Source organism: Tauraco erythrolophus, chromosome 14 (genome assembly GCF_009769465.1).
Source record: "Tauraco erythrolophus isolate bTauEry1 chromosome 14, bTauEry1.pri, whole genome shotgun sequence".
In the NCBI taxonomy this organism is placed as follows: domain Eukaryota; kingdom Metazoa; phylum Chordata; class Aves; order Musophagiformes; family Musophagidae; genus Tauraco; species Tauraco erythrolophus.
The window spans coordinates 10,999,191-11,133,470 of NC_141478.1; the positions used below are offsets into that span (position 1 = coordinate 10,999,191).

General features: G+C 41.7%; 5 protein-coding genes across 9 annotated transcripts; 3 read left to right on the forward strand and 2 right to left on the reverse strand.

Moving 5' to 3' along the window:
* Positions 1-5,518: 5,518 nt before the first annotated feature.
* HDGFL3 (HDGF like 3) lies at positions 5,519-44,135 on the forward strand. The gene is made up of 6 exons (XM_086620330.1): positions 5,519-5,602; positions 28,600-28,676; positions 31,956-32,094; positions 33,391-33,549; positions 35,123-35,269; positions 42,839-44,135. Exons 1-6 carry the CDS (start codon positions 5,519-5,521, stop codon positions 42,842-42,844), a joined length of 612 nt encoding a protein of 203 aa, XP_086476456.1. The 3' UTR covers positions 42,845-44,135.
* Positions 44,136-45,599: 1,464 nt separating this feature from the next.
* On the reverse strand, positions 45,600-66,843 carry TM6SF1 (transmembrane 6 superfamily member 1). 2 transcript variants are annotated; one of them, XM_086620386.1, is made up of 10 exons: positions 66,752-66,843; positions 64,462-64,565; positions 63,022-63,119; positions 61,964-62,067; positions 60,995-61,077; positions 59,478-59,599; positions 54,724-54,828; positions 52,524-52,616; positions 51,401-51,520; positions 45,600-45,791 (listed from the first exon to the last, which is right to left on the reverse strand). In XM_086620386.1, exons 1-10 carry the CDS (start codon positions 66,841-66,843, stop codon positions 45,600-45,602), a joined length of 1,113 nt encoding a protein of 370 aa, XP_086476512.1. The 2 variants fall into 2 exon arrangements, with proteins under 2 accessions (XP_086476512.1, XP_086476513.1); XM_086620387.1 differs by lacking the exon at positions 52,524-52,616.
* Positions 66,844-75,126: 8,283 nt separating this feature from the next.
* On the forward strand, positions 75,127-91,894 carry BTBD1 (BTB domain containing 1). Of its 2 annotated transcripts, XM_086620107.1 has the most exons (8): positions 75,127-75,515; positions 81,909-82,065; positions 82,610-82,715; positions 84,345-84,542; positions 84,802-84,994; positions 85,535-85,622; positions 89,772-89,918; positions 90,796-91,894. In XM_086620107.1, exons 1-8 carry the CDS (start codon positions 75,127-75,129, stop codon positions 90,952-90,954), a joined length of 1,437 nt encoding a protein of 478 aa, XP_086476233.1. In that variant the 3' UTR covers positions 90,955-91,894. The 2 variants fall into 2 exon arrangements, with proteins under 2 accessions (XP_086476233.1, XP_086476234.1); XM_086620108.1 differs by lacking the exon at positions 89,772-89,918.
* A 517-nt stretch (positions 91,895-92,411) lies between these two features.
* On the forward strand, positions 92,412-96,685 carry C14H15orf40 (chromosome 14 C15orf40 homolog). The gene is made up of 4 exons (XM_086620258.1): positions 92,412-92,486; positions 92,570-92,693; positions 93,705-93,832; positions 95,871-96,685. Exons 1-4 carry the CDS (start codon positions 92,412-92,414, stop codon positions 95,961-95,963), a joined length of 420 nt encoding a protein of 139 aa, XP_086476384.1. The 3' UTR covers positions 95,964-96,685.
* An 18,338-nt stretch (positions 96,686-115,023) lies between these two features.
* RAMAC (RNA guanine-7 methyltransferase activating subunit) lies at positions 115,024-120,057 on the reverse strand. 3 transcript variants are annotated; one of them, XM_086620442.1, is made up of 3 exons: positions 120,028-120,057; positions 117,790-117,964; positions 115,024-116,232 (listed from the first exon to the last, which is right to left on the reverse strand). In XM_086620442.1, the coding sequence occupies exons 2-3, from the start codon at positions 117,954-117,956 to the stop codon at positions 116,043-116,045; spliced, it is 357 nt and encodes a 118-aa protein (XP_086476568.1). In that variant the 5' UTR covers positions 117,957-117,964; positions 120,028-120,057; the 3' UTR covers positions 115,024-116,042. The 3 variants fall into 3 exon arrangements, with proteins under 3 accessions (XP_086476568.1, XP_086476569.1, XP_009983506.2); XM_086620443.1 differs by lacking the exon at positions 120,028-120,057 and adding an exon at positions 119,221-119,257; XM_009985204.2 differs by lacking the exon at positions 120,028-120,057 and having other exon boundaries at positions 117,790-117,974.
* Between the last annotated feature and the right edge of the window lie 14,223 nt (positions 120,058-134,280).

A 134,280-nucleotide genomic window follows, 5' to 3' on the forward strand; every position in this document is an offset into this window, starting at 1 on the left:
AGATAACGTGGGTTTTCTTGATGTATTCCAAGATATTCTGAAATCTTTGTGTTCTTGCACTCGTGGCTGCTTTCACCAGTCTATCCTTATCCCTTTCTGCTTTTCCTATGTCTTTCCCAGGCTTTAGCTCCTGCTCCCCTTCCAGCTTTTCCCAGTTCTCTCTGCATGCAGGTCTGATCACTCCTCTCTGATACACCATCTAGGTACTCATAGGCAGACAGCCATGTTTTCTTCTCGTGATCTTTGCTTCCATAGTCATCTCCAGTCATGAGCTGAATCACATTTGCTTTAGCCTAGAGCATGTTTAGTCCAGGCAGAACATCTGAGACTTGTTTATCAACCCCTATTGAGTGCGTACAAATGCTTTTCAGAGTCTTTTAACTTGGCTACATTTTTATGGATATTCTTACGATAACAAAAGGTACGTGACAACTTGGTAATTTTACAGTTATTTCTTCTACTGTCATTGTCAGAAAAGTTTTGCTTTTTAGCCACACAATCATCATGGAAAATTTAAATTCTAATGGTTAAATTATGAAAAATATACAAGCAACTGAAAACAAATGTTTGAATTGGAAATTGTTAAGCAGCATTAACTGTAGGCAACTTTTGTCTGTTGTAGCTTTAGCTGAAATGCCTGTAGAGAACAAGGAGCGGCAGCAACGCATACTTGCTGATAACATTTGCATCCCATAAAAACCTTCCCAGCTAACAGTGGAAGGCTTGCAACCAGAGAGGAAGTCAATTTTAACTGAAGCGCTCCGATCTTTTCTGCTGCTAGGATATGCGCTCACACCTCTGCAACAGGTGAAGCAATCACCTTAAAGATTGTCTAATTTAATATGATTAGGACATTGCTCCAGTGTGTAACATAAGAAGATTCATGAAACTGAGTATAGATAACTTGCTCCAGCTATCGTGCACACCCTCCTCCCTTCTAAGCTTATTACAGAGAAGGCTTGAGATCCCCTGGTGAGCTGCTTATCTCCAGTAATTAAGAATATCCTAATGGGCATGGTAAGTGCCTTTCTGTGCATGTTGGGATGGACATATAACATCATGGCCTCTTTATGCCCGACATGAAGTGGCTCTGTGATTGCAGACAGTGCACTCAGACATGTCTTGCACAGGGGAATGGGTCAGTGTGACTCAGAACAATTTCCTATTAAAATATTTAACAGACAAGCACCAGCTTACTGTGGACATAAGCAAAATTCTAATCATATAATCATCGCTGACACATTTTTACATGCAGGAAAAGGAAATGCAGAAGGAAAGATAATTGTATCAGCTATAGATAGATAAGTAAAAAGAAATAATTTTACTTCAGTATCTTACAGTAAAGTTGATTATACAAGTGGCCGTGCTGCAGAGCATTTATAGTCCAATCTCAGAAGGGATTTGAGTGAGGAAAGCAAAAATTGTAAGGTGGCCAAGGACAGAATTTCAGAGGCAAACATCATAATCTGTGTGGCTTCTACAGACACGATATAGGCAGCATCTCACAAAATGGCAAGTGCAAGATAGCAGCATGAATAGGATCCATATACAAGACAGTTTGCATACAAATGTCCAATATATGTGTGCAAAACTATGATCATGGACTATCTCATGCAAAACTTACACGTTTAAAAATTTATTCATGACTTCTGAGGGTGCTTTTGAAATTAGGCCTTTTATGTCCACAAGCTCTTTTCTTAAAGATTGATCCACACTTTTGAATCAATGGAATTCTTTCTCTATGAAAATTTTCAACCAGGAATGTAGCTATTTTCTCCTCATATGAATAGGGTGGAAATGATCAGCTCTGGCTGAAAGCTTCTCAATAGGTTAAGAACAGTATTTCATGGGGGTTATTGGAAAAGCAAAATTCAGAAGTGTGGTAGTGGCTTCAAAACAGTTACCTCAGACACCATCTGTCCTGGGTGACTCATGGTTTCACTACTGACCACACTCCTGGCCCTGCCACCTCTCTGCATGGTCCTGCTGGGTCTCTGCCTTTACTCCCTTCCCCTGCTCCCACTTGTGTATACTGCCCTGCTCTGGAAATACAACACCTGCCTGGCAGGATGAGAAGTGAGAGGGAACTCACTCTTATAATTTTGGGGACCTTAAGGGGAAGGAGAGAGCCATCCCTGCTGCCATCTTCCTTGCTCAGTAAGCAGAGGGTTGTGACGTATTGGAACAGGCTACCCAGGGAGGTGGTGGAGTCCCCATGCCTGGAGGTGTTTAAAAACCATGTGGATTTGGTGTTGAGCAACATGGTTTAGGGACCCTGACAGTGCAGGGTGAATGGTTGGACTCGATGATCTTGAAGATGTCTTCCAACCAGATGGTTCTATGATTCTATGATTCTATGATTCTATGATTCTATGACATGGTGTTGCTGCCTCTGTGACCTGCTGCGCTTTGTCCATGCCCAAAGCAGACTCAGCTGTTGACTCCTGCAGACTTAGGACCTGGCCTATATACCTGTAGCACATACATATATTAGCAAGCCTCCACAGCCCTCCGTTCACACTTATGATCTGAAACTGCTCTTGAAGTGCTTGGAAGAAACTCTCTTCACTCCCCTTTCCCACTTCTGTGTAGAAGGGGTAGATGAACTCCTCTTTGTAATAGAAGAGAAAGGAACAGAATACAGGTGACAAAGCAGAAGATCTCAGGCTTTGTATGCTGTGATGAGTGGCTGGCGGGGTTATGCACACTGAGAAACTCCTTCGCTGTTTGTGCTGAGGTGGGTTTTTTTGCTGTTAATGTGTGGAACATTTGATTTGGTTTTTCATTTATCAGCAGGGAAATGCATCCTTGCATGTCCATGGGATGAGTCTTCTTTGGAGCTCTAGTACGTGATTATCTTCACTGCAGACTAGAAACATTATTCATTCTCTGCATCCTCTGCAGACACCAACGCTGGGACAAACAGAAGTTAAAAAGTGAACATTCCAATGAGATGTTTCAGTTTAGTATCTAGTCACTTTGAACTCCGCTATTCTGACCTTAGCAATACATTGTTGCATGGATGTGTATATAATGTGTACAGTTTCATTTTGGAAGAAATTGGCATACATCCTGCTCCTTTCTGATTTAAGATCACCAAATAAATTACTAGAAATAGCTATTAATATCTGTAGATGTAAAGCAAATAATGTTGTTGGGTTTGTTTTGGTTTGGGTTTTTTTTTTGGGGAGGGGGGGAGCGAGGAAAGGCAAGCAGCTCTATCTCTCTACTATTTCCAGAGATAAGGCTGGTTTGAGGAGATCATAGAGGTATGGGATGTAAGACACAACACATAGGATTATTCTGGACAGGCTTGGATCAGAGTCCACAGCTCCTGTACTCAGAGATTTTAAATTACATTTTTCTGAAGGGAATTTAAACTGAAATGTGGTATAAATTTAAAAGGATGCAAAATCCTATCCGATGTGAAAGTGAAAGTGAGCTGTTTGGCCACATGTCTATACTGAAGGTGGCTGTGTTGTCAACCCTGTCAGTGATCTTAGTACTTCAGGAACAGATAACAGCATTGTGCACAGTGCAGGGTAATCATATAAATGTTTATCCAGCTTCTTGGATTGTTGTTTTTTTTTTTTTTCCTATTGTTAGTCTGCTACTGATACCTGAGCTAATGATTTTACAGCAGTGCTTCCCCCCAGCAGAGAAGTCCTTATACTATTTTATGACCCGGAGTGACAAACTTTATTAGCTCATGTACTACCAACAGCAGTATTTGGGTACCAGAGCCACTTCTAGGGACAGCATAAACAGTAAGAGTTTTCTTGGTCCTATTCCAGCTCAGGAACAGGTGCTAGAAGAGGCATTTCTTTCTCTTCTTTCTCTGCCATTACCAGGCCTTACAGACTGGTAGTGCGGTGATCCATCTACTCCCTCCACGAAATGTGACCCTACAGCATTCAGCCACCTATTTCCCTCTTCATCAGCAAGAACTGCCTGCAGGCAGGTGCTTTCCTTGGGAGTCAGTAGAGGCACCCAGACAGAGCCGTCTCCCTAAACCCAAAGGGGGTAATTGCTGTGGGAATGGTTGGGGAACCCACTCCTACAGTCTCAGCCAAACCTGCAGGAAGATCTTTCCTAAACGTTTCCACTTGTCCAGCTTGCAGGTGCCTTCCTGGTTTTGCTCCTCTAGACAATACTTTGGTATAATAAATGTCAATAATAATAAATTTCTGAACATTAAAACTTAACTGGTAACAATATGGTAAAACCAGCAATATCCGGGTTTGGATTCGTGAGTTCCCAGTGCTTCCCTTCTGCACAGGAGCATGTTTGTAAAAAACAGCATCCTCTGGCAAGAGCCAGGTCCCACATACCCTCTGAGGGGAAGCCCTTGTTGTGCATTTAAGCAGATCCCAGGTCCAAGTCTTTGTGGCCATAGGGTTTTTCGGAGTTTTAGGCTGAGAAGGAAGGTGGAAGGGTTGGTGGTGGGGAGGAGGCTGGGTACAGAAATTGGGAAAACCATGTGTCCTGGGGCCGGGCCTGCTTGTGGCTGGGTGTTTGGCCACATGGAGAGGGCCGGGGTAAAGCCGGGGGTCTGCAGGCAGCCCTGGCGCAGGGGGATGCTGTTGACAGGGTGTGTGCCGGCAGCACAGGGAGGCCGAAGCACCTTGAGGAGCAGATCCACGCAGGGGCCCGGACCTCCATGACAAGGGTGGGCAAGGCACCCCCCAGGCCCAAGGGCTGGGAGCCTCTGGCCTGAGGAATTCGGGGACCCTGCTGCGAAAATCAGCCGGGCTCAGCCGGCTTCTGCTCGCCGCCCAGCCTCCATGTCAGGCGCGCATAAAGAACCATGTCATGCTTCAGCTGGGAAGGAAGGGCCGGGAGGGACTGGAGCCGCTCTGTGCTCTCCTATTTTCATAGAAACCGATCTGTGTACCTAGAAAATAACAGGAAGGGAAAGCGCGGGGGGGGGGCGCGGGCGGGGGGGGGGGGGGGGGGGGGGGGGGGGGGGGGGATAAGAAGATCCTGTTTTCGGTCGCTGCCCGAGGAGTAATTCGGAGGAGACGGCTCCATATTCCCGGGGCCGCGGCGGCTGCGGCGGGGATGGAGCGGGCGGCGCGGGCGGCGTAGCCAGCTCGCACGGGGGGGCCGCGGGCAGCGCCGCGCCCGCCCGCCGCCGCGGGGTGAGGGCTCCCCGGCCGCCCCCGCCCGGCCAGGCGCCCCGCCGCCCGCCGGCTCCCTGGTACCGGGGGCTGCTGGGGTTGTGTCCAAGGCCTCCCCCTCCCCCGCGTACACACTCACACACACATACACACACTCACACACACACACACACACACACTCACACACACACCCCATCTTCTCCTGCCGCCGCCGCCGCCGCCGCCGCCGCCGGAGAGATCGGGTTTTGCCCGCGGCCCGGCCCCGCTCCCGGCTGCGCCCCGTGCCCGGGCGCATCGCACCCCGCGGGGGCTCGCCCGGCTGCCCCCGGGGCGGTGTGCGCGGGGCGGGGGGTGTGGGAGGGCGGGGGGACACACGGCAGCTCCTGCGGCGGCTCCCGATGGCTCGTCCGCGGCCCCGAGAATACAAGGCTGGAGACCTGGTGTTCGCCAAAATGAAGGGGTACCCGCACTGGCCGGCCCGGGTGAGTACCGCGGCGGGGGCGCCCGGCCCCGCGCCGCCGCCGCCCCCCTTGCCCTCCTGCCGGGCGGGCAGCGGCCGGGCCGCGGCGAGCCGCCACCGGAGGCCCCGGCCCCGGCCCTGCCGGACGGGGGGCCGCGGTGCGCGCCCACCCCGTTATTATTGTGCATCTTTTCTTTGATCTGCAGATTTCTCCCCGGCCCCCCGGGAGGAGGAGGAGGAGGAGGAGGGGGAGGAGGAAGGGAGGGGGGCGAGCGCGGGCTGTACCTGGGCTGTTATCGCGGGGAGGAGGCTCGGGGAGCCGGCAGCCCTGCCTGCGTGACAACGATGCTGTTTGTTATACGCCCTCCCTCACCCCGGCCCGCCGGCTCCCCCGCGGGGCAGAGGGGCCCCCACGTCCCCCCGCGGCCGGTGCCCGGTGCCCGGTGCCCGGTGCCCGGGGCAGGGCAGGGCAGGGCAGGGCGGCCGCCTCCCGCGGGCCCGGCGCGGCCCAGGACCCGGGCGGGGGACGAGGCCTCGGGCCGGGCCCGGGGATCTGCGTGGGGAGGGGGCAGGACCCGGGGCAGAGCCGGGGCTGGAGGGGACATGTGGGGGGGGGGCGAGGCCTGGTGGCGCGCAGGGGGAAGGGGCCGAGGCCCCGAGCCAGGCGTCGGTCGTCCCCGGGGTGGCGGGTGCGGAGAGCCCGCGGGTGGGAGCGGGGGGCACGGCGCGGCGTGGGGAGGTTGGGAGAGGTGCGGCGGGGCCCGCACGGGTGCTGGCATCCCTGCAGCGCGGCGGCGCACCCCTCTGTGCAGGGGCGTTCGGCACTTGGGACCCCGCTCAGCCACTGGCCTTGTTTTGTCTTTCACTGTGTTGACTTTCTTCCACGGTCCTTTGTCGTTTTTTTGGTTTACGCCGCCGTGATATAACTGGGGTGGAAGGGCATGGTGGGCATTTGGCAGTCAGATAAAGCACCCTGTTGTATCTAAACACCCATTTTTGGTGCCACTACAATAACGCAGGGCAGAGCTTTCTCCTGGGGGGTCTGGTACCGTGGCACGCTTACACAGCCTGTCCCTTTCCTCCGTTTTGGTCACTCTTGGGTAAACTCACTGTGTAACACGTGTTGCGTGAACTCGCTGGCAGGCATCAACCGGTGAGAGTCTGCGTTTACGGGTCTTCTCCAGCCTTACCGGGGCGATTGGGTAGTGCTTCACGCCATCATTTTCTAGTCAAGGAAAGTTGCTGGTCTTTATAAAGAGCATAAAGATGATGAAGTGTTGTACACAACATGCAGGAAAACATAGATGGGCAGGATAAAGGTGTAATGACGTTTAGCATTACCCTTGACAAGAGAACCCAGGAAAAGGATGGGTGTACATGGTGGAAAGTGAATTGAAAGTGTCCCGAGTATAACTGAGCAAACAGAAGTGGCGTTGAGCAGCAGACACTGCACAGGGAGGGAAGGCCAACACCACAGGCTTAAGGAAAGGTTGATGAAAAAAGAATAGTGAGAGGGTGCTAAATATCTAGAAGCATGTAAATAAGGTGGTGCATTCAATTATTTTGGCAGAGCAAGCTAAAATTAGCATGCTAAAGACTGAACTTAATCAACACTGGGTTGCAGTTTTGTTATTCTATCATTATGCAGGTTGCTGGATATACTACCTAAAAAATATCAATTTGTGTCAGCAGAACAGCATGATCTACTGAAAATTGACTTCTTTCCTACCTCTGTCATGGTTTAATTTACTGTGAAAATGTTAATGTGAACTGTTGAGACCATTACCACGTTGAAGCATGTTAATCCCTTTCCTTTTTTAGCCTTTGTGAAACTCCCATTTGTTTACCCAGAAGCAGAACAGGGCCTTTTGTTTTAATAGCATTTTCTTTCCTTTAATAAAATCATTATATACTATGCAGCTGGTCATAGCCTTCGACTGGGTGTCTAAGTAGGTATCTGAATGGCAGTAATATCCAACAGAGTACGTCTTCACTAGGAAAAAATAGGTGTGCTATTAACATAACTTACTTCCTTTGTGCAGACTAACAGGATGTAAAGTTCAAGTGAAGACAAAGCAGTCTCTAGTTTTAACATGACTTAGCAAGTGGAGGTAGGATCCGTAGAAAGCCTGGAGTCTGCCATCGGGTAAGAAGAGAGCAGTCAGGCTAAGAGAGCGTTAGTACTGGGTTTTAGTTCACCTGAGTGGCAAGAGGCACAGAGTGTGCTCCTGTGACACGTGATGCGGTTCCATACAACTTCGTGTTAGATCAGGCTGATGTCTGAACCTAATATATTGCTCTTGAAAAACAAAGTTCATACCATCTTTACTAGGACTTTTCTTCATCTTGATTGCCAAGTTTTGCCAAGTGCTCACTTCCTTAAGCAAAGGAAAAACCTAGTGAGGACTCTAGTCTTTATTTTGTTTCCCAGAAAACATTATTATGTGCAAGTAAGAAGAAGTGTTTGAGTTGAGGATGCAAGTCAGATACTCTGATTAACTGAATGCCTATTATCCAGGGGATTCACTTGTTTCCAGATCCTGGAGTGTTTACTACCTACATCTTTATTCATTATGCAATTAGTGTGTTTGATCTTTGTATTCTCATGTAAAAACGTACATATTTCATGCTAATATACTAGCTTAATAATAGGAGTTACAGTACATTTAAATGGCAGTGTTATTGCCCTTAGCAAAATTACATTTTGCATCTGTGAAACCTTTGACATGAATTTCCTGTCTAGGGACAAACTTCTTAAACTATGTTTAATAAACCTGAGAAGCGTTAAAGAAGGACAGAAGGACTCTGCCTACCCTTTAGTGAAACACACAGACATAACTGGCCTGGCTCAGATTCAACCGTGTATTTTTGTGTGCATGGGTAGTGTCATACTGAAATTCGGCCTCAGATCCCAGAAGCAGTCCAGCCGCGGTAGCGCGCATCTGCACCCGGCTCAGTTACGCTCATCTCTCGTTAAGCAGAGCGCTTGTGGGCTCAGCCAGCTCCATGTGGAGCAACACTGCAGACATCCAGCGTAGGCAGCAATCTCCAATCCTAGACCATTAGCTTTCCACCCCCTCTCCTTGGAGGTGCGTTGATCTAGCGATCAGCAAGAACAAGACCGGCAAGCCTGACTTTCATCGCTGACAGTAAAGAGAGAGAAACTGTGAAGAAACTGGTCAGATAGTGATGATGAGCCCAGGGACCATTGAAAAATTTGGTCTAATAATTGATGGTGCGTTGCAGCAGTCAAACTGCATTTCAGGTTTCTTCGTGGATGGATCTAGAATTAATTTGAAAAGGATCAGACTTGCCATACTTAGCCAAAATAGTAATGGCCAGTAAATCTTATCTTTACGTACCCTGTTAAAATAGAATTGGTGAATAAAACTACTCTCTTCAAAAGATGCTTTTAGACACTTGGTGTCTGAAGGATGTCACTTAGGTCTTGTTACCTGGAAGGGCTGCTTTGCATTTTGGTATCACGTGTTCTTGGGCAAAGCCAAAATTTCCTTTAGCTTGACTGGGGGACAGTGAATAGGTTTAGGGTTTAGGCCTCAGGAATTGTTTTGAAACTTAATAATAACAGTAAATAAAATACTAGTAGCAGTTTGGTTTAACACAGTTTTTATGTTAGCCTGTGGTGTCAGTTGTCTTCAGATGCTCATCAAAAATGCAGAATAAATACCAACTAGCCAGGTCATCAGTTGCTGTAATCCAACAAAAAAGCAGTTGTGTATCCAGGGTGCAGAAGAAAGTAGAGAAAAGATACTGTCGTGGTTAAAATATAGGAAAATAGGTTTCAATGCATTCTACATTTCATGAGTGGTCTTTGCCTTTGAAGCACTAAACTCCTCTGTGTCTTAGTTCCTTGTTTGTAAAAGACAGTTAACAACACTTTTCTCTTTAAAAAGGTGTTGTGGAGACAAAATCATTAACATTTATGAGTTGCTTGGCTACTGCCGTGATAGGAGCTGTGTTAGCCCACATAGTCAGAAAAATCTCTGTCTTCGGATACCTAGTTTATCTAGGATAGATGTCCTGGTTTATTGAGAAATTGCCCCTTGAATAGTCACTCAGATGAGATAAAAGGAAAAAAACTAATGGTAGATTCAGAAAGATCAATAATGGTATTTGTTTTATGAGTGACCCTGAAGAAACAATAAGCACTTAGTTGCTGAAATTAGCTGCTGATTTAAAAATAGGAAGGAAGCTGTTAATGCAACTTCAGAGAGCAGAGGAAAAAGTCTGGAATGACCTCAATAAGATAAGAGCGTGCCCAAGTAAATGGCTGATGCCATTATTGAACAGAAATCTAGGATTTTGCAGCTGAGGAGACAAGAACCATATTTGGGTAAACACGAGTGGTTTGTGCAGGGATGGTAAAGTTGATTTGGGACAATACAAAAGAGATCCAAGCAGGTAAGACAATGTATTTTAGTGTAAAACACATGGATGCTTAGAGCTGTTCAGAACATTTTGTGTTGGGAGGAGAACACAGCCTTTAAAGTGACGGTGTCGCACTAACTATTAGGAAGGTGCATTTACTGTCTTGTGAAGGCGAATTTCTTATTCTCTGGACTCCTGTTTGTCTGTCCATTTCCTTTATTGCTACCCTGAATTAACGCCTACTTGAACTCCAAATTTGCTAGTTAGCTGACAATCGTCGTATATGAATATCACTATTAAAAGCCATCTGCCAATAGCAATGGCAAAATGGTAGGTGGGGCACTTTAGTGTATTACAGTTGCAAATGGGTAGGAAATTTTCAGTGTATTGCTTAGAGTAATACATAGTAAATGCTGTCATTTTAATGGGAACTAGTTTTGGGGGGGGGGCTGAGCATCATAAATGTAATGATTATATGATAGTTTTTAGCTGAGTGCATTTTTTCAGTATTGTTGACTATGTTTTCCATCCAGCGAGGCATTAAAGTACGGCACCTTAAAGTGTGAACTAAAGTAATCCAAGGGAAGGGCTTGATGGTAAGCTTATGCTTAAAGACTTTGTTAGATTAGATCTAAAAAGGCTAATAACACTATAGTATTAGAGTGTAGTATAAATTTAGAGGCTATTAAAAGAAATTACTGCTACAAAGTGACAGATTTACAGAAGACTTTCAGTATCAGTAAAAAAAAAAAAAAGATAAAAATACATTTTGGACACCCTTGTGCAGACGTTTTAGTAAATAAACCTCTCTTCCAGTTCAGTGAAGTATGGATGGAGCCAGTGGGTTGATTGTGGTGAAGCCCTCAGTGTAGGATCAAGGTCTGTGTTCTGACATAGTTTGGTAAAACACAAGATACTTAACCAGGAACAACTTTGATCAGTTACAATTGCAGGTATGGCAGCTTGGAAATATCAAAGTCTCAAACACATTATAGAAGAAGTATTCTATGTTTTAACTGTTCAATATTTGAAACAGGCCATTTGTTTTCTTATTCGTATAAGGATGAGGGAAGGTAGGTTTTCCCTGGCAGAGTTTATCTTTTTTGGCAAAGAATGACAGACAAAAATCAGATTAGGTCCAGAAAACTTCAAAGGGTCCATCAGAAATAGACAACAGATCTTTCTCTGTGTTTTTCTGCCAAAACCCAGTCTGCAGTCTTTTGAGCTTTTCTCCTTGGCCATTTGGGACCTGTCCAGTCCTTCACCATGTGCTTTTCTCCTTTTTCACCTTTTGGTTGCTCTGGTTTATGACCTCACTTTTGCCGTGTTACTAAATATGAGTCTCCTGTGACTTCTCCTTTACTAACTCAGAGCTTCTTCTGTCTCTCTCCCTCTTTAATTACGTACCTCACTCATACATCACTCCTCAGAGATCTGAAAGCAATTTTTCATGGCAGGTCTCTGTTTGTTCCTTTCTGAGATGAGACATGATTTGCTGATCTCTGCAAAGGAACTAATGGGGAAGTTGTGGCTTCTTCAGACAGCGCTCCCCTGACTTCTGCTGTGGTGCATCTGAAAAGAGCACATTTAAAGCAGTGAGCCCTTTATGGAATCGTTTTTTACTTTCTAAACCTTCTGCACCAGGTTGACACATGTTACTTAGATAGCATTTAAACTTTTATTTACAGATACCTGGTCATATTTCGAGTAGGTGCGAGTGCCTTTTCAGTGACTTCAGCTCATTGAGTACTGTTTCCTTCATTTCCTAAAATGAAAATAACAAGGAGTGAAGTGTGGATTCTCCTAGTGTTCAGAAGGTGGGGAACCTCAGCAGCTGATGGTCTTTCTCCATGCTTCTGCATTCTGCTTTAAGTGTGACTTAAAAACAGTTTTCGTCTGAGGATTGTAGTGTAAAATGGAGTAGTTTTTTAAGTGAAGTTGAACCATAGCTTACAGTAAAACCTTTCCAGTTGCTCTTGTTTGGCAAACAAATAATTTTGGGGCCAAGATGTTCTATGTTTGTTGTTAGCACGGCAGGGATATTTGGGAAAACTTCTTTAAAATTCAGTTCTTTAAATCTCTCTGGTTTGCTTTTTGGGTTTTAATTAGTTTAAATAACTAGCCCCAAATGTGCAAGTCGGATCTTTTTGTGTAAACGACAATAGATGAATACATTTTCTCCTGCAGTGTCATGATTTTAAGTCCAAATTAAGCTAACCCAGAATGAAGACAGTTGTCTCAGAAGTTTTGAGGCAATACGCAATTAAAGTTTTTCATACCCATACTGTACAGGCTTTTTGTTAGATGTTTTTCCTTGTCATTTTGAAGCCACTGAATAATTTTCCTCAACTAATCTCATGGAAATCATTTGGATATATGTTTTATCTGTAGGAAGAGTGCCCCTTTCAGTGAAATCTGTAGCCTGTCAAGTCAATCTGTATGTTCTTACTGCGAAAAGATATAAGAAATGTTAGTTTCCATTACATTAATTGGCAGATCTCTTCTTTTTATTATTGTCTAAAGAACCTTTTAGGACCTCCAACTGAAATGAATTTTTGTAAGTGGTAGACAGCAAAACGAAGGCTGACTTTTTAGTCTTAACTCTTCATTTCCTCATTTCCCTATCATAGTAATGCATTAACGAGTCTTCCTGCATTTAGGGTAATAAAAATCTTGTAAGCAAGTGATTGCTGACAGTAAGTATATACAATTGTCATTTGAGGACAGATGAAAGGATTTCCTGATAATGCTGGAAAAGTGGTGACAATGTAGAGAGCTTGGACGTTTTAACTGTTTGAAATGGTGTTGTCTGAGCAGTAAAGACCTTTCCACTGTATGCTTGAGAGGCATAAGGGAGAACGAGTCTGCCTGAGGCCTCTCAGTAATACAGTAATTCGAGTGACAAATATAGCAACAAACACTGGAAAGTAGCCTGTGTGGAGCAGGCAGGAAGTGGTTGTGGAGCCAGCTTTTTAAAGGTGTCAGGAATTAGCTGAACATCGGTACTTCGCTGTATCTTTAGGTACCTTGGTACTTTTCAAGTCTGCCCCTGTGTCATCTGTATCTCTGACCTCTACACACCATGGATATGTGTGTGTACACGTACCTGTTCTGTGCACAGGTATGCACACACACTCATAGAAAAGATAGAGACCTAAAACATGAGGGTAGCACATTGCCGTGGTAGCACATCACGACTCTGGATTCCAATAGAGGCAGCATCAACAGAGAAGGACCCAGTAGTTTGGCTGAAGCACAATAGGAGCAACTAGAATGAACAGTTATGTGAAAGAATCCAAGAAATATTTGGCAACAAGTGAGTATCATGAGGTAAAGCTTCTAAAATTTAAAGAAGGAAACAGATCCTTGCTTCCTCCTCTTGGGAAGGTCTCTGTGTTACTGGCTTTGCACATCTGAGATTGTTTCATTCATTTGTGTAACAGCCAGTTCTAAACCTGATACAGAAATTGGAAAGAAACTGCAGATTCATTTCCAGTTTTCCTTTCTTCTACTCAAGCTATTTGACTTGACAGTCTTGATAATACTTAGTTTTACCTGAAGGGTATATGAGACCTGGCTTTGAGATTGGAGGTTTTTTTGTTTATTTTTTTTTTTTCTTAGAAGACAAAAGAAAGGTAAGAAATTTGGGTAAATACTACAGCATCTTAACAAAACAATGAACTTCCTATGTTATGATGTAGTTCCTATCACCCCATTCTGAAGTTCCCCATCCTTCAAATGGTCTCAGGTCAACCCAAATATTGTCCTTGGCATCATTGCTGCTCCAAAAGACACACAATGCTCTTGAATTTCAGAAGGATTTTATCTCTGTCTCCTGGCCTTTTGTAAAGCCCTGCTGAAATCTGAAAATGCCTTCAGAGTCAACATAAAGGGAGGAAACGACATTGTACTGTGCTCTGGGTAGCACAAAGCCTAACCTTAGAAAGGACAGGTGTCTATAGACTTTGGTCTCTGCCTTAGAAAACTGCATTTAAATGTCTTTCAGTTTTCCATTAGCAGACTGAAAGGATAATTAGCATACATCTGTAGCCCCGAAAATGCAAACTGGAAACAACTGTTTATTTTGCCTTGCAGCAACATGTAAAAAACCTAGAGAGAGGCTGTGTGCCAGCTCTAGTTTGGCTGCTTGAATAGAAGACATCATGAAACAAAAGAGGAAAAACAGGGCAAGGAATATCATACACCAAAGAATTTCTTTAAGACCATCAGTTAACAAAGCATCCTACGTACAGTGGAGTAAGTAGGGCCAGGGAGGAAGGAAAAAATTCCAGGCTGCAGCGACCTTACAGGTATCACTGTGGTGTCATCAATGTCAAGTAGGAAACAGTGTCAGCCTTTGAAGTCAGTAACTTTGTACTCCTTGGGCTTGTAAAGCACCTACCTGTGAAGCCACTTACTACACTGAAAGTAAAACCACAGTGAGGGGATCAGTAGGAGAAACTTTAAGTCTGGGAGAGCTTGAGACACAATTGCACAATAATGCAAACCATTTCTGGGAATCAGTCCCATATCAGACTGGATTACTAAATGTAATAAATATAAGTACATATTGAAACTTAATAATAAGATACAGAGTGACCTTACAGAGATAGGTAGCGTCAGTCTGGAGATGCATTCCAGGTGGGAGAAATGAGGAAGTACAGATAGAGGAGCAAATGCTATAGTTGCAAGAAGCAATTCTGGAGTTGCTGTCCTTCCCTTGATATGTTTATGCGTTTTGCATAGAAAGTCATTGGATATAAACGGCTCCTTTCTGCTAGTTTTTCTTTGGCTCCGCAATCTTACGTTTTAGAGTGTTCAAGCCTCCATTAAAAGGATACCGTGAACCCCTTCTTTTAATTCCTGGAGGACAGGGTATCTCCTCAGCTGGAGTCTCCTCCACATGAAGAAAACAAGAATCCAGGTCTCTGTTCCTGACTCTTACCCTAGTCCCTAACCTGTTGTTTGGTAACTAGGAGGAATTCCTCCATCTCCTCCTCCGTGTGTCCTTTGGGAAGACTTCAGCTGTAGGGCACGTATGGTTCACCTTTTCTACAGCTCGTATCAGTATCTTCCCATTGCAGCAGCTGTGGGTGGGGGGTAAGGGAGGAAGGCACTGATGGAGTAGCCTTTAGACTGGTGTGTGCCGTGGGTTGGCCGTCCTGACAAAGCAGCTTAAGGTGATGCCAGAAAGCAGAGCACTGTGCCTCAAAAGGAGGTTTGTGTCCTTCCTCCTCTCAAGTTTTGTCTTTCTCTTTCCTACTGCTTGTGCAGAGACCGCCCAAGCACAATGGCTGAGGGGACCAGCAGCCATGGAGGGGGGTGATCCGCATCTCACAGCAGAAGTGAGGCCGATCCTGCAAGGCCTGCCTGCCTTCCTTTGGATATAATTTATTATCCATCACTTTATGTACATCAATCCCTCTGGCCCCACTGATTGCTTTTTGGTGTATGTGTTGACATAAATAGCTGTGTATTTTTCTTTACCTTCCTTCAACCTGTTACCAGCCTGTACGGTGATGTCCTGCACAGGACCAAAATAATGTTCCCGGGTGCGGTTGCTCCATGTCGGGGTTGTCTGCCAGGGCTCTGGCAGGATGTGTGTTTGCATACGGGGATTTCTGCATATTGCCTTGACCTTTGCAGCACATTGGTTGTTCAAATGTAACTTGTGGTCCACTATTGGCTTCCTGTAGTATTGCTGCTTCCAGCTTTCTCTCTTTTACGTTGCCAATCCTTTTTCCCAGATGTATTAGCTTTTTCCTTTTGCAAACTAAATTTCGGGTTACTTGCAGCTCATATTTCTCACAGACCCAGGACTCTGTGAGTCAGTTGTTACATTGGTTTTACCATCACTGGGTGTAGTGAAGTGGCTGCATGTTTATACATACATACATACATACATGCATACAAGCATAAGAGAGTGTCTTAATATTTGCACAGGTTCCTAGCTTGCTGTCCCAGATGCCTCTTCCAGAACATGGAAGAAGGTGTTAAGTGAGGCAGATCCAGCAAGGAGTACTTCTAAGCAAGGCATCTCGTGCCAGACACTGTACCCTACTGTAGTGGCATCTTTTGTCATCTTTTTCTTAAACTAATTAGTTGCGAGTTGGTTTTCAGCCCAGATGTCACTGTTTCCATCTAAGCCGGTGTAAATTCGTATTTCTGTAAGGATTTCTTCAGACACTGTTATCTGGAATCCAATTAGGTAGCGTTCGTTCAGGATTAATCACAGATGGAAGTGTGTGCGGATTTGAGGTTCCCGTGTTCTTAGCAGCGTACTGTTACCCTGTGTTTCATTACCCTCCAGCAGGCACGGGCTTGGGCATTTGACATGTTCTAGGAGTAGCCCTGCGCAGATCCGCTGCAGAGCTGGAGGCTTGCTGTCCTGGTTGTTACGGAACAGCAGAAGGAAGATGATACCTATCCTGTTAGTTTGCTCTGTAAAGACCGTATCCCAAAGGCAGCGAATGAGTTTGACTGCATAAAAATTCCTTGATTTCAATAAAACTGCTTACATGTGTGCTGTCATGCTTGTAGAAACATGAAGTAGGACCACAGCCTGAGGGAGAAGGCAGATGTTCATCTTAAAAAAGAAAAAAAATAAAAGATGACATTCCTTACTGCAGTGCCTTTCCAAATACCAGGGCTTTTGAAAGATATTAGTGGTGCAGCAAACTCAACAGATAATTCTTTTCGTATGGTGTCTGGGTCAGGTGACTCACATATGTTCATATTTTCAGGTGACCCTTTTTGCTGCTTTTTATCAGGAGTTATTTTTCAAAATCTTCCTCTTGTGCAAACTTTATGTTTCTTTGTCACAGTCAGTATTTCTATCATGGCTTTTAGAAGAAGGTAGCATAAAGTTATTAAGCCTTGTGATTAGAATTTTAATTAATGCAAAGATATATCACCAGTAATAAGCTTGTTCTATCTGTTAATATTTTGTTTTCTTTGCATTTATTTGAGAAACTCTGCTTTGGAGCTTTTTATTGTTGTTAAGGGAGTGGGTCAGTTTTCTGAGCAGGTTTTTTGAATTGGTACTTCTGGTAAAATGACAAGAATTCCTTGTTAAAAGATGAAAACAGATTAGAGAAGACACATTTGTCTGCTTTGGAGCTTTTTATTGTTGTGAAGGGAGTGGGTCAGTTTTCTGAGCAGGTTTTTTGAATTGGTACTTCTGGTAAAATGACAAGAATTCCTTGTTAAAAGATGAAAACAGATTAGAGAAGACACATTTGTCAGACCCGGCTCTTCAGCATTAAAATGCTGTGAATGTTTTCTCCTTATCTTTTGGAAGATGTTTTATGCCATCTCCTGCCTTACAAATTAATAGATTCACCTGCGTATATAATTGCCATGTTATTGTGCTGGATGGGATCTGATCATACTAAGACAATGGCTTTGTTTATGCTGCCAAACTGTATGCCCAGCTGTGCTTGCAGGATCAAGCCTCTAACTGTTAAGTTTCTAGAAGCCCATAATAATAAAGATTTTAGTGGCAATATGCTAAGAAGAAACACCAGCTTCTTTAGCAGATGTGGGAGCATGGGGAACAATTTTTTAATGAGAAGCTTAGACTTTTTCTGAAACATTTGCTGCTAGATGAAGGTGTTACTTTATTTGTTTGCCAAATGTCAGCAATACAGTTGACCTGGTGTATTAACAGGGGTGTCAGGGTTGTCTCCAAGGCAGATGTATTGAAAAGGACTGCCATCAGGAATGCTACACTTGAGACGGAATCGGGTATCTTGAGGATTAAAAGCAGTGTGAGCTAAAACTCTTTGGTTGTGGTGCATGATTTGGTCACATCGTGTGTCATCACCAGTGCATTAAAAAGTAAAGGCAAGTGACAGAATTAAAATTTTGAAGGCTGACTGAAAGGCTTTTGGTTGGATTTTGTTGATTTATGTGAGGTAAGCACTGTATCCGGATCCCAGGATAAATTTGTATGTGCAGTGTTCCCTACTGCCCTTCCTAGTTCCAGATATGTGTCTTACTAACCACGTTCTCTTCTATGTGTAATTGCCTTTTCCCAGTCATTTGCTCATTATGAGTCAGAATAATATGCTGGTTTTTTACAGCTATTTTTTAAAACAAAATGGTAACCTGATTTAAAACATGTTTTTTCACTGAGCTGCCAAGGGAGACTGCTAAGCTCCCATGCTTAGTACGGATGCCGTTTCTGATTCAGAGGTAAAGAGTGTTTTAAAAATTTAATATTAATGTATGCGGGAAAACAGCTATTACAGTTCCCCACGTGTAATTTGTCCCCTGACAGCCTGTATCCTTTTAAAATCATCACTCCTTTAAAATTAATCTTCTGATTACCCCTCCAAGTATGGTATAGAAATGAGAGAGCGATGGCCAGAAGCCCTTGGTGTTGTTTGGAGAAGGAAAGTTAAGAGAAAATCCGAGACTTTTGGAAGACAGCAGATTCTGGAGTAAACTTTATGACTTCTGTAACGTAACTGCAGCTGAGTCACTAGGTTTTGTAGATACCTCCCATTCATGGAAACACCATATTCTGAGAGGTTATTTGAAAGTAACACAAAATACTTACACATACCTCATACACAAATTCAGGCTAACTTATTGGATAGAAAGAAAGGATGCTATAAAGTAACTCTTAATCCTGCAGGTATATGAATGTTTAGGCAACTTCCATCCCATGGTTAATCCATGTATGTTAAAAGAGAGTACTCACATAGTTAAAACTCATAATTAGTGTTTTTGACGTATAATATATATTTTTAGAATAACAGGCGTGCCACCCTAGCAAGTCTGGTCACTACCATATTGATATATTAGTTTGTCTCTGACATTAATATTACTTATAGCTCTAAAAATACATCTTTTTGTCATTCATGTTTTTATTATTTAATTTGAGTAATTTTTTTCTAACATGGTTTAGTAATTAGAATTTAGGTTCATAGGTTTGTGTGTACATAATGGAGTGCTTTGAGTATTTTTATATGAAGAGTTTCTGTAAGCTGCTGCTTGAGTTTTTGGGGTTTTTTTTGAGGAAAATGTTCATTTTGATAAATAAGGTTATTAATCTTTTAGGAACTATCTAAGTAAATTTAAGCGACATTACCTTTTTGGTCAAAACTAAATGAAAACTCTCATTCTGAGGTTTTGGAAGCAGAAAAACAGGCAGATGGGAGGAGTATGACTTGGCTTGGAAAAACTCGTTCCTGACTCTCTTTAGGCAGACAGATTAAAATTCCTAAGAGTTTAACCTACACAGAGGGACTTTGCAAAGAAGGTATTTGACACCGTAATGACAGCTCCTGGAAACCTGAGCAGAGATTGAAAGCAAACCCAGCAAAAATACCAAAGTTGGGTCTGAGTGCTGTGCAGAGACCACTGTGACTCCATGAAATCTTTTTTCATTCCATGGTTTTAGTGACCCAGTCGACATAGGCAAAAGTTCCATCTTGGCAAAACAGTCAGCCAGTTTAATTGGTTGTTTTGTACCATAGATGATGGCTAAGGCTGCGGGAGTAATGGAAACAATTATTTACAGACAGTTGTTAGTTTTAAAGCAACCCTAGGCTTTCTGCAGACGCTGAGCTCTTCTGCAGGTACGAGTTTCCAGTTTGTCAGCAGAGTAAACAGGAAAACCTGCCTTTGAATGAAAAATTACTGCAAATCACTCCATGTCACTGGCTTTGCGATTAGATTCCATTGCTTCTCATTCCCTCCAGATTGTACATGTTGTTGTACGTGTTATTTGCATCACAACAAAATAACTGACCTGCGTGCCGGTGATGCTTGGTGATTATACTTATCCCATAGCCCCAAAATCCAGACTGAGGCCTCTCCCCTGCTGAGGAGTCCCAGGCCACCATCTGCCTGTGAGCACCCCAAGTGCCGTGACTTGGTGCTCCAAGCGTGCCTGTGCTTCTGCAGCCCTCAGCGCCAGGATGCAGGGCCTGTTCAGTTACTTCCACCATACTCAGTGCCTGCAGAAGATACCTGTTGGTGCGGCTTCTCCGCTGTGTACGCAGCTCAGCTGGTGCGGGCTGCCTGTGCCGGCAAAACGCTGGGTAGGTAATAGGTAAATTAGTTTATGATACTGTGAGACAGAAGTGTATGTTTGGAAGCAGTTGCTTAAATCCTGCAAATAGATATTCTGTTGTGAACACCAACACTCAGGTGTTTAAAACCGTGAGTCTTTATGGTCTGTGGGTCCACAGAGAGCAACATAATAAAGCCAAATACATGCTTAGCCGTGTCTCCATTCCCTCTGGAGGACTGGTCAGGACGCTCATGTAGTCTCATCTCTACTGCTGCACCAAAACCTCAGAGCGCTGCAGGACACTAAAAATGTTCTGTGCTTTTAAGGGACAAAGATTTTGTGTTCTTTTCCAATGTAACAGTAAACATTTTTCCTACGGAGGCAGTTGTTCAGTGACAAGGAGTGTTTCAGTCCCTTGACATTATACTCCTTAGCTGCAGCTGACGGTAACAAAGCAGGTCACAGAGGAGACAAGCAGGAAGGTTTTCTGTACCCAAAGGCCCAGATGATCGTTGCAACCTCCAGAGTGTCAAGCTTGAATCCTCCCTAGCAGGAGCCCGCAGGCTGCAGCAAGTGAAGCAGATTGTTCCCTTCTTTGTCTCTAGTGTGTTTGTGTTCACCCTGATGCAAACTGGAGGCTCCTACTCTGGGACCTGCAGTCTCCATCGATCACATTTCCTTACTCAAATCAATTTTAGCTGCAAGCTTTAGTGTCAACAGGGTTTTGTGTACTTTGTGAGAAGCTGGACCAAATATTGCGTAGGGACGCTTGGTATTCTTCAGCCTGGAAATACTGTGCCAATCCAATTTTTTTAACTGACTTTTTGGGGAAGTAAATTACATTGGAAAAGAAATAGTAAATTAAGCCAGCCAAGTCTAGGAGACTGCAATCTTCCAGAAATTTGCTTACCTTTTGGCTTTAAGTGTGCCAATATGAGTATAAGGACTAACAACACTTCTTTTAATAAAAGCTTGAACGGTGGAATATGGAGCTTTGGATATGTGGAACATACGAGCCTCGAGTATAAAATTTGGTTGTATTTGACCAAATGTCAGTGCTCTGGGCAGGCTCGCTCTGATTGAAAACGTTTTGATCAAGTTGACTGGCCAAAAAAATCCTATCTCATAAACAGAATATTTTTTCTTAAAAATGAACAAAATTAATGAAATAGTAAAATTCTAGTGCAAATATTGGAAGGCAAAAAATATTCCTCAGTCTAACAAGTTCTTATACCATTCATCCACTCTTTCGAGCAGTCGTGATCCAGAAAGTGGCAGGTTTTGTCTGAGCACTTTGGGGAGGAAGATGGTATGACTTTGCATGACCCTTTGGCTTATGAGAAGAGAGTGGCAGGAGAGAGATACGATGTTTGTGAATGTGCACTCCCTAAAATTTCTTGGTTGTTGATGTCTTGACTGCCTAATTAGTTTTTGTTTGCTGTATGTCTTCCAAACACATTTTTGTATGTGTTTTTTGCACACTTTCATATTTCAAGACAAAAATATTTGTAATAAGATGATAAAGTAGGATAACCAGATTTTTGTCATCAGAAAGTGCTTTCATTTGGTGTTAGTGGACTCACTACGGTTTGCTCGGATGTATGTACATTGCAAGCAGTACTTTGATATCCAAGGAATAATTCAGACAAAGGAGAAGCAAGCTTCATTATGCTTAAAGGGAAGAAAAGTAAACACAAAATGTCTCAGAGCTGGCAATATTTATTGAAAATGAACAACCTCTCCCCACCCATCCACAAATAAAAAGTAGTTTTGTGAGCCATGAAACTTAAGAAGTGTATTTTTCTCTGGCTTGCCTTTATGTGGAGCCCCTATTGTCTGATGTTTTGGTTGAGCCTGCGTTACAATCTGTCTCTCAGCATATGGACTACTTGTCTGTCCATCTTCTGATGTTCTTCTTTGTTTTATCACAAAACATGGGGAAATTTAATATCTCTTTGGCCTTTCTCCTTTTGTCTGGTTTGACAAAATTGTCTGATGTGGCCCTGAGTTATTGCAGGTAAGAGTTGGACTGAACATAGTGTGATCACATCCTTTCCTTTCCACATCCATCCTTAGGGAACAGACTAAGAAAAAAAAAATCCTACTGGTAGCACCATTGCTTCTCTCCCAGTGGCAGGGAAATATTTCATTTTGAGGAAATGGAGTATTTTTGCAGCCGTCTAACTTTGAGGTGTGCTCACTGGGAGGATAACAGTTTGGTAACCTGAAATCCTCCTCTGACTGAGCTGGAAGTATTTATTAGTAATACCTAGCATTTTAGCAGTGGACCTTAAGTCCTTTATGAGGAGAACAGTACCATAGTCCCCATCTGTAAAAGTAAGACTGAAGGAGATGCAGTGATGTAGCCAAGGACATCCCAGAGGCCAGTGGCATAGACAGGACTAGGCTTTGTATCCCCAGAGTCTCCTTCTCTGACACTCTTCTCTCCACTAGCCACCAAAGCTCCCGGAGAACTTGAATCGCATGAATAGATCTGTTATCTGCAAAGCCGTGCATATAGGTACCGGTCACGCAGAGCTAAGCTTTGGCCTGGGTTTCATATTGAAGATTAAAGCAACTCTGCAGAAAGTGTATTTCAACTTTCTGTCTTAAAAATGTGCTGCTAATTAGGGATGTAAAGGGGCTGAATTCAGCTGCAAGACTGCTGATCTTTCCTAGTGAGACATTGCCTGCCAGCATTGTTTGGACTCCAACTAACCCTTCATTGTCTTCTATCTGGTTGAGGTCCTGAGCATGCACAGAAAAAAAAAGGAGGATTGATGTCTTTATATTGTCATTTCTGGCTGTCTGCAGGATACCCTTCAGCCATTTTCAGCAGTGCTCAAAAAGTATGCTCTGCTGGTTTTAATCTTGTTTTGCTTTTTGTTTTTGCTGGTGGCACTCTTCCATGCCCAGAGACTTTTTTAATTTTTACTTTTGTAGCTGTGCAATTCCACCTTTTTAAGCTGGATTGTGCTTTTAGTCTCAACCTTCACAGGGTTATCTTTTTTAGTGGGTGAAAAAGTGCATATGCCAGCATTCCACACTAGGAATTCTAGTATGTCATGTACATCGGGGAAGGAGTTGTGCTCTGCTTCAATTATCACATAGTCCTAATAAATGAGAGAAAAATTCTGCAGTCTCCAATCAGCTTTAGTTGAATTGCTGTTCAGTTTAAGTACTACAGAATTCGAGTCACAGTTTTTAGCTTGAAGGAGGTTGGATTTTTTTTTCTTCTTTTAGGTTTTTTTTTTTTTTACATTTTAGGATCCTCTGGGAAAAAAATAATATTTTACAGAACAGTATTTTAAATAATGGTTTAGAGAAGATACTGCCATACTGCTGATTCCCAGTAGCATTAGCTATTAAAAATCATATTAAATCCATCTGAATAAAAACATTGTAGAAAAGCAAAATATCCTATTTTAATAATGGATTTTGAAGAGTATTGCTTTTATCCATCTACAGTTTTGCTAATAAGCTAACTGCAAAAGATCAAGCTGCTTGCATGTATTGGGCAATAATAAGCAACTTGAACCACTTTCCAGCAAAAATACTATAGGCCTTTGCTGGACTGCTGTGCAGTGACTCCAGGGATTTCAGTGGGAGATACTGATCTCTGCAGAGCTTCTGTGTGCTTTTGCCAATCAAAGGCATTTACAGTATGTCAAAACAATCAGTGATTGCTGCTCTGCAGTTTTAATTCCCTCTTTTTGCAAAATAAAAGGACTTGTTCTTGTGGTTTCAATGCCCACATTAGCATCTCTGCATGCTGAAGTAAAGCTTTCCTGTCTGTACAGGTGGACCCGATAGGTATTTTCACATAATACGTGGGGTTTATTTCAGTGTAAAATTCTGTTGGAATACAAGGGAACAGGGTCTGGTCAGAAAGCCACCCTGACAGCCTGGAATTCCTGCTTCTGAACAGCAGCTTATCCACAGCACAGAGATTTCGTGACAGCCATACAACATGACACCTGCTGTCCCTCCAAGTGGAAGAAGACGCATATGGGATGCCCTTCCGCCTTGGTGGGCAGAACTGCCCCTTTCCTGACTGCTGCAGTAACGTAAACCTCCACAGAAAGCTGCTTTACGTAGACAAGCAGAGAGACAAAGCTTGCCGTTTTCTCTGCGTCTCGGAGAGACATGTTTCCCATTTTGCAGGGAATGCAGAGCTCTGCAGAGCAGAACACCCAGGAGGGGGTGCAGCTTCCTCTGGTTCTGCACCAGCCCTCCCAGGGAGCTCCTCCGCCTGTCTGGAATATGCCACGTTATCCCACAGGCAGGCAGGGGGATGATTTGTGCCACTGTTGTTCTCGGAGGGCAGCTCCATGCTCTGCTCCTCGCAGAGCTACAGCTCTGCAGCTCCAGTCCAACCCACCCAGCCAGATCCTCTCTCCCCAGCGTCCCTAACCTCATGGCAACCTCCTGAGTTCTGCCAAACCCACCCTGCGAGAACCAGTTGGAAATACTACCTGAGAAGTCAGCAATTCCTCAGCACCACTGAGAGCAAAAGACTTGGGCTGCGTATACATCCTAGCCCGTAAACGACAATGTAAGGAGACGGATTTCTTGCCTGCACGTTGGTAGTCCCTAGCAACATCATTTGATAAAGCCCTGCTCTGGTTTGAGAGGTCCAGGCTCAATTTTCTGTTCAGTGTTCCTGACCCTAGAAGCCTGGCGTTTGTTTACCAAAAAAAGCACAGTTACGTCTTTAAAGCTCTGCTGCTTGGTTGGCAAACAAATGCTGGGAAGTGCAGCTCTGCTGAGGTTGTGCAAAAAGAAAGCAATTGTTATTCATTAAGCAGATGACAGCAACGGGAGAAAAAGGGATAAAACTCGAAATCCGAAACCACCTGCTTTAATTTTAGCCATAATTGAAGCGGCTGCCCATGATGTTGCTGATGCACGTATCGGATTTGCACGCCACGCTCTGCTCTCACTGATTTCTGTGGCAGCAAGCTCCAGCCCACCGTCCGCTCCGGTTCAGGAGGGGATGAATCTCCTGTTTGATTGCAGGTTGTAACAGGCACTTTGGAATCTGTTTGTTTCCTTCCAGGAGCAAAATGTGATGGCAGTCTGGCTCTCTGATAGACAGATGCTTTAGTCATTAGTGAGGTTTCTGTGACTACAACACTGAGTCCTAGTATGGGTGCACTTATCTCTTTTGTTCCTGGTTCGAAGCAGTGATGCTTTTCTCGCTCTTGTGCTCATGCGCTCGCTCCCTTCCTCTCCCTCCCTCTCTCTCTGTCTTTGATCTTGCTGATATGGGGAAAACTGTCAGATCCAAATCTTCGGCGTGTTTAACCAAAACATCTTGTAGGAAGGGAATAAATTGCGACTGAGTGCAGGCGCAGGGGGCTGCGGTATGGTTGCTTGTACTGCCTGCTTTCTGTTACTGCAAAACAGCAGCGATGGTCAAGGGGTGCTGGGGTTGTTCTGCAGCTAAATAAGCACTTAGAGGCTCAGTGTTCACTGAGGGCTAAGGTGGTTTTGCTGGGAATGGGTGGACTGCGCAAAGCTCTCCTTTCATGGCCTCTAATGCGAGGATTCGCATGAAACAGGTAAAAAGGGAAGAGACCTTTTCTAATGGCAGAGAGGATCTCATCCTTCACTAAATTCCCTGGAGTTTTTGCCATCGAGTTAAATGGCTGTAAGATAGCACTGTCACTTCATATTCAACCTCATTACTGTACTGGCGACATAAGCCTGAGAACTGAGGAGCTCACAGGAAAATCAGTGAAGGCAGGAAAAGTCTTGACCTCAGCTGCACAGTGAAATGTTAGAGTGGGAGCATTGACGGTCTATCCTTGAGCTGTTCAGTGTGGATTTATGCTGCGTGTGTTTGTATGTATATGCCAACTTTCAAAAGCCATGAAATTTTTTTATGGTTTCCTGTGATGATACATAGTCAGAAGGAATACTCAGATAAATAAAGAAACATGCCACGAAGTGGGGAGCAGGTGAGCTGCGTGACAGATGTGGATTTGGTGCTGCTCCTTAGCTAACAGTATAAAGTACTGGGAATACGACATGAGGCTTAACTCCACTTGGGATGTTGCTTAGGAGAAGATCCTCACTGCTTTGGAGTGTAGCACGTTGTGTGATGTAAGATCCCCATTCCCTTCTGATCCCCGTTCCCTACTAAGCATGTCTTCATTCCTCTGCTTTGCTGATCATTTACAGCTGTTTGCGTTATTTCATGAGAAATTCTTAAAGGGCTGAGACAGTAACGGGACTGGGCTGCTCTGTAATGCAGCCCAGAGCTGGCACTGTGTTTCAAGCAGTCAAATGAGATTCGCACTCAAGTCCCAGCAGACGTTGTTCGTCTCAGTTGCTGGAGTCCATATTTTTCTGGGGTCTAGTATGTCTCCGGACGTCTTCCTTGTCGTAATAAAGAGCAAGATGGCTGTGGCATCCAGACAGTTGAGGTGTATCACCCCTGTACTTGGTACCAGCACAGCCTTTTTTGGTCTGACGTGTAGGTACGTCCCTCTTTAAGGAGGCACAATATGTGTTGCAGAGTGGGACATGCTATCTCCCTGACCTGCTATCAGTTTGTAAAGTGAGTTGTGGTGTTTGTCCCTTGCAGTCATTTTATCGCTGTTATAGTCTAATACCTGTATTTAAGTTGTGGATTGTGGGCACTTACTTAAAAACAAATAACAAATAGTTAATGTCAGAAAATAATGAGTTCTAAAACAACATCTTTGGCAGTCTTTCCTCTATGTATTCCTGATGACGAAGAGGACACCAAACAGCCTGTCGTGTCGTTTCAGTTCCTTCTTACACACAGCTGAGCTAAAAGTGAATGCAGGTTTCCATCTTCCACCAGTGTGTGTCTTCCTTCTATGTGCATTTAAGTAATAGATTGTCCTTTTAATTATCAATTCATTAGCTTTGTTAAGTAAAAGAAGTTGGGTAATTGCTGTGCCCACAAGGCGTGTGACACCTCTGACCATCAGGGATTGTCTTCTGCAGACTTCGCTGGGCAGTGAGTGCACGGTGACACATGGCCCAGCACACTGGAGCCCCACCATCCTCAGCCCTGAGTCACGCCGCAGAAAAGAGACAGGGAATGGTTTGAAAGTGCTCTTATATCCCATGATTTTGGCATAGCTTCAGAGAATGCTCCACTTAGACCTAAAAGATAGGCATCCATTTCTTTTGCAGAATGGAGTCCTGTGATGTTACAGCTCCACATGTGGCTCTGGTTTCTCTGTCCCCAACGGGTTTTCTTGCAGAAAGACCAAAAGGACTTGAATTCTTCTAAAAGCTCATACTCCTTGGAGGGCTACGTAGCCAGCAGATGCTTTACAGTGAAAGAGAACATCCTTTGAAAACAATCTGGTGTTTATTAATCAACAAGAATTCAGTGTTTAGGGTTCTTCGGCAGGAAAAGAGAAGGAAAGCACATGTGGGCCTGGCCTCCTGAGTGAAAACATGCAGGTCCCATCCCTGAGCTCTGCTGAGGAGCAGATTTCCTATAGCAGTGGTATGTCAGCACTTTGCTCTCTGTTCCAGTGATATTTGGCAGGATTCAATATGCTTATGTAGGGACTGAGATGCCTATGAGGCAGGCAGCAAGCCATTCACCTGCTTGCTGGTGTTGCCCTATAGATGTGTAGATTCATTAGGCTCCCTCTTAGCCAGAGAGTTCTCTGGACACTTAATTTTAGACACCCACATATGCTCAGAAGTGTCATTTCTGGGAAGGCAGGCTTAGATCTTATTTAAAGCTGTGCTGTGTTTCTGGTTTATGTGGGTAGGCACCTGGGCTCTGTTATTTCTGTTGCAGAGGGCTGAAAAATTAGATATGGACAAGATGAAGTCATGGGCTTAACCTCCTGCCTTGCGACCAACGCTCTCAGACGTCAGAAACGGGGTCTGGGCATTGCTCAGCCTGAGCAGTTTGTGCCAGTCCCAGCTAGATCTCAGGAGAGCACCCTCACCGTCCCTCCCTTAGCGGCTCTGCAGCTCTATCTTGAGCAAAAGGAGATGGGATAAAAAGTGAAGGAAGAGATCGGGTACAGAGGGGAGCAGTGACCAAAAAACATCCTTAGGATGCTGCAGGGGAAGGAGAGTCCCAGGCCCTCCTTACCCTGGCATGCGTTCTGCATTGTGCACTGGGTATCACCATCATCACCAAGAAGCACCAAGGAGAGATTGTCCGGTTTTCTGGCTGCAGAGTCTCAGAGGTGCCATCTGCTCCCTGTTTGTTGCAGAAGTTATTTAGGTGGCTGTGTGAGACAGACAGGATCCTCTGGGCTTCGGGGCCTTGGATGAGACAGCATCTGAAGTTAACACTTAAATTAAGCAGACTTGATTTGTTGCCTTTGTGTATTACAATGCCCATGAAATCATTAAAACTTTTGTCTGCTCCTTGGCCTTCCGTCATCTCCCCGTAGTGTTTCTGATGTGTGCTGACTTTGTATGACCTGCCTGCCTGAAAAATCAGCAGTCATCTTCCCTTCTCCATGCCAGTACACAGTGAGGGCTCCTAGGGATGTGGGATACCTGCACCAGCACTTCCGTGGCTTGGTAGGGATTCTTGGATGAGGTGCACCACATTTGGGAATAATCCTTTTTCCATTTCTATCTCACAGATTGATGAACTCCCTGAGGGAGCCGTGAAGCCTCCAGCAAACAAATACCCCATCTTCTTTTTTGGGACTCATGAAACGTAAGTGAAAGAACATGATCTTTTCCCTTGAAAATGTCTTCTTCCACTGCAGCTAACATCATCTCCACTGATTTTATTGGAACAAATCCTGACGGAAGCTGTTGGGAGCCTAGATATAGGTCCTACGAGCCCGACTCACTCTGTTAACACATGGAAGTGAAACCTGAAAGTAGGTGGGAGTGCTGCTGCGTGGATGGTATACCATGGTCTAAGCATCAATAATAACCAGGGCCTGTGTATTAAATGGTCATCTGAACTCGGATGCAGAGGCAAAAATATTTTACTTGGGTGCGCATGATAGTAGAGATCAGACTCTTATATTCAGACCCATTTGGGTTCTGTCTGTGTCCTGCGTGAGAATTGCTTGGTAGTTTGTAAAGTGAAAGGAAGCAGATCCCAGAGTCTCACACAGTCCTCACGTAGCTTTAAATATATGCATTCCTCTGAGATTTGTGCTGGAGATAATTGTAGGATGGAGATCTCAGAAGTGACAGAAGAACTGAGCTGGCCGAGCTTGTAGGGAAAGAAAGGAATCAGAACAGAAACCATAAGTTAGGTTCTTAGTCATTGCTACAAAATGTAATGTACATTCAAAAATTATAATGTACATGTCTCTATATTAAACTATGTCTGACATAGTTTAAAAAAATAAATTGCAGTTTCCATTTTGAGTGAAATGTTTACATTTTAAAACTTTTCCTTTGCCATTTGCAGGGAACATGCTTTCTAGAATTCCTAAAAAAATTGAAAAATGAAAAAAAAAAATTCTAACGACATGTAAAATTAAATTTTAGAGGTTCAAAGTTTTATTAAAAAGTTGTTTATTTTTGAATTTTAGTATTATTCCAGAACATAACAAGCCCCATAGCTCATACATCACATTTTATTTTCAAAATCTTTAAAGGCAGTTTCTGCTTAAAATAGATCAAAATAGCTTCTCTTTAATTAAAATATTTCTTCCTCTTGCTGTAATGAAACAACCTGATATTTTAATATATTGTCATCTACTACTACTGTCACAAAATAATCTGAAAAGAATAAAGTTCAAATAAACTTAAGTTGTTTTAAAATCAGAAACCAAAATGTAATTTTTTTTTAATGGAAACATTTTTCTTGAGAAACATTTTGAGAGAAAAACTCTGACCACTTTTATTCTTCTGAAATGAATGAATCCCAAACTGCTAATCTTTTTGGTTTGGATTTTGTTAGCCCATGATCTGAATGTAACATCTGAAACAGGAAAACAGTTTGTAGTTATTAACTTAATAATTTAAAAAGCATAACTATTAAAAATGAACTGTAGATTGCAGCTCCTTAGTTTTATAGCAGAGCAGTGGAAACCGTTATAGTCTCCCAGAAAGTATTTCAAACAAAGATGTAGACAATTTTTTAGTGTTTACTATACATAAAAGGCTGTAGAAACATTTCCATACATTACTGTTGAGCTAAATTAAGGTAGATCACGGTAAATTTCATACAGCTTTCCTTTGTTGTTTGTGTTAGAACTGTATGTATTCTGGCAACAAGGAGACAGCTCCTATTATTAGCAAAAGCATAGATAAAATAATTTATTCAGATCCCTTGCTCTCTTGTAACCTTTAATATTAATTTGGAATTAGTTTGGAAATCACTGTTTGGCTTTCAGGTAGAAATGCATTCTTGGCTTTGTAATTATATAATTGAGATATTTCTCAATGAGACAACGGAGTGTGGATACCATTCTGCCTCCTGTGTAGTTAAAAGGAAGCTCCTTCCCCAGAGATTTGTCATCTGATGCCTTTAGCCACCAGTTGCCTCTCTATTGGCCAACTTCTTGGCCAGTGGGATGATTTAAGTGAATGAAACTTTGCACGTTCATGAATGCTGGGAAGAATCAGGGCATGAATCAGGGCATAAATCAGGCATTAATCTGAATAATATTTACAGAAAGGAAAAAATATGATCCTGTGGTTAAGGTATTAGACTGGCGCTGAAGAGACTTGGGTTTTCCCTCTGCACTCCGCTAACAGTTTGAGTTTGACCTTGGGCAAATCTTTGTGCCTCAGAAGCCCGTCTGCAAAAAAGGGCAACTTCCCAACCTTGTGATGACGTTACAAGAATAAATGTGTTGTAAATGGTGGAGCTCCAAGATCCTGTGGTAATGGAGACCGTAGAGTTAATGTTAATTGCAAAGATCATCAGGAAAGTAGGACAGTGATTATGGTGAAGGACGCTGTGACTTGCTCAGCTCCGGTCATTGGTGACATAGAATCTTCCATATGGGAATGAAGTGGGTTTTTTAACCTTCACTGTTTTTAATTCAACTTACTATTAGCCATCCCAGTACCGTGATACAGAGCACAGTAAACACACTGGATATAGATACCAAATGAAAAGGAAATTATGCTTTCTTCAGTTTTATATAAGTTAGAATTTTACTGTAAAGTATGCAGGAAAAGCAGGATAAATTACCACTCTTTTTTTTTTTTTTCCGCCTGCATTCTGCTGCCTGTGCCTGAAATTAGTTGGCCCAGTGCATAGCTGACTTAACGCAGCAGCAGAGCACAAAATCCCTCCTTTGCTGTGCTGTCTAAAAAACAATTTGGCCACAAGCACCCTGTGTGTCTCATTGTTTCCTTGCATTACTCATCTGCCTATATTCACCCATTGTTTCTTGTCTTATATGAAATTATAAGATTTTTGGGAAGAGAACATTGTTATTGTATTTGCACAGAATCTAGCATGTGGGGGCTCATTCCAAGAAAGAAGCTCCCAAATTCACTGGCAGTATAGATAATAATAAATGCCACTGCGTTTTCTGTCCAGTGGTACAAAGAATAAGTTTTGGCTCATGGGTTCTAGGCACTCCTTACATGCTTTAAGTTTTCAATGGTATTTTTAGGTCTTTCTGGGTTTGTAACACATAGGATTGGAAGTTTGGTCCCTTGCTATCGCAGACAATTACGTCACATAATCCCTTTCATAAACTGTTCAAGTGCCAGTTCCCAGCAGTAGTTAATATAATAAATGAGACTCGGTTTAGTTGTTTCTAGAGAGACCCAGCGTGATTTTGCAACATCAAACATCAGGATGTTGAGCCAATCCATTAAATCAGACTCACAGCAGTAACTCAAAGCCAGTGTGCTAAATAAATAAATAAACAAACAAATAAATAAGACTGAAAAAGAAATTATAGAATGAGCAGAAGAATAGGGAAGACGTTTGCACTGTTAATGTGGGGGTTTTTTGAAGAGGAGGAATTTTAGTCCTTTTTTGAATGTTACCTTTGTTAAAATGCAGTGCATTCCTGGGGCCCAAAGACCTTTTCCCATATAAAGAATATAAAGATAAGTTTGGGAAGTCGAACAAGCGAAAAGGATTTAATGAAGGCCTGTGGGAAATAGAAAACAACCCTGGAGTAAAGTTTACTGGATATCAGGTAAATGACTTTCACTTCTATTCCTTCTTATCTTTCTTGTTTTATTCTTTGAAGACTTCTTGTCAATGTAAACGCTGTCTAAGTGATGCAGAAGGTCCTGGTTTTCATGGAGCTAGAAACTTTCACAGCTTTTGTAATTGTGTAATGTAAAGACAACTGTGGTCTTGCACTCTGTGACAAATTGAACTTTAATCATACTGCAGAGCCCTTTGCTTTCTGTGATATTCTGGGGCGGTGAAGTGGAAAATTCTGCAGCAGATTTAGTTGAATTAAAAATGGAAGGTTTTATTTACTCCAGTATAAACATGAATAATTTCCGACTTCTTCTTTCTGTTTATTTTTATATCAGGTTCAGTTTATTTTACACAGACCTGAAGGTCACTGCACTTCTGATTTTTACACTGGTAATGTATAACACGTAGGGCACCACTGCCAAAGTTGTGAGAGGTGAAAAGGTGGAAGTTTAAACTGCTGTTAGAGATAGTAGCTGCTGTACAACAGCTCTCCCTGTTGGATGTCCAGAGCAAAAAGTCATTGAAGCCAGAGGGGGAGAAGATTAGTTGGTGGGCTGTATAAAACCACAGAACTTTTCTCATTAAAAAAATGTGGTCCTTTGAAGGCAGAAATCACCTCCAAAAGAAGGCAAACACCTATTACATTATTAGCACAAAACCTTACAAACCAGAGATACGGACCACCTGCAGACAAGCTGCTGCCCCTCTCAGTTCCTGTTTCATATTTTCAGCCCTACAGATGTTTTGCATACACTTGGGGATTTAAAAAAATCTAGTGAATAGTCTGTGGGAGATGGACTGTCAAAGAGCTCTCAGCCTTCTGGTCACTGTTTGATTTTTCCTAACACAGAGATCTTGCCCTTCGGGGGCTTTTCTAACAGCCATCCTCTCTCCTGAGTAAGTCTCTGCTATTGCAGCCAAAGTCTAAAAGTTTCCATAGTTTTGCCCAAAGTAGAACATGCCAGATTTCTCCACTGAGCAACCCTTAGTTCTCCAGCAAACGCATTTTGTTATCGGATCTTTTGTTTCTGTGTAAACCCTCAGAACATGCTATCCCAGAATCTGCATCTGATAACTGTTTCCAAGTGGTGACGGAGAAAATTGCCTTTGCAGCCCTTTTTCTTGATTATTGCAGGAATAACCTGAGCTCTTCCTGACAATAGAGATTAAAGCATAAGCTGTCTGTTACCAGTATTTGTCTTCAACACAGAACAAAAGTTAAGTAATAGATTTTAGTGATATTTTTGTTGTTCATGCTACTATTGTTATTGTTATTTTAAAGGCAATTCAGCAACAGAGCTCATCAGAAACTGAAGGAGAAGGAGGAAATACAGCAGATGCCAGCAGTGAGGAGGAAGGTGATCGGGTAGAAGAGGATGGAAAAGGAAAAAGAAAGAATGAAAAAGCAGGCTCAAAACGGAAAAAATCCTATACTTCAAAGGTTATCTTCTGAGTTTTTCCATTGTTACCCATGTGCATGTATAATTAGAATACTGTCTACCTCATGGCAAACTGTTCTCCCTTCTTCAGCATTTTGATTCCAGTACCATAACGATGGTGTTCAAAGAGGTAAAGGGAAGCGCTCTTGCTTCCATAGACAGCCTTGCTGAGACAGCAGTTAAAATACTCTGCCCTGTTCCAGTGCCCATACTTTGAGAAGGAGGTGAAAGTATGGGAAGGAGTTCAGAAGGGCTGGAAAGAAAATCCATGCAAAGATGGATCGATAGATTTGGTCATCTTGGATAGGTATTTCCCACGAAGAGAAAAAGAACGCCTTAAGAGTGTGCCTCCTGGGAGATGTGAGTTCAGGTTTGGTTCTTGTCTGAGAGAACTCAAGCTTCCCTCTCCTGTCTCCAGTGTGAATGCCCCAGATGCCACGCTAAAAGATACGGTAGGGTCAGATGTGCTCAGCTGCTTCTGTTGTAGCTGAGTGTAAAATACTTCAGTATAGGATACAGAATGGGAGGGAGGAAGAACAAATTCATTAAGCAGGGAGTAGGGCACTCAATGGTAGATAAAAGACCTGCATTGTAGTACCTACCTGGTCTTTTAATAGCTAAGCAACAGCGTAGATGAGGAAGCTGAGTAACATGTCTCAGATGGCCTCATAATGGCTAGTGAACGTAATCACCTGCGTAGTGACAACTTTGGGTTAAGATATGCTTCTCACTTGTCACCTGGGTGAAAAGGAGGAACATTATAGTCACTTCCTCCAGTGCGTGCCTCCAGGTCTGTACTTTGCTTAAAAAATTGTGGAAAGTGTGGCAGAGTCATGTTCATTTACATTCACATTATTCTCTGAAAGTGAAAACTAAATGAAATTAAAAGAAGCAAGTAAACAATCTGATCCAGACTCAGTGTGGGAGAGAGCAGGAGTTTTTGTGGTTCATCCACTACACAAAATGTATTAAGTAGTTTCACCCCCTTTGTGTGTTTTACATTAGAAATTCAGGTCTGGTCTACCATCTTCTTTCCAGAAGACTCTGGGCAAACAGAGGATTAGGAAAATGGTGGCTTAATGCCACAATTTATCCTTTTGTACTGTAGAATTGCATAACATAAAGGGAGCAGAAAAGATATATTGGTTCCACATGGCCTTAATGTTAATATATTAAAGCTGACGGCACTAAAAAAGTATGGAAAGCAGCTCTGCTAATGTTATTCTCATTTTACATCTCTGTGTTTAATCAAAACTTGTCAAGCTGGCACCATCTGTTTCATTAACTAGCAGAACCTACAGGTGACCCAACAGTAATACCCATCTCCTATTACTGCGTCTGACTTGCAGTCAGTTGTGCTGCCAATGTGCCTTGAACACAGAATTTCCCCTTTTGCTTCATCAATGACAGTAACTCCAACTACTTCACCTGAAAAATGCTTTTCACCCCACATCTCCTCCCAAATACTCGCCTTGAACGGGGAGCCACATGATCAGACAGCATTCCACGTACATTTCAAAAGTGTCTTTCTATGACCGAAGCTCAGTTTTTAACTTTTGGCTTTGATCATTTTAGAAATCCTCCAAGCAGTCACGGAAATCTCCTGGAGATGAAGATGATAAGGACTGCAAAGAGGAAGAAAATAAGAGCAGCTCTGATGCTGGGGACGCAGGCAATGACACAAGAAACACTTCTTCAGATTTGCAGAAAACCAGTGAAGGGGTAATCTTCTGTTAATATGATTCACTTCCCCTGAGTTTGCTACTGCGGGGCCTTGGAGCTCGGGGTGAAAGGCGTCGCATCGCAGTGACCTGTGCGTGCCATGTGGGGTCTTTTTAGGTTGCCTTTCAGTGCTCAGAATGTGTCTAGAACGGAAACATGGGACTGGTCCCTGCACTGCTACAAATTTTACTCTAGAATGAGAAAAGATACTATAAGCACTATTTTTGTTGCAACACTTGTGTGAATGTCAGCTGAGTGGAACTACTGAAAACCATGAGCTGGAATGATGCAAAATTGATGTGAGAGCAGAATCACACTGTTTGCGTAATGCGTTTCGGCTCACTAAACAGTGGGAGCCTGCTTATGCTTTCACAGTTGTTTAAAATTTGTGCTGTCCCGCTAACTTCTCTGGAGTTTGTGAGGGTTCATGTGCACTGTGCAGACTGTGAGTTTTAGGGCAGATCCTGCTTGGGATGTGACCTTCCAAGGAGGGGATATACAGTCTGCTCCAGAGCGGGTTCATATGATCTCCTTGTATGTTTGTGTCGGTTGCGTGTTCATATCAATATTATTTTGTTATGACCACAACATAAAAAAGCAAGCTGCTGAGCAGGGGAATTGGCATGGGAATTGGTTAGTCGTAAGCCACCTTTGACAACTGCTATTATTTCTGAGCCTTTGGAGCACCACAAGCCTCCCTGCTCCAGCACTTACAGCTCCAGCTCAGAACCAGTCCTGGTGCAGTTCCCATGCCAAGGCTGTGCCACGTGGCTGGCAGCCGGGCTGGGCTGTCACAGGAGCTGCTGAGTGACACGAATGCCCAAGTGTGAGAGGAAGCCAGCCAGCACAGGCGCTCATCTGACATTGCTGAGGTGCCTTAGCACCCAGCTGCGTTCTCAGCCTCAACCCTTTCTCACAATACACAGCCTCTGGGGAACTGCTGTCATCTCCCATGTAAAGACTCCTCCCAGAGCTTCCTTTGCCCTTGTCTCTCTGTGGTACAGTGAATGTGTTTGGTGGCTCTTCATCTTATAAAGACTTTGATATGTGGCTCGTGGGGTCAGGAAGGTAATGTGTCCTGACCCTCTCCCATTCATTCTCAACAAGCAGCTGGCTGATACAAGGAGACAATGCCTTCCCAGCACCTCACCCGCATAATTTGAGAGTCTGGGGCCGATGTGGGTAGCAAGTGCGCAGTGCATATGTTGCCCATGTTCTGGCTAGTGAACCCTGTGACACTTTCATATCTTCAAATAGGTGTTTGAGTGAGGAAACTGGCCATAAGGTCCATCTGAAGTGGCAAGAGGTTCAGGAGGGCAGTTACCGGGGGGTACGTCTATGAACTTAAGGCATGTTCTCCATGTAAGGACCAAATGCTTACTGAGTTAGGTCAGTCGCAGATAAGGTGGCTAAAAAGTCACATAGGATGTTGGCTTTGTGGCTGGTGGACATTCATAGGGCTCTTCCTTCTGCATGTGACATGCTTGTAACTGCTGGGAGGTAGAGTCCAGCATGCTAGAACATCACGGTGCTCTGCAGCATTTTCAGGATTGCCGCTGTGCTGAAATATCATCATCTCTGTCCTTCCTGCCAACACCAACTCCACAGAAATACTCACAGTGAACATTGTCATACCCATGGGAGGAGTTGGCTGTGCTCTGACTTCTGCAACACCAGCTCTCGGGCTTGGCCTCACACTTGAACGACCAGTCTTTAACTAGATCTTGGATGCTTTTAACATTATGGGAAAAGTGGAGTTCCAGTAGCATGTGCTGACGAGAGATGGAGAGATGGTTTTAAGGGCAGCTTGAGATAAAAGCACTCATAAATTTGGAGAAACCCACATCCTGATCCAGATATTTCACCTTGGGCATTTCTGGCACAGAATCAGCATTTCACATGTAAATCCTCTAAAAAGAGGATTTTGTCAGTACTGCAATTCTCTTTTAGGACCAGGAGGGGACACTCCATCTCCTGGCATCCCCAAAGCCAGGCCAGGTGTGTTTTTAGAAGGGGTGCCTTCATCAGACACAAGGCACTCGGGGAAAGAGTAATCAGAATTTTTTCAGTAGGTGTTGAACAGCCAGTGACACAGCTTGTGTCTCGATGGAGCTCCTTGGGTACAGGGCCGGCCGTCCTGCAGCCACCTTCTGCTGGACACCCTGAGTGGCAGTCTGCTGGAGGACGTTGAGCTCCTCCAGCCCACACACTTGGGCTTCTCTTCTATAGAAAGCAAAGTTGAAAAAGGCCAACGCGTGCCTGTGGAGCTGGGATACCGTCCTCTTGTTCACACGCATGAATTCAGCAGAATCATAGAATCATAGAATGGTTAGAGTTGGAAGGGACCTCAAAGATCATCTAGTTCCAACCTCCCTGCCATGGGCATGGAAACCCTCCACTACACCAGGTTGCCCAAAGCCTCATCCAGCCTGGCCTTGAACACTTCCAGGGATGGGACATCTACAACTTCTCTGGGCAACCTGTTCCAGTGCTTCACCACCCTCCGAGTGAAAAATTTCTTCCTTATATCCAATCGGAATCTCCCCTCTTTCAGTTTAAAGCCATTGCCCCTTGTCCTGTCACTACACGCCCTTGTAAAAAGTCCCTCTCCAGCTTTCCTGTAGGCCCCCTTTAGGTACTGGGAAGCTGCTGTGAGATCACCCCGGAGCCTTCTCTTCTCCAGGCTTGGAGAATGTCTCGGTCTGCTGAAGACACCGCCGCAGGCGAGATCCGGTCTGTTTCAAACCGTTTCGCTCGCGAGAAGCGCTGCAGCAGCCGCGCGGAGCTGACCCTCCTCCTGCGCGGGCCGGGCGCGCGGCCGGCAGGGGGCGCCAGCAGCACGCGGGCCGCCGCGAGGAGGCGGCTGGGCAGGGCGGGGCGGGGCGGGGCGGGGCGGCGGGTGGGCGGGAGCGCGCGGGCTCGGCCCCGCCCGGCTGTGCCCGCTCGGGCCGCGTCCGCGCGCCTCTGGCTCCCACCGCGCGAGGGCTGCCTAAAGGGCACAGCAGCTTGTCGCTTACAGCAGCTTGTCGCTTACAGCAGCGACGATAAGGAGGCAGTGGGGATGCTTTGCAATGCCTGGAGCGCAGGCTGGAGGCACATCGCCCCTCTTCAGCCCGGAGGGAACCCTGCCTTTTCATCACGCTCTTACCCTCAGCGTTATGGGCATCTTCTTGAAGGGTTAACGGCTGAAGTCAAATGATTGCAGGAGCATCCTCACCTGTATTTTTTTAATGAAATTTCTAACCTCCAGGTGGTAGAGGAAAGCTTGAAAATGTGAAGCGATGGCTTCCTAAAGACTCAAAACCCAGAGCAAATAAAACTACCTCCAAAGCTATGAAATTTTTTCAGCCAATTTCGTACTGTTCAAGGGCTCAACTTGTTATATTTTATTCTTTTTATCCCTGGGGTTGACAAAGCTGCTTTCTTTTCTTATCTCCATCCTTTAGTTTCTCAACTATTCTTGAGGACTACAGGCACTCCCAACAGAAGAGACATTAGCTTCCTCGGACTCAGCCACAGTTTATAATTGTGTCCTGCCGCTACCTGTTTCTCAAGCTCTTTCCCTCACTGCTGTTCTTTGGGTGATTCCTCCCCCGGAAAGATGCAAACCCTGAACCTCAGGGTTTTACTATCTAATATTAATTAACTAATAATATATTAGCTAAGACAGCACATCCGAGAGTTTGCTGAAGTCAGGAGTAACAGACCCCACCCCCTGACAGTCCTCTGCTGTTAAATACTAAATTGTTTTGCCTTCCTCAAAAAAAAAAACCCCACATGAACAGAATATTCCCGTGGAAAGGTATTCATGGCTCTGTGTTGTTTACTTTCTGTGGTACAAAATTAGCTCTTAAATCAGTGAATTCATGGCAGCAGGTTTACATTCCACAGTTAAATCTCTGGTGACTTGTGTATTTAGTTCTTGGCTGGCATAACTCTGAAGCTTTAGAGCAGAACACGTAAAGTTGCTTTTACTTTTGCTCTCTGGATACCCATATAACGATGTTTGGAAGCTGGCTGTAGTCCTTACTCTATTAGAGAGTGTTTGAACGTTAAGGTCAGCACTCAGGGTATGTGGCAAGTTTTTCCTTCGGCATTCATTATTTTAGTTACAGTCTGGACATTGTGTTGGTAAATGAGCGTTCTCTTTGCGTAGGATGCATGTGGTTGCCTTTCAGGAGGTGAATGGTTTTACTGAGTCTTTGAAAAATAGTAGATTTGTTGGAAATGAAATACATTTCTTAGTTCCTGGTACAGCCCAAATATTAAAGTGGGGTAAAGGACTCTGATCTTTTTACTCACACTGACAATCAGTTGCTAACATGGGAGTCACTGGATCTATTTGTGGAGGCGACTGCTTGCCAGCATGAATAAGGGGATCAAAATCTGGTCCAAAATTACTGCTATCTGATACTATTGCCATTGGGAGAACATATTTAAAACAGCCTGTGTCCAGGACATATTTTTTGTTGTGATATTCTTGTGGGGTAGCAACAATTCCAGTTACTGCTGTGGAAGAGAAGTGTTCTGGCCAAACTGGCTAGAGAAACACAGGTTCGTTGCATCCTTCTGATGTGGTTTTCAGATGTTTGGTTCCTTTGCTCTTCCTTCTTTACTTCTGAAGAATAATGTTGGTTAGGCTGCATAACAGCTTTGGGGGTTTATCAACATTAAAAGCATAGCATTTAGGGCTCTATTCAATGTAAAAGCATTTATGTGGGCATTTTTCCAGAAAATGGAAACAGTATTTATTTCTGTCTCAATTTTTTTTGAGCAATTTGAGGTAAGTTAAAATCAACCCCTCCAAAAAAGATAACATCTGTAAAATTGTGATTAACTATTGCACCGTAAAAATGTCTGTGTAAAAATCAAATAGTGGCACACTCTCTGATGTAAAGAGGTGTGTTGTCTGCTGCCTTCATGCAGCTCAGGAGAAGAGCACTGCTAAATAAGGCAATGGGATGTATTCAGGGAAACATAAATGTCTGAATGCAAGTTGAGATTAAAGCAGCCAGTATAGATGAAATACACTCTTCACATCTCCATGTACATTGAGTCCTCGAACCATTTTGACCTCAAACCAACATGGAATAACAATGATTGTACAGAGCAAGTAAATAATTATCCTTCTGCCCGTCCAAGAAGAGCTTTGAAAGTACAGGATGGCTGAGTCAATTGCCAGACACTGTTGAGGAAGGAATTTTCAGTGCCAGAAAAAAGGAAATCTGTGGGTTTAGTTTTATTCCCTGCTCTCTGTGTTCTCTGTCCCTGAGTTTTATTGAAGACTGACATTTTTCACTGGAATCAGTCAGATTCTGTGCTGTTTCTTTTGTGTGCAGTGGTGTTGGTCAGCGCGGCACGCGTTGCACTGTATCTTACAGCAAAGCTGGGAGATTTGTTCAAAGATGATCCGTGTTGATCTGTTTCTGAAGAGATGTGAAACCATGGAGACCATGGAAACCGCTTGGCTCTGCCGCATCCTTGTTCAGCGGCTGCCACGGGAGCCTGGCAGCATGTGCTGCCTGGGCAGGGGAAGGAGCCCAGGTCCCTGGGCAGCCCTGCTGGCCCCAGGGCTGCCTGCGTCAGGGGAGGAGAGAACTGCTGGCTGACTTCTGGGGCACCTGGGAGCGCGCCTGGGAGACAAAGCGTGCGTCACGCTGGAAGGTGGTAGTGGAAACTGTGAAAATCCTAGAGGATGATTAGCATACCTGGCTCTTTGTTGTCCCTTCTGGGCCACATCGTGGCCCAACAGACGTACCTGTGAAATAGTGGGGAGTGGAAGTATTAATATTCCCAGCGCCCCACATGAGAACGATGCCTACCCAATCTTCTGGCCTGAGCCCAGAGGGGAATTGTTGTTAACAAGTGCAAAGGTTTCATGCTCCGAAAGGACAGCTTTCCTTATGATCTGAGAGTGATACTGTAGGGACCGACTGTTTCCCCACCTATCCTGCCTACCAGCTGCCATGAAGAACTTCAGCAGAAGGCCTGGTTTATTGACTAATCATTTGCAGTTGTTTTAACGGGTGTCTGCACTTCCCTCTGAAGGGAAAGAAGTGGCAGTGAATCCCTCCAAGCCACGACTCCAAAGCATCTCATTGGCTCTTAAACAGGAGAGAGGTCAATGGAAGTGCGGTGCTCTGGATGAGCAGTGCATTGTCACACCTTTTGGGGCGAGGCAGGGCTCCGGCAGTTCCTGTAAGCCATCATTATGTTCATGAGCATTTTATAATAACCCCTTATCATCTGTTGTTAGTCAGGACATACCAGGACCTCCCACGGGAAAAGTGCAGGTTTCTATTACTTACTGTTTGCAAACCCCTTGTCTTAGGAGAGAAGAACCACTGAACAAACACAGTGCAGTGACCAGATTGAGATCCCAGACTGCCAGGTGGGCACTCGTATGCTCTTATCCTTTTGGATAGAGAAGCATGGCCCACTATAGCCATTGGCATCACACACAGCAGGTATGATGGGCCAGAGGGGCAGAGAGCTTACGCAGCCAAGAGCTAGTGCAGGGATGTTGAAATGTCTTCTTTTCATAGCCTCCCCCAATCCTATGTAAAATGAAAATTCTGTCATCCTCAGTGGATTTAACCTGTACCCCCCCCTTATTCCTTGATGTTGATTCTTTTTTTCTTGGATGACCACACCAAATACAGTACTAGTTCTTTCGTACTGCTTGTGTGTTGTGTTTCTTTCCGTCCATCAGGGTGTGGGTGGACAAGCATTCACACTCTGAATCCTTTATGAGGGAGAAGGGATATCTTGCCCAGGTTTAGGCAGTCATGTAGCGTTGCATGTCTTCATGTTGTTGGACAACAAAAGTAGTGTGTCCCTGCGCCTGTAGGTGAGTTCTGCTCTCTCTGTTTAGTATGAAGAAACCAAGACTTGGAGGCACTTGCCATACTCACATGAGGACAGTCTGATCCTGTTTCCACTAATGTCAAAGGAAGCAAGAGCTGACCTTGACTCAGTCATGAAGTGGGAGTTTCTTCCTTTTCTGTCATCAGCTTACAGTGAACTCCAAGCCATACTGTTTCCTTTTCAGAAGCAACATTCAGATACGTTACTATGAAAACTGTTTATCTTTCTTCATCCTGGCCAAGTGTTCATTTGTTTGAACAAAAGGGTGTTCTCATCGCGAGGAATACAGCAGTGCCTGAGGTTTGGCATGAAGCGTATTAGTGTTTTAGTGTAGTGGGAAAGTGCAAAATTTGGTTGTGTGTGAAGCATACGACAAGATTCATAATGAAGCGATTGGGGAAAACAAAACACAACCCACATACATGACTCAAGCTGCTTCTTTGAGTAAAGCCCTAAACGTTTACTTTTAGGCCGTATTCTTTAATGTAGTGGTGGTGGTGAATATAGTTGCAGTGGTGTGTTCAGCTGATGTAACATAAGCAGTTTTCTCTACCAAAAAAAATCTCTTCGAACACATCAGGTGGCTACTTGTGCGTGTGACTCCGAAGTGTGGGAATACAGCAGTAATTAGATCAAGTGTGTTGCAGCATGCTTTTTCTTACATTAGATGTGACTCTTTTTCTCTCTCTCTCTCTCTTTCAGACTTAACCAACATAATGACTGCTGAATATTAAGGGAAAACACAAGAAGGTTACATGTTTGGTTGTCTAATATTCTTGGATTTGATATGAGTCGCCACATCTGTTCATTAGTATCATCAACAGCATCCCAGTTTGTATGCACATTATTCACATTCCTATCTGTTGTGTTTGCAGAAATGACATTTTACCCTTTTTTCTAAGGGTTACTTTTTGATTTTCATATTATTTGGTTGCATGAAGTTGCCCTTTACCAGTGGCTGAGGTTTATGAAGATACCGCATACTTGAACATGTTTTAGATTCCTTTTCTAGATAGAAAAGGTGTAACTCCAAATTATATCATTCTAAATCAGCATTTTTTCAAAAACAAGTAAATCTTAGTAATTAGTCCCCTCCATACGATACTACAATATCTTCCACGTACAAACATAGTTTTAAATTTCCCTATATCCATCCTTTCTTGATTTTTGATCAGTTTACAACATAAAAGAAAAATTCTTCTTCAGTTGAGATCACCGCCAAGTTCAATAATGTAATAAAATACCTTTCCTTATTAGAAGTACCTAGCTAGTTATACTCTTAATACTTCTCAAAATCATGATGTAATGTACACTATCTGACTTAGTTCCTATATGTGGAGTTAGTGAAAGTCTTTTTGTGTTTCTTTAGATTAATACAAGGATTTTTTCCAATGCCAACACAATTTGAAATCATTCATTTGGATGCTTTCCATTTTTAAGCTTACTGTGATATAGAACCCTATGGGAAACCAAAAGAAAACATCAATTTTAAATAATGAAAGGCTTAAAAAAGGATGCTGTCATTCTGGCTTTTTTTTTCCTTTTGGAAATAGAACTAGACTAGTAAGTAAGCATTCCAAATCCATTATTCTGTGTACATTATTGTTGCTATTGTGATAATAGAGATTTTTATTTATTTTTATGCCAGCTTTTATTGTGAAAACATATTTAGTCTGGTTTTATCAATCCTTGTTATGCTTGTCCTTGGAACATCTTTTGCGTATTCAAGGTTTGTAGTTGACGAGTTTACTGTAAAAAACTAAAAAAAAACCACAACAAAAAAACTAAAAAGAAAACAAAAAAGAAAACAAAAAAATGTATTGTTTTTACAGAATAAATTTATTGGAATGTGTATTGGGAGTAAGGTTTGAGGTTGTAAGCAACTAAGTTAGCGTCATATTTGGCTTCATACGTGTAATAATGTGAGGTATTAATGTAAGTCAAGTATTAAAGCAAAACATTCTGTTAACATGAGTTGACCATAATAGATACAAGTGCAGGTGAGATCTTTATTTTTTCTGTACTTCGCCTTTTCTGGATAACAGGAGGTTATTAAATTCACCTTGAATGTATTCAAAGTTTCTTTGAAAACATTAGAAGTAACTTCGGAGGCTCAAATATCTGTTTGAGAGCCAGCATGTCCTACTACAGCCGACAGCTCGGGGTTTGTTTTCTTGGGAGGACGTACTGGGATGAAGCTGTCCCGAATTCTAGCGTACGTGGAAGGGGTCCACGCCAGGGAGGCTGAGCGCTGGAGGAAATCATTGCTGAGTTCCTTTTTGCCAAGAAGCATTGACTGATATGTGTTACGGTTGTTTTGGACCTGCCCCTTTGGCTGGAGGTACAAGCCCCTGGGTTCTCTCTTCTGAGCACTGCTGTGAGCTACACCTCAGTGTTCAACAGGAGGTGTTACTGCAGGAATTTCTTGCTGCTCCGAAAGCCCCCTTGTGCAGGGTGCAACATGCATGTGCGTGAGCTGATGCCTTCTTGTTACTGACGAGGTTTAAAAAGACAACTAAAATTCTCTAAATCAAAACACCAGAAGTCAATATCCCAAAATAAGGTGTTTCCAGTTAAAATGCATTGGCTAATTTCATCTGTGAGAAAGGCACTAGATGTACTTCTTTTAGTATAAATACACTCAGAAGTCATAAAAATAGTTGTAATTGCAAACAGAGACATAAACTACACAAACCAAGGTTGCTGTATTTGCTGCTACTTGTTTGTGACCCGACAGCATTAGCAAAAGTAGCTGCAGAGAAGAGCATAGCCAAAACCCTCCTTTCTGAAAAAGCGTGCTACGGCGTAAGGCCTGACTGTTCAAGGTAATGAGCCCTCCGTGCCCAGTGCAGAAGTGCCCGTAGGCACGTGCTTAACGTCAGAGCAGACGAGCAGTCCTTGCAGAAGTGAATCCTTAAAGGAATTAACAAAACTATATCATTTGCTTATCATCTGTGGAGTCTTACCATAAGAGTTGATTGCTTCTTAAAAGATTTCTTGGGATTTTTAATAAGGCTGACCCACAAGACATACTTTTTGACAAATAAAACATGTGCATGTGACAGAGTTATGTATGTTAATTTTTCTTCACATTCTACAGTAGCTCTGTGTAGGGATTGCTAGCTCTGATATTCTTCAGTTCGTGGAGGCTAAACACTGACATCATTATTATTATTTAACTTCATGCAGTATTTCTGAAACTGTCAAAGCAGCTTGCTTAAAAATAGCTATGTGAACCAGCAACTCCACTGCAGCGCAAAGTCAAAGTGTTGAGAAGTGGTACTGAAGGCAGTCGTCTTTATTTTCCCTTTTGAGTAGGATAAACAAAACAGACCGTGCAACTTTACACAATTGTGCAATTTTACACATCTTAAACGCTTCATTTGGGTTCCATTTGAGCAGTTCAGTTACATCCCAACCCAATGATATACATAGCCAAAAAGAGGAGCTGAAAGCAGTCGTACTATTCTGTTTTTTCTTCTTGTTTTGTTTTCATAAAAAACTCTGGCTTGTTGACACACCTGTAAGCCAACAGCTGGGGAAGAATCCCATACATTATGTTCAGTATCAGAAAAAACTGTTTTGCTTCCTCAGGGACTCTGTAGATGTAAGGAGTTCGAGCATGAAGAGAAGCACCAATATGGGAAAATTGAGCCTGTGGTGTGTATATAACGTATATATTAAAAAAAGGGTAAGGTTGATGTGTACTTTGGAAAGACAGCATAATGTGCATGCAAGTGTGCATCTCCAGTGACATTTGCCAAGCCAACCCTTTTATTCCAGAATTATCCATCATACTTTTGCACAGCAGTATAAAAATACAGTCTAAACTAAGGTCATTAGTATCTTGGTATACGAGGCAGAAGAGGAACTGTCAGTACCATGGTAGGAGGTTTCTTTTATGCACATGGTGGCACTGATCTTTACGTCAGGTATAAGATTTCACCCTTAGCTTATGGGTGATTATTCCTGCAACAGAGTCCATGATCCTTCCCCAGGCAAATGGCCACTGAAGCGTGCCTCTCCGCCTCAGCCCGGTAGTGGGGGCAGGACTCGCACCCACCTACCTACGAATGTTGTGTTTGGCACCAAGGGAAGCAGACAGACACTCTCTCAAAGTTAGAAAATAAAATCTTGGAAGGTATGTTAGTTTTTTGTTTGTGGGGTTTTTTTTTCTTTAAATCTCAAACCCAGTATTCCAGATTGTGATCCCAGAACTCCTGATGGTTTCAGAAAACATCCGCAATATTTGGCATTTGGGCTGGGGGCGGTTCTGAAGCATAGATTAAGTTTATAGTGAAGGTTATATGCCAAGACAAGCTTGCTGGGCTGAAGCGTATTTTTAGCATAAACAAACATTTAAAGATAGAAGCGTCAGGATAGTCGCTGTCTTTTGTCTCCATCTGTTACCTGCTATTTCAAGCCACAGCTCATTCACATTAACTATTGTGTGTCCAATTTTTTTTTATTATTTAGTTAAGTTTGCAGTGGAAGAGATCTGAGAAGATAGATATCAATTTGATCTTAAGCAGAGCAGGAGAAAGGGACACCAGGATTTTAGTAACGCAGAGGAGTACACAATGGCCAAATCACATCTTCTGTTCTGGCTTCAGCAGGAGTAATTCTGAACTCACAAAGAACACAGTTCTGTTCACAGTTAGCAAAGGAGAAAGTGAAATACAGTGCACGTGTTTTAATAGAAACTCCTCTAGCAAAAGGTTAGGCTGAGACCATACATCAAGACAGAAAAGGAAATTGGTTTTCAGGTGATTCTAACCACCTCCACTTAACGGGAAGAGCTGATCTAGCAAACCTGAGTCAGGAAACGGAGTCATCAAAGAAATCAAATACACACTCCAGCAGAGTGCCACTTAGCATGTTTCTGTAAATAGCTATTACGCAGTAAACAGATGTTCAGGGGCACGCTATCAGCAGCCTTTTTGTATCAGCCCCATAATTCAGTCTGTCTCTTGCAGCCTGTTAGTCCTCACCTGTCTCAGGCAGGAACTGCTTTTGGCACCTGGGTGGTCCTGCTCAGATCCCTGCTACCTTTTCTTGCCTTGGGAGCTATCTCAGCCCATGCAGCCAGAGCATTAGTGGTCATCTGCAAAGACCTCTCATTATCTGAGGTAGCAGCTTCCCAAGAAGATAGCCAGCCACCATCAGGCTTCAGGTAGGAGGTTTGGGATTGTCTAATGTTTACATAGACACTAACAGTCTCCTGGTAGTATTTTAGTCTCTTCTGGGGTGAACAAGATGCTAAGCTACGTACTTCTCTATGGAGGATTGCAAGGCCTGCCTGTCTCCAAGAGTGGCCAGCTGTGCATCATAGTAAGTTGACAGTAAATTCATAAAAAGTTCATAGTAAGCCTTCTCAGAAAGAGCTGTAAGGGACTGCTTCTGAGAGACCTACAGCTCCCACTGCCTCCTAGATGCCTTTGAAGATCTAAGCCTTATTTGTTATCTTGCGTCTTACAAGAGCTGTAGCATGTAAGTGAAGTTGAGCATTCTAAAAAGAAAAAGCAGAAACATTTTGTTCTGTTTGTAGCCCATGAAGATTTTTACTAGCTAATGATGCACCATATAATGAAGTTACTGTTTATTAGACTTGTTTTTCAATACAACACATTGCTTTTTCCTTTCATTACCAGGGAGTATATTTAGGTCTATTAAAGTAACTTTTTTTTTAAAATTTGATTTGCCTCTGGAAATTGTATTATGTCTTTAATCTCATGTCTTTCCCTGCCATACTGTACTCTGCTGCTGCTTTTTTTTTCTTTTGTTCTTTTTTTTTCCTCCCTTGGGGCAGGGGGCGTGTCTTAAAAGCAGATCTCTCACTCACTGGTAGCCCAGTCCTGTTGTTCTTTCAAGTACCAGGCAGAATTGCACCAAGTCCATAATTTTAAGCAGTAAGACAGAGCTGTTAGTTACTGCAGATCTCTGTGCCTGTTGTGCAATAGGCTGGTGTTGCAGTAAGTGACAGCAACCTGGAGTCTGTTGTGTTACCTCGCTGTGACCAGGTCCTCTCAGTGAACGAGCCATTCCTTGATGCTTTCTGTTACTGAACCCTCTCTAAGTGCAGAATTTTGAGGATCAAACCCCTAAACCTTGGCTGAGAAATCAACCAAAGGAGATGCTGCAGGTAAACTTCTAAGGTAGCCTTATCTAACACACAGCCTTGGTTAACCTCAAAGCCTCGGCCGGTCTCCTGGTCAGGCTGTCCTACAGCAGTTGAAAGCTGCCTGGTGCTGGGTTTGGCACTGCTCAACTTGACAACTGCAATTTGCATATGCCTGCTCTCATAAGCTGTTGTCTGTGTGAAATTATTTGGGTTTGGATTTTTTTTTTTTACAATGTTTTATGTCTGTAGTGTAATCATAGGCAGTACTTGAAGTATTTCTTACCCTGCAATCAGGAAAGCCCTCCAGCTAGGGACAGAGAAGGGCCTGGAAAAAGGTTAGGAGTCTTTCTTCACTCTGTGCCTTCTTTCTCAAACTGAGTGAAATCAGACAAAGACTGTAACTGATTTTGGAGGGGTCTGAATCACGTCTTACGAGCCTAAGGAGAACCATCAAATAAAGTGGGGAGAGAGTAACCTAGAAAAATAAGTTCCTTGGCTTTAGGGTCTCTCGTAGACAAGAGGCACTGCAGAAACTAATCACCAAAAATTGCAGGATTAAGGAAAACATGTAGATGGAGAAGGAATAGACAAAAACTTTCTACATCTGAGACAGTAGGGAAGGGAAGTGGGCTGTGGAGTTGGTGAGATGGAATGGGTAGTGGGTAGCAGGGCTATGGTTCACATCTTCTCGTGTGGCTCACTTGCACAGGGAAACACCAATTTTATCAAGTTCAGAGGCTATTCCAACCCTTTTGTATAATCAAAATGTGTTCCTGGTACTTTAGTTGTGTGACACTTTAAGAGTTCTTCCTGAAACTTCAGAAAGTCCGGTAAAGGTTACAACCTGGTTTGGGAGTCTGAATGTTAGTAACAAAATCTTTCAAGCTGAGAGCTATCTGTAATTCTGAAAATCAGTAAATATTTCTCTATGTGAAAGGCTAGGCACTTTTAGAGGTTCTTAATATAGATGCATCACATGGTATTTTGAGACTTGTTTTTCTAAAAAGTACATACTTCATAATTATAGAAAAAAAACTAATTAAAATCCCCACTTTCCCCATCTATAGGAGCAGTGTTCATTCCCAAGGGGCAGTGCCTATGGTTTTCAGCGTTAGATATTTACATATTTTGGACCTTTGTGCATAACAGAAAGCAAAATATGTTTCACTAACTACATGTGTTTTAATTATCAATTACAAGTGTTTTAGCTTGGCAAAACAGTAGGCAAACTTGGAACTGTGTTTTGTGCCTCAAAATGACCAAAAACAGTATAGAAGTGAGCCCTAAATTCATTGTCACACATGGTTTTTTCAGCCCAGGTTGCTCACAGTTCACCAAGTCAAATAAATTAAATCATTTTCAGTTGTGGGATGACTGAAGTTCATTCTGCAGTGCATTAAAATAAAAATTACAAAAAAATAAACCCTTAAATGTTTTTTGAGTCAGGGTAAAATTCAACATACAATTCTCTTAATCAGTTTTGTCAGCCTAAGGTTTTTGCTTGTGCCTAGGACAAGCTTCAAAGAGTAAAATGGGAAATTTTGAGGGCTAGCTTTGGGTTGCCAGTAGCTTTTCTCCTTGTCTAATGTGTAAATCACCATTATCCTGAAGCCAAACCACAGGAGACAATAGAGGGGTTTTAGGCTTCAGCAACAAAATGTTGCATGTATTAATCATACAGCTAAAAGGTACAAAGTGCAATTTAAAAAAAAAAAAAAAAACCTGAGTGTTTGTAATGAGAAACATTTAAAACAAACAAACAAAAACCAACAACAACAAACCAAAATCAAACAAAAATCTCCTCTGATCTGAGGGGCTGAGCTTTTTGGTAAGTTTGCAAGGTTGTGATGGTCAGCATACTCTGACTTATGGTTCACTTCTTGTGCTAAATAATCTTTGAAGGAGCGTTTTCTTTCCTGACTGATAGGGAATTCGTGAAGCCTGAGTAATCTGTCAGTACACAGAGGTTCCTGATGCTGCCTTGTCTACTTTAGCTACCTTGTGCTTTTTTTAGATTAGATTTGGGCCAAACACAGTTGTATGATATTTATGATACCTTTTGAGCATCTAAACCTCCTCACTAATATGCTGGCCGGATTCTGTTTTGAATAATTTGGTAATTCAAGATTCTCTACAACCTGTTTAGAAATAGAGTCATATTCTCTGTAATAGTTGCTCACAAATAGAAAATAAAATGTCACTCTCCCCGTCCTTAATGGGAAGTTAAGATGGATTGTAGTTTGTATCCATGGTTGTTATCTCAGGCCTGGGGAGCAAAGTGTTCATCTATGTTTGTCTAATAGTGATACTTGAATTACACTTACTGCCACGCCCCTACGTTCTCATTATTGTTACAGGATTATGTTTGTATTTTCGTTATTGTCTGGATGCTCAGAGCACATTTCATTTCCTATGCACAGTACAAATCAATTGTCATTCTATCTTAACTGTTAAATGGTCATCTATATGTCATGAGAAGTCATTTACTAGTTCCTGTTGAATTTTTTTGTTCAGTCGGTCTTCTCATAACTGTCAGCACCAGCTAGTAATTAATTACAGTTGTTGATTTAGGAGAATTGGAGCAGAATGAGCTAAGAAAGTATGATCATTGGTCTGCCTTTAGCAACACGAGCATGTCTTGGCGTTACTGTTGTTTGTGGCCCAGGAGGTTCCCAGTGTTATATCAACATCATCAACTGATGTCCATTTTTCATGACTAGTAGATACTTTTTCCCATTTATTTTTTTCAGAATACCTTGTTGGCCAATACGTATTATGAAACAATGTATTGTGCTGCTGTGGTGGGTTTGAGTTTGGATTTTACTTGGTTGACTGTTACAGCTTTAAGATAGGCTTCCTCTATGGTCTCAGCTACAGAGTGTGTGGTGCTTAATAAGGTTTAAATGAGCTCAAAAAAAAGATTCTGAAGAAGGAGAGAAGTCTACTAAAGCAACAATGCTGTCATTAGAGTCATACAATAGGTTTGATTCTCCACTCCCTTAAATTAGTTTTTCACACGTATAAAAGGTGATATGAGTTACAAGGCATAAAACCTGCAGATCAAGCCCTGGGCTCCTTATTTATTCCATAGGTCTCTACTTATTAACTTATAATTCAAGGGTAAACATTTTACAAAGAAATACCTGAGCTAGTCCTCCAGCATGTATAAGGGTTAAATCGGGCATCCAGGAACAACCAGGCACCAGTAGGCCATAGAGAGCAATCACATAGTATGGCACAGAGTAGAACATGTATGCCAGCATCTGCATTTTAAACAGAAAAATTAGTTGCTTTGCAGTGTAAGGGAGATGCATTTAAAAATTAGCCAGCTGCTGACTGAGGAGTTGAGACTATTCAAAACTACACTCACAGCAGCAGTGACTCCCAGGCCTTTTTGCAGCCATAACTTCTTTGAGAAAAGAATTACACACCTGGATGCTGTTGACTGGACCCAGCTATCTTAAGGCCTCCACTAATACTGACAGCTGTTGTCTCTTTGCCCCAACCAAATCCACTTCATCCCAGGACATACTTTCCCACCTGTGCCAATAAGCATGGCTTGACCTAACTCAGCTTCCAACACAACATGGGTGTCCATTCCTCAAGCTCCACTGCACTTTCAGTTGAGAGGTATGAGATAAGCCACCCCTTTCCCAGAAAGAACAGGACCAGCGGAGATGTTTGGATTCTGCTCATTGCCTCACTCATCAATCCTCTTAATGCTTCAGGCCCTGCCCCTGTGCAGCAGCCAGAGTTACAAAAGAATGACAACCTTGTAAATATTACAAAACTAAAGCAAAACATTCCATTTTCTGCAATGCTTGTGCAAATAGGGTTTGTGGAAAAAAGTGTCGTATTTCAAGGAGTGTGCCTCTGGTGACAGAAGCATAACATGAGCTTAAGAAATCTAGTCATATTACACTCCTTTTTGCTCCATTATTCCAGACGGAAAGTCTACTTTGCCCTTCTAAGGAAGGAGAATGATCATAAAAAGCATGCAGGTGTGTTTCCTGGGCTATATTAAAAGAAGCCACAGTAATTAGGATGTGTAACTCTAGGTAGCTGATTTGAATCCAAGTTAAGTTTATTACAACAAAGAGTTGGTACCCTGTAATGGCTGTAGTAGAAAACACGAAATACTGTTTAACTTGCCATGAGCAAATACTTCCCTTATTGATCTCGTCATCTGTGAAACCCGTGGCTTCATCTTTGTGCCAGTTAACAAATCACTTCTTAACACTCTATGCTCCGCAGTCAGTGCTTTACCTGAAGCTTAGGATAGGCAGCAGGATCTTTTATATAAGGCTCGTGAAGTTGAATATATAGCCGGCAGAGTTCAGCAGGGCAATCCAGAGCAATCTAAGAAGAATTTTTAAAACTTCCCGTGAACAAAGATTTGTTCTAAAATGAGCTAACCTGATACCTGTTACTAGCCCTAAAGATTCACTGGCGGTCTGCAGCACTGCTACCCTGGAGGCTTGCTCAAAATCTATTGCAGAGGTGATCTGTTTGATCACCAATTAAAAAGCTGAAATGCGGACTTCTCTCAGCTCCTGCTCAGAGGGTTTGCAAGGAAATGCTGACAGCCTGCTTTAAAGATTTCGGCTGGACGAGAATTCAGTCAGTTAACTATGCTGTAGTAAAAGTATAATTGCTATTGATTTGCTCTGATAAACAGACTTTGATCCCAGCAAATGAACTTTCCAATGGAAAATTGCTCAAACAGTGGAAACTTCAGGTTAAGCGCCCAATTTTAGGACAGCAAGCTATGGATGTAGTCCAAGGAAAGAGTTGCCTTGTGGCAAGGTAGCAGTGGAGAGCAATGTAGAGAGACAGGTGTTACTTAATAATTTTTTTAAAAGAGAGTAGCAAAGGAGAGATTATTGGATTTTACATTCGTACAGAAAGAACAAAGTTCGCAATAAACATGAAGAGAGACTCAATTGCAAAAGTAGTTTCTTTTCATCATAGCTCTTAAAACTAATATAAAAAATACTACTCTAAAATGAGTTAGCAATCTGCACCAACAGCTGTCACTGTGTTTTATGGCAAGCCATCGTTAATGCCTAAGTTACAGGACCGAACACTTAAGTTTTGCACAACTGAATTTCATGTGTATTTGCTGTGTGACTTTGAGGGGGAAATGCAAAGATTTACAAACAGTGGATATTCCTCCATGTTCTTTTCCAACATGGCTGTCCAAGAAAGAGGTCCGGGTGGGCTATAATGGATTTTATTAGCTTTTTCACAAAATCATAGTTACTGCAGCTTACGCAGAGATGCTCAGTTGATCTCTGTATGTATAAGTAAAGTCAGTAAGCAGTTTCTATTTGGAAAAGGAAACATATAAGGAAATGACCACACTCTCAAAATCAACAAAAAAAATTCTCTGAGAAATGAAGAAGTGGGATTACAGAACCAAGTTTAGATGTTAGAGCATGAGATTAACATTTTCCACAGTGAAATTACAGCTAAAACAGCTGATTAACCTGCATCAGCGGTGCTCTGAAGTAGCATGATCTATAAGAAATGGTCTGTGACAAGTTAGAAGAAAAAAATATATATTTCTGAGGCAAGTTTTCAGAGAAACAGCAGAAGATGACAGAGCAATGTGAGCAGCAGAACTACAAAAGGACAGTCTGCGCTAGGTAAATAAAGTGTTGCTTGGATACTTATCGTCACCTCTTACTTGAATTATTCTAGACAGGATGTGATCTACAAGTCAAGCAAGCTGGCAGTTGTCTGAGACACCCAAACATTTGAGCTCTGTTCACTGAATGATCTAAAACTTCCCTTCTGCTTAAGACAGAAAATGCTTTAGAGCAAAGGACTAGATTTATGTACTACTGGATTTCTCTATTTCAAGCATTTTCAGTACTGATTCATTCCCTCAGAAATTTTAATTCAATCAACTATGCTTAAAAAGCAAACATTTAAAAAAAAAATTAGCTCTTGGTAAGTAGAAACAACATGTGTTGTTCAGGTAACGTGGATAAATCCTCTTTTTTTTTTCAGGTAAAATGTTCTCTTCTATTTCATGCAGTGTAAATTAACTTGGTTTCCTACATAATTTTAACTATGCGTCTCTGTTTAGAAAAACACGAATACAGATTTATTTTATTTGGTTTGTCTCCATGTTCTTGGCCATAAATGTAACACCAAACCAGTGAAAACAGTTTTAGGTCATGTTGATCTGCACTTGGGATGCTATTTACTCTTGTGATTGTGCACCTCCTTTCTCTTGAAAAACATACTTTACACGGGGCAAAATGGAGAAGCAAAGCACCACTAATTATCATAAATAATCAATTTGTCTTTTATATATCTAAGGCCTATTCCAACTCCAAAAGTCATAGGATTTCCCTTGACCAAAATGTACATACTTTTTCACACAGACACAATGATTTCAAATTTAAAAGCTTGACTGAGAATTAAAGGCCGGAATATTAAAATATCTTTGACTTACCATGCCTCTAAATATGCAAAAACCCGTTGCTAGAATGAGATATGCAGCTAACATTAAATCTATTGGTCGTCTGAAGAGTCCTTTCTTCTGGACTTCCTGAACCACCTGCAACACAGAACGTGCTTATTAAGTACGTGCCGGTTCCACATAACGTGTGTTTAGCTCCAGATCAGTCACTCCAAGAAGGGTGAAGCAGTGGACATGACGATAGAAGCAGTTAGCTCTCAGTTATGTTACCCTATTTATCCGCTGATTTCAGAGACAAAGATTCCCACATCTGCAAAGGTGACTTCAGACTTTATAGGATGCAGTGAGGAAAATTAATGTGAGTAAACTCCAGAAATGGATGGATCTAACTAAAGCCATTTCAATACAGACTAGTTTACTTTCAAAGCAACCTAAATCAAAAGAACACTAACTCTGAAATCACATAAGGCTTTACAGCAGCATAACCAACTTCCTCAAAGTTGTCTCTTTTGTTAATTGAAATCAATTCATTTTCCTGAATGTCTCTATGTAGAAAAGCTTTGGAAACGTAACGTAGGCTTGTCTCAAACATTTGAAGTTGCATCTAATACACTTTGTAGAAGGACTGTTTGGAGGGACAGCAAAATGAGGGTCCATCTCATTACTGACAGTGAATGCTGGTTTTCAGCAGCCTGTGACACTATTGAAATTAATGGGATATCACCGGCATAAAATAAAAGCTTTTCTGTGAGCAGTTGAGTTCTCTGTTGAGTTCAGTGAGCAAATAATATATCTTAATAATACGTAATGCAGAAATGATGAAATGTGTGTGTGCATATGGAGCACATGGAAAATCCTCCTTTCATTCTTTTATTACCATAAGCTACGGATTCCTCTGACAGGCACTGACACTTCTCAGCACCTGGATCTGATCTGTCCTGTGCCTCCTCTCCTCAGCATCAGAACAGGAATCCACCCGCCTCAGCGGGTGGGCAGATGTGAAGGGTTCACACTCTGTGGTAGCAAAGGCCATACAGATGTCTAACAAGGGAGATGGCTTGGAGGAACCAAAGTAATCTCTTTACCTGCACAGTAAAGCTTACAAGACCCATGGAAATAATTTGAGGTAGGCTCTGAGCACTATCTAGTCACGGAGAAAATCATAAGCACATCAGAGTATCTTTCTGTAGTTCAGAGGGAAAACTTCCCCATTTATGTGTGTTACTCATTTCCTCTTCCTTTTTATTAGCCGAGTGTTGGCATGCAGACAGTAAAAGAAAAATCTGATTTCCTTCCTGTTATACATTTGTGGAATTGTCTCCAAAGCACAAAACAATAATTAGGATGTAGAGGCACAGTTAAAAGCACTTGGGATCAAGATACTCGCAATAAAGTTTTTGAAACAGGAGAACTGCTCTTCCAAGCACAATTCCTGTGTAAGAACTGCAAGATTCAAATTGTAGTTTAACTAAAATAAGATTATTTTAAATACATAGGACATGCTTTTCATAAAACCATTTCTTTTTTCCTTTTAAAGGATCTTTTTCAGAAAAAAAAAGTGACATGTCTGTTTTCCAGACATAAATAACAGGTCTGTTTTGGCATTATGGTGTCACTTCACATTATTTAAAGTACTGCTGTAAGAATGTTTATAATATTACCTGCAAAGAATAGCTATGTTCTAATATTTATTCCTACAAAAGACAAAGGCCTCCCATGGCTGCTGAGCTGCAAGTCATTATCAAATGTAGGCTACCTAAGGATAACGGAAAGTTTGAAGGTTGGTATATATTCTTTCCACTTTTGTCTAAGTATGAAGCTTATATCTATATATGTATCACTCCTCATTTCAAAAGGCATTTTAAATGAATGTGTGTATTTACTGCGATCCTAAAGCTACAACAGAAGTTTGTACTTGGAGGTTTTGGAGACAAAGCCACTCGTAGTGGAAACAACCTTTGGTGAAGTACAAGTTTGTGGAAATTGCCAAGGTACAGAAAACTTGCATCTTTTTTCTCCGTGCATACATGTATGGAAACAAAATGAAAATGCAAAGCTTAAAAAAAGCAGAAGCAAGAATTTTAAAGACGGAAACAAGAATTTTAAAGACAAGCAAGAATTTTAAAGACGGTATGTACTTTGCTGACAGGCCTCAGCTGCTCAGTCATTTGGCCTTACCCTTCTTTTCCCCAGCAGTCACATCAATACACGCTAAAATGAATTGTGTGTTACGTGCAGTGGCCGAGCAGAGGTGACCTGCCACAGGTTTTGCGTTTATTGCAAACAACATTGAGCTCTGCACGGATCTCGCCAACCCTGCAAAGAAGTGTGTAGGCACACTTCGTAATATCTCTCGCTTCCAGGAAAAAGCTATTTTCCATGACTTCTGAGAGGCTCCTTACATCATCAGTTCTAAGGAATCAGGATAATCTTGTGTGCTGTCCGTGGAAGTCAGTCCCTTCAGAATTCGTGTGCAAATCTGGATTTGTGTGTATGTATTCTGTTAATGAATTTTAAATTACATTAAACTTTTCTGAACTGATATACTTGTAGATAAATCTGCTGGGCTTTGTAAATACTGCAGCACAGCCTGGTTTGATTCTGACTGAGGGCATAACTCCATTCCTCTCCCATGCACCCACCTCCACTAGAAGACACCCAAAACTTGATTCCTCTTCTCTGTCTCCACAGTGATTTTTATTTTTTTTTTAACTAACTGGTTTATATAGGAATGAATATCTTGGCCAACAGAATATACCTTGCTTCAGTTGCTTTCATGTATTTTTCTATATACTTGTAATACCATGTTTAAAAGCATAGTTACATTTTCTTTCTAAATCTTTTAATACCAACTCTGACTGATGATAGCTAAAAGAAGTTCACTTTTACAGCTAATTGCAAATAAGCTATTGAAAAAGAACTAAATATTTTCAGGACTTACAATGATTAGCTAACTGATTAGTAGCATTACACACAATTATTTCCTGGAAGCAATACTTAATTTAGGACTGAGTTGTATAAAAAAAAAATAAGAAAAATTCATGAGTAGTCATGTTAAGATTTAAAGACATTTTAAGGTATACAGTTATTGAACCCAGGTATTTATGCTCAGATATGGAGCATAAATTAGCTGTGAAGACAAAATACGACTTCTAAAAAAGCAAATTATTTAGGAAGGGTAGGAGGCCCCAGTGAAAGGAATCGAGGCTTTTTCTATGACCTGAGCAAGGAAGTTTAGGTTTACAAGAAAGGATTCAGTAAGAAGTGCAATGTTGTATTTTCAAATTACCAGCTTTTTTATGCATTCTCTTTTTTTTTTTTTTTTACTTTACAGAAGTAAAATATCAAACCTAGGTAAGCAGTTTAGCTCCTGATGTGCATAGGAGATGGCTATATTTCAGCAAATAAGCAGTCCATCATCATGTATAATAGCAATTTCTGTGGTGTTCTTGGTACTAGGAAAACAAACTGAAACCTTCTATCCTCCACGCAAAGGATGCTCTCACTAATACATATGGCAAAAAATTGCCATCACCACCTTCAACTACACTTCTCTACCCTGATGACTCTAAAGAATGTGTTTCTGACCGTGATTAATGACACCTTTAAGTAAATCAGCTCAAATTGCTTTGAGATGGGATGTGATTTCTCATAAGCCTATGCAGGAGGGTAGAAGAGAGTTTGGCACCTTAAGTCTCCCCCAGTTTGCCTTTCATAGGGATTTGTCCTAAAAACGGTGATTCGGTAGGAGTTCTTCAAACTTCAGGGGATATGAACATCTGTCTACACCTCTTCTTCCTACTGAAGAATCATGGATGGATGGCTGAATGTTATCTTTCACACGTTTCTGGGAAAATCTGTCTATGCGTCATCTGCTGTTATTCTATGCCATAGGCTACGCCCCTTGCACACTGAGTGCCCGTTAGCTGTGGAACAGGAACTAACTCCATCTGTGCCTATGTTTTCAGCTACAGAATAAACCTGGCTGAGACTCAGGAGATGGCTGAGACTCTTGTGATGCAAAAATATTAATTTATTATATTTCTTACAACTGATACGGTGTGCTGTGGCAATAAACTGGCTTGCTTATAGCAACAAAGAGTTAAAGATTTCTTCTGTGCTTTGTACTGCAGGGACTTTATTTATTTTATAAAACAGTGCATAAACTATTATTGAATTTTTTGATTGCTCAGTTAATCTTATTACAGCCCAACTATTAAATTCAAAGGCAAAAGTCTAAGGAGTTTTAAGTAAACAGTATTTTTACAGATTTTTTTTTTTAGTAAGGTAGAAGTGTGTAAATAATTTTCGTATCAATTAACATACAATGTCTTCCCTGTAAAATCTAATATTGCAGAGCACAAATACAAAAATTATTAAATTACTTGAAATCTGTAAGTCATCTGCAGAAAAATAGTTTCCTGCAGAGCTTCTGTAAGGATTTTGTGATGCTTTATGAAACTGGTATATCTCAGTATTTTCATCAGCTAAGAAACTGAAACAGTCAGAAACTGAATAGATAGAGGGTAGTAACGCAATTACACCTAGAAATGAGTTCTTTACTCTATACATGAGATTCTTTTGCTTTTTCGTTATCCCACCATAATGAAATGGTCCCGCAGTATAGATATTTTTGCAGTGTCTACACAGCCCGGCAGCAATTGTCGTAACAGTGAACACTTACGGAACATTCCACACTCACCAAGGGACCTATAAAATGCAACAGAAACAGCAAGCCTATTTCAGCTTTCTTAACAGTAGCCAACACTTACATACAACAATATTACCTTGACTGGAGTATCGTGAGTCACTGAAGGTTGGTTGTAAATTCGGAACCCAGCCCATATGGGAAGGCAAATATATGGTACACTTAAGAAAAGAGCAGGACACACTTTAGTTCCGTATTTGCCTGTTAAAATATAATTAAGATGCAGAAGACACTGTAAGCTGTGTTGCAGAAGAGTTAAAAAATATCCTACGTAATATCAAGCCTGAAGCAGCTACGGTGATGTACACGTAAAACATTAGAAATCACTGTTGGAGCAACACACAAATCTCCTTGAAAATCATGTGCTCAGTAGTGGTAGAGCCACAGGTGACAGAGAGCCTATCGGACAGGAAAACATTTCAGAAATAAGGAGGTTTTTGAGAGGACAAGAAACCATCTCTGTCACTCTGCAGTAGGTAATTCTATAGGATGGGACACCTTCGAAATATCTTAATGGATCTTGCTTCAAATAGAGACCTCATTCTTTAAAAAATGGAAAAGAGGAATGTATCCATTTTTTAAGATCTGATATAGCACTTGTTTTACAAAGTCTTGATTTGAGGAGGAAACATAAATACAGAGCTATTCTCAGGCCAGGTAAACTAGGAAAAACTGTGTCTTTTACACTGGCTACTCCGCATGTCAGAACGGAAGGCAGAAGGCACGCTCCTGAGAACAAGTTTCTTGGCCTTCCCTAGAGGAAAGTGGAAGAGAGACTGTCGTGTTACATCTGCTGTTTTCTCTGTGCTGCGTGTGTATCTGCAAAGGAGGGAACGGGACTGGCCTCAGGCTGCACCATGAATATTCCTCCTCTGCCATAAAAAGCGGGGCCATAGCGAGCTTTTTCGAAAGCTGACTACAGGATTTGGACACATGAACGTTTTTCTCAGTTGAACACTTGTCAACTTTGCATCAATTTAAGCTTTGTTAAAAAGGAAATCTTTAATTAGAGGGGGGTGGCACTCTTAAAGGAACCACCTGTCAGTAATAATGATGTAAAATTTTTTATTACAATTCTCAACCTCTAGCAGCACAGCTGTGCGCTGATAGATTTATGTTAGAAATCTAGGGATGTTAAATTTATTTTGAAAATAAAATAACGTCCAGATTTCACTTTTAAAGGTGATTTGGATGCCTGTTGTAAGCTGCTTGAAAGTCAGACTATTAAGTAAACTGTAAATTTTATTCAAAATAAGATTTATATTTTTTTAATGACACTAAGAGACAGTTATCATCTCATTGCTTAAATTAAAGCCAGTTTGGATGAAAGCCTTATGGGTATAACAAAATACAATACATTTTTTTTCCCCTTGAGAACAATGTAAATTGAAAGGGCCTTTTTTCTCCTGGTCTCCATCTTCCCCTCCTCACATTTAAATTTTGAAATATCTTGCATCTCTTTACTGTTACTCCTAAAATTCCTCTTTCATACTATTGCAGAAAGGAACCAATACTGCAGTGAAATACGGATAGACTAATGTTGAAGTTAGAAAATGTTTCACAGGAAGAAGTTAGTCATATAAATGATGTCCTTACCCACAATGTTTCCAGGCATAAAGACAATGATGCTCATGATAATGGAACCTAGCCAGTAGAGGCCAATGGTTCTATAGCTTTGTCTGTTTAAAAGAAAAAAAGACATACTTACTGCACCATCCCTAAAAATCCCCTACCTCGAATCACCCTCAAACATTATACTGATTGCTGTGGTTGTATCTCAGTAAGTAAAAGTTTTAAAATATCTGCCACAAGTCAACACTGGATTCTTGCCTCTGTGAGGGGAATATGGAGAAATTCTACATTCTCGTATGAGAACATTATCACATGAACAGTACAGGATTTGTGCATACTTAGTTATTTGCCATTATGTTTTCCTCATCTGAAGGCTGACTGCACGATTTTGCACATCACAGGTTGTACAAGACTGTCAAATAACTGATAATTTAATTTCATTCTGGTAGTGCTTCCCTTATGAGCGGGTACATTAGCCTCTGGAATTTAAATACTTTTTTTCTCAAACTCTTTATTCAACAGCAAGAAACTGAAGAACCTCTAGAAATAACCATTTTCTCTTAAACTGCATGATACTCTCTAAAATGGATGAGAGAACATCTTCGTACTAAGCAATATGTTATTCCTCCCATAATATTATTTTTTTTAAATAATAAAAAAAAAAAAAGGCTTTACACACATGGTTTTAATGTGCATCCTCTTTAAGATTTCCTTTTACCTAACAAAGAATTCAAAGGGGCTATGGTCTCAGCTGCAGAGTGAAGAAGAGAGACTATAACTCAATGGATCTGCCGGTCTTATTCAGCTTAGAGAAAGCGTAACTAGGTGAGGTTTCAATTCCTGAAAGTAGTAAAATTTTAATAGTGTTGCTTTGGCCTAAGACATGAAGCAGTCCCGAAAGAAAAATCTAAATAGTACAGAGAAAAGAAAGCACTTTGTAGGTTACATGAGAATGGAAGCCAAGTAAACAGTACACAAATCCAAATGACTTACTCCCACGCAATAGCTGCCACCATCAACAGATACATCAGATAATGAACGGAGCCGTCCCAGTAGCAGATCACATGGCCGTATGCAGTGTTCAGATATGGTTCACCCTAGGGAACGTTCATTTGAAAAAAGATACGGTGCTCAGAGGAAGAATAACAACTAATCAATTAATAAAGAACAGCAGGAAACAGTTTCAGAAAAGTAACTGATGTTCTTTCAACCCAGGGGTACAGTTTTTGACTGAAAATACACATTTCCAAGCACAGGCCTGATTTAGGTAGGATCAGGTATAATTAAATCAGTTCTATGGTTGCAAAATCGGGTGCAAGATGTAGCGTTGTTCTGCTGCATTATGGAAATATTACTTTTCCATACTTTAGCGATAAAAGCTACAAAATAAAGATACATTTAACATGGAACAAATAAAGATACATTTAGCAACCTAGAGATCTACAACAGCATTGAATATGTTGATATGTATAACCTTGTAAGGTCCAACCCATTTCACGCTAAAGTTCATGGAATCTTTTCAATGACTTCAGTGACTTTCATATGAAGCTCTTACTGAGCTATTTTTGGTGGATGTTTGTATTCAGCAGCCAACAGATTCTGCTGACTAGGTATCTGGCATCAGCATTTTTTAACTCTACTTTAATTCCTTTTAGCAACATGATTAGGCAAAAACAAAGGAGCAATTTTGTTTCCTTCTTGGTAACACATTTGGGTACTGCAGTAATCATCCACTTCTGAGTGCTCAGTATCCGCGGCTTTCTGCAAACGTGAACGGTCTATTCAGTTCCCACACAAGTTAATACGGAACAGCATTACTTTAACTAAATGAAGTGACACTGGAGCGTGGAAGGTATGCTATTTTTTCCAAATGAATCAGTGATTTAAAGTCAATGAAGGTTTTGTTCAGAACAATAATGAAACAGGTCAATGACCAAATTCAAGACAACCCTTTTGAATGTGTTAGTGGCAGTTTTTTCTGTGACAAATACTATAACAAGCTATTTATCATAAAGATTTTGTTTACATTTGTAAGCCAAACAATTGTTTACCTCTCTCAAGTAATGAGTCATGAATCCGTCAATAATTCCATCCTGTTCCAGTCCAATTATTAGATTCACTACACTGGTAAAGGCAAATACAGCATAAACTGTAGTAAGATAAAGGGGGGAAAAATAATAAATTAATAAAGATTTGGAATCACACAGTTACTTCACAGTTCGATAAACTCAGGCAGAGATCTATTGAAATAGGTGAATCTACTTTGAGGTCACAGATGCTTAACACACAATATGACTTTCCCACATAGCTTAGTATGTTTTAATTAGTGGTTAGTCAACAAAGTTCTTAGGAAGCTTTTCTTAGGAATGTGAAATTCTGTAGGGCTGCAGGCACAGCCTCCACGGAAAGTCAATGTCTGCAGAAAGGACTATGCAGCCTTTCAGAAATCTTGGTCGCACTAAGTAGACAACCTTGACTGCAGTCATCTCTTGGAAAGGAGAAAGGACAACAAGAAGGTGGCAGAGAGGGAAATGTGACTTGCCATTTTTGGAGGTGAGCAAGGCAAAATGCATTAGCCGTGGCAGTCCATGAGAGACCTATCTGGCAAGCTAGAGAGTCACTCCTTTAAGAAATTTATTTGTGGCAGGTTTATGTTATTTATTTCCTTTGACTTCAGTGTGAACTGAGAGTTCCCAGCCTCTTGTGGAACACTGAGGACAGACACCTACAAGTTGTAATGAGGAGGAAGACAGAGGGCAAATACAGGTGCTTTGTACCCTACTTTGCCTATGGGCCCATTTTGCAAAATTTTTTAAAAAGCAGTGTTTTTTCTTCTAGATTTTTGCCATGAGGTAATCTAGATCTAAGGTTTCCTTTTAAAAGGTAGTCAATATCTCTATTCTATTGTGGCAAAGTATTGATATAGAAATGTTTGCCTCAGTTTGCAGACAGCCTGAGCCAGGAGTTGGGGTGACTGGAACTTTCTTACGTATCACAAAGATAAGTTAACACAGAAACCTAATAAAAATGGGAGAATTAAGGAATTCAGTCATAGGAAGATCCAAGCCATGGAGGCAGTGGATCCAAAAGATCATAAAATCCCAAATAAGTCCACTCAGGATGAGATACACGTGAGAGGTCTACTGTACTTTCTAAGTCCTGCTACAAATTGGATCTTGACAGAATAGGTATGACCATATTCCAAACACTTTCACAGCTCAACTCAAGTGTTATTCTTGTTCTTTTCAAATAGGAAATCTGGCTTGTCCTGGAGCTGGATCTCCTATTTGAGAAGAATAAAAAGATTTTAAAGAAGTATTATTTCTTTTCCTTTTTTCCAAAGTCTGTCTTTCTTTCTTGGCTCCTTAGCACCTCACCAGACCGGGTTCTGAAGCCAGGCCTTAAATGTTCAATCTGAAATAACGGTCATACATTAATATTTACGTAAATTAACACTTTCTGCATTTAGCTTCATTGTTACCAAGACATACCATAAAACAGAGGGTCTTTTGGTGGTTTTCTTTTGACAAGAACGCGAGCCAACAGACCAATAAGAACCAGAACCAGCAATCCAACTGCAACAATTGCCCAGGAACTGTAATAGTATTTAAAAGAAAAAGAATTTACAAGAAAGACAGAGAAAGAGACAGAACTTTGCATCTTCAGCTTTTCTTACCAGCTATCCTCAAATGCACATACTCTTAAAGTAACTTTTAATACTTTAAAAGGCTGTTTTTAAAGTCCATCGCATAGTCTGTCACAGTATTCATTTTATAGTTCTGCAGAATTTATGTGCCTCTCTTTTCACATGCGATCATCTAAAAAAAGAAAATACGAAAATAGCTAGATAAACAACATATCCAGGAGCCTAGATTTGTCTGATGAAAATCAGTTTTCATACTGGTATCTGCAAAAATAAACAAAAGTGATGGAAAACTTAAAGGCCAATGAGAGGTGAAAGTCACAGAGATTTCAAGGCCGAAAAGGATAGTTAGGGACATTTAGTCTAACCTCAGCAATAAATTATCTACTCAGGAAATTACATATTCACAAGTAAAACACATCAGTCTTATGGAACAGGAGTAGCAGCGTGGAGTGCCTATGACAGATCTAGGTTTAATTTCCAGTTTTGGCAGTGCTACTGAAGGTTTCTCCAGCCCTATAAACCAGGATAGCTTCGGAGGGGTCAGTAATCAATACAGGTGGGCTCGGCAGAAAAGAACTCTTCTCTGAAGATGGGGGCTATAATGTTAGTGCATGAAAAGCGGTGGTGGAAGAAAGCACAAAAACCTTCAGCACAAAGCAAGCTTGTCTCCTTCCCCAGGAAAACAGGAGTTAAGAAAATAAGTTTGCAATTGGTTTCCATCTCTAAGTGTACAAATTGTATTTAGCTCTTTTTAAGACAGGGTGTCCTTCTCAGTCTTCATTTCTGTGCTTGCGTATGGGGTCAAAAAACGGAAGGAAAAGTTAGGTGAAGCCCAGAAGCATAAGCTAAAAATATTTGGCACATGATTTTATACATGGAACCACTGTGTGTGTCAAGAAAACAAACTGCATACAAATAATACTGACTCTGACAATTTCAGCCTTAGTGAAACTTGACTTAAAATTGTTGCAAAAAATTTGCAATATCAAATATTTCAGAATATATACACACATACTTTCTGAATTAAGATGAGCAGTACTAGCTTGTTAATTTATTTTATGGTTTGTATCTTCTGCTAGTCTGTTTTCTCAGTGATTAATTTATTCATACCATTATTACAGCTGTTAATACTGCAGTGACTTTTCTCTGCGGTCTATCAATTTGAAATAAATATTGGCAATGAATCAAGTCAGTCAGCATGTTTTATTCGGTATTTTTCTAGCAGAGGGAAACAAAAAATTAAGTTATTGGCCAGAAGGAGGAAAACGAGGCAGGAACAGATGCAGCAAAGCCTTAAAAACTTGCAGCAAATATTTGTGCAGTAAAGTTGCAAAACACCTCAGGCTGTGAAATCACAAAATACCACATGCACCTTTAAGCACACCGAGTTTTCCATGAGAAAAGACCTTCCTTTTCTAGACCTTCGGTTTATCCCGGGATTCTATTTTTTTGGCAGAGCGGGCGCGTACTGACGTTTTCAGTCAAAACCCGCGCGCCTTGCGGGGAGCCTGAAGCGTGCGGGTCGGGAGCCTTCTCAGCCCGGTGAGTTCCTCCAGCCGTTTTCAAACAGAATCGCGGTTTGTCTGTGAGCGCCCGGGCAGGGCAGCCGGGGGAGGCCGCCGAGCCCCGCGGCAGCCTCCAGCGCCCGCCGCCCCGGGCTCAAGGCGCGGTGTGGGCGCAGCTCCCGCGGGGCCGGGCGACACCTTCGGGGCCGGTTTGTCCTCTCGGCGCCGCCAGCCAGCCCGGCGGTCAGCCGCCGGCGGGACTGGCGCTCACCCGGGCTCCGGGGCCGCCGGGACGCGCTTCACGCGATGCGAAACCGGCAGCTTCGAGGGTCCCGGTGCTCTGGAGCCAGGAGCCCCGCTCGCGTCTCCTCGGCCGCATCCCGGCACGGCTCCCGTTAGAGGACGCGGGCAGGACCCGGGAGCGCGTCCCCGTCTCCCGCCCGAGCCGCTCCCCGCCGGCGCCCGGCCGCCCGCGGCGAGGCCCGACCCGCGCCCTCCGCTGCCCCGCTCCGCCTCCCGCCCCGTCCCGCTCAGCTCCGCTGCCCTCTCCCTGCGCCGCCGCTAAAAATACCCGCCGGGCTGGCCGCCCGCACCTCGCTCACTCCCGCCGCCCGGCCTCGCCCGCCTCACCTGCCGCCGGCCGCCAGGCAGTTGAAGAGGTACGTGACGGGGATGGCGGTGAGGGAGAGGACGAAGACGCCGGTGGCCGCCGAGGCGCTCATCCCCGCGGCGGGAGGCGGCGGCCGCCCTCTGCGCCCCGAGGCGAGCGCCGCGCCTTGCCCGAGGCGCCGCCTCGCCTCAGCCCTTCACGCCCCGCGGAGGAGCGGCGCCCGCCCGCCCGCCGCCCCGCCGGCCTCCGCCCGCCTCATCGCCGGCGCGCGCCCCGCGGCGGGCCGCCCCCTCCCGCCCCGCGCACGAAAGGTTAAATCCGCCTCGGAAACCGGAGGCGCCCGGTGCTCCCCCGGGGACTGCGGGAAGGGCCACGGAGCTTTCCGCCTTCCCGCTCCCCCTCGCCCCCGCCCCGGGGGTAGGGGACTGCGGGAAAGGCGAGGCGGCGCCGAGGGGGGATGCCGGCCGTGATGCCGCCCTCGCGGGACCGTGGGAAGGGGGCGTCGCGGCGGGGAAGGGAAGGGAAGGGAAGGGGGCTCCGCCGGGAACCGCCAGCGAACGGCAGCGGCGGCGGGCCGAGCCGGTGCGGAACGGTTGAGCTAAGCGCGGGAAAGAGGCTGCGGAGGCTGGTTGTTAACTAACGGCGCCGCGGGAAGCGGCGGGGGGTGCAGTCGTGCGCGCGGTGCCTTTTCGGCAGGGATCCGTTCTGGTGAGAGGTGGTAGATGGAAAAGAGGTTCCCTTGGTCTGACTAGTGCCGGAGCCCCTTCACGAAACCCGTAAGAAACAATTATGCGTCTCTTTTGCGTCAGAATTTGGCTGGGTTATGAAGAACAAGGGCACTAGCATTTAAAAAATGCTTTAATGATGACCTCACTTTTTCCATCTAAATGTCAAAAAAATAACAAAAATTAGGCATATGTTTGAATTTATCCATCAGCGTTTTTCTCTGGCTTCAAACTTTGTACACGAGTATCAACACTAAAACTGTCGGTGTGCAAACAAAGGAAATGGAAACCGCTATTCCTAGAAGTTACTGAGCATTTAAATCCAGGACATCAGCAAGATCATCCTGTGTTGCTTGGGGAAAAACAGCAAATGCATTTCTAGCGTGACAGGCAAGCCCTTTCTGGTGGACATGAGGAATTATTAACGCCATTGTAAATGCACTCATCTGCAATAATGGGCACAATTCCGATTCCTTCGTGTTGATACAAAGGAAGACTGTGCTAACGGGGCTGAGGAAACAGGGCACCTGTCCATCAGGAAGAGTCTGAAGAGCTTGGCACACGAGTGCTCTCCGTAAATACTTGAGGATTTAACACCAGGCAGGGGAAAGAACTCTTTAATTTGAAGGAGAAAGCTGTGAAGAAACTTTAATTAGTTTTTGGAAACAGATTTTTAGCTATGAGCAGTAAAGGGTCTTTGAAGTCTTTTACAATAAGAGTAGTGAATTAAAAAAAAAAAAAAGTCCTGGTTTAAGATGTTATTTGATAAGTTTAAGTGAAAGACTAATTGATATGACTGCAAGAAAGGAACTTGATGATCCAGAACGTATCTATGTCCTATATATTATAGACAAACAAATTCTTGCATAGTTATTTCAAGTGAGAAAGGTCTGGAATCTGGCCATAGGTATCTGAATGGGTTAAACCATGCTCAACCAAACTATCTGGTAAAAACATGATGCAACTCCTAAAAGTAATTTAGTCCACCCAAGTGTCAAAATTGCCATTGGATGAGTCAGGGCTAAATTTACCACCTCCAAATGCCTACCTTTCAATGCACAGCCGGTTTACTTCTCAAGCTTTCAAATGTATAGGCTGCTTATTTGTATGCAGCTGCCACAGTGCAGTCTCAAGATTCACGTCTCAAGCTTCGCTTCTTAGTTCCTGTGCCCATAAAGTCAAATGCTATATGGGAAACGTCTTCCTTACCACTCTGCCAGCATATTCTAGCACTGATTTGCACCGGGGTTGTTAATCAAGCCCTGTTTCAGCTTCAGAGTAGAAACTCTCAGGGCACACGGCGTGGTAGGTACATAGCAACTCACCTGCACAGGATGCATAGTTTGAGTCTATTGAGTTGAGATTTATCAACTTTCAATTTAAAAAAAAAAATATAATCTGGTAGCAGAAAAGACCCAATGCTAGTGTTTAACATGTAGATTCTGCATGTGCCCAAAACCACTGACTGACTTCTCCAACAGCAAATAGTTCAAAATTTGGCTTTAAGTCAGAGATTAGGTCAAACAGCAAACTATTTTTTTTTATTAAACAACACCCTTAGATTAAAAGCAGGAGTCCTCAAAAACTAACAAATGCATTTCTTGAAAGCTTTAAGTGTTCTTGTGGGGGAGGGAGAGGAAAGAAGAACGTCAACTGTATGTAACACCACCCTCTATTCACATGTACCAGAACAGCAATATAAAAAGGTAGGAATAGGGTGTCTTTAACAACATAATTACTAATCAAAGTGTTACATGAAAGCGGTGTTGATAAACTGCTGTCACCAGAAAAAGTGTAACCTCTCAGCTTCCTGTCACATACTCAATTATATTCATTTCTTGATGTTGCAAAAGCATTTTTTCTTCCTTTCTCCTGAATTTTAAAAATTGTAACATCATCATGAGGCACATGGATGCCATCACTTGTAGAAAATCGTACAACCATTTAACTATTTAGCAGTATTAGATGTCAGGATGAGATTGAAAGACACATATCCTACATAAACTGCAGTGAAGCTTAGGAAAGCAAAATAGAGTGATGAGAAGATGAACATTAAGACTCCTTTCCATGCAGAAATTGTCAGAGGATGATGTTTATTGACAACATGTGATTCCTAGAGTTCTGATCTTACGTTTCATCTGACAGTCCCTTCAGCAGCACAGTGTCAAAACCGATGATCCTTCACTACACTATAACATTCCTGCATCAGAAACCACATGATTTCGATCTAAATGGTCATTTTTACACAGGTAGCCCAACTTTCTCTCAAATGCCAAGTATCAGCCTTATGCCACAGAACAGATCCTCACTGGGAATCCTGACCGCAGCAACAAACCAGATCCACTTGTGTGGCCCTTGGCTGGCAATACTCAACTCACGAGCAGTATGCTTGGGCTGACATTTGTCAGCTTCTCGGTTAGACCGTAACTGGATCAATAATCGGTATTTATAATACGGAAGATATTTCTCTTCAGTCTCTCTGCTAAATGGCAGCAGATCAGTCTTGATGTCAGGACTAAAACGGCATTTGTAAGTGTGCCAGCAAAAGAATACTGTGGAGGACATAAAAATGCTTATTTATTAATGGTCAGCTTCAAAGTGGGAGACTAACTGGTCGTAAGGTCTTTGTGTCTGCTTTTAGTCTGCGGAACAGCTCTTGCATTTAATAACTGCCTGTTAAATCCCAATAAACCATAGGGCTTAACATTATATTGCGACATAGCTGATTTTATTTCAAATCAAAGAAATTACATTAATCCATGCAAACATAGGTGGGTGAACCTTAAGCAAGCACAGGAAGATCAATGCAAGGATTAAGCGACGCTATTTATAGCTGATGGAAGCATTGCTCGTGTGGTCGCATATGGCTCTGTCAAGCAGCAAGCGCTCGTGGCGTTACGATGCCAGCAACAAAATACCGTCCTGGTACAAAACAACTCCTGTCATTCAATTTTCATTGAACTAAGCCGATACGTTCTTGAGAGTGTACCTCCCGTGTTTGCAAGTGAGGTTTTAAGGCCAGAGAAGTCAGTAACCAATAGTCCAAATAAAGATGGATTAAAAGATGGATTAAAAGGTGAATTAAAAGATGTACTAAAAGCTTCATGTTCGGGACTTGGGACTTCTGTTAATTTGTTAATTTGCTGAGCGAGCAGCTTAGACCACACATAACTGCAACCCTCCAACAGCTTCAAGTCCAAGCTATTCTATTTCTGAATTTCTTGTTATTTGAGGGCGTAAGACCTAATAAATGATGCTGTATTGTACATCACAGACTGCACGGTGCACCAGAGGCAATATAATGTAGTTCATACAGTATGCACTGGGGGTCAGGAGGCCACGTGCTAATGATCTGCTGAGGATTTGGGGAGATTCTCCAGCAGCAGTCACAGCACTAAAGAAGCATGCAAAGAGGAATTAGTGATTAGTGTCCGTTCCGCTTATAAAATTGAATATCGGCACCTCAAATGTGGAGCTGCTTTTTGTGCTACAGGCTGTCTATTCACCAGTGAATAATCTTAAAAGAGAAAGAGACTTGTCAGAGTAAAATTAATAGGCATTACAGGAAAAGAGAGTGCGTCAGTTACACTATTTGACTTAAACTGCAAATGGCAAGAGTGTGGCTTCTCAGTAAGAATCTTGTTAATCGTGTGGAAATTGGACATTTTTAATTATTTAAAAAATGTGTCACAGTATAAGATTTTTCACAGAGCCAGCCACGTCAGTATTTGAAATCATATGTGAAATAGGTATGTGTTGAGTAGAATCTTCTACAGCTTAATTAATTGGTTTCATTTTGTAATTACTTTTAGATAAAAGATGTGAAGAATGTTGCTGTTGCCATTTATTGTACATTTTTGGAATACATAAATGTGCAGAATGAAAACTGAAAGAGCTAAGACCACAACTGGAGTGATTAAAAATTTCCATGTGATGTTTGTATCAGTTGTACACATCTCTAAGTCAGGATTCTGAAAATTTTCACATAAATATTTTGATTAGCAGGAGTGTTTATGGCAACAGTGTACTGCAAGCAGTGATTACAACATATCAACAGAAATTCACGTAGAAATTATGAGTTTTATCACTAAAAATCAGAAAAGTATATCAATATAATTGAGGGCACGAGAGATATACCAACCTTACTCCAGGACAACTAACCAGCACAGCTGAAAATGCACAATAAAGTGCTCACGTACAAGAATTGCTTGTAGAAATTCTAGACATTACGATGAATTTAAAAATCTGGAGAAAGTTGCATACTTATTATGGTCAATTTTAGATTACGGTTGAATGTATAACAGAGAAAAAATACTAATTGCTCGTATATTCTAGCTTTTTTATCAACATTATATAGGCATTTTACAAGACATAAGGAAAAAACATAATCCCTGCCCTTAGTGTTCCTCAGATTTAAGAGTCTGATTTTTTTTCCGTTCATGCTCCGAAAACTGCAAGGTTACATTACGTGCAGACCCCACATCACAACAGTACAGGTTAATGCAAACCAGAGAGAAGAAAACAATAATAATCACAATAAAAAGCCCAAGGAGATAACTTTATTATTATTATTAGAAACCGTACCAGTTTCTACCAGTAATTCAGTCATCAGAATGGTAATACACGTCTGTCATTCACAATGATGGCATGGATCAGATGGAGAGGATTTTAAGAATCCAATTGAGCACAGAAAGGAAAAGATGTCATCAAACGGCCCCAACCAGGAAGTGTAACCAGAAACAAATCTCTGATTTACCCTGAATTACTCTCTTCCCTCCTGAAGCAGGGAAAGGATGCTAACTGCTTATGAGAACAATTGCTAATCACTGTAAAAACATGTGCCAGCTCAAAAACTCTGATCATAACAACAAACAGCTCCCTAGAACATACACAAAGCAGAGTTCACGTGGGAAAAAGAAGGAAAGGGAGGAGAATTTAAATAATTTCAGGAACAAATGATTGAAAACAATACGCTTTGTAACTCGAAGCCTTTTGATGGCTCTCACAGAACTGGCCCCTTTGCACTGGCATGGAAGGCCAGGGCCGCTGGGCAGGCATTCCTCTGTCTCTGGGACATCCCTGGCATCGCAAGTATCTGAGAAATCCCTGCAGTTTGATGAGGACATTCTCTGGTTCTTCTTCATTATATGTAAACCCACTTTGTCCTCTCTTTCCCTGCAGACAGGTAAAGGAACCTCAAAACTTGGAGAGTTCTTTCTTCATGAATTTCCACAGCAAAAAGGCACCAGGTCAGCACGAGCTTGCTCAGCCCACTATGTAGACCTTGAAAGTGAGTTGCTTAAAAGTGTAGACATTCCCTGACCTTCTGTTTGCTGGCTAGTGGTCAGGACAACCTTCACAGCTACATAATACTGCTGAACTTTTGTCTGCAGCCCTTGATTTGTAGCCATTCTGTTACATGAGATCAAACAAAAAGTTCTTCTTGGGCAAATTTGCACTGCTTATGTTACAGAAATATTTTTCTCTATATTAATTTTTGATGTATTTCCTAGACAAAAACCAAACATGCTAAAAAAGCAAACAACGGGACGGCATTTTAGTGACATTCATGTGCAGCCCCTTTTGGGAAAAGCATTGTCTATTATTTCTGATCTGGATTGGTGAACACAATTCCATGACATCACATTTAAAAATGGCTATGATCCACCTACTGATAGTGCCAAAGAAAAACCAGCTGATATTTTAAGAAGGAAGCTGGCGTGAAGATTACAAGGTGAAACAAATGTCTGAAGCTCATTGTCTTCATGCAGAAAAGCTCAATTTCAAAAGGAAATTTGTTACTTAGTATTTTGTTAGCTCTCACTTCCAAAACTTTTTAAATTAGTGCATTTGGCTTTTAGCTGATCAGATCTAATGGGCATCCAGGTCTTGTTTTTCCTTTCCTTTGTCTCCTTTCCTTTTTTTTTTTTTTTTTATTTTTGATTTCTTTCATATTATTTGTTTCCCCCCCCTCCCATTTTCTCTCAGCTTTCTTTCTGAGTCCATCTCATAAGTCTTCCCCATTTTTTCTGTCTTGCATAGCTTTGTCTTCCTGTGATTGCTTTCTCATCCCTGACGCTATCTTACATACTGTCTGCCCCTCAACCCTTTTCCATCCTTGTTAACTTCCTCTAGTGTGTTACTGACAATACGTTCACTATTTACAAACACTGTTCTCTGTAAGCAGAGCAGTCACCTCTGTTGGCTTTCAGCTGACAGACTAACCTGTGAATGAACACAGAAAGGGAAAAGCAGAAAGACAGCAATGAAGGAAACTCTCATGAATACCCAGATCACTCCATGACTGAAAAAAAAAACCACCACCAGAAAACTATTTGTTTGTCTCCATGGTGTCATCATTTCCCTCATGATTTTTTCCATCTCCTTCCTTAAGCTATTGGAGGGAACCTGGGCTTCTCCCACTTTCCCTTCTTTGCCCACCTTGGGACAAGCAGAGGTGATACCTTTGTTCTTCTAAGTCAGCAGTATGATTTTATTTTTAAATACAGCCCGTGTGCAAAGCTACTTGCTGCTTTTTGGTAGCTATACTATGTTTTCTTGTACCCTTTCCCAGTACAGTCTACCCCGCTGAAATTTCTTCCATCTTGTTTAAGGTTCTCTAAAACTTGATCTGTGAAACGGACCACATTTGCTTGGTCTCGGTTTTGTCCTAATTATAAACCTCAATGCAGAGTGGTGACATATTCTGTTCCTCTTTTAGCCACATGCTTCCATAAACGCTGACAAGCCAGGAGCGATGATAAATAGCTTTCAGCTCCATGATTTAAATTGCTGCTGTATTTACAGCAAAACTCCAGTAGATGGCAAAACGATCCACCTTATTTTTCAGCTGACCGCGTCTGGTTTGACAGGAACAAGCATGCCTTTTTTTTTTTTTTCCTTTCCCTTTTCTTTCCCAAAAGCCACTAAGGTAGCACACTAAAATTTATCCTATTTCGCTTGTCTGAATTTGCCAAATTAATTCGCTGCTCCAAGTTCCCTGGTGCAAGGACGTTAAATTTGACGGCTACTGCTTGAGGCACAAACCCGCGCTGCCTCCCTGCCGCGTCCACTGTCGCGAGTCTTGCTCGGCTTTTCCCCTCACAAGTCCAAAACGCGAAATGTCGACACACGCTGTAAACGGATTTGTTTTGGGCCAGAACCGCAAGGCGCGCGGTCACCGACGTTGCAGCCTCGTTGCGGAGCGGCTAACGCGGGTCACCCGCCCTTGCTTCGCCTCTTTCCATCGGGAATCGGGCGTTATGAAAACGCGTTCGCGTTTCTGGTGGCGAAGCAGAGCCGCCGCCACATTCGTTCGCTCCCACACGCAACGACACGCATCTCCGCGACTATCGCAATGCCCGGTACTTTGCACGCCCGGTTTCCCGTCCCCCCGCAGCCCCGGAAGCGCGTTCCCGCCGCACGCGCGGGTGCCGGACGCCTGTATAAAACCGACGACCGACCCGAACCCGAGTCGCGACGCAGCGGGCCCGGCGCGCGCCCAGGACGCACGGCGCCCTTCCGCCCGCGAGCCTGCGCGAGGCAGAGGCGCATGCGCGGCGCAGGGGCGGCGAGCGGCTGACGTCGGGGCGCGCGGGGACGCTTCGCGTGCCGCCGGCGGACGGAGCGGCTCGGCCCGGCCCGGCCCGGCCTCGCCTCTCGGTGCGGCGATGGCGGCCGCCGGCGGCGGCCCCGGTGCGCCTGCGGAGGCGCCCGCTGCCACCGTCACTGCCGCCGGCGCGGAGGCCGGCGCGGCGCTGCAGCGGGAGCCACTGTACAACTGGCAGGCCACCAAGGGCTCGCTGCGGGAGCGCTTCGCCTTCCTCTTCTCCAACGAGCTCCTCAGCGACGTGCACTTCGTGGTGGGCAAGGGCAGCCCCCGCGGCGGGGGCAGCGGAGCGCCGCCCGGGCCCGGCCAGCAGCGCATCCCCGCCCACCGCTTCGTCCTGGCGGCCGGCAGCGCCGTCTTCGACGCGATGTTTAACGGCGGCATGGCCACCACCTCGGCCGAGATCGAGCTGCCCGACGTGGAGCCCGCCGCCTTCCTGGCGCTCCTCAGGTCAGGGCGCGGTGGGGGCTCCTGGGCTGGGGTGGCGGGTCTCGCCTCCCGCTGGCGTCGCCCGCCCGCGGCCGAGGAGCCGGGCCGGGAGCGGGGGGGCCTGCTCGGTCGCTGGTGTCGTTTCCTCGCTCCGCGGCCTCTTCTGGCTCTTGCCCTCAAAGAGGCGTACCTCTCCCCGGCCCCCGCGCTCCTGTGCGCGGAGGGAGATGCCGAGAAAACGCGTAACCACCTGTGGGCTGGCACGCAAGGTCAGGCCGCCCCGCCAACGCGTGTGGGTTCCTTCTTGCTCTTTCCCCGCATCCTTTTCCCAACAGAAGCACCCCAATTTTCGGGCAGTTAATTCTTCATTCAGAAAAGTACTTCGATAGTGGTGGGTGTCTGGTTTGGCTCTTTTATTCTGTTGTTTTTTTGTCTGTTTTTAAAGTAAGGTGATGAGAATTAGTGGTTCCTCTGAGTGTTCCAACCATCCATCCACCTTCTAATAATGGCTGAGACAGAGGCTATTGCACCAAGCTTTTGATTTTGTTTGAGATTTACTTTGAAATTTTATTCATCTTACTGTTCGCTTTTCTTTTTCAGCATTGGTTATAAATTGTTGCATCTTTTTACCAGAGTAATACCCATTGTGATCACACTTATTTCAGATACTTTTGGGTGGAGAGTGAACATGCAGCAGAAGGCAGCAACTAATTGATTTTTACAGACAAACCACCTAAGTAAGACCATGAGTGCAGTGATGGCAAAAAGTATGTGAAATGAGTTAGTGATTTCTAATTTGAGCAGAAAAGGATGTGCTACTTCTCATGCTCAGAGAACTGGTGCGTTTTCATCTGCCATTTGTTTTTACTCAGTGTAGTGGTAAATAAGAGTTATGGTGTTCATGGAAACAATTCCTGATAGTTTCTTTGCGCATCAGGCTGTGGTGTGGTAATATGATTAAACTGCTTAACTTTAAGATTTTTCTCAAAGAAACTCTCCTGCTAGGCGAAACCTCTATATAATATATGGAACATATTTTTGTAATGAACATCTGGGAAACAATATTATTGCCTGGAAACAAACATGTAGTGTCTCAAAGCTTTCTGTAATGGGAAAAGCTCCAAAGTCTTAGCAACTTTCTCTTTGTTTTGAGGCCTAACAGATAGAAACAGTGAGAAGAGTCACTGAGTCCATTTAGGAATTGTAGACACAGGACTTGCAGCAACCAACTGGAAAAACAACCAGAACAAACTACCATGCAGTAGCAGTGTCTCTTTGTTGCCTTTAGCAAACAAAGTGTATTTATTTTATGGATTCTTGGCAAAGAGGGAGTGGCAAGGTGAAAAGTTTGTGTAGCAGAGTGAGAGAGAGTGGGAAGTGTCTTTCAAGCAAAACAGTTTCAAAGTTTTAAAGTGAATGAATATGCACATACATGTGTTTGTTGATATGTGTGTAGAAAAAACACTGGGCAATGAAAAGTGGATATAATGAGAGAAGTTTGTCTGGATGAAAATACAAACAAGGGAAGAGGAGTGTTCTAAGTAAGATAAGAAGGGTGATATTTGAAAACTGTAGAATTGATTGAAGAGATGTTGTTAGAAGCAAACAAAAGCCGGCTTGTGTTGGTGGAGCTGCTAGTGCGTAATGGCCAGGGGACTTACGTAGGTAAACTGATTACACTTGTCTCTTGCCTAAATATCACCAGACTGATGAACTGCTGAAACATCTCAGATTTTGTTGTCTTTGGTATGAAATACATGGCAGCTTTTTAGGACGCACTTCCATATTATATATGCATTTTGAGCTTGTATTGGAAAAAAATAGAAATTGCAACATCCTGTTAAAAACATATCTAAGGAGAATTTCTTTAATACAGACCAGTACTGGACTTCTTCCATGCTCATATACACTGTTTTTAAAGTATCCCAACTGTAAGACAACCTGTTTGTTATCCTGGTGTTGCTTAGAAGAGGCAAGAATTATACCTTGTATCGTTGGCCTCTTTTATCTGTCATTAGTAAATTGGTCAGATAATGATGATTGCCTTGTATAGGACCTTTCTTTAATCTTCGCAAAGACCAATTTGAGGTGTGTTGGCTAGAATAATTTACTAATTAATTAATGTTCCACACCTAGTTTCCATTTTATTTACTCATGTGGTTTGTTAGGTCCTATTTGGAGTTGATGTGTTTCATAAAGATCTACTGACAAATGCTACTTGTAAATTAAAGCCAAAGGAAAATATTTTTTCAATGAACATTTTTCCAATTCTCTTAAAAAAATCATTCCATCTATATGTGTCCAGTGAGACTGAGTTTCATTTCTCTGTCCTGTGATGTAAACTTTCATCAGTGTTAGTGGTTTGTCATAAAATAGATGGTAGTTCAAGAATTATGCTTATGGGGAAGAAAAAAAGTAGGTAGCAATTGAACAGTTTAAACATCTGATAGTCACCAAGTTAATGTGACATTTGTTTTTTTATTTTTGTTTTGGGTATATTCATGTACAACTTAAAATCAACTACAGTTGCTACCTTTTTCCAACAGGGGCCTCTAAAATAATAAATTCATAGAGTTAAAGTATTTAAAAATAATGAACTGAAACTTTAATTGAAAGTACCACTATATTCCAGTATTAGTGGAAAGTGATACGTTTTAGGGTTTCTTTTTCCCCCTAGAGACAGCTGGGTGGCCCTCCTTGTCTGTGGGCTGAAATCTTAGCTGTAAAGATGGGGAAGGAGAGCCTTTTAAAGTTGGCTGGGGAAGGGGAGAGAACTTTCTTAGAAAAATATTGGCCAAGCTCAAAGTCTTAGAAATGAGTGTGGTGTGTGTTTTGGCTTATCATCCAGTATTCCTCTTGCCTGAAGTCTTCAAGCATGAGCCAGAGGAGTTTTTTAAAAGCGGCTGACTTCTTCAGTAGCTTGACAGATAAATCCTTAAGAGCTGAAATAAAATCAAAGTCGCAGTTTGAATCTGCTTCCCAATTAAACAGCTTCTGTTTTTTCTGTTGTTCTAACTGTACAAATTGAATAGCAGTGATAAAATTAAAGTTGTCTCAGTAGGATTCTGCTTTAGCTTTTTTAATACATTTTTTTTTAATTTCATTCACATTTTACAGTAATTTAGCTTGTCCTTTGATTGTAGTGTAAAAGAAAGTGACGACACGGCACAAATTTAGCAGTCCATCTTCCAAATGTCTTTGAAGAGAACTTTGGCAAGCAGTAAATAGAGTGGTAATCATGACTAACTGGAATAAGATTCCTTTGTGCTCTTAGAATGGTGAAAATATTTCAGCTGTTGGGAAGATGCTAAGACTAGGGGAGAAAGAAGTGCTAACCTGACAGTAAAGAAAACTGAATAAAATGTATGAGAGGCTTATGTAAAGTGAATGATGGAGTGGTCACTTGGAAAATTGTTTGTTCTGGTCACTAAAGTGTTTTCAGATATGGACCCCATCCTAGCTGCCAGTAAAATTAGTCAATATCTAAAGAGCAAGTTGTTTCTATTAAGTCTCTCGAAGGGGAGGAGAGGAGGGAAGAATGTCAGGGGGAAGGATAACTGATTTTGAGCCCCACTGAGTTAAGTGGAGGAAAAACAGTGGTATAAACATAAAGGTGTGCTAGTTCAGGCGTGCCACAAATGGGAGAGTTAACACAGAGACAGAGCTCTTGGCACATGAGCAGAGGGATTTTTAGAGAGAAGACACACCTAGAGTTCCTCTTTTATGAGTAGATGAATGCATTGTGATCATCTGTCTGTATAGTTAAGGGAAAGAGGACTATACAGCCTCCTAAAGTGAAGTGCTTTATTACCATTTTTAATAGCTACCTTTTAACTTTGCAAATTCACACTTTTTAGTATTTGCAAGGGACTACTGTTTGACTTTGAAAATCCCAGAAAGGTATTTTCATTGTCAAAAACTTGAAATATTAGATACAAAAAAGTGACAATGTGATTTTCCTAGTGTATTTGGACAGTTCTTGTCATGAGTTTTCCGAAAGCGTGTAACTATATTGGATGTTCTGGGACTATGAGCTGTGAACTCTGTTGTGATCGATGTGTAGAAACAGACAATGAGGTGAACAGTGTGAGCCTGAGATGCTGTGCAAATTTTAATTGTCAGAACCTTAATTACTTAAGTCCTGTTAGTTTGTCATTGACATAGTTTCAGGTGAGGAGTGTCTCTTAACGTATATCCAGCTGTGCAGCAGGGGAGGCTTTGGAGCACAGAGCCTCAAGTGTGTCGTTCATGGGATGGAAAACATCCTGTACTCATAGATCTCATGTGAATCAAAAAACCTGCGTGTATGTGCATTGTTGCCACATTTGAATTGCTATCATCTGGCCACGTGACTGGTTCCTGGTTATATGAGGAAAAAGCCTGCAAAATTCCTAGGAAAGCAAGGGTGAGGAGAGTGTGGTTTAGAACTGCTCCCTGATTCTTAAGAAAGGGTAGTGGAAAGTGAATCACAAGCCAGATAAGTTCCTCTGGTGGGTCATTTCCTTGGCTTTAGGTTGGACGCACTTAAAGAACAAAATCAAAATTGTGTTCCAAAAACAACTAGGTGAAAATATGATTTTATTTTTAGTTTTAGGATCAGGTCAAATCTATAATTTATTTTGCATGGCAATGCTGCTTTTTTTACAGCTTCTTAATGTTGAACCCACGATTTGGACTCCAAGCTCCTGTAAGGTCATGCAAGGAAGGTTACGGCATTTTGAAACAGATTTTCTAAAATCTTAAAACCAAAGTCTAAACGCACTGTTCTGGTGCTTTAAATAACTACTTGTCAATTTGGTAGACAGAACTGTACCTATGAGATGTTAGTTTCTTAAAAGTAAATTTGTCAGTGGTTGTGACTGGCAAGTCAGCCCATCATTTTAATCAACAGGTCATAGTTTACAGCTTTTATAACTCAGGTCTAAATGAACTGTATGAAACTTTAACTAACGAAAACATTAGTATTTAATTAGTGTCATTCTTTCTAAAAGCTGTTTGATGTAAATCCAGTTTAAAGAATTAATCTAGAGCATCATTCACATTTCCTAACTGGTGTGAAAGCTGGCCTTTTGAATGGATTGGAGTAGTGTAATGGTAAATGGTAACTAACTTGTAATGGTAAATGGTAACCAACCAGTAGTAAATGGCAACCACTTAACTGTTGGTAAGTGGCAGCAAATTTAATGTTGGACATCGTATTTAGTTGTGTGTTAGCAATTACTGAGAATTAGTTTTCTTGGAATATAAGAAATATAAACAGTAAAAAACTTTAACTGAAACTTTAATTCTAGGTTTCTATTACTTGTATCTGCAAACAAGTTTGAGTCCGTTACTTTAACAGATTTCTTCTGTTAAATACAAACTGCTTATTGTTACATTAAAAACCCTTCTAAATGCACCTTCTCTCTCTACTTGTTGCTTGTCATTCATATCCAGTAGGCTCTGAACAAAAAATATTAAGAAATACAAAGGAAAGTCTTGGTCTTCATTGTGGAATTTCTGCATTTGCTAATGTGCCCTGGTTTATTGCATATAATCACCTGTGTGTTGCAGGGGGCAAAGTGAGGGGGTTACTTGTGTTTAGAAATCACAGGCTAGTCTTGATTATTATCTGAAAAACTGATGAACTATTGCAAAGATTATTTTCAATGTCACCTGTAAGAAAAGTTATTTTTAAGAAGTCATCTTCTCCATACAGAACCTCAAAATAAATATTATCTTGTCTGGTCTCGAATAACAGCTACTCAGGGAATGTATTTTTCCTGGTTTTGGGGGAGACTTCTATCTTTTGGTTCACGGCTTATGCTAAAATCTCAACTGATCATCTAGCCTCAAACAGTGGAGACAAGCCAGAGTGTTTTGCTGTGGCAGGAATAGAAGAGTCAAGGTCATCTGCTAGAATGTTATTCCCTTTCCTCTCCTCTGAACACTAGAGAACGGTAACTTTGACATAAAACGTTACCACAGTGTAAGTCCTTGACACTATTCTCCTGGTGGTGGGGAAGCTCGTGTGCGCTCGCAGTAAATTAAGTTCAGTAATACAGCCATGGAGAACGGTTACGTGTTGATATTTAGAAGTAACAGCTCTTCCTAGTGAATGCATTCGTACGTTAAGGAATTCTGCAGCTCAGCTGTTGTTTACAGTTCAGTAGCTATGTATAACTAGTACAGCCAGATCAGTCTTGGGGAGTAATACATATTTAAAACAAACATATGCCATAAGGTTAACGTAATATTCTTTCTTCAACCCTTTAACTAGCTTATAAATTTGTAAAAATGCTACATGGTGAACTGTTGCATGTTAACAGTGCAAATCCTTGACATGTTTTTTAAACGCAAAGAGACTGTTACGTTGTCCTTGACTGCCCCCTCAAGATATGTTTTTATGATCTGTATTTGTGTATTGATTTCTAGGTTTCTTTATTCAGATGAAGTTCAAATTGGTCCAGAAACAGTCATGACTACTTTATACACTGCTAAAAAGTATGCAGTCCCAGCCCTGGAAGCACATTGTGTGGATTTTCTAACAAAGCACCTCCGAGCAGATAATGCCTTTATGCTACTTACTCAGGTAAATTTAAGCTTAGTTTTGATTTACTAGGAAAATCAGTATTTGGAGGGAAACAACTAAATATTACTTCACGGTGGGTTTGTTATCACATAGTCTAATGTATCTATGTATGAAAATGTCTTGTTGCTCTATTAGCATTTTTACAGACTCAGCTTCTTATTAATGTGGAGGAAAGGCTTTTTTTTCTTGTTAATATGCAATAGACTGGGACGTTTCGAATGGAGCTAGTTTATTCTACAGTGTATTTGCATGAATCTCTTAATTGTTTTTTAAGACTGTGCTACAGTTGGCTATAGTGGATTTGATGTATACTTTGTTATATTGCCAAAACTACAAACATAAGCACAAAGGAAAACTTTCATGTAATTCTCCTGAAATTATGTACTTCTTTGACAATTAAGTGCTCTTTAAGGTATAAACACAAAGAGTACTTAGACAAATCAGCCTGTTTATGTTTAGATTTATACTAGAGTAAAAATACTTGCTTTTTAAGATTAGTGTTTTGTCAACTTTATGCTTAAGATGTATCCCTTTACGTTTTTAGGCTCGTTTGTTTGATGAACCTCAGCTTGCTAGTCTTTGTCTTGACACAATAGACAAAAGTACTATGGATGCAATAAGTGCAGAAGGCTTTACTGATATTGATATAGGTAAGCTGCTTCGTGTGTCCTGAGCATTACACTTCTGAAGGGAATTGAAGAGCATGAGAAGACTTTGTTACAGTCACCCAGGGTAGTTTGCCTCCCCCATCTGAGTATGTGGAGTCCCAAGCACATCTCCTTGTCACAGAAATCTGGGGTAGTTTGCTTTCCCTCTCATCTGCACCCACCTTTGCACAAGTGCCAAGGTGACAGCCAGTGGATCTCAGAGTTCAAACAACAGCATCTGTATTACATCAGCGAGTTGGCTAATGAGCAAAACAGGGCATTGTATATGTGTGATATGTTCATCAGTGCAAGTTTTATTGGCCAGCCCTGCAGTGATTTCCGTTGAGCTTTCACGAGCAGGGGTGAAAGCATTGGGTCCCCATTCGATTAGTGTCAGCGTCCTGGGGCTCCCACCGTGGTGATGCTATGCTTTCATTAAAGCCAGAGCTTTCACTTGCTGAGCGGTGTGCCTCATCCCTGAGGGATCCACACCTTTTTGCACGTAAGAGGAATCATACGGTTTTGTTGCCATGTGGTGCTTCTCTATTCAGAGTTGCACAGATCAGGTACAATATATGAAATCTGTTTAAAAAAAAAAAACCATGAATCTAAACTGCTGTTTTCTATGTTTGATTCTTTTATGAGAAGCCAGCAGTTGTAAATTTGGTTAGTTAATTTAATTGTTACTATAGGTGTCTAAGATTTTACTCCAATTCAGCTGGAAGTATTCCAGCTACTTAAAGAAATTGTCAAGTCATTTTTAACTCACATTCAGTGGGATTTGTACCCTGACTGACTGTTTATCTCTGCTCTTGGTAAGTCCCAATCTGTTTTGACTTTCCAGTATTATGTTTTCTGTGACCACAAATGTGCCTTGCTTAAATTCAGGGCATATAAAAATTCCCAAAGAAGACAGAACACAATCCTGAAAAAAAATGTGTTTTCATATTCTGAATCTTCTATGATAAACTGAGAATTTTTGCATATCTGTTATTCGTAAAATGCTGGAACGAGTAACAAATACAGGAAAACTTGCTGTTGTAAAACACACAAGAGTACCTTGCCTCACATGCTGTGTTCCATCTTCAAGCTTTGTGGGTGGCAAATACCTCAGTGTTTAAGATCACTTTCATGTATCTTTAAGCTGGTTTTGTGTGCGCCACTGCTGCTTGTGTCTAGAGTTGATCCAGACTGGCAGGTGGCTACTTGAATGAGAATATGACAATATCATCATGATTAACTTGTTTTTTTAGTAGTGTGTATTCACCGCTTGGTCACTTCCAGTTTTGATCTTTCCTTAGGCCTGGAAATTCTTTAGGATATTGTTTGTCACTACGTAGTTATATATAGTCACGCTGTTGGGAATCAAGAAGAAAGTTCATATGCTGTCTCCATAGCGGGAAATGATTCCCCCCTGCCTGCCCCCCCCCCCCCCCTCCCTTTAGAGTCTATACAGCATTGGGAGATTTCTTTATATATAAGATAAGTTGTAAGATAAGTTGTCTTATCTTTGATGTCTTACTAGGAATATTTTTAGTGTTTACTTGCTTGTTATTTTAAGCTTACTTAATGTGTAGCACTGTTAATGGTTTGGATTAAAACTGATCTAAATCTGTTAACTTTTTTATTTAGACACGTTATGTGCAGTTCTAGAAAGAGACACTCTTAGTATTCGAGAAAGTAGACTCTTTGGAGCTGTTGTTCGCTGGGCAGAAGCAGAATGTCAAAGACAGCAACTGCCTGTGACATTTGGAAACAAACAGAAAGTCCTTGGAAGAGCTCTTTCCTTAATCCGTTTTCCATTAATGACTATTGAAGAGTTTGCAGCAGGTGAGTTTTGGATTCTTTGTCTTACTGTTAGACTGTATCTCTGCACTGATCACCTGTGAGTGTTTAGATGCTTAACACTATTCTGTTATTAATATCATACTAATAAAAGTTGTGATGCATAAATGAAAGGAAAACATTCTGCAGAATACACTCTGGCAGTTGGAAAATATTGTCATCTTCTGTTTGTGAATGTGTATGGCTTAAATACAACAGTTGGAGTAATTCATTGAATCATCTTAGAAGTTGTTTCTTTTCACAGGACCTGCTCAGTCTGGAATCTTGTCAGATCGCGAAGTAGTAAATCTCTTTCTGCATTTTACTGTCAATCCTAAACCTAAAGTAGATTATATTGACCGACCAAGATGTTGCCTTAGAGGAAAAGAATGCAGCATTAACAGGTTCCAGCAAGTGGAGAGTCGCTGGGGCTACAGTGGAACAAGTGATCGGATTAGGTATGGCTTTTGAAACTACTTGGAAGAGAGACAGAAGTGTGGGAAGAAAGGGAACATATTACTCAACTTCGACTTTTTGGTGTAAGATATGGTAACAAACATGCTGGTTCCGTTTGGGCATGTTTGATATTTTTCTTTTTAAAAATAACTTAGGTTGCTGCACACATGAAATATAAAGTAGCAAAGAATAAAGTTCATGAAGACTGGGTGTTAGCTGCATAGTCCTTTTTCAAATACCAAGTCTTCATCTGTTTTTGTTTTGGTAATATTCAAAAGAATCTGGTTATTTTTTGTTTAGTGATACCGAATATCTTGGGGGATTAGCAAAGCATTAACCTATAAAGCTGATTACCTTTACAAAGCATTTTTCTTACTATTGAAATCTAAATAGAAAGTATTATTGAAAAAAATATTAATGTAGTGTCATTTTAAGTTTCCTTCCTTACTCTTCAATGGGATTCTCTTCCCTGCTTAACTGGGAATAAGGTAACATACTCATCACAGTTGTTTAAATTCCTTTCTTGGCTTGTGGCTTACTAGGTTCACAGTTAATAGAAGAATTTCCATAGTAGGATTTGGATTATATGGATCTATACATGGACCCACAGACTATCAAGTTAATATACAGGTACAGTATATTCTGTTTAAATAGGCTTATGCAGAAACTACACTTGTAGTACTTGCAAAAGGTTTGGTGTACATTTGAATTGGGTAGGAGCAGTCTGATAGCCTGGGAATCTAAACTGTGTTTTGTCCCTAACAGTGGTCATAAGCAGATGACTAAGGAAAAGTAAGAACAACGTGAAGTTCTTCTCACCTTCTGCTGTGTTCTTCTGTCCTTCAGTCATTCTAAGAATAGGCATTTCCTGAGACAAATTTAGTTTCTCTATATAGTAGCTCCTGGTGAATCTTTCTTCAGGATACCTCCCTGGTCTAACCTTGAATTCCTGTAAGCTTTCTGCAGAGGAATAGCTTTGTAATCTGTTCAGTTGTGCACAAAATCTGTCCTTTATAATAAAGTTTCTAGTAATTCAGGAAAGAGATCTTGGATTTGTCATCAACAGCTCTCTGAAATCAGTGACACTACATGTAGTGACTGTTAAAAAAGCCCACTGTGTCATCAGGAAGATACTGAAAACAAGATAAAAGGTGACATTGTTTTGCCATATGAAAGCCAGGTATGCCCACATTTTGAGTATTGTGTGCAGTTCCCAATCTCACACAGTAGAATTAGAAGGAAGAGAAAATGGTAATTAAAGTGATTAAGACGATAGAGTTGCTGCTTTATGAAGGAGACCAAAAAGGCTAGGACTCTTCAGTTTGTAGGGGAGAAGGATATGGGGAGGTGTGAGCAATGCTTCTAGAATCATGAGGGCAATGGATAAGGTAAACGCAGAACTGTTTGTTATTCACCAAACCCAGAATATTAGATCTAAGAGACTCTTACTAATAGTAGCAGAAGATCAAAACAGGTAAGAGTATTTTTTTCAATGCAGAGGATACTAAACGTACTGCCACAAGAAGCAGATATGCTTGTTTTGAATTTGATGGTATTTGAACACGATCATTCATCAATAACAGATCCAGTAGAAGATTCCAGAAGGAACAGAAGGGGCATGTGCACTGTAGCACCCCTGGTAGAAAAGTGGTGGATGCTGGGGAATGGAAAGCGTGCTTAGCAACATCTCCTCTTGCCTCTGTCGAAGCATATTGGACCATTTGCCTGACTGACCTGACAGGGTGTTTATTACATACTTTGCTTGCCTGGTGCACAGATTGGGGCATAGAGGCTTGTCCTTGCCCAGGGCTTTTTGGAAAGATCGACATAGTATTTGCTACTGATTTAGTCTTAGACAGAAGGTTGTACATTATTGTTACCATAACTTCTTCTGTAAAGTTACTTTGTTTTCAGCAAACGTAAAACTGTTGTCCCAGCATGGGAATCTCCCTGGTTTATTCTGCTGGTAAATTATTTATTTGTATTGCTGTTCTCCAGGCTCCTGTGTGAAGACCTTATCCTGCTGCTACTCATTCTGTATCGTTATGGTGTTTAGCCCACCAGAGTCTGTAGGCCTTTTTGCTACTGCTGTGTTGAAAGAATGATTTAACACTGTTTTTGATGCTTTCAGATAGCTGTTCCTAAACCTTCTTTTGGCCTGCTTAATTGAAATTTTTACATTTTAACCTGTCATTTTGAACCTTTCTATTTTAATCTGGATACAACTTCATACTTCTATAGGATGCTGATCAGCTGTGCCAGCTTTTTTCCCCTTTTCTCAAACCTTTCCTAATAGGTGATATGTACCGACACTGTACTTGAGCATGTAGTGTCCTTTGGTAGTCTGCATGCTGCTTACAAGGATTTGATTTTCTTAATTGCTCCTTTTAGTTTCTTTCTTCCTCATTTTTCTCAGTTGGAAATTTAGCACAGCTGTGGTGGATTTGCTTTGGTTGTTCATGTGGGAGCATTGAGTCCAAGTATATTATGGACACTGTTACATAGTGTTTCCATTATGAAATTTTGAATCTGATCCTGCTCATCACTCAGTACCAAATCAAGGGTTGCGTTTCTTCCTACTGAGCAATTGGTTAGCAAGCTCATGAAATGGTCAGTGATAGCATCTAAAAATGTCCTCCCTGCTTCGTGTCCTGATATGACACTTGCCTGGTCTGAGCAGGTAACTGAAGACGCCTCTAAAACTGTATTTCCTGCTCTTGTAGCCTGTTTGACCTCTCTTAGCATGTTGTGGCCAGGATCGTCTTCTAGTACTATAGATCCAGCACTGTATTTTTTCCTTAAGTGTGGCCTTTCAGTCCATTTGAATTCTTTCTTGTTGAGATTAGTTTAGATTTGATCTAAGCTTTCTGACAAGGTATTGGCATTCTGTGACTGGCACAGTTTTGCTCTACTGTGTATTTCATAACCTGGTACTATTGCATCACGTTGATTAGGTGTGTGGGAAATTTTGTGAAAGAAAGAATCTGTGACTTCATTTTGGGACAGAAATTTCATTGTCTCTATCTTATTTCGTGGACTTCTAGCATGTGCTGGAACTGCTGTTTTGGTTCATTTCTGGACATCCTGTTTAAATGACAGTTTATTTGTCTTCTGTTTCCTATTTGATGATTACTGTTCTCTGACCATCCTGTATTTAAGGATAGGAATTTTGTGTCTGTCTCAAGAAAAAAATGTTGTGCCTTTCCTCTTATGATATTCCAAAGAGAATGTATCTGGAATTAAGTTTTGAAGGAATTTATTGGCTTTTCCACACTCCTTAGTTTAAAAGCTCACTTGCAAATTTCTCGATTTGAAATGCCATCAGTTTGGTTTTCTCAGACTATACATCTACGTAAATGAGTAGCACAGTGCACTAGATTGAATCTCTAGAAGAAAAGAGTTGGTACTCAGGACCTAGCAGCTATGCCATACATGTTTGGGGATTTTTACTTTGCATTAACTCTTGTTTGATCATCTCAGTTAAATTCCTGTTAGCAGATGAGAGCATTTGGTGTGTTCTCTCAGTGTGCTTGCTGGATTTATTTAATCTGAAAAGAATTTAGTTCTTGCAAGGCAAACCGAAGAATATTGAGTGGGAATGAACAAGAGATTCACTTGAAAATAATGCTCCTGATTAAAACCAAAAGGCTAATGTAGCTTTATGGTTCAGATGAAGGCCATCCATCTTGCACATTCTCTTTATTCTGGAAGTATTCCGGATTCTTGATGAATCTGAAACTCTTGTCGCAGTCTTTTCAGACAGGTGTTTGTCCTGTGTGTCCACATCTCTTCTTGAACCTGCATCAGTACTAGCAGAGCTTCAGAGTGTTAAACATTTAATACTTACCTTAACATAGTGATAATGTATATTGCAAATACATCTTTTATGTGAAAGGGGCTTATGACTTCAGCATTATACTTAATATTTCCATTGAATGTGTCAGGGAAAAAAATAGAGCACATTTTGCCTAGAATAGGGCTTAATATCATTTGTGCAATATTAGAAATTACATGGCTGGTTAATAATATTAAAATTTATAGGATTCCTGTTAGTACAGTAATCATGAGAAGTGTTCACATCACTCTAAAGCTCTGATATCCAACTTCTGCAAGAGGTGTTTGGCAGTATGGATCAAGGTTACTATCTAAAATGAGAAGTGAGGTATCTGCTGTCACCACATCTTAGTGATTTCTATTTGCCAGTAAAATTGAAGGCAAAAGAAATAATATGTAGTCCGAGTGTAATTTTTATACTGAATTTAGAATAGAGATAAATTGTATAAAACATAGCAGTGCAAGTTCCTGTTCTCTTTTACGAATGTATCATTGACTGCTTACATTATTGGTAAAAACGTGTTTTCTAAATTAGCCACAGCCAGCGAATGTGCTTCTCTCATGTGGGCTATGTAGGTGTACAAAGATCAGAAAATCCAAGTACGGAATTATATGTAGTATATGAAGGTCAGAAGCTGAAGGTGTAAGAGCTATTCTTCGACTCCCAGGCAAAAATGATCAGCTGGTTGGAGCAGTGTTGACTCCAGACCACAGATAAGACAGCCTGTGTAAAAAAACTTGCGAGCCATCATTGGGCACGCTGCTGGATCAGCCCTAATGGTATCAGGAAACCACACCTACCTGCCAGTTCTGAGATTGCACTATCCTTGCAATTAAACTGGGAGGAGTAGGCAAGTGTTTGCTTGTAATCTTACAATATGCATACAATAAGAATCTTTCTGAAGCATGTAAACCTGAAAATGCTATTGGCCTGTTTTTGTACAGATAATCGATTATGAGAAGAATCAAACGCTAGGACAAAACGATACTGGATTTAGCTGTGATGGGACGGCCAGTACATTCAGAGTTATGTTCAAAGAACCTATAGAGATTTTGCCAACGGTTTGTTACACAGCTTGTGCAACGTTGAAAGTAAGAATGCGTTAACAGTAGAGAAGAAAATGTTTCTTTGATGCAAGAGTTGTTCTTTTGTCTGTCTTCTGATGAGAAAGTGTCTTCTAGGTCCTGAATCTATTTTAAGTTTAATGCTAAAGATGGCTGTAGTTAAACTCCACAGTAACTTGTAAGACTGCTGCTGCTCTTCTGTGCCAGAGCACAGAATTCATAACTGAATCCTTTATGCCTTCCCACTTTCCTGATCCATGTAAGAGTTAGAATTAGTCTTAATGGAAGTCACTGGATTTTTGTGGGCAAAAGCACTATCCAGAATATTTAATCTGGCAGCTCTCTAGCAAAATTTAAGTTTGATTTCTCTTATTAAGGATATTCTAACCACTAGCTAGAGTCAAGGAACTGAAAGCTTTTTTTATCACTTTTTATATACTAGTGCTGAAATACAGGAAAGAAATAAATTTGTCCATAACATTAAGGGGAGACTTCCCTAGAACAAATAATTATTTGATGTTTTCTCAAAAATATTTTAATATTCTTTTAAATATAATTCCCTTTGTAGAAATCAAAGTTGAGTGGGTTGGAAAAAATGTTGCACACTAAAAGGAGTGAGAATATAGGCAACCTGTATGACAAGGAGAAATACTAGAAAATACTTAAAGCACTTCATTTTATCCAACTAGTAATGTTTAAGTGTGCTGTCAGAGAATTTTTTTTATCATTTAGACATAGGGCACTTGCATCTGCTGTCTGTGATTTTGTATAAAACTTGTATGATGTGGGTACAGAAATTTTATACTATTAAAATAACCTAAGTCAGTAGTGTTTGAACCTCAGTATTTTGTGGGTCCTGCTGCCCACTTCCATTCAGTTGCTAATCTCTTCTGGTATTTTTCAGGGTCCTGATTCCCACTATGGAACAAAAGGCTTGAAGAAAGTGATCCACGAATCTCCTACTGCTAGCAAAACATGCTTTGTCTTTTATAGTTCTCCAGGTAACAACAATGGTACATCAATAGAAGATGGACAGATACCAGAAATAATATTTTATACATAATTTCACATGATCATCTTGAATGTGTCAGTATATCAGTGGACTTCAGCTCACTATTGGCGGCAGTTAAAAAATTCTGTGAAATTACATGAATGTGTAAAAACAAAACTAACTTGTTTGAGAGGTACCAGAAAAGCAATTTTCTCTGCATTGTTATTTAGCTTTTCCTCTTATCAAAATGCCAAGTGGAGTAAGTACCCTGTATATTGAAAAGGTTGTTTTAAATAGTATCTTGTGATTTAATTGCTTTGTATTTTCACCTCTTCATTTCTTATGTAGTAAAATTCATTTTTTGGACTGGAAAAATCCCTACTTACACACTTCTCGTGTATGTCTTCCCCAACCTGTCCTAAGAAGACATAGCTGCTGCTGTAGTCCCAGCTTACACTTCTTTCCAAAATGACCTTGGAATGACCCTACGGACATGAATTGCTACTCTCTATTTTTGAAGTACATCAGCAAGGCTGGATTCATATTGCTGTCATCTTGCCTTTTTGGATGAGCTGTGGAGAATTAATGGACTTAGCGCTGCAGGCAACATCTGCAGCTGCACTGAAGAAATTCTAAGTCAAATCGAGCAATAAACAGATCTTTCCAGAGCCTCTCTTAATTCAGAAGGGCTGTTTTGGAACATAGAGCTGGTTATGGAAATAGCTGCTGTATATAAATATGTGCCTATAAGAAAATGTATAATGTGAAAATGAGAATACAAGACTTGTAATGATGTTATTTTATCATCAGATCTTCTAATACTAAAAAAATTTAGTATGAACTAAGGATTACTTGTGTGCAACTACTTTTACAGATTGCATACAATAGTTTGATGCAATTGATGTATGTATGTATATAGCATTCAGTGTCTTGCAGTGTGTACTGTGTAGAATGTCTTCATGTACAAAACCCTGTACCCCCCAGATTATACTGAAATAATAATTTGAGAACGCAGGAGAAAAAACCAAGCCACCCGTCCGCTTTTCTCTTCCCAAAGCCACCCGTCCGCTTTTCTCTTCCCAAAGCCACCCGTCCGCTTTTCTCTTCCCAAAGCCACCCGTCCGCTTTTCTCTTCCCTGATTTTCTTTCAAAGCCTGCTCCGGTAAGGGTCGGGCAGGGCTTGGGTCTCAAACCACCGTCCCTGAAACGAGCTGTGCGTTTCAAACTACCGCCTCGGAGCGAAGCGTGGCCGGCTCTCGCCGCTAAGCCGAGGTTTACGTTCGGTTACGGCACGCTGTGCGGGTGCCAGCGAGCTGCCGGGGCGGGCGGCGGCTCCGCTCCGGCCCGGCGTGCGGGGAGAAGGCAGCGGCAGCGGGGGCAGGAGCGGCCGCCGCCCGCCCGGGGGTGCCGGTGCCGGCAGCGCGGGTGTCCCCGGGGCGGAGCGGCCCGGCCGGCTCCGCCCTCCCCGCGGCGGGCGGGGCCAGGCGCCCCGGGGCGGGGCGAGCTGGTGTTGCCGGAAGTGCCGCGCGATGCCGGCGCGCGCCGGCTTCCGTCGGCTGCTGGCGGCGCCGGCGCGGGGCGGTGGCGGGGCCATGCCCCGAAAGGTGCGGCGGGGAGGCCCCGGGGGGAGAAGGGCACAGTCGGGCAGGGGGTGCCCGCGGTGACCGCTCCTGTTCCTCTGTTTCAGGGAAAAGGAGCCGGGAAAACGCCCGCGGAGCCGGGTGCCGTCGCGGGACCGGTGGCGGCAGGTGACGGCTGCGTGAGGGTGGCGGTTCGCGCCAAGCCCGGCTCCCGGTGCAGCGCCGTCACAGGTGGGGCCGCCAGCGCGGCGGGCGCGCCTGCCCGGGGCGGATCTCGGGAGAGCTCGCCCGCCGCCGTGCCGGGCTGAGGAACGGCGGGAGGCGCGAGAAGGGGCGGGACGGCACGGCACGGCACGGCACGGCGCTCTGCTCGGCAGCGGCGGGCCCCGCGCTGGCGGGCGGCGCGGCGCGGCGCGCTCGGTAACAACGGGGTTCGGGATGCTCTGGTCGCCGCTTCTGAAGAGCGGTGCGGGCGGGCTTGCCGCTCTGGGAATAACCGCCGGTAACTGGGAATGGAGCGGGAAAGCTGTTTTTTCTAACTCGTCTTTCTAACGAGTTCTACGGCTTATCTCCATCCTCTAAGCTGTAAGAAAAAAAAAAAAAAGACCAAAGACTGAAGTAGTAATTCCCTCTTTTTCTTAAAAGGAGCCAGGAGTAGCTCCTTCGCACTCCCCTATGGGTAACGGTAGGTGGTGCAGCGAGAACGATGTAAATTCTTCTGAAGGAATTTTTTTTGAAAGGAGCAACAGCAAACGCGCTTCATCAGCACTTGGGTTTGGCACGTGTGATTTCGTGCGTGCTGTTGGTATCCCAAGAGGTTGCGCGGGTTTATTGGAACTGGAAGGGTTTGCTGTGATCAAACGTGTTCCCCCTCTGCACATCCGGAGTTGCCGATGTGCGGATTAGAACGGCTTCTCGGGCCGGCGGGTGTGTGGGACCGACGGGGGGACCGCAGCGCGGTGCCCAGGCTCCGTGGGCAGCACAAGGAAGCGGCTGATAATGGCACAGCTCTCTGGGAAGGCTTATTCATCGTGCTTTTTTTTGGGGGGGGGAATAACCACCTAATTTGTGTTACGTTCTGTGATGCCAAGCTGACTGCTGCAGTGTGGGCATAGAACAGTGCCCTGGTTGTGTGAAAACTGGTAATTCGTGCTTTTGAAAGCAAACACATTCATTTTTAGGAGACAATAAGTATACGTTTCGCATATTTTGAGCATAAAACCCTTAAAATATTTGTTGTAGATGTGACAGCTGAGGCAGTAGGTGTAGCTATTGCTGCACCTCCATCAGAAGGGGAGGCAAATGCAGAGCTGTGTCGCTACCTCTCTAAGGTGCTAGGAGTGAAGAAGAGTGAAGTTATTTTAGAGAAGGTACTTACTTTTCTTTTTTTTCTTTCAGTCTTGCCCTACTGATTTCAAAATTCAAGATTTTGAAACTTAGTCATTGAGTACAGGGAGCTGCTCTCCAAGTTCAATCCAGAAGATACTTTAGATGCGTTTAGTTGAGTTAATGGAATGATTAATTGAGAGCAAACCTAGTGTAGGAAGAACCACAGCTGATACTGAGGTCTTTAATCAGAATAGTTCTCATTGTGATACACTTTACAAATGCATGTGGTTCATGTTTTCTGTGTTGTTCAAAGATTCTCTTGTTTTCATGTCAAATGTAGTTCACAAAATTTGTGCTTTGCAGAGAATGTGCGTTTTATGAATAACTTTTCATTCATTTTTTGAAGGTAACTTCTGTATTTGAGTGAAAATTTTCTGACAATTAATCTTCACACATAAGCAAGAGCACATATAAGCACTTGGATTATAGCTGGGCCTCAAGAGTTTCTTTGTATTAGAATTTACATGTCTTCAGTCTGGCAAGCGGAAACTCTTTGTTTTATTCATTGCACTGAATAAATGATTTGTTTTATTAATTCATTGTACTTAAAGTCAGTCTTTCCAACCATGTTCCTTTACAGTTTATGAACGCAAGAGCACAACAAAAAATGACGCTTTTTATTTTTGTCTGTTGGTTTAATGTCGTAGTTGTAGAAGCCCGTTAACGCAGATAAATGGCAATGTGATCAATGAATTGAGCAGTGTGTTGGTGAAAGGTAGAGATGCAGAGATTGGAGTCTTGTTTTTCCAGATTCATGGGTGGACTGCTTCATTCGTTTATCAATGTTTCACAGATAACACTATTTTCCTACCTTAAAGGAGTCTTCAGGTTTAACTAGACTATTCTCATAAGTGCTAAGCAGAGTTGAGTATAAAAGGGGCCAGTGTTGTCTGACCTTCTTGACTCAGTTGTTCCGACCTACGGTGTCCAAACCATTACATGCTAGTATTTGTTTTTCACAAGCCACTGTTTGTTCTCATTGAAGCATTGTGGTAAATCTGTGTTTTACCTGTGGCTTAGATCTTTCCATCCTGAGCTGCTCGGTGTAAACAGCAAGTGGTTTTTGGTACTGGTTGCTCTCTTATGTACTACTTGCTTTATGATAAGTGCTAACGTTAACAAAACCAATCCAAGTTGAGAAATTGATGGGAAACGATCCAGTATAAAACTGGGGTTATCAGATTTCTATGCAAGGGCCTTGATTTTCATCATCAACTGGCTGAACTACTTCAAAAATCTATTTTTGATTTCAAATTTCAGGCTATATTTCTGTATAGTGGAGTTAAGGACTTTTTCCTCCTTCAGGATGCCCCTTGCGGGCTTTTCAAACTTTTTGCCAAGCTGCAGATTAACAAGCAACTTGTTTTTCGTGGTGCACTAAATACTAGCAAGGTTGTGTCTTCGAGCAATATGAAATGAGGTTGCAGGTTTGCCAGTTCCTATGTAAAATAGCCTTTTTTTCATTACTACATAAACAGGTCAATAATATTTTAAATAACTGCTGTATAAATCTAAATGTCTTATAGGCTATATACGATGTGATTTCTTTTCATTTAGTTGATATTATCAGCCTGAGAACTCAGCAAGGGTAATTAATACTCTGTGGGAGACAACTCTAAGGAAAGATCTGAAAGTACACAGTTATTATGTATACAAACACCCACTTTTTAAAAACAAAAATGCAAATTAGTTGTAGTCTTGTTTCTAAATGTGAATCGTGGAAACATCACTCCTTGCTTTTTATTCTAGCCTATAAAAAGAGCATCAATTCAGGGCATGCTCTGGGAGCTGTATCCAGTTTTAAAAGGAGAGTAGATAAGACATTGTTTTCCACTTTTCAAATAACTAGAAAGAACATTGGTGAACTATCTCTTACTGCTGTTAATTCTGCATGCCCACACTTTAAGAGTTTTTAAAGTACCTCATATATTGGCATGACAGTGAGATTTTTTTTTTTTAATATATATTTAGTGGTGATTCTCTGAAAGATGTCTTTTTTTGTGTGTGTGTCTAAACCAGGGTGGTAAATCACGTGAAAAAGTGGTGAAGATTTTGGCATCGATGACACCAGATGAGATTTTAGAAAAACTGAAAAAAGAAGCTTCCAGTTGACCTAGAACAAGAGTGGGAAATGGGACAATGCATCTTGGTAAATGGACTGATGTTCTTTCTTACGTAAATCTAGTCCTGTTGAGAATGTGGGTAATGATTAGGGAAAGATACTTCTTCGCCACTCTGTCCCTCCTTGTTAATACAGCTGTTGTATAGTTGAAGTTTTTTTGTAGGTTTGGTTAGAAAATCTTATCTTTACTGAGGCTCTGTATCTGCTGGTATCACTCCAGACTTTTTTTTTCCCCTCTGGAGAGTTTCCTTTGGTGAGATTTGTCCTCTTTCCTGGTCCCTAAACAAAATGTTTTACAAAACTTGTTTCTCAGTGAAACAAACTTTGGTTAACAAAGTGATAGGCTTCAATGTGAAAAGTGTTGCAAAAGGATGAGTCTGGATGGATGGTAAAGACCCTAGAACGTTCTCTTCAACATCTAGCAGCAGGTACAGGGTGCAGTTTTGCACCATGTGCACGTATGTATATCTAAAAGAAACATGTCTGAAGCCAATATACTGTTGTTGATCACACAGGCAAGCTAAAAGCAGAATCACCTGAACAACTGAAACAAACCCAGAAGTTTGCAGTATGAAAAAGTGACCCAGAACCTAGTAATTGCATACTCAGTGTCATTTTGTAATAGTCTGTAATTAATTTCCTGAACAGTAGAGGTACAGTCATGTATCTTTGCCAAATGTATGTCAAGTGTAATGACTGTTTTTAATAAAAGGGACAAAAAGTATTATCAAACTTTGTTTTGTGTTTATATTTTTAACAAAAAAACCCCAAACTTTCCTAGAAGTCACTTATTAGAATGTTATTTTTAAACGGGGCTTTTTTGCAGTCTTTCCTTGGTTTAAAAATGAGTAGTATTTGTGCTTATGTGGTGGGGGTTTGGTAACAGGGGAGGGACTGCAGAGACAGGCCCTGTAAGGAGCTGCCAGAAGGTTCCCCAGCTCCACAACCGGTCAGATCTGAGAGAATCAAATTTGCAGACAGCAGTTCAGTGGAGATGGGGCGAGAGGAGGTGTGCTGGAGCTGAGATTCCCTTGCGGAGAGGCGGCAGCGGCCCTCCTGCCACCCCTCAGAGAAACGGTGGAGCAGAGACCCACCTGCAGCCTGCGGAGAAGCCCACACTGGAGCAGAGGTGCCTGCGCCCAAAGGAGTTCATAGAGGATTGTCTCTGTGGGAGAGGACCCCGCGCTGATGGAGACCAACAGTGGAGAAGAGATGTACCTGCGGTCCGTGGGAAGGGACTCCATGCTGGAGCGGGTGGCTGCACCCTAAGGTGCCGTGACTGTGCAAAAAGCCCACACTGGAGCAACCTGGTGGGTAAGGATTACATCCTACAGGAGGGACTCATGCTGGACAAGTTCATGGAGAACTCTCACCTGTGAGGAGGGGCCCTACGGAGTGGAGGGGGTGTAAGGAGTCCTCCCCCGAGGACGAAGGAGCAGCAGAAACAACGTGTGACGAACTGACCTGCAACCCCCGTCCCCCTGTGCTGCTGGAGGGGAGGAGGCAGAGCCGGGAAGAAGGGAGGAGTGGATGAAGATGTTTTTAAGATCTGGCTTTGTTTCTCGTGATCTTCTCTGAGGTGACTGATAACAAATTAAATTGATTTGTCCCCAGGCCGGGTCTGTTTTGCCCTTGGCCATGGTTAGTGGGTGATCCCTCCCTGTTCTGATCTCGACCCTCAGGCCTCCACCCTACTGGGGACCAGGGGAAGGAGAGAGTGAGCAGCTACATGCTCGCTTGCCTGCTGACTGGGCTAAACCACAACAGCATTCCTACCCATAGAGAACTGGGCAGAGTCATTTGTAGAACACTATAACAAATCTGAAACAAAATGAGCAACTCTACTCCAGTGTCAGGCCTAATGAGAAGAAGGGTTAACTTCTCTCTTTGTCATCCTTCAGAGGTCAGAGTAAGATTTAACTAGTATTTCCCAAGTATGTATGTGATATTGCACATGCCTCTGGTAGGAGTTTGCTTTTTCATCTGCATGGCTGCTGATGTCTGAAATTTACTGCAGTTGTCATATATTTAAAAATATATATATAAAAAAAATCTAATGCCTAAAGTAAAAATGAAAAACTATTCTGAAGGTTTGCCTCAGGTTTGTCATACCTACTCCTGGAAAACCATGTTACAAATGCAAAAGTTACAGCTAAATTTCTTTACCAGGTTCATGCAGTGCAGACTCATAATTTAGTTTTTCATGGACAAAAACATTTTGCTTTAGGAAATTCTTTCTGCTTCCTGTTATCCTAAATATTGCAACGATTGTTTTAAGAGTTAGACAACTGGTGCTTGTCAAGATGACAGCTCTTTCAAGGTCACTCATTTTAAAGATGTTATAAAAAAATGTTACTTGTTTGGACAGTGTTTGGAGAACGAAGTCTAAATTGTGAATGTTGTTTGCTTAATGGTTTTCATCTGGGCTCCTTATTTTCTCAGGGTTTTGGTCAGCCATACATTGCCATTGTTGCCTTTCCTTACTTACTCTTTTCAGCCCGTACAGGCTGGTTTTGTTTTGCTGTTCAATTTTGGTTCATGGCTCCTTGCTGTTTCATCTGTTCTTGCCCAGCAGAGGGGTGCCACGTCTTGCAGAAAAATGAAGACAAAGCAAGCCAAAACTAAGTGCTCACGGTTTTGTTTTGTGGTTTGTTTTTTTTTTTCCCCTTGTTTCCTAAATGTCTTTTTATTGTGAGTAGAAACCTGCAATCCAAAGACTTAAGGAATCCTGCATTTATAAGTTATATTCTGAGTTGGATGCTGCAACAGCCATTACAAACATCTCTTTGGAAGCTAGTACCATGTGTTACGTTACATGTGTTATATTCTGTGTTGAAATAATGTATTACACTTTCCCATTACTTCAGACCCAGACTGAGGAAGGAGCTGGGTAGACAGGTACAGTCTCTGAAGTACATTGGTCTTCAATGATGGTCACATCTACAGCAATAGCCAATTTAATCTTTCAGTTTCCTCTCTGTCTTGTCAATGTGCTCTGCCTTGTCTTTGCTAGCTTCTGCTTCAGAGGTTTCACCTTTTCTAAACACCTTCAGCTGGCGCTCTGCATCTTTTCTTCCCAATCAGTGAAAGTAACTTGAAGACAAATAGGGTGCCTTCAGTGTATTATGCTGTCGTTTTTATGTAATGTGAGCCAGGCATATTGTCATATTCATCACTTGTCAATCAGAAGACAGGTACTGTTCAGCTAGGGAGTTTATTAGTGCATGGGAAAACAACCAGTGTGCCCTCCTCCCTATTGCACTTCTGTTTTCTATTGCATTCACAAGTGTGTGTGGAGAGGAAAGCGTCATTTATATGATGCTGATTTTGTGCTTGGCCAAGCCAAGTACTTTTTCTTTTCTCTGGATTGTAATGTACATTTAAGACTTGCTTTAATGTGTCCACTTCAGTCATGATACAGTATTTTTTTCAAACTTGTTGCAATGGGCTGTTTTTAGCATTGCTTCTTAAGAAGCAGAAATATTATTGGTGGCATGTTTTGAAGCCCTAGCTTTGTTTGCTCAAGGCATTACTTAGTTGAGGCCTCAGTGATTGTGTAAAAAAAGCCATGGCAGATGGAAGCCACAATAGCGATCAAAGCCGAGGGATGGAAATTAAGTTCTCCTGGTAGTAGTGCCCTGTCTCCCTTAAGACTGAAACAGTGGTCTAGCTAGCAGTGTGGCAAATAAAGCTTTTATGTGCTGGGAACGGAGAATTTATTTAATGAGTAACCAAAATTATGTTAGAAGGGTAGTATAAATAATGCTCGGGTGTTGACATATCTGAGAGCCTTGTATATCAATGTTTTCATGCAGTCTTCCAATTATATCCATAATATCTTGGCTGTGGACATGTGTATCCTGGTGAAATGCCTGGGAGGCAGGAATTGCTGGTCCATTGTATATCAAAAGTGAGATACAGAAGAGTTAAGCAGCTTGTGTGACTGAACAAGGCAGTGCCAAAACTGTGATTTAGGCCTAGCTCTTTCAAATTTTGTATTGAAACCCTAAGCTGTCAACTATCTATTCATGAATGCAGTGAAATATCTTTCATTCTATTGAGAAAACTGTGGTAGCAAATATTCCTAACTCTTCAGCAGACTATGTTTTTAATAGAATGCAGCTTTGTGATATTGCAGGAGGCTTCTTCCAAGAATTTCAAAACACTTTTCTCATCCCCTGTCTCAAAACAAAGCTTAACTCTTACTCCTAGATCAGTTTAAAAACATTGCGGTGCCAGTTCTACCCTCTTTTTACTCTTCGGTCCACTGCTTTATCCATGTGCGTTAAACTACACGATTACTCTAACTACTTGAAATCCTGCTATTGACTCAAGCACTGTCGTCTTTTCCTAATGCATTGTCTGACCAATTTCAGTAAAATCTGTCTAATGGTGATTTAATATCATACTGCATACAGACCTGGGCAGTCAGTGCAATTTTTATATAATTAAGTTATTTAAACATTAGCAAAATAGAAGTTATCTGAATAAATTCTATGCCAAGCAGCGTTATGGCATAGAACATTCTTGGTCTTTCATCCACTCGGTTACATTTATTTTCTAACATCCAACTTCGAAAGTAGGTATATGGTTTCATTGCAGTACTCTAATTACTAATTAAGGATATTTAATTATGCCCTCTGAAGCTGGCCTCTTTGCTCTTTTACTTTCAATCCACTCCATTTGTCATTTACAGTACATTCCTATCTCTCCTTTTAGTCCAAGTGTTTCTAAATCCCCATTTGTTCAGATATCATCAGTCTAAATAATCCTGTATAATTGTCAACTTTGTCAATAACTGGCAGTGGCAATTTACCAGAAAACACAGTTCAATATCTTCCTTCTTTCAGCCTCCTGGAAGACAGACACACCTGATCTTTTTGCTCATTACTTCACATACCTCACTCTATGTTTCCCCTCTCATGCTGTTTATTTCCATATGTAAAACTTGAACCGGTTGAGTCCCTTTTTCTGATTTTTTTTTTTTTTGATTTCAACCTACTGTATTTTGCTCTTAATGTTTTTAGTCTTTACCTCAGGAGGATGATTCATTGCCATATTAGCTATAATAAAAATGTGCTCCTCTGTCTCCTTCTGGGAACACAGTGCTTTACCCACATGTAAAGCGTATCTTGGTTATTATTCTCTAGGAAGGCTGCTGCACTTGGGGCAAAGTGTTGTTAATGTACCCAAGGCACAATAAACAGTCAAAAAGCTGCTGAAGAAATGAAATACTTTCCTGAAAGGAGGAGTCTGATACTTTTCAAAGGTACTGGGAATTCATTTCTTCCTGGTCCTTTATATATTACCTTTTCAAGTAATTGTTAGTGAGCCATGAAGAATTTTGCTTTCATCTATAAATGCTGAATTTATTTGGTTTTGCATTATTTCAAGAGCTGGAGAAGTTAGAGTGATGTAAGTAGTCTACCATACCATCTTACTACAGCTTGAAGCTCAGTTTTTGGAATGTTGTTTGAATAACATTTTGAGTTTCCAAGTCTGAAGTGAGGCAGGTGGAAAGGGAAATATATTGAGTATCAATTTAGCGGTTGGTCACTATAGAAACACGCTGTAAAGAGACCAGTTAACCATGGACTTAGGGAGAAGAGAATGTTGGAATGAAACAACAGAGGGCCGTTTTGTGCGTCGCCTTAACTGGGGTTACAAGGTGTAATTCTGTGCTGATTAAGTTGCCTTTTTTCTATTGCCTTGTACATGTGGAGTGCACACGGGAAGGGCTGTGGCGTGTCATTCCCTTGGACAGCTTTCATTGCTGTAGTGTTTTGCAAACCAGGATGCACTGAGGCATAATTTATAAAAAACTTCAAAGCTCTCAGTACGTGTGAGGACATACTTGGTGCCCATCTGTCTGAAAGGGACGTTAGCAAGTTGAATTTTATAAAACAAGCTATTTCTATGGAACCTTTTTTTACTGATGCTACTTTCGATAGCTCGTCTTAAAATCTACAAGGTTTTCTGCTGCTTTTCTGATGTTGAGAAGGTCCGTGGGGTTAAATTCGATAGTGATATCACCGCACACGCTCAGCTCAAGCAGTCACCTTCCTGACACCTCTGGGCTTTGGGTTCACACGGGCTCCTGCTGCCTCTCACGTTTGGTTTTTCCTGCTGCTGTTGCAGGTCGGTGCCCTCCAGCAGGACCAGGCTCTCTGGGGTTATTTCTGCTCGTTATTTGACACATCAGCGTTGTTGCTGACGCTTATCTCTCTAGATACTACTGTGTTTCTTTTTCTGTTTCTCGGGCCTGACAGCTCTTTGAGATGCGTTTGTTGTGGAAGAGGGGGGGAAAAAAAGACCCTGTGATGCAGTCTTCGCAATGAGAGGGCAAACCTGTCCCTTCCAGTGAGGCCCTGTAGCAGCTCTGTGTTGCCTCCTGGCATTTGCCCTTTAATAAAATGTCCCTTTTTGTCTTTGGTAAATCTGACAGCAATCAGCTAGCACGTATGTGAGGTCATGTTCCTGCCATGAGGAAAGATTGCTGTTAGCTACTAAGATGCACTTCTGAACAGGCAATTTTCTGCAGTTTCTTAGCTGCCTTTTTACAGTGGAAGTGCAATCTGTTACTAATAAACCTGATAGGTTTATGGGTTTTGGGGGGATTTTTTTCTTTTTGTTTGAAAAACCTGATTAAGCTCATTACTAGCTGAGTATAAATGCTAATACATAGAGGGGACCAGGCAGGCAAATTGCACTTGGCTAATTTTACTTAATGAGAATTCTGATTCTGCTCAGTCACTTCCTCGCTGAGTTCAGGTTCAGCTACTAATGCAGACCCAGGAGATTTTGTTAAATATTTTTAAAAGATGGTCAGCTTATGATGATGTTCTCAACCTGCATAACTTCTGTTTGCTGTGATTGCTGTCACGTATCAGCTAGAATAAATTCTTCCTTTATTTAATACAGTGCCAGGCAATATTTCTGGTGAAAGATAAATACGAAATTAGAGAATCTGAAAATGCTAATTTGACAATAGCTGTCATTAAACTGTGGATGTGTGTGTGGCAAGACCAGTTTTTCACTAGCCAAATGCCTGTGTGTAAAAGCAGAGAAGGTGTAAGATCTAATTAAACACAACTTTCAGTAGCCTGAAAAGTATATAAATCCTAAATCTGCAAAAATAAGTAAAGTGAGCCTGTCAGTGGAGGTGTTGGTGTACATGTGTTATGCACTTAAAGAAACAAAGATAAAAAGAACATGAAATACCTGAACTTGCCATAAGCCTTTCTGCCAGCTTTATGGGTTGCCACTGCAAATCTGAATTTGAAAGTACTTTTTTCTCTGATCTTGCTGTAAGGTAGACCTCAACAAGAAACAGAAATCTTTCTGTGCCACTGTTCATGTTGCAAGGCTGTAAAAAACGCTAGTTTTATGGAAAATAGTGTTGAACAACCTTTTCTATAGAAAACCTTTGGCTTCTCAGCTGCATGTGATTCCTGCTCGCTTCAGTGGACTTACTCGGTCTTTTTACCTGGGGAAGAATTTAATTAAGTGCTCCAAGTTTTACGTGCTTGGGCTTATAAACTTAAATAAACAATTTCCGTTAGTTCCTTTTCAGATCTTGGCTATTTCCAGGCTGGGTTTTAGGCTTTGTCCTGCGGTTATCCAGTGGGAGGTACCTTGATTAGACTCCCTGGGGAAACAGAACTTGTTTGATTCCCGAGTTTGCATACTAGATGAACTTCTTGGGGGAGGGGGGGAGAAAAAAAAAAGAAAACAGTGGGGAGGAGAGGGGGAAAGGGAATAATTTACATTAATCTAAGGTCATTTATTGGGCTAGGAGCAATTTTGCTTGGCTTGTTGGAAGTGTTTGCTGTGTGTCCTTCTAAGCTCTGCTGTGGAGGAACATGCACAGAATAGAAGGTGTGACAGACTGGATATTTTATAGCACCCGCTTGGCTGTTTAGCACTCAAATCAGAATGGGGGGAAAAAAACCTGTCATGTTTTCAAAGACTGTGAATCTAATAATTTGCAATATAACTTTCACAATTATTTTTTACTTGCAATCTGGGAACCTAGACGGGAAAAGGATATTACCTGTGGCCCTCTTAGTGTGAATCCTGAGCCATGAAATAGCAATTTGAAATTTTTCAGGAAGGAAATATTTTTCTACTAAAATGATAGATTCATGTAAGGCTGTTGATGTGTAATATGGAAAGAGCATCTACTGATGCTGCTGTTAGTTTTGTGGTTCAAAATACCAATTCAAATGGAAAAGTTGGTGAGCTGCTCATAACTAGTTCTTCTATTCTGCTTTCCCATGTCATTTAAGGAAATTGATTCTACAAAGGCAGCTATATTTTGCCAGTACTTTTTTCATTTTGGTGACTGAACTATTATCTTTCACAGAGAATCAGGACTAACACTTTGTAATTGCTGTGAGAGGCTGGCACATGCCCTTCACACCAGAGTTGGCCAACTGCAATTCCCAGGGTCTTGTCTTATCTGCAGAGCTTCATCCAAAGTATTGCCAAGTCTCCCACAGGTTTCCATCAGGCTAAATCAGCAGCCCTGGGAGCCCAGCCTCCAGCCTTTTGCAGCGGCAGGAGCTGCTGCCAGAAATGCTTGCCCAGGTTAGTGGGTACAATGCAGGGGAAGATAACTGTGAACTATATTAAAAATTGTTTCAAAATATGAGATGCTCTTCTATTTCTGTGTCAGAAAAGAAAGTGTTAAGACTCTAATTAGAAATTTGACCTTGGAGGAATTCATACCAGTCGTTGCCACCTTTCTTCTCTGAATTTCAGACCTAGCCCCTCTGCTGTATTAATTTTCACTGCTGAAAAAGTACAAATACCAAAAGGGGATGACACTTCCAGGTTTAAGTGAAATCACTTGGGAATGGTAAAATCAGGTCTTCTGATTATCTGACTCATTCAATAGTGTAGTATGTGAGAGGGTAAATCAAACACTTGTTTTCTTTTGCTTTACTGTCTGCGAACAACATTGAACAGAAGAGACACGCGTCTTTGTTTCTTCCAAATGATATGCTTTCTCCACAAAGACGCTTTTGGTCTACTGCTACATGCCTGTTCAGTTTTAGAGGATAAATACAGCCCACAGTTTTAGAGGATAAATAAATCTGTGACTACTTAGTTGCAACAAAAAAGTGTGACTGGAGGCAGGTTTGGCAGCAGAGAATAAGCTATCAAGACTTGTCAGTGTTGGATCGGCAGCAGCGAAGATAGTTGTATTTAAGGATTTAAGAGAAAAACTTGTCCTAAACAATAAGGTTTGAGCCCATTCTAGAGACTGGGACTGGTGATTATATTTGTGTTCAGTTTTCATGAAGGACAGAATCTTTTCCAAAGAAGGATGTCAGAAATAAGAGCATATAAACCAGGTATAGCAACTTCTGTGTTTTGTCCTTTTCCCCCAGTCTTTTCTGTTTGTAATAACCTAGAAATTCTCATTCTAGATTAGATGCAGGTTCTTGGAGATGTAGACTCCTCTGTTCCTTTGGTAAAGCTCGAAGTCTCTTGTTGCCACTGTAATACAAATAATAATAAGAGCATAATCAAGGTTGTATTTGTTTTGTGATTATTCTGAACGCTAGAGACTTACAGTAATTATAATGCCATTAAATAGTAATGGAAAAAGATTTAAAAGTAGATCATGAGACTCCTGGAAGGAGATGAAAATCTTGTTCAGCTTTCTTCACTACCCTAGGCATTGCATTCCTCTCTTTTATGGCAAAAACACCAACCTAAAATGATTTCCAAGTGCTGGGGCATATATCAACCCCTCTGTGTTAGAGGCCAAGAGTGCTATATAAAAGACAGGTTTATGTGGGAGAAACTGAACAGGAATTCAGTTTCAAAAACTAGTTTTCTGTAGTTTTGGAAGTGCACTGCATCTGACTGCCTTTTGCAGTCGGAGATACTGCATTTAGTGCCTGGAGACAGGAATGTACTGTGAACAAAGCAATTCTTCCATATACCTCAGTATATCTCTCACCATGGGATCTGATTGCTTTATGAATCCATGCAGCCAGGGTTATGACTCTATTTCAAAACTTCTTGGAGTATACTGATGTGAAAACATTACATGATACGGCTCTATGATCCAGCCCTTTGTTTCATGAAACAATACTCAGTCCCAACATCGTGATTTGTACAAAGGTGGTATTTGTCTCCTGTCTTCTTTCATAATGTGTTCACAGTGTAAAGCTGCTGTTAGGTGCTTGAAACATTGTTGTAAATACAAGGGATAAGAACACTATCCATCTAGAAGCCAGGTAATAAAAATGGTTGTGCTAAGATTTAAGGTGGCAGGGTCCCATAGGGCCAGAGGTGTGCATGCAAGCTCTGTACTTTGCAGGTGGTAGACCAGCTCCAAGGAGTCTTTCAGCAGCTGCCAGGCCATTGCCTTCTCCTTTCTTTGGGATGGGCATGTTATATAGCGAAAAGATTTATTTTAGGTAGTTTAATCTGTCTACTTTGTGTTGTGCGAGCCACAAGGTCTGCATTGGGCCCTGATTACACAGCGTCTCTGTGGCTGTTGCAGTGTTTACAGTGTTCATTTGTGAGGGAGAGATGATGTGCATTACTTTGGTTAATGATCCTTTAACACGCAGTGCTTCCAGTCCAAATTGGAAGCGAGCATCCAAAGAGAAGGACAGGCTATGCATGATAAATACCTCTCCCACTGCACAGTTAGAGTAGGCTCATAACAAATGTGAAAAATGCAATTTCATTTTCCTTCAGCTTTTCAATTTCCTGCTAATACCTTTCACAGAGGAAAAAAATGTTTTTTGTCAACATCATTGTCATTTAAAGCCATATAAATTTGAAAGCTCTTAGAAGGTTACAAAGGTGAATTAAAATACCGATTTTAGTTGTTCCTTAAGCATACTATGTTTGATTGTGTTTTATTCCTTTACCTCCTTTTGTGTATAGTGAAGTTTACTGACAAAGGGCCAACGAAGAGGGTTTATAAACTGATTTTAGTATAATCACATTCTGGCCTGTATCAGTATTCAGGACGTATTGTTTCTCTTAACCTGAAGTGATGTGTTAATTTGACTGGGAAACAAGAGTGAGATGTGGACACAAGGTGAACAATTTATTGAATTAATGAAATGGTGACTACAGATCAGCAATTCTGCTGCAGTGTTTTGCTAGTTAAAGCAGAAGGCCTTGCCGTGCCTGCGTGGGAATCTGCGGTTCGTCATCTGCCAGCGGATAATCGGGCCGGTTACCACGCCGTGCGCTCGGCGGCTTTGCCTGCAGGCCAGCAATGTCACGGGGACAAGCAGGGCATCGTCAGCCTCGGAGATGGCGCAGACCCAGCGTGGCGCTTCCCACCCCAGTTGCGATGCAGATGTTACACGCACAAGAGCCTTCATGCGTTGTAAGATTTGTTAAGGTTCCCAGCATGCTGCAGTGGACTAACTGCTCCTGTATATTTATATCTTTTATGCTCACAGGAAAGAATGGGGTTTATTTAGCAGCTTAATCCATAGGAATTCAAATAAATTCTATTCTTTGGACCCTTTGCTTGTTTTCAGGTCTGTAGTGTTCCCTACCCCTATCTGAGGTAACCCAGATAAATCCTAGTGAGATGTCAGTGACTTTTTATTACTTACAGGCATTTTCCTTTGTTAAATAACCTCCTCTCAGCTGTTGAAACTGAGGCACTTTTGCGTAGTTAACTATGAGATTGCCATATTAAACTCTACTCGTCTCTCTTGCAAGCGATAGGGGAGCTTGGTACAGATTTCAGTGGGTGCTGTAAGGCTCCTGGGCTCTCCTGAACTCAGCTGGGATCCCTGAATAGGCTGCTTTTATCCCGAGTGGTGTAGACAAAGATACTATGATGAGGTCACTGCCACACACTACTCCACAGTTAAGTTGCCTCAAAGTAATAAATCCATAGCTGGTGAGAAACAGCGTAGGGGAGGAAGAGATTACAAACTTGAGCCATTGTAAAGAAAGAAGGAATTGACAGTGAGCTCCAGGAGGTTCAGACAATAGCTTACAGAGGGAAGTGTGGAAAAATCTCTCCCCCGTTGCATCTAAAATTAGACTGGACAAAAAAACCCAAGCCCAAGTACAAACGCTCTGTGCATGGAGGGGTGGTATAGTGGCATCACAACAGGTAGAGTGAAAGAGGCTGGTGATGGACAGGGAGTAAAGATTTTTCCCTTTAGAGATTATTTTAAAGCTCTGCTCTGATTTTGCCAAATGAAACCAAGATGCGAATATTTGATATGGTCTTAATTCAGTATTGACTTGGTCATCTTGATGCTCGCTTTGGGAGGCATGAATAAGCAAAAATGAGCTGACACTCACTTGTTGAGATTTCCTGTCTTTTTCTCTGTGCTACAATGCTTAGTGTTTTCTAGCAATCCTTAAACTTTCTATACTACTAGCAGAAAACTTGAAGAGCCTGGGAAGGTTTTCTGAGCCATGTCTTGGGTGGCATGGTTACAGACAGGTTTCTGCCTTTTAAAACATAGCAGAGGAGGTGTGATCTAAAGAGACAGAAATTAACAGTTTAAGTCATTCATCAGCCGATGTCCTGTAGCACTGCTGCGTGCCATATGCATGTGCAGCAAAAGTGGAGTTGAACCAAATAGCAGCTGAGTTTGTGGACAGCTTTGAATCCAAAGTCACGACGGGACCTGCTGGGATGTCTAGGATCCTCCCCCAGAGCATTAATGAGAAATAGATGCCATCTGGAGGAATTTTCTTGCCAAGGGACTGTGATGCCATCTTTGTCTTCCAGTTCTCATCAATCACAAATGGCTTTTAAACAGATTTGTATTTTACCTTCAGTCAGATGATTTTGTCTTCTCAGCTACTAAGGACACTGACCTTTCAATAGGCTCTTCTAGAAGAAGACTTTATTTCTGGTAAGACGCATTTGTTGCAATGGCTGCTCTGTCAGTCTTCTCTTTCCTTCTCTCATCACAGCTGACTTGTCTGCTCTTCCCCTTACCACTGTATTTTCTCTCCTTTTCTCTTGCTGTAGATGCAAAAAACAACTTCACCTTTAATTTTTTTTTGAAACTGAGATGGTTAACTATGTAATTCTTGTAGTTTGCATTAAAATTTTTGCACCTACTTGATTTTAGAAAAGGCAAGCACTGTAATATTTACATAAGGCTAGAATTTTACTCACTCTTGCCATGATTATATGGTGTGCGCATTAATGTTTTTAAAATCAATTAAATGTAAATGAATAGTACTTTCAGAACAGTAACTGCCACAAGTTTTATTGATGTGGTGTCTAGTTTGCATAGATTGCCCCCTTGTTTTTAATTCAGTTCTCTTTAATTCAATGTTAAATATCAAATTGGACTACCTATACCTCTTAGCTATGATGAGGCTGTCTTTATGCTGCTTATATTTTTGAAGGGCTTTTCTACTGCACCCATAGGACTAGAATCACTCACTGTTTAGTGCAAGTCTAGCTTCGAGAGCTTACTAGGCCACAGAGTCCCAGCTGTACGCCTCTAAATACTATGCTATAGAACTGTGGAGTGACAGAAAGGTAGTGTTTAAATCAAGTCACTGCCTTCATAGTATCTGTAATGTGTTTGGATTTAGTTAAACAAAATATTTAAAAATCAGCAAACAAATTAATTTCCTCACCAGAATGTTTCTAATGCGTTGTGCTGGAACACAGACCCCAGCTGAGACTGCTGTACACCATACCTATGCTTTAAATGGAGTAGCCCCTGCCTGGGTGGATTTGTAGCCAAAATACAGAGCACAGAAGAGAGAAACAGGGCAGACTTACCACTGTTTTACAGGTGGAAGCCGAGACACAAAAACATTAAAAGTGGTTTGTAGCTGAGCTGGCAATTAATACACGTGTCTGGTTCTATCTTTGAAAATATCCTTTCCTTTTAACTTGCTTTTTAGTTCAGGCACTGCAGCAAAGTTGTCTTTTTAGGGTTTTAAAGTAGCTTTAAAAGGTCTTGTTTTCAGGAGTCTTCAAGAATATGAGGAACTAGTAAAACAGATATCTGAAATAAATAGTCTGATGCCTGCGTAACGATAGGAAGGAGAGAGGAAAAAAAACAGTATTGGATTTAAAAAATGTTTTCAGGCCAGTAGTAAGAACATGTCTAGCATAGGTATGGAGGGAAGTAAGATTAGGATGATCTTTTATTACCTAGCACTAAGTCCGTTTTGTCTCTAAACCCTAAAATCCTGCTGGTGAGGTCTAAAGAGGTTCTTCAATTGGATTTACCCAGACTGCAGGATATGTGATCAATAGCTCTTTGTTTTTCATCCCTTGGATCTCCCCACCTTACTTAAGGACTTAAACTCTGCCAGTGTAATGAGCCAGCTGCTTAACTGCTTCCAGATTCCTAGGTCCTTATTCTGCTGGGTTGTTTTATGCTGAGGAGGTCCTTGGAGTCTGTGGGGGAGGAAGGAATGTCTCTTTTTCTTCCCCCAGGCTGTGGCATGGCAGTAAAGTCACTTGATAACTAATAATCAAATCTCAAAACTTATATTCCCCTACAGGGTTCAGAATACATGAGGAAAGAGCCATGAAACAATTGTTCCTTTAGCTCTGCTCTGCTCCTTTCCATCATTGTTTGGGCTGTACAATGTACCCTTCCTCTCCTATCTTATCTTAAAACAACAAAAAAATGTAGTTCTGCTGATGGAAGTATTCTCTGAGCTGCAGGGTTGGGGAAACAGTAATTGCCCCCTGAAAATTCAGGGCTAAGCTCTGTTATATTCTTACAACGGTTTAGCTGCAGCTGGGATTTATAGGAGGGTTTGTGTACCCCAAGCTCGATGCTTCATCACTTCAGAGCAGGCATTTCAAGTGTGTGGCTTCTAAATGAGTAACATGGGCTTGATCTGAGGAGAACATGTGTCCACACAGAGCTCTTGCACTAAACTGATCCAAACTCCCAGAGGTTTCTTTTGCTGTATTTAAATGCTCATCACATTAAAACCACTGAAGCAGTATTCTTAAATGTGCTTCAGATTTAGGTCTCGGTGGCATTCATAAATCAAGATGACTACAGAAGGGTAAAACTTAAGAACCAGGCCTTTGCCATGGAAAATATAATTTTCTTTTTATTTTGTAATAAGAATTTGTAATGGTTTGGGCTGGTTGCACTAGGCAATTATTACTATCTGTTTATTTTCATTGAGCATGTTTTCAAAAGAAAATGTGTCATTTCAAGCATTTCTTCAGAAAGAAACTTCAGACGTAACTTTGGACTAAGAGCATCTGCTTTCTGATCATGCTGAAGTTGGAACATGGTGTCCAGAAGCTATGTGAAACTTCGTACAGTATGCTTGGGTTTTTAACCTTTATCTCAACAGTACTAATTAGAATCGTAAGTATTTCATTTATGTGGGTATATAAATACCAAATTGTCTTTATTCACACTGAAGAAGAGCTTTGAAGAAGTGCAGTGTCTTAATCATTCTTTTAACATGTTCCGTGTTTCAGTTGGAAGATTTTAAATTTTTTTAGTAAATAAGATTGAGCCTTGGTTATTTTTGTAGTTTTATAATAAATAGCTAAGTTGTTTTCTTAACTTCAACTCATCTTTTGAATAGATGAGGGCTTTTTCTTCAAAGAATAACGAAGAGCAGCTTTGATACTTGATATTGATTCATCTTTTATTAGAGAAGCAAGGTTTGAATTACATAATATGCAAAAAAAGAAGCCAACCCATACTTGTGGGTGAAAAAAGTCATCCAGCTGCCGAAGTATTACTTGAAAAAGACACATCTGTGTTAGGAGAAAGACAACATTCATTTGTGTTCCTGCTCGTTACAAGTAACAAAAAAGGTAACCATTGGGGATGATTTGTCCTGTTGTGTGTTTAATAGACTTACAGGAAAATGTAGTTATTACCAACTTTTACCATCTCTTGTAATAAATTAACATCTTAATAGGAGAGAGTACTTGGAAAGTCAGGGGGTGAGCTATATAGAAATAATACTTCGGCATCGCTGTTTCGCGTAAGCAAATGAGGACTGACAACCACTAAGTGCAGCCCGTGCTTTGCTGAGGAAAAATACAGCCCATGGTAAACACAAAAATAAGTTCCAGCATGTGGGGCCTAATGAAAAAATAATCCTTGAGAGGCAAGATCATTGTGCACCATCACAGTACAGTTGCCATCTACTCTCGTGGAAGTGCTGGAGCTGCTGGACTTTGTTTTGATCTCCAGGATTTACCTCTGTGTGTCTCAAATCAGGCTGCATATTTCCAAGGTGCTTTCAGGGAAGCCTGATCTGCCCTATAATCTTGTTTAGCTTCTGGCCATTAGAATGTCGGTGCTGTGCATAATTTAAGCAGGGTATATAGCTCTCTTCTAACAAACAGGGACGAGGGGACAGATTATAGTCATTTTTCATGATTGGCACATGAAGGGCAAGGGAGGTGCAGCTTTGTTAAATGGCTCCGAAGGCGGTCGGTAGCTGCTGTAGGGAGCAGTGCTGTTTTCCCTTCCGTGCTCCATGTTCCTATTCCTCCTGCTTGTCAGTTAGAGAAGGTGTGACTGCACAAGTTGGATCAGCTAACAAAATTCACCCAGAGTTGTATATCTTAGAGATTTACTTTTTTTTTCTAAGGAGTAGGAGTGGTGCAGGCAAAACCTTATCTTAAATTTGATACAAAAAGAATTTTTTTTCCAACATCTCAGTATAATAACTATAAGAAGCAAATGTGAACACGTTTCTTGGTTAAGCAGTTTATTATCAAATTAATAGTATGAGTTAAAATATATTCAAAGATATAAGTCCTGCAATATATTCAAATTACAACTTTTGCTATATATCCAAATATATTTAAACAGTGGGAGATTAAATATATTTTCTGTTCTAGAAGTTAAATGTTAATTATATATATATATCAGGAATGACGCTTGTCTTTCCTGTCTGAAGTCTCTACTAGAGAGCCTCTTGAAAGTAGTTTGGCTTCTAAGTAACCTTTCAAAGCACGGCTGCACATTCCTATTCCCAGCTGCAGAGCCAGGATAAAATAGAGGTTTAATAGCAGTGAACGCTTGTAAAATTGTATCCCACAAATCATACTGAGATTTTTTTTTTCTCTGTGCTTTCTTTTGCCTTCAAGTATCTAGTGGCTTAGCTGTGATTTGAAAGCCTTTAGTGTTTTTTTAAAATGCTAGTTAAGATTGTATAAAAGCTACTGAGTTTTCTCAGTTGTTTGCCACAGCACCTGTAATTTAGTGTGATAATTCTTCAGTATCAATTAACAGTCCATACAAAATTGCTTATGTGTTCAGGAATGGATTTAGAACTTCTGCAAGAGCCGTATTCAGAACTGGGTTGTTCAAACTCTTGGTAACGTGGTAGTCATTTTTTGATACGTAACACTCTTTTGTTTTATTCATGATAATAATGATGTCTGAGCAAATGTCAGATGGAAGAGATCTCTTCAAGTCAGATTCCAGACGCTGAATTTTAATGTTTGCCCCGCAATCTCCAGTATAGTTAAAGCAAGCAATTTCTATAGCGTTTGAAGTTGCAAATGTTAAAATTACCCAGCTTCAGTTTTGTCACCTGTGACACACTGTAGTTGCAGGCAATACTTACTGGTTTTATTTAGCTTGATGGAAACAATAAACTGGAATTTATAATAAATACTAATTCATCTAAGTGCAAACTGCAGGAGGTAATATATATTGTATTCTATTTACCTTTCTGTCCCATGCAAGGCAGACATTTATTTAGAAATATATTCCCCCCAAAAAATTAAATTCTTGCCATAATTGTTCCAAGGAAAAGTTTTGCAAATGATAGAGGTCCTTAAAGTTGAATCGAGAGCTCTAATGGTGAGACAGATGGAGTCAAGAATGTAAAGACAGAAACCAGGAAGCTGCACTGGCCTGTGTCTCTCCTGGTCTCACAGTCAAGAAACTCAGAAGAGAGCTGAGATCATGAAATGTGTGATTCTAAGCCAGAACTTCCACTTACACCATCCTCATCTATCTGCTCCTACAGCCTGGTCACAATGTTGTAGATTCTTTATTCACTAGCTGAGAGACACTAAAAATAAAATAGTTATTGGGCTTGAGCAAAAGCAACAGATGAGACAGAATCCGTGCCTTTTGCCAGGTTTTATTCCAACCTGAGATGCTACTCCAGATGGTAAGGAAGAAGAAAATCCTGGCACAGCCTGACTTCCGTGGCATAGCTGGCAGCGTCAGGCTCTTTCCGGAAAGAGATGCACTCCCTTCATGGAGGTGGGAGTCTGGGATATCTGGCACTTGGCATGTGATTCTGCATTGAAAGGGAGTCCCACCACACCAACTCGCAGGCTTTCCATAGTGCACAGATAAGAACTTTCCATGATCTTGTATCCCCCTGTGTAACAGCTCCACCACATTAACGAGGGTTAAAAAGGGTGCGTTTCATCCAGTAGAACTCCTTAAGGAGAAAACAAACCTCTTGCTAAGATTTCTAAGGTTAAACAACTGAATTCAAGGCAAATACTTCAGGGAGTAGGATATTAAAAACTGTATCAGGGTTAATAGTATTATATGAGAAACAGAAACCAGAAATACTTAGCAGGTAGGTGGAGATACTTGTGTCGCGGCTTTTGTATCACAGACTACGCAAAAGCTACATACAGTGTGTGTGTAGATCAACAGCAAACACACTCTTTAGCTCTTAGAAGCATCTTCTGAGCTGGGAGACTGTGCTTTTGACTTCTGCGTTTATTCTTTGTTTTTAAATCAAGAAGTGCTAATTTGCACTCCTTATCACGTAACGTCATGACTTTTACAACAATCGGCACGGATGGTTCCGTGTTGCTGTACCACAGCTGAAGAAAATGTCAAGTACAAAGAAACGCACTGCTCTCCTGATACAAACGAGCTTTTCACGCAAATGGTGAAACAGAGAACTTCGACCCTATTACAGTAGAATGTAAGATAGTGGATTAATGCTCCAGACTTCCAGTTAATCACAATGTGTCTCATCTCTTGATGGCAGCTGAGTAGGCCGTTCTTCTGACTTAAACCAACAGCTGTCCCGTGTTAACGCTTGTCTGTCAGTACTGCTTCTTGTGCAGCTGTCAGCCTAGACGAGAGTGTGGCAATGCTCAATGTTTCACAAGGTTTCAGAAATATTCAGAAACATCCTTTCACATGAATTATACTTTTATTAGATGAACACTTAAAGAACCCACAGAACTTAAATTCTAAGAGCTGAGTAACACTCTGCACTGCTTATGCTATTTTCTCATGCAAAAAAAGTACAGCACAGTTCTCACTGTGGTTCCTTTCTTCTCTAACATTCACAAAGTACTTCATACAAACTAATTATAATTATCATCCAAATTTTACAGGTGTACTGAAATGGGAATTCCAAAATTTGTTATACAGATATGAAATTTATTTTAAGATGATACAAATTAATCTGTCTGATACCACTTCTGAGGTAAAACTTGTATATCACTGAGCTACTAAAATAAGAAGATACATGTTTAAACTACTTAATTTTTATTCCAACTTTTAGACCATGTTTTAAGAGGAATACTGCAAACAAACTGAAGCCATTGAGTCAATAGACACTATGCTGACCTCATAAAATACTTCTGTAATAGCATCTCTCTTCTCAGTTTTACAGCACCTGAAAGTCAAACCAAACTGAGCTATTCTCACGATCAAAAGCCAAACTAAGAAATTCTCTCCAGAGAAAGACAGTCTGTCACTTTCAAAAACAACTATCTTAAGGCAATGTGCTACTGCTACAGGCTGCACAAAACCCACTGCTATTTTCCCCTGACCTGCTGTGTTTTCTAAAAACTGACAGAGAGAAGTCTCAGTGATGGACAAAAAGAAGCGTACTAGTATGTATTGAGACAAAAGAAAGAGATAGAAACCTAATCCAAGATCTACAGGCTCTAAACAAACTCCGTGTAATAGGCTTTTATTATTCATAAAAGGTATTCCCTTTTTCAGTTCATGCTACAGATAAACAGCAATGGACTGTAATACTAATTCTTCAGTTATCTATAAAACTGTGGAAAAATAAGAAAACTGAAATCTAACTGGACTTGTCACATAGGTTACTGGACTTTCAAACCACATGTGTCATCAGTAGGGATGGTAACGAGGCCCTGGGTTGTAGGAGTTGTAGCCATATTGTCCGTAGTGGGAGGAGTACGACTGTCCTTGTCTGTGCTGCTGGTAGTTATTACCCCAACTTCTTTCTGGCCTCTGATTAGATCTATAGTCACCTTGCCAGTTGTATCTGTCCCCTCGGAAATGTCTACCATCTTGAAACCTGCAATGAAAAGAGATGTCAAAGACTCACAAATCGTGAGTTTTTAAAAAGATGAATGATAATGAACTCTTAAATTTTACAGTTTCCATGAAAACTGTCTTGTAACTGTTCATACACTCAATTACTTATCTGTTTTTCTGACAAACTGATGAAAACATATCTACAGTCATCTGAGGTGATTCGTTAATTTCTTACTACTACCTAACACACTATTTGCTAAGCAATGGAAGGACAGTCTGTTTCCTAACTCATGGTATTCACGAGTGTTAGGTGAGCTGCTGGAACTTTGAATAGAGACTCGTAGAGACCATATATCTAAAAAGCAACCAGAAGATAGATCTGTAGTGGCATTGAAGCCAGGTTCAACCCAGTAGCTTAACAAATAAAAGCTGTGGCAAAGCAGCTTAAATACAATTTAACCACCCAACAGGCTAAGAGTCCTGAAATTTGCATATTCCCTAATATGCATACTACCACTGCTTCATGGTCACTTGTAGATTCCCATACTCAAGAAAGAGTGTGTCTTATCAGTTGTATTTAGCCATTGTTCAGTTTAAATTTTGGCTTTTCAGCTGTATCTTGATTCCTATCAACCCCTGAGCTGCCTCACAGTCATTTTCTTTGGATATCTCAGTGGTGTGGTGTAGACAAACAGCATTTACGTGAGGTTCACTTTGTGACCAGAGCGTAGATGTAAGAGTTTATTAGTTCAAAGAACCGCAAAATTTTGTAAGAGCAACTCCTTAAACAATCACCTTTTATTTTTTAATCTGTAGAAACTGATTCTGTGTTTAACAATGACAAGCTTCTAGGGTAAGAAAAAGTTAGAATGTTGTCCTTCTTTTCTTCCGATAAGGCACAAATCCTATTTAGATATTTAGCTAAGAAGTCTTCCCAGCTGTTAGTTGGACCGGCTTTTATGTGCTGTAATCAGTGTTTTTCAGTCACACAAAACTCAGATGTTACTGTCCAGAATTCAGTAAAAAGCTGCAATTACATCCTGAAGAAATAATTTAAAATATTTTGCAATAGGCAGGTAACATCGCAATTGCTAGACAGAGATGATGGATTTTACAGTCATTTCTACTAGATAAAAGACATACAGGCTAATCTAACAAAGTACAGCAAATATTTAGGTTACAGATGAAATGTTTTTCTGGACAGCTAGCAACAGATAATCACATTATTAGCCTGCTCCTTTGCACATTTTCCTGCTGGTTTTTATCCAACAGAAGACAGGTTGCCTAGTTTTGTACAACTCCCATCCTTCCCCTCTGGAAAAATGTTCCTGACTCAGCAGTAACAAACTCCAGGGCAGTGGCTTCAGTGGTTCCAGCTTATTCCTCACTAAAAAGCAAATTACTTAATACTGTTATACCCAATGCAAAAACTTTGACTATGTTTAAGATGATTTCTCTTAAACATACTTACCTATGAAGTACCAAGAAGATACTTCTATTAACAGAAAAAATTCCTACCTTTCTTCTGAAATAAATGTTCATTTAACTATATATTTGTGAAACTACCAAGATTTTAAAAAAAAAAAAAAATCAGTACCGATCTCTGTTTCTCTGGTTGCCACCAGATCTGTTTCTCCATTCTTCAACTACAGGAGGGGGATCTGCAGGGCGCTTCAGATATTCTTGGTATTCTTTATCATCTGATGTGAATCGATGAGCAAACATCTTTTCATAATTCAGGGGCATGTCAACCAAGGAAGTCATTCTGAAAACTGTAAACATAAACACAATAAAAGTGTCTTTAGCAATGTATGGATACTCTTACTGTAATAGCTACCAAAATCCACTTAGGGCAAATGAAGGACAACAAAAAGTTACACCCAGATTAACAGAGCAGTTAAGTTTTGGGCAGACAGCTCAGATGACCGACTCTGAAGTCTTGACGAGCTAAGACTGTAAATAGCCCTCCTGGATTGTTATCACTGATGGAAAGCAATTCCAATTCCATGTGTCGTCTTTGGACATCTATACTGGATATGCAGACACTGATCTGTCTAAACACTGGGAGTGGTTTTAAGATCTGTCCATCCACACAGGAGAAATTCAACTCAGATCAATACCTAATATAGTCAGCCATTACACAGCAGCATCTTTGAATCAGTTTTGATAGACCTAGATGAGATGCGCTGTGGTAGAAAGATATGGGATATTTCTGAGGGTTAGTAATAGAAAAAAGTATTTCTTCAGAACGCACTCCCAATCTACTCCTAATTCATTTTTGACAAGAAAAACATTACTACAATCAACTTGAAAAGTTTGCTAAGGCAGAATGTCATGCAAAGCTTACAGATACACAGAGCCAGCAAAGCAAAATAATCAGATTTATTCACAATAATTGCATAGAATCATAGAATACCAGGTTGGAAGGGACCTCAAGGATCATCTGGTCCAACCTTTCTTGGCAAAAGCATGGTCTAGACAAGATGGCCCAGCATCCTGTCCAGCTGAATCTTATAAGTGTCCAATGTTGGGGAATCCATCACTTCCCTGGGGAGATTATTCCTATGGCTGATTGTTCTCATTTTGAAAAATTTTCCTCGAGTCCAACTAGAATCTCCTCAGGAGTAACTTGTACTCATTAACCCTCATCTTTTCCATGTGTCTTCTTCTTTGTAGCCACCTTTTAAATACTGGAACAGTATTTATGTGCTAATAATTGATTCAGGGAAAGGACAGCATCTATAAGGATGTTAAATTACCTCATAATATGCCTCTCTGATGCGGTTTGTGTTTAGGGTCTTAGTTTCCTTATTTACCTGGCTACACATGCATTTGCCCTTCAGATGTTGGCGTTATCGAGTACTGACCATCAGAAAAAGCCTGGCCCTAATAGCAGATGCTGAGAAAGGCTCTACACCTACTGTTTTTAATTTTTTTTAATTTAGAGTATATAAGGTCTCTGCCTCTGCACTTCCAGATTAAGCTCTTCTGCTGTCTCCTGAAGGTCTGCAGCAGGATCAATATTCACCTTGCGAACTGGAGGGAAGGAAGGAGATGGGTTTCTTCTGGACCCAGACAGCTAAAATATGTACCCTCAATGACCAAGTCCAATTCTTCCGCCCACTGCACCCACGAGCAGCCTGAGACTCGGGTAAGTCGGATGTTTATGGGGAATACAGCACAGTGCTCTTCCTGTAGACTGGAATCCCCTTTCATCAGGGGATGAAGGAAGTTCAGTGATCTCCAGAGCCCACCTCCAGCCTTCCCCCTTCCACCTAACGACACAGTGTCAATCTTTCTGAAGCGGGTGTAGGAGTTATTCCTGCAGGATGTCCAGTGACATCATCCTTCTTTTTTTTTTACAATGAGCTAACCTTGTTAGTTTTTATTACGAGCCATCTCCAAGGCTTTGCTCCTCAGGGGCTACCAGGGTCGGGGCAGGGAGGGGGGTCAGGTCACACCGCCCTGGGGACCCACCGCGTACCACTGCAGCCTTCCCCAGAGCTGCTCTCCTCACGATTAGTAACTTTAATATCGGTATTAACGCTGCGGAGGCTGGTAACAGGGGAGACCCGCCGCCTTTCCCCGCCTAGGACCAAACAGTGCCTGGAACAACGGAGAGGGCTCCCTCTCCTCAGGAGGGTTCGCGCCGCAGCCATCTCCCCCTCACGGCGGGCCGGGCCGAGGCCCGTCCTCTCAACACGGCTGGGGCCCCGCTGCAGTTTTGGCGGCTCCGGCCGGAGCCCGCCGCGGGAAAAGCTGAGGGGAGCAGCGGGGCTTCGGCTTCCCGCCTCCCTCCTCCCTCACAGCCGCCCGCCGCCGCCATCGGCCTCACCCTGCGCCGCCAGCCGCCGCCGAACCGCCGCGGAAAGCCCTCCTCTTCCGGGCCGGGCTCCGCCGCTTCCCCCGGACGCCGAGGGGGTGCCGCTTCAGGCCTCCGGCCTGAAGCGGCACCCCCTCGGCGTCCGGGGGAATCCTGCAATGGTGTAAATATTGATTTCCCCAAATGAGGATTCTGCCTAAGCCAAAATAATTCTGGTTTGGCATCAGATTTGCGCTCCCCGCCGGTGCTGCAGGGAGGGGTTGGTCCCATCGCCTGGGATACGCGTGAAGTTACGAAGCGTCAAAACTTTTCCTAAACGAGGAAAATGTAATTAGGTAGAGGCGGAGAACTGCACCTCCTGTACTCCTGCGGCCCCGGGGGTTACTGCTGGCTTATGAAGTGCCGCGGTAGTGATTCACAGCTGCCCAAAGGATTTGTCGTACAGGGATGCAGTGTTGCCTCTCTCTAATCCACTGGCGGCATCACAGAATCATCTTCATCTGGCTGGCAGAGACCCTCAAGATCATCAAGGCCAACCAACCAAGCCCTTCCTGCAGCAGAAATGGTGTTGGTGTCCCTGTTCCCCTGTTTGCCGTGTTTACACAACGCTGACATCCGTGCCTTGCTGTTTTCCACAACTCCTAAGCCAGTGATTTTTAAGTGGTCTCTTGTGCTGTAAGAAATGGATTTCAGAAAGCAGTGGGGTTTTTTATAAGCTCTGCTAGAGACTCCATCGTTCACAGGTGCTAGCAAAGCAAAAAAAAAAAAAAATCCAGACTGATAATTGAGTATGTCACTTGAAATAAAATACCCCAGCAAGAGCGATAGCAGCATCCAATTCTCAAAAAAATATTAGACCAGAATAAGTGCCCTTTGTTTGATATAAACAGAAATAATTGCAGTCTGCTCTCCTGCATGACCTATAGCAGGAGTGTATTGTCACTTGCAGAATAAAAATGATGACCTCAATCCAAACAGCCTAATGCAAATATCTTAACCTGGATAGGTAGTTCAAAGCCAAACAAGTTGTCATTGAGGCTGAAAAATAATAAATTTTAGCTTAAGTTTTCCCCATATAATCCCAGTTATACTGACTGCCCTTTTAAAACGGGCAGAAGTAAATAGGATTTTATTTCTTCCCCAGACATGTTTCATTTTGACCACTGGATATTGCAGTTTCAGGTGTGTCTACAGAGGATTTCATGCATAAAATTCATGAGATGATCCTTAATAAAAGGGAGATACTTCTCTTTTTTTGAGTTTCTAGTATGCTGTTTCATGGGTGACATTTTTCATTAAAAGACCAAACTTAATTTAATATTAAATTTTTAATTATAAACTCAAGTCATCTATATATTTAAGCACATACATAATCTAAACATATATGAACATTCTCTTGAAGGCATAGGCCCCTTGTAAATGCTGTGAGCGGTTTTCACAAATTACAGTTTCACTAAGGTGCCCTCATCAGCATACTCTACACAAAAAAACACTTGCAAGGAATGGCTAAACCTGAGTGGCACATAATTATATATATGATATATATTTATATATGATGTTTGTGCTTTGAATCTTTTTTCATGACATGTCTTTATGCCTTCTATGGGTTATAGCATCAATAACGAGATCATGATCCAGCTGGCAATTTCCTAAGATTTTTCATAGATGTTACACTGAAGTTCAAACTGAATGTACAAAAAACCAAAGTGACAGGTGATTTTTAAAGGAATAAAGGCACTCGAAAATTAGTATTGCCACCGAATAGGACTTTCAACGCTTACTAAATGCCTCGCACAGCACATACCTATGTAGTAAGCGCCCAAGTACTTAAAAGGTCTAGCTCCATGTGTTGTCAAGACCGAGGACTTGATAATCCACTCTTGCAATCTTTCTGCTCACTTCAAGCCTCTCCGGGTAATTAATGTGTTGGGTTTGTACAAACACGATCTCATAATCAGCGTCTCTGAAGTCTACTGTAGCGTGATAAAGCCTCAAAGGGTTTGCTTTTTCCCTGTGGGTTTCATTATGTTAAATAACGTACTGTTAGATGAAGTCTTATATTCTAAGTTTTAAACTAAGAGTTGTTCCTTTTAGCCTATTGGAAATTAATGGAACTTTTGTAGAATGTATCTTCCTGACTGAATAGAGGAATATGCACAAAAACTAGCAAAGTCCTGTTTGTCTTGAAACAATGGAAAATGACTGTTCTTTTTTATAGTTAGGTAGTCTTGATAACTCTTACTGTTCTGTGACAAGACTTTGTATTGTATGTTCTACACAAATCCCCAGGTTCTGGACTCATGTGTTTTCGTTATACTCAACTTCAGTTTAAAAATTAATTTCTAGCCCTTTTTATTATGAACACTTCTTTGGAAAAGAAGTAAATCTGCCACACAGGATAACCAGCCTGTACCAAGAAGCAAAAGGAAAACATTATTCAAGTTTTATTTGTTTAAAACCTTATGGGTTTTTTTTAAATTTTCCATTTCCTTATGACAAGGTCGATTGCTTTGTCTCAGTAGAAGTTGAGTTGACAGCTGTGGCACTTTTAATGAAAAGTCAGCATGTATCTCCATAGCAGGAGAAAAGGAGAACTGCGTTTTTGTGCATTTCTATGTCTTTAAGCAGGAGGGACCCTTTTACTTCAATGTTAATATCTACCTTGAGAAATCAACTAAGGAACTAACATCCCTTGTAATTGGGGCCTGTCTAATCAAGGGAATATTCATCTATAAACGAATAAGCAGATAAACCTATAGGTTGTTATGGATCCTGCTGGGTTTTTTTAATAACAAAATAATGTATCAGATAATATTTTAGTAAAAATTTCTTTATCTTCAAAACTCTTTTTTTTTTTCCCTCAGCTTGCTGAAACTGTTCAGTGATTTCATGTCAGCCAGTTTCCCCCTCCCCCCCCACTCTTTTTCAGTGTCTCAGTTACAGTGTAACCGAAAACCTGGTTTGTTTGTACAATGAAACTCAATTTCCCCTGATAATTTATTCTAGGAAATGGTGATGTCTGGCACTGTTAGCGAGAGCGAGACTTTGTGTTCTGGCTGATGGCAGGTACAAAGGGCGTGCGTGGCAGCCTTGTTATTGATTACACACTAAAGGAAAGCTGTGTTTCTGTGGGCACAAGAGGCTTTAAGACCACCAGGAGACATCTGAGTAACTGATGACGGCAAAGTATTTGCTAGGTCATTCATTGTACTGAGAGATAGGTAAGCAGAGATACTCTTTAGCCAATCTGCAGAAATATTTGGAGTTATGCTCCTTCTCTAGGACCTCCTGTGCTGGGAAGATTAGTTCTCATCATGGGGTATTATTCCTTTGGCTGGAAAGGATTATTGCCTGGATGAATCCCACTTAAATAACGAGAAAGACGGAGATACAACAGCTGTTACTGACAAATGCCTCTGAAGCCCGTGCAGTTATTCTGTCAGATCTCTGCCTTGCCTTTGCCGTTATATTGTACAATATCACCGAGCTTCAGAGTGTCTTTCACACACCTCCATATGGAATCGTAAAGTGAAGTCCATAAAGGAACAGACTGCGCCGTTTCTACCAACTTCACTGAACTTAATGCAAGAAATGTTTCCTTCCCGTAACAATGACCTTTAAATGTTAACTACCTGAAAAAATAACATTGTCCTCTTTTAAAAAGGGAAAAAGCAATTCCCGGTGGTTGATTGTGTTACAGAATAACCATTTTGGTGCTGTGAGGCCCAATTCCTTTGCATTAACCTTACAACAGTGTAACAGTTGATTAGAAGGAATTTATTCCTAATTTATGCTGGTATGAAAGAAGGCCTTTAATTTTCCTAAGAGTCATTTCTGTTATCAGTCTTTTAAAACTTGCAGTCGCATTAAATTATATTTCTAGCATATTGTTCTTAAAATTAGTGCAGAGGTGGTGTTATCTGACTGTCATTTGTACATATCTATACACGTATATACAAGTAAAAATCACTAAATTCTAGCTGCCTTCTTTTATTTTCACCTTTTAAACTGACTAAGCCAGCTGTGCCCTTTGCAGTCTGTAAGAATGAATCATTTTTATTATTTTTGCTCTCTTAGACAGTAATTACAGAGTAGTAAGCTGTCTCTGTTTTTTAATATTACAGTGCTGTTTTAATCCATGGTGCAACACCATTAACTTCAGCAGAGTTACACAAGAAATGAATTTGTCCCCAGGACGCTTTTCCAAATGTTCAGTTCTTTCCTCATGATTACCCGGAGGAACGGAGAAGAAGAAGGCAAGACAGAGGGCCCTTTGATAGGAGGAATGTAATTCAAAGCGAAGTCTTGTTTCTGCCATTCATGGTGCTCCATATGTTCCTCATTTGGGATGGTGGTGGGTCAGGCCCCGCGGAGGCACGCATGCTGTGGCTGAAGGGCAGGCAGAAGTTTTTACATAGCACATCTGGTGCACAGGTTATGCTCCTTCCCAGTCGTAGGTACTGTACAAATGGAAAAAAAGGGGGGGGGGGGGGGGGGAAAGTCGGTGGAATATTCAGACACTTAAAGCGTGCTTCTGCAGAACTGCTTGAAAGTCAGAAAATGGAGCCAAATGCTAAGAAATCAAACTCATCATAGTCGTCAGGCTGTCTAAACTCCAACTCAGACACTTTTTAGATGTCAAGTAATCCTGCAAGTGGAGATGTATGAATCAGTGCTACCATGGATTGCCTATTGTAAAGATAGTTGCAAAATATAAAGGAGATACTTGCAGAAGTTTCTAGGACTAGATTTTATTCATACTCGATTTTCTTTTATAGTTCTCTATTTAATTTTAGTTTGGGCTCATTTCTCATGTTCATATCCAGTCTAAAACATTCAAATCTACTGCAGTATAGAAATGCCAACTTTGAAGTTAGATACAAATTAGTGGCAACTAGCTGAGTTAAGAAGGGGAATTTAGAGAATTTCCTCTTTGCTGGGAGCAGGGAGGGACGAAGAGCCAACTGCACGGCTGGTGGAGTGGGAAGCCCACCCCACAGCCCCTGAGCAGGGCTGGCCAAGGACAGCAACTGGGAGCTCGGAGGGCCAGACGAGTTCATGGGGACGAGACAAGTCCAAGGCAAGTCAGAAATTCGTTCCGTGGGTCACTGCCCAGATCCACAGGGTCCATGGCCAGGCACAGCACGGCTGCAGCACAGCTGGATCTGAAGCCCAGCGGAGCTGCAACTGCACTGGGCAGGGACCGAGGGCCCAGGGCTGAGCTGACATGAGCCCCTGTGCCTGGGGCAGGGGTGGTGGGGAGGCCCAGGGGGGCTGGTCGTGGCAATTAAAGCCCGTCAGTGCATTCAAGGCCCTGACATGCACATCTGGTAACAATTTCTGTTATGTTTAAATCAGAAACTCAGATCCTTGCAAAACCTAGGATCTAGCAGAAGGAAATGGTTATGCCTTTTTAGCAAATGTCTTGTGTTTCTCCTGGGTTGGATAGTTTATGCAGTTTGCATGTTGCACGCCAAACAGTTGTCTCAGATATCAAGTCAAATATTCAACCTCTAAAGAGAATACCTAGGTCTCCCATTTTACTCCCAGAGCCTCCCTTCTATGGCTGGTGACATTCCCCAGGCACTGGGACATCACTCTGAGGACACTCCTGTGTCCTCTCCGAGGCCCAGGTTTGAAATCTGCCCTTGCCCAGCCCTGCAGATAGATGTGCAACGAGGCCCCACTCATGCCTGTCCTCCTGCTTCTGTGTGCCAAAGCCACTGCAGACGTGTCAGCATGTGTTCAGGTTCTACTAAAGGCATTGCAGTACAACAGTATTTCACTGTTTTGTTCCCTCTAAAGGCTCAGGTCAATGGAACTGGTCTAAGTAATGCTCCCTGCACTAGACACTATACGTGGCTCTCCCCAGATGGCTTTGCCAAGAAGCTGTTAGTTAGCACAGGAATTTGTCTCCCTTCTTTCTGTCCTCTTTGCATCTAAGGAGAGTTCTTGAATGTTCTCCGCAGTGCCTCTTGAGTTTAAGGGTAATTAGTGTAAAGCAAGGACTGAAGTATAAGCCCAACTTTGTACTACTACTACAAGTTTGAAGTGTCTTCTTAATCTGAAGTAATTTTTTTAAAAATGTAAACCAGAATTTTCCTGAGATACCAATCTGTGTGGAGACCACTCTGTGCTAAAGTGAAATAAGGTATAAGCGAATTAGCTGAGCTGCAGAGAAGCCGGCAGGATTTTGCAAAGCTCGACTGAGCAGTCTGCTCCTTGTTCTGACATTGCCTCGCTGCTGCCATCCACTCCCCTGTGCATCCCTGTGTTGTCGCTTGCCCTGCACAAAATCTGGAAACTCTTTGAGTAGAGACTGTCTTTTCATTTTATGTTTGTGCTGTGCTGGGGCTGGTCCTTGTCTGGAGGGTCTAGGTCACCACTACTCCTAGCAGTAATAACTCTCCTTCCTGTTTCTAAATTGGGACTGGAGATCATTCTTTCCAGCAGACAAGGGTTCCTAATCTTTCAAGAGATTATGCTATGGCTGCCACCCCTCTGCGTCCCCTCCTGCCCTCCCTGAGACCTCTGATTTGGATGTCAAGGCACAGCGTCCTTGCCTGCCCCAGTGCTGCTGTAATTCCTTCTCCATCTTTGCCCTGGACTCCTGCGGCAGTTTCCTTTCCTGGAACTCTTCCACAGTGCCGCTGTTCCCATGGCCCTGCTTGCTCTCATGATTTCGGGTCTCTTTCTTCACCGCTTTCTTGAGTTGTGGACGTTTCTTTCCAATCCCTGCACTGCCTGCAGAAGCCGGGCTGTGGTGGCAACCAGCCACTTAGCATACTGGTGCTCAGCTGAACGCTGCTTTCTAATGTTGGTTGAACAGGCTGACTACTCAACAGCCTAAACTGAAAAAAATACAGAGATGTTATCTTGGAAAATGTAAAGTTCTGATGGAGGCTTATTAAAAACGAGCTCAGAAAATCTCATATATAAATGAAAACCAAAGTAATTTTTGGTGATACATTGAATATGATTGTTTCATATTATGCTATGGCTGCTCATTTTAAGAGTAATACACTGTTATTTGCTTGATCTTAAATGCTGCTGTGGGGGTATCACAAACTTCCAAAGTGAAAACTCTAATTAAAAAGCAAACGTTAATCTCCAAGCAGTAGCATCTGCAGCATATTGCAAGATAAGGCTTCGCCAACCTGAAAAACTCAGCAAGATTCTAATTAAATCAGGGAAAAAAATGATGAACTAGATATACATTTTATTTAAGGATGGCAGTTACATAAGATATCAAAGATCTCATGGTTGCTATCTGATGGGAAATGTTGCTGCCAGATCTCACAGACTATTTCCAGAGAGTGAAATCCTTGTTTCACTGGTTCCAAGTACTGTTGTGATTTTGCCTTCAGCAGGGTCAGGGCTTTGCAGTGGCTCTCCGTTTGACTCGGAAGTCACGTCGGTCCTGTTGAAAGCTACAAATGATCCAGCAATGAAGCAACGTGCCTGCATGGTATGAGGAAACACTGTACTGTGTGTGCTGCCATCTTTCCAGTGAGGCACAAATACAAAGTCCTGACTATTTACGGTTATTAAAGATCCCAGAGCACCTTTTTAAAAGTAAGGCTCTTAATCCCTGTGTGCTGGCCAAAATCTATTTTCAGTGATGCCACTCTGGCTATCAGCATTTCCTGTATTGTTCCAGATGGAGACAGTGTTGGCCATTGCATTCTGTTCCAAACTGCGTGCTGGGCTCCTCTCTGTTTTGGAACAGGTGATATTTTCCAGAAACAACCATGCTACAGTGGTCTGTGAAGTGATCTCTATATATCTCTCACTTGTCTCACAGGAATGGAATGAGGATTAATCAATTATGACCGAATCATGATTCCAGTGAAGTCAAAAGAAGAGTTTTTTCCATTGGCATTATGGGGGCCAGGGTTGGCTTCCGTGTGGATATTATTGTTTTGAGATACCTGCACATAAAACCAAATGAAAATGCAAAGCATTACCTTATTGAAGGCATCTATATAGTCAGAACTCCTTTAGCTAGAGAGGAAAATGCTTTTTAAAGGCTATTTTCTCAAGAGTTTACTTACTTGTCACAAGAGGCATTATTGTGCATGAGGAAATTCCAGTTTGCTGAATGTGGCTTTAATCGTGTGGTGTTGGTTGGCTGGTGTTTGTGGCTCTGCATGTCCTATGCACTCAAAACATGCTTTGTTACACTTTCAGGGCTGGCTCCGACTCTTTTCCCAGTGCAGCTAATGGTGTGGTATTGTATCTCAGAAGCCATGTTCTTAAAACCATCAATAATTCCACTTTAAATATTGGAAGAAAGTTGAATACTGACTAACAATATCTGCAGGTTATTCTCTTTGACCAAATGTTAATTCTTCTGGGCAAACAAACAGAGGATCTAAAAAAGAGCAACTCTGGCTAGATTTCTAAGACACTGCCAAATATTTCCTGCTTAGATCTCCTGTCACATGACTTCTGTCACTGTAAATCAGTTTACAAGCTGGACAAGTGATATCAGTGAAAAACATTTTTGCAGGATCACCTAACTTCTTCCATGCAAATATAATAATAGTACATCTCTCGTGCAAAGGAAAGAGTGGTCATGGACTATTTTGGGAAAAGTGTACTCATCAGATGGACATAAAGAGAATATTCAGTCAGCCACTGAGGAGCAGAAGAACAGCAATAAATATTATTAAAGGTGGGTATGGAGGAAGATTAGACTATTCCTGCAGGAAAGCTATCAAATTAAACTTAGAAAAATGTTGGTACATTCACTAAATAAATCATGTGCTCTTCTGCAAATTAACAGTAAATGAAAAGTAGAGGCTATCTGTCATCCATACTTTCTAGTGCTGACTTCATTTTCTCAAGTATGCAGAAAAGGTTTTGATGTGTGTATATTAATATTTATCCATTGGCTAAAGATTAATTTAAAATGAAACAGAGCTGAAAGCTTTTCCGAAAGTTATAAATGTTCTGCTCCACCTTCTACCAAGTCCCATGGAATTAAACTGAATTCTGTAATTGATTCTTCCAAATTCTGATTTTTATACACCCCTCAAGGACTATGACGTTTCCCCAGAAAAGTGGAAGTTGTGTTTAGCGATAGATGTGAGCACTTTTATAACTTGTGTTAACTAGAATTACACAAGATTGGATTTAAGAGTGTTGACAGTAAATATTTTCTGAGAAGCAAAATATGGAGCTGAAAAAAACATGATTGTGTTTAACTGATTCTTTAACTGATTTTGTTTCCTTCACAAATGAAAGTTATCTCTGTCTGTGAAAGGCACCCATAGCTGGGCACTTCCAACACCCTATCTCTGAGCCAGGGCTGGCTTCTCTGGACTCGAGATCTTTTCCACAATTGGAGGAGGGAAATTCTGTGTTGTGGTGCCACGCATATCCGTATGAGCTTTAGTGAGAGCTTTGGGGTGCTCACCACTATACCTCAACCATCAGTTTTTGTAAATACGTTTGAAAATCCATGTGGCTTCATTCCTACCTGGCACTCTGTCTGTACTGCTCAGTCCCGGAGAAATTCATCCAGGTGAGGGATCCAGATACTTCTGCCCATGAGGAAATGTATAAGCCTTTATCAAGTCATTGGGCATTCATGTAAATGAATCAGACCTCCGGTGTACCCAGGGAAATGTCTTCCTTTTCCAGTAAGGCAAGCAAGGAGCTGATTAAGGGGCAAAATCCACCCATGAGTAAGTTCTTCAGAAACACAAAAAATGAGGTATTTTGCACCAGTCTAAAGTACGAATTTCTACAAACCGCCAAGGCAAGCATTTCTGGAGAGCTAAAATGCTCTGAAACGTCTGGCCCCAGCCTCTCTTCTTCCTCTGTCTTATTTTACAATGGTTTTTTGGGAGAGTGAGGGTGGGGATGCAGTGGGGAGTGACCCTTCAGGGAGGGAGCTGGGGCATGGAGACTTGCCTGCTGGCACGTCCAAGACCCTGGGAGAAGGGTGAGGGGGAGGCAGGGTGTCTTGGAGGAGGACAGGCTGCAAAAAGTCAAACCCACATTTCTCACTACAGCCCCTAGGAACATCCCACATCGCCTTCTCATCCCCGCCCATGGCTCCCACTGTTCAGCCCTCACTTTCCTTCTGCCGTACCCATCCTCCATTCCCACGTGTCCCTGATTACACTCTGAAATTGTACCCACTGCTGCAGAAAGTCAGGTGTGAGGCAGCACAATTCAGTTTTGCTTATGCCACTTGAGCTGCCTCTGGTCTCACGGGCAGGATGAGTTTTACACATGAGGCAGGACCACAGCAGAGTCCCAGGCTCAGCAACAGGCCCTCAGCCCCACAGCCCCCTTGGAAGCCAGACACCCTTCCTGCTGCGAGAACTGACTGCAATGAGCCTGGAGGGGCAATTCTCCACCTTCCCTCTCCCCTATCCCCCCAGCCTCTGTGGCAGCACGGCCTCCTCGCCCGGCTCTCCGACCTGCACCCACACCAGACATTGTTCGTGCACTGTAGAGCCCGATGAAGCCAGTATAGTGGAATGGGCTAATTAAAAAGGCAGTATTTTAAATGCCAGTCCATGGTTGCTTGGAAATGTAATCCAACTTCGGTATTATTTTCGAGCTTAGATTTTTGAATCCAAAATTCCATGTGACGGAAGAGATGGGTATTTAAACAGATGTCTGCAATTTCTTTAAAAAATAGAGATTGAGTTACAGATGGTAGAAAGGGCCTGAGAAGTAAAAACTCCTGAGCTACAAGAAAATTTACATGTGAGCAAAACGATTTGCTGAAATGAATAATCGTGCAATGCTGCATGTTTGAAAATTAAGCTTCTTTCACTAAAAATATGAATATCTTTTCCCTTACGTATTATCAGCTTCTCTACTAGTAGCCTTGGCTGTCATCATCATCGTCACAGCCAAGTCGCAATATGAGGGTCTTGTTCCTACAGGCATATAGGCAAGGCATATAGTTCTTTCCTTCTCCCATCTCTCCTATGATTTGGACCAGCAGGACCAAAAATTTTGATCTGAACTAGTTGAAAAAAAAAATGATCTACCCCATCTGCATAACCAGTGCCTGATTTCTCTAACTTCCATTTTATAAATCACAAATAAATAGAGTTTTGTGATGTAAGCCTGGAGGGAAACCAGAGTCATCATCTGTACTCACAGATGAAATGGAATTTTTTTTTCTTCTTTTGGAGATTTAAAAAGAAAATGACCAAAATAAACTTTGAGTGGAAAAGCTGATAACTTCTAAAGTGACATATGAAATGCAAAGTGCTGCATATTGGAAGGGAAAAACTGAACACATTTGGTATAATTCTGAGGAGCAATTCAGGATCCAGCTCATCAGCTGGGAGACTTGTATGTTTCTATATGAAGATCTCCACTTGTGCACACGTGCTCAAAAAAAGCAGTATTAGGATGTATGTGAAACAAGTACATAGACTAAAACACATGCTGCAAGGAGACTTTCACATGCAGAGCTCCTCACCAGCTCTGCAAGAGTGCCAGTCTGTCCATTGCAAAACCAGTTCAAACTAGCATGATTGCAGAGAAGAGGAGCAAGTCCCACTAGGAGGAGAAAAAAGCTGCCATGTGAAGAGTGACCAACCCTATTTACTTTACAGTGGAGTGGACATAGTCAAAGTGTCTACATCAGTGAAAACATTAAGAAGGAGAATTGGGAGTACCCGTTTTCTGTCTTACCTTGTAAGTACAAAGAAACAGGTCTGTTAAAAGGGAACAAGGTTTGCTCCCAGCATGGGACCACCTTTACAAATGTTCAGGCTCAACATGCGCTCCTGGATATGTCCCAGGCTGGATTTCTAGTACACCAAAGTATGGAGGATGCCTAGAGGATCTGTCCCAAATTGTTTATTAATGCTGACAGATGCTCTTTGACTATGCCAGTATTATCACAAATCCACCAGCCTCTTACAGTTTTGCAGCCTTCAACACTGTGCTGGGTACTCACAATCAGGGCTGGAGACCTGTGGTGGCTGGTAGGGCAATATTCTGGTTTTGCTGGCTTTCTTTATGTGTTTTCTCTAAAATCTTATTTAACACTATTTTTTGTTAGCTGTGTATCTGTCTTCATTGAGAAGGCGGCGTACACCACAGTGCAACGATGACAGCTCTTTGCATTTACATAAAAATCTGCTTTGAACGGATATTTGCATATTTCACAGGACAACTTTTTGAAAGTGAGGTAGAAACCGCTTGTGTACCTTCTATTACTCCACTTAGTCAGGAGCTTCCTGGCACTAAGTAATTATGCATATAAGAATAATCTGCAAAGAATAATAAAAGAATGTTCAACCTACTCTTTTAAAGGTGATTGACAAAATGCTTTTACACTTTTTTAAAAAAGCTTCTCCTTTTTTGCTTTTAAAGACACAGAAAGTAATTCTACGTGATTGTTCTGGGATTATTTTGGTTTATTTCTGAAGGAGAGTGGAAAGGAAACCTTCTTTTACCTTAGAAATCACATCTTGCTGGAGGACTTGTTGAAGGTCTCAGATGTTTATTGTGAGCTCTGACATTTTAATTGAAAGGACACGAGTGTTGATTTTTTTTTTAAACAAATAGATCCTTTGTCCAAATTTTTATTAGATATTGGATTAAACAGGTTTTAACAACAAATATCATAAATCAGAGCATTTTCAACAGTTTGACTTAATATCCTTTCTTTTCTCAGTTGCTCATCTTTAAAATTTTATATCCACTGATATTATAATTACATTAATTCTCCATTTGTCAGGGGATTTTGAAAACTAATTCTCTGTTTCAAATGTAAAAATCAAGAATTCCCCAAAGCTTTTTCAGTTAAACTTCTGGATAACATTTAAAGCTTGAAAATGGTGGGTTGTTTGTCAAAGGAAAAAAAAAAGAGGAAATGGCATGGTTCTGTTGGAGTAAAATATGCAAATGTCATCAGTCTAGTTGGAAAAAAGAGAAAATCACGGTATTGAATATTTTATTCAATACCATCAGCCATGGGAAATAGGGAGAAGACTGTCTTGAAGTATAACAGTTGAAAAAGACTAAACAGCAGGTTTTCTAAAAAAACAAATTATGTCTAAAATAAAACAGAGTGGCAAAAGATGACGATAGTGAAAGTCAAACAAAGGGAGAGAACAGAAACACTGAGAGAGAGGAAGAGACCGGTGAGCTCTTTGCTTTTCAGAATGCAGACTGGGTACACGCGCCTGATTGCTAGATCAGTTTTCTGAAAAAGATATTCACCCTGTATCTAGGAATCAAAAATTATATCTTCAGGAGGCCCGTGGGAATAGGAGAAATTTCTCATCTAAAGAAGTTACATCCATTTACAGAATGTGGATATTTTTATTGCTCAGCTTGAATCATACTGAGGGATCCTGTGCCTCCAGTATTTTGAGTCTTCCTGAACCGTGCCACGGTAATAGGAGCGCACTTGTGAATACTAAGTGAGGCCTGAATTACCATCATGTACACATCCTGCATCGGAGCCACATCGGAAGTAAAATGTCATGTCACCCATGAAAGCTTAAGAACTGATTAATTTTGATACCATATTTATAGTTCTCATTTATGGAGAACTCAAAATACTTTAAGAAAATGGAATACTAAATATACTAAAATAATGTAAATCAATCGGAACTATACATGATCTAGGATTCTTTGTGACAGCAGAGGAGTTCAAGATGGAACTGTCTGTAGAGCAATTGGTTCATTCAATATTGGTAATATTAAATGGTTTACATGAGGTCTAGGCCTCATTCAAATCCATGAGAATTTTACCAGTGGTTTAACTTGAGGACAGGACTTCATACTCTATTTGGCAGGCATAAGAGGACAGCAACCATGTGCCACCCTTCAGAAAAAGGAATATCTCACCCATTTGGAAGAAGAGAGGGAATTTGAGATGAAGGACGTGCACTTACAGAAACCCAAATATGAGCAGAAAACTGGGTTAACTTGCTGTCTGCCAGACCAAATGCCTCAGGATCCTTGAGAAATGGGGCCACAACTCTGTCTCCTCTAGAAGACAGTTCTGAAAAGAGCATAAGTCAAATGGAAGACCTTATGAACAAAAACAATATACAAAATTTTGTATCATGTGAATTTCACAGCCAATTACGCTTCCATAAGCTGTAGCTTTTTTTATAATTGAGGATGAAAATACACTCCTGAAGCAAGATTGGAAAAGAGTAAAACATTATGAAATGCTAAGGCAACCACAGTTCCAATTTTCATCTTCTCACGACACACATAATAAGTGCATTACCCTGTTTTGATCCAATTCCATTAGATATT

What these genes read in the sequence shown, in the direction of transcription:
- HDGFL3 (XM_086620330.1), top strand. Translation starts at nt 5,519, where the DNA reads ATGGCTCGTCCGCGGCCCCGAGAATACAAGGCTGGAGACCTGGTGTTC. An exon ending in TAAAGTTTACTGGATATCAG is followed by an intron (nt 32,095 to 33,390) that starts GTAAATGACTTT and finishes GTTATTTTAAAG; the next exon opens with GCAATTCAGCAACAGAGCTC. An exon ending in AAAAATCCTATACTTCAAAG is followed by an intron (nt 33,550 to 35,122) that starts GTTATCTTCTGA and finishes TGATCATTTTAG; the next exon opens with AAATCCTCCAAGCAGTCACG.
- RAMAC (XM_009985204.2), bottom strand. Translation starts at nt 117,974, where the DNA reads ATGTTTACAGTTTTCAGAATGACTTCCTTGGTTGACATGCCCCTGAAT. An exon ending in AACCAGAGAAACAGAGATCG is followed by an intron (nt 116,233 to 117,789) that starts GTACTGATTTTT and finishes TTTTCATTGCAG; the next exon opens with GTTTCAAGATGGTAGACATT.
- BTBD1 (XM_086620107.1), top strand. Translation starts at nt 75,127, where the DNA reads ATGGCGGCCGCCGGCGGCGGCCCCGGTGCGCCTGCGGAGGCGCCCGCT. An exon ending in GCCTTCCTGGCGCTCCTCAG is followed by an intron (nt 75,516 to 81,908) that starts GTCAGGGCGCGG and finishes ATTGATTTCTAG; the next exon opens with GTTTCTTTATTCAGATGAAG. An exon ending in CAGCTTGTGCAACGTTGAAA is followed by an intron (nt 89,919 to 90,795) that starts GTAAGAATGCGT and finishes GGTATTTTTCAG; the next exon opens with GGTCCTGATTCCCACTATGG.
- TM6SF1 (XM_086620386.1), bottom strand. Translation starts at nt 66,843, where the DNA reads ATGAGCGCCTCGGCGGCCACCGGCGTCTTCGTCCTCTCCCTCACCGCC. An exon ending in TGACTCATTACTTGAGAGAG is followed by an intron (nt 62,068 to 63,021) that starts GTAAACAATTGT and finishes AACGTTCCCTAG; the next exon opens with GGTGAACCATATCTGAACAC. An exon ending in GTGGCAGCTATTGCGTGGGA is followed by an intron (nt 61,078 to 61,963) that starts GTAAGTCATTTG and finishes TCTTTTAAACAG; the next exon opens with ACAAAGCTATAGAACCATTG.
- C14H15orf40 (XM_086620258.1), top strand. Translation starts at nt 92,412, where the DNA reads ATGCCGGCGCGCGCCGGCTTCCGTCGGCTGCTGGCGGCGCCGGCGCGG. An exon ending in GCGGGGCCATGCCCCGAAAG is followed by an intron (nt 92,487 to 92,569) that starts GTGCGGCGGGGA and finishes CCTCTGTTTCAG; the next exon opens with GGAAAAGGAGCCGGGAAAAC. An exon ending in GTGAAGTTATTTTAGAGAAG is followed by an intron (nt 93,833 to 95,870) that starts GTACTTACTTTT and finishes TGTCTAAACCAG; the next exon opens with GGTGGTAAATCACGTGAAAA.